Here is a 114837-nt window from a genome sequence, read left to right as displayed (position 1 = left end):
TGGTGGAAATTATGAATTTTTTTTTATTTATGCTTATCAGTAGCCTCATAAAATCATGTTCATATTGCTGTTCACTTAACGGGTTTAAATGAAGCACAGCCACCGCATGTAGCTAACTTTTAACAAGATCAGGGCTCCAGACTCGCATTTGAGAGAGGTGGCACGTGAACACACGGTGTACAGCGCTATCTTTAGGCTTTTATTGATAAAACTAAAGCGGCTGATCTCCGCGTCTTTAATTTGTTTCATTTTGCGAGCTATCACATATACATGTACAAAACACTGTGCAGCACACGCAGCAGACTCTGACATAATATTAGTTTGCGGCAATTTAACCCCGTCATTACTCCCACTGGTGTTTAAACGAAAGCAGAGGGACTCGCCCACAGTCTTCACAGACCACCCCTCAAAATAATCAAGACAGAAGCGGTCAAAAGTGGACAAAAGAGACGGATTTAGAGAAGTGATATGCACCTGAGATATGATAAAGGCGAGGGAGGGGCAGCAACAGGAAAAGTGACGCCTGCGCATTATATTAATATAATTGTATTTAAAATTTCGCAGTCCTGCCAGTGTGACCTTTAATAAAAATTTAAATGCGACTATTTACTCGCAGTATGGAGCCCTGAAGATTTACACTAAGTTATATTAACATTTACTAGTTAAACATTATTTTACTAAAAACATCTACATAAATGTCTGTGGATATTAATTCATCATTTATTATTACCAGTTTGATAAAGTTATGCGCAAGTAAAAGCATAGTTAAAGCATGTTTGTTACTTTCCTGACAGTGTATTATTCCAGTGATATTATTCATTAAATTGATATTATCCAGCAATTCATTCTTTTTCATTCTTTTAGAACCCTCAGTTTATTAGAGGGCAAAACCTTTTAGGATATAAAAGCAGGTGTTTAAATAAAAGGCAAAAAAATGGCATCTACTCCAGTAATTGGTTTGGACCTACAGACGTTTCTGAAGTCCATGTCTAGTCCCAAACAAGTTAACTGACAGAGGTGACATGAAATGAAGTGTGAAAATCCCAGCTGCACATATCATCTGTTTCGCAGGCACCCGTGTATGTGTGATGCACAGACTCTTAATAATAAGACTAAGTTCAGAGAATGATGATGCTCACACCTTAATTTCTTTCTTACTTTATGCTCGTATGAATTAAAATCAGTGATGCTTTTTGTGTATTTTCCTCCATGAAAGTACATTTATTTCAAAAGACTTGGTTCCTTTTATATCCCATAGTGAAAAACCATCAAATGTTTCATTTTTGCAAGTTTTGTTTTGGGAGAGTGGTAGAAATACAGCTTTATGAACTGAAGGATCCTGTATTAAAGGCTTTTTTATTGCTGCCTTTTCCTAATATTTTCCTAAAAAAAATATTTTAAAAGCCTTCATAGTCAAATCTTTCTGTAATGTGAATCACTCATGAATCTTGTAATAGTTCAATGATTTCTCTTTAGGTCCTCCAAATATAAATTGTTATAGAAAATGAGCTTTTTTGAGATAACGCACACTTTTTTGTCTTTAGAAAGATCATTTTTCATACCCATATTGTCATGACGCGGGAGTGGAGTGAGGACGCAAATGCAGAGTTCAGAAAATAAATGACACTTAATGATAAAACTGGAAATCAAAATACGAGGAGTAACAGGTAAGCAAACACAGGAACATCCAATATGTGACACAGAGAACAGACATGGTTGTAAAGACAATCTTCCGGCGACAAGTGTGACACAGACAGCAGTATAAATACACAAAGACTAAACAAGGAACAGGCAACAAGACATTCTTCTTTAACAAAGCATTCACATAAAATGTCCAGTAAATGTACTTTTCCGCAGTAGTTATTTTGTCTAGAACAAAGCACTCACATACCTCATATGGGTAATACACTATTGCCGCAATAGTTAGCCTGTCTGGGACCGAGCTGACTTAAACCACTATAATGTATGACACTTGCATTACATGCGAATGGCCCCTACGCTAATAGAACTCTGTTTCTGTCTCCCTGTCTCGTCCTCGACCCCCGAGGACAATGACACTAACAGACCCAGTTCCTGTTACTGTGAAGGTCATCGCACCACTGATCTACTGGCTGTCCTTCAACGTACGTGATGCCCAGCCGATGAGTGACCAACGACCACCGGCTGAACCAGTTTAATCCGCTTACCCGCTTCCTATCCCTACCGTATCTATATATATATAAAAATATATATTAATTTCTCCCAAGGGTTTTTGTCCTTCTAGGAGTTTTTCCCATTGGGTTTTTTCCTAGGGGGTTTTTTCGTCCCAGGGAGAGTCAGCCAACTTTGGCTTAACTTAGCACTTTACTGTATACGTTACATTATTAATACGCTATCTACATCTTCTCATGTAAAGCTGCTTTGCAACAATTAACAATTGTGAAAAGCGCTATATAAATAAAATTGAATTGAATAGAACCGGTCCTGGTTTTATGAATCTGAATATTCTCATATCGGTCTGTGATGAGTTTACAGTGAACTTTTTAAAAGATAAAATGAAAGAGGATCAGATGTGATAGGAACCAATTTAACAATTCTTGATGAGGTTTATTCTTATCAAAGGAAACCTAACCTGTTAACAATCGTAAGAACAAACGTAATGAAATGCTAAAAAAACGAAGAAAAAAAATCAGTCATGATGAAAATTCTTCCGTCTCTATGTTTATAACACACATGTAAGAATATTTCTGTCTGAAACCCAAGCTGATCTCATCCACTTCCAAGGCCGTAGCCAGGATTTTTCAAATACCGAGGACATTTTTTTTATTATTTACATTTTTTCCATATTACAGAATAATAATAAACATGTCCAAACTACGACATAGCACAAATGTAACTGTGTCTGTGAGAATTTTGTTGGTGACTAAAAGCATCCAAAATAAATCAATGGTTACATTTCATCATTTGAAGTGCAAGTCACCCTTTGCCTAGAAACTGCAAAACTGTGTCATTTTTTCAAGAAGCTTCTTAAATTTTCAATTTAGGATGAATTTTTAAGAGTATAAAAGGAGTTTATATATAATAAGGGCTCTTAGTGGCTGCTTTTTCTTCAATATTCAGTGTAAGTCATCTATTTCAAAAAATATATTTTTTGGTTTCTAATAACAAAAATGAATCTGTTTAGCACAGCTATATTTTGTCTACAAAAGTAATTTCAAGCATTTAACCATAAGCCTTCAGATTTAATGATTTTAAGACCATAGTTAACATTTTAGTTAAGTGACCTTAAACTTTTGAGCAGTAGTGTAGGTTTTAATCTCATCGGTAGCCGTATTGCATCCCATATTGTAGGCTATTTGCTGCATAACCTTTAACTTTCTCATCTTCCCTTCTTCTCTGCTCATCTTTTGCTGGCTTTCAAAATGATAGTTAAGTTTGTTACAGCCTTTTCATTTTCATTTGCTTTATTAGATTAGAATTACAGACGTGGAGAGACTCTTTTTTACGTTGCATGTTACACAAACATTCTTGCCTTTCTTGCATACTATTCTTGTATAGAAGCAGTGCTTATTATTTGTGTTTGCGACCGCTACCTTTGAGCTTGTTGTACTTCCATCGCTGTGTCGTTGCGGGTGTGTGGGACTCGGGCGGACTGCACGTGAGGACCGGGCTGCTTGTGATTGTCTAGCAGCACCTGCTGCTCGTTGAGTGTAGAGAATGATACATGCTCTCGCGTCAGTCTCCAACCACGACAGAAAAGATCGCTAGATTTGTCCTTTTTCGCTTTTTTTAAGTTGCTAAATCTAGCGACAAAGTCATCAACAAGTTGGCAACACGACACTGCTCGGACTGTGCATGTATATAGTGTATGAGCTAATCCTGCTTCTGGTTGGCTAACGATGGAAATTCAGCCAATCATCATTGATTATGTGGTTGTCCCACCCCCTCTAACATACACAGGCCAATCAGTTATGTGTTTTACACCCCTCAACACACGCAAGAGAAAAACATTGCCTGTCTAACGATGAGAGTTTACTCGCTTCAGTGAGATTAATTATACTAAATGCGCAGCATTTTAATGTCAGTAACGCTGTAAGGAAACGACGTTTATATATAACGCCGTTATTTCCATCACTGCACGTGATGATCCGTAGATGCAAGGATTGTCTCGTCGGCTATTTTCACATCAAAATGAAACGAAACTTCAAAAAAAACTACCGAGGACATGACCTCGGTGTCCTCAATGGTAGCTACGGCCATGTCCACTTCACTACTGGATGTTAATGCTCTTCTGCGACAGTCAATATCACGTTTATAATCGTGAACTAATTGCCTCCGATAATGAACGCAATACGGACCAGCTTGTCATTGAACTATACGGCTCTGTGTAGTAAAGGCTGCTCCTAAAGGTAGGTGAAATCCACAGAACCGGATTTACTGACGAGATGCGCGTGATATTGCATGTGAATAATCGTGCAGCCCTACCCATACGAACGCTCCATCTGCTCTTAATGTTTCCCAATTCTTTTCCATATTTCAGAGATTTTTTTCTCATTATATCCCACACACTTGGAGGCACGTTATCAGAGGTGTCCTATTTTTATATTCACATGCTTGGCCTGATTATACATCTCTGATGTTTTCAGCATTAAAGCCTAGAGAGCGACTGTGTAATCTGGTTCAGGATCAAAGCAATGGTCGATTTTATATATATATATATATATATATATATATATATATATATATATATATATATATATATATATATATATAAAGGCTGAAATGTGCCGGAGGAGGGGCTTGACACAAAATAACAACATAAGCTGTAAGCTGTTAAACAAATCAGCTGTTTGTGACATGTGAATAATCTGTATGTGTGCTAATTTTACACGTAAGACTTTAACCGATCAGACTCCCGAGTATAGGACATAATAGTTCCCAATAAAGATGATCTTGGTACAAAAATTATCTCCAGCTCCTGTGGTGCAAACAAAGCAAAATGCAGGGAGTCCCACAAATATTTCAGGTTCTATGATAAAAAGGTTCCCGGAGAGTGAATTGGGAAAATAGTGTGCTGTAAGAGCTTTTGTCAAAAATTAGGTCCTCAAAATTTAAAGCCAGACACTTTCTACACACACACAATTTAATACACACATGTTTGTGTGTGTGTGTGTTTGTGTAGTATGTGTGCGCACGCATGTAATAAATATCTCCACAATCAGCCGGATATTCATGATAAACAACAAAGTTTCAAGGTTCATTCCACAGACTGTAAATTCAGCTCAATATCAAATAAAAACTTTGTGTGACACATGGTGAAAGTTCTTAAAATGAAGAAAGTTTACAGGATGAACCGCGCTTCACTTTCTTTATAATCTATTTTGCAAACAATGGGACAAATAAATAAAGGTCTGATTTCAGCAAATTATTATGCAATAACTCAATTTGACTCTGAGGTCACAGAAAGCCAGATGCTCATGAATAAACAAAGAACTAAAGATGCATGAACTTATTAATTACAAGTTTAAAATCCTTTTCTGCTTTACAAGGTTAGGGTTTGTTTGTGTTTTCCACTCGGACAGAGCTGTCATCACTGAGATGTGTTTGCCCTCCAGGTGCTTAAAGAGCACAACACACAAACACACACAGACACACACAGACACACCTGTTTCCTCTGGATCTGATGTGTAACTTGGGCAATTGCATCTGAAAATGTTAAAGTTTCATCAGCTCTCTGACTCGCAGCCCCACAAACTCAAAGAAACACAAATCCAGCAGCTGACACAAGACAACATCACTGTACAAACCTAATACTTCATTAACAAATGTTGCTTTGAAAGTTTCCTACACGCAGTTTAAAAAAGATACAAAATGATATGTAGGGACTGGGGTGCTGTTAACTGGTTGCTAAGGATGTCAGAACGGTTGTTAGGGGGGTGTTAAGCAGTTAGATTTAGTAGATAGACAGAAAAGTTGAAAGGATTTTGTGTGTTTACATTTGAAATGATTGAAGGATTTTTATTCACAGATTAAATATGTCAAGACTTTAAATCGTGAGCTTTTATAACTCATAATACAGATACAGTATATACTGACATGAACATGTGCCGTATGTATAATAAAGAAATTATGCAGTTTTATCAGAGGAATATAAGCTGATGTCGTCGTTCACAATTTATGTCTGCATATCAAAAACACAGAAGAGTTTAGGACTCAACCTCACCTTATGAAGAAAGAGTTTCTTTAGTCTTCCTCTTTTGTCTTTTATTTATAACATGTTCAACTGGGAAAAGTTTGAATCAGTCATCAGTTTTTCTGCATCACATCACATCATTCTTTAGCCGGATGTAACATAACTTGAATGAATGCACACCTGTACTGTATACGACTCAAACCTTCACAAAATAAGCTTACAAGAATCTTCTTAACATATAGACTCAGAGACCACATGACATCCTCTCCTAAAAAGTGACATAATTGTTAAAGAAAGTGGGGCAATGATGTTCACTTTAAAACATTCATTTAAAAAACATCATTTAAAAGACTTTGCATGAGTGCCACCCTGTGACAGATCTGAGAACAGCAGAAACTAAGCTAAACAGCGTGATATCCTTTTGAGTGTAAAATACGAAAATGTTCAAAATCAGGTTTTGTAAAAAAAACTCTTTGTATAAAACACTTGACACAGATACCGTACATTGACCCTTATGGGACAGATATGGCAAAGGTTACGGTCACTTTTATGACACAATGGATAAATGTAATGGCATTACATTGCTAGACTTTCATTAGGTGATATTCAACAGATGACCAGACCTTGATCAGAAGTCAGCACAAAGATCAGGGACTCGACAGTCTCAATCGCAAAATCCTTAACTACGATTTAAAAATCTGATTAGACAAATTGGGAAATGTAATTTCCAGATGCGACCAGCAGGCGGCCAGTGCTCATTAACCCCGCGCAGCACAGCCTCGTGTGTCTGATGGTCAAAGATGAAATTTTCTCTCATATTTTTTGTCTCATTAATCTATTATTTGTTTCTTTTATTTATATGAAGTCTCTTTTTTGTTGTTATTATTATTATTATCATTATTGTTTTGGCGAAAGTAAAATTAAAATTCCATAATGTATATATAGTTGTACAACAGCATTGTCTTTTTACTCTACTTGTCTGTACTACATGAAGCAGACTCATTAAAGGTCTGGTTTCACAGACAAGGCTTAGCTAAAGCCAGGACTAGGCCTTAGTTAAATTAATTTAATAAAGTTTAATGAACATGCCTTTAAAAGACATTATTGGTGTGTATTCTGAGAGAAATCAATGTATATTTTAAGATCCGTCAGTGAAAGTTATTTTCAGTTGAGTCAGCTTAAACATGTGTTTTAGTTCAGGACTAACCTTAAGCCTTGTCTGTGAAACCGTTTAAGTGTACTTTAACCAGTTTCTTTTTTATTTAAGTCAGAGAGATGTCGTTTCTGCATGTTTGTAGTATTGAGATTGGAGCGAATCATTTCATCTGTGTAATCTCACAATGCTTACTGGGGTTTACAGTTTAAGATTCTTCAGGATTCAATTTAGAGAATCACATTCAGATTCAAACACATTTTGTAGCAACAACCCATACAGGTGCAAATCTTTGGCACTTTAAACCGGTCTGTTTCTGTTTAGTTGGCACGTTCAAATCCACCTGTTCTCACCAGAATGCCTAAAGTTCTTCACGAAACAATCTGCGTCATAATGAATGAACGTGACGGTTTCCTTTAAAACAAAGGTCAAGACAAAGAATGCTGGCTGTTTTCTTTAAAATGATATAAATGAATATAAATCCTATTTAGTCATTTTGTTACTGACTGATCTGAAAGCTGTGGTGTGCGTTTCTGTGCACTGCATACCTACAATCTAAACAAATGATTCTGGGTTTTTGTGAATCAATCCAGCAGGAATTTCAGTACAATAGATTTTGTCATACCCTCATGATGGATGAGAAACGTCTTGACAGGGTGGGTCTAATCAGTTCCTCTGGGTTTATTTGGGTTTTTGACAGCGATATTCTCGCACAATCATCTCCAGCTCACCTAAAGATGGACGGGCCACTCGCATGCAAACGGGATCCGCTTTAAACCTACGAAAAGGAGCAATAACTGAAATGAGTGAATGCTCATGTTTAGCTGTAGGAACGTCTGATCTCAGATCAGCGGAGAGTGCATCCCTTCACCTGTGCAGGAGCTGTCGGGCTCTGCGAGGCGCGGGTGGATGTTCCTGCAGCGCGGTCGCACAGAAGTCTGCTAGCTTGTGATAGCACTGCTCTCGAATCGCGTTGTGACCGCTCGTCTCCCACTGCGGGAGGTCGTCGACGTAACTGCACGCCACCAGAACAAACTCAAGAACCTTCTCCCACTCCGCCTTCAGCAGGAGCGATCGGCCTCCTTCCTGACAGGAGCGCTGAACAAAGACAAGACGTCGGCCATCAGAACTTCTGAACGGATCATCAGAAGTGTTCATTTATGACAGTTGTGTCAGTATTGTAGCGGGGCAGTATTACAGAAACTGTATTTTATCATCCATAGACATTTAAAGAGCATGTGGCATTATCTATTCTAAAATAATCCCATAAATGCGTTGTTATTCATTTCTTACATGCCAACGTAGGACTATTCAAACAAATAATAGATCTGGAGAAACATCTTCTGTAACACTATATATAGAGATGTTTATTGATACGATACAGTATATAGACGTAAGAGATGGGATATATGACAGCATAAATTACATTACCAACAGCCAGTCTGCTTTCTAAATATTTAAATCAGCCACTAACAAACCCTGTCAGAGCTGTAGTTTATAGTCGAGTCTGATCTCACTGGTAAACAAACAGATGATGATGAAACACAACTAATGACAAACTCAATCATACACACCAAGGTTATAATCGTTAACGAAAACTAACGAAAAAACGAAAACTAGATGGGAAAAAACATTGTCGTTAACTGAAATAAAAATAAAAACGAGTCATCACAAAAAAACGATAACTAACTAAAACTGTAATGTGTGTCTGGCAAAACTAACTAAAATAAAATAAAAATATAGATTAAATGTCCTTAGTTTTCGTCTTTGTCTTTTATAGAGCAAATAACGCTTCAAATTCCTTTCCATGCGTCTCTCATTCACGCAGTGTCACATACACACATTCGCGAATTAATGACTCGTTTAAGTTGATTCCTTACAAGGTGTTGCAAATAAATGAGTCTTTTGAGTCGATTCTTTACAAAGCAAACGGGCCAAACGTTTTGAATTGGTTCGCGAATCAGTTTAAATGAATTGTTTAGATCGCTGCAACAACTGAATCGTTTGATGCGATTTTGCTTGTGTCTAGAAACACGCAGAACATAAAGAGTGTTGTATTATGTGAATATGAATTTACTAATCTTTTAACTAAAAGCTAAACTTCACACGTGTACCCGCCATTATATACGCGCGACCTGTTCGTCGTCAGAAACAGTAGGGACTTTAAGCAACAGCCTCTGGTGGAACGGCAACGGCATTCTGGCGTTGTATTGCGCATGCGCGAATTTAACTGCTATTTTGCGACGTTCTACTGTTACGGTCTACTACGGAAGAACAGCTGATTTGCCGTAGTCGCTACAACGTGAGAGATTGTGTAAATAAATGTTATGTTTAATGGCATATGACATTGTAATTGCATCAGTTTATGATTGTACCACAAGTCTTTTAAATAATATATGTTAATATGTTTTAAATTTAAGCTAATTTTAAAGATTTTTAAGTATTCAATGTTTTCAAGTATTGCTTAAATCTAGGTTTTTAGACTTATTTACATCATACAATAGTAAAAACTTCTCTTCTGACAAAAGATTGTCATTTAATGCCAAAACCAACCCTTCTCTTGCTTTTTTAAATGACATTTTTTTTGTTTCTCATTAAATGAATTAATACCGCGTTGCGCGGTCCTGTTTACGGTTGCTTAGTGATTTTAACGTTCTTGGCTACGGCGGTGTGACAGCATACTTCCGGTCGCCGTAGCCGTTCCATTCCCAGCTGTTGCTTAAAGTCCCTATTTAAACGCGCACCACCTCCAGAAGCACTGTGTACACGTCCATCGATGATTGACGTCTGATTCTGTCTACTGTACTGTAAGTGCTTCTCACAACACACACACGTGACATGAGATTCACAACATAAGAAAACATGAGTTATTTTCTAAAATCAGTTTGTATTTCATGTAAGTGTAAACTGTCGATGACCATCTTAGGATATTCTCTGAGTGAACTTTAATATGCATAACTGAATGCAAAACACTGTCGGTTTACTTGTCTGATATTTTAGCTATAAGCTGTATACATCAACATTAAGTTTTCAGACAAACAGGCAAAAATCCTCAGTTTGCTGTGGAGTCAAGAAGTGTCTAAACATTAAAAGATAAACAGACAAAAGTACAGAAATGTCACCTGTTTTAACATGCACACTATTCCAACTCAATAACACAACACGTTTGTATTTTAATACTATCTAATGTGGCCACGTTGAGACCATTAGAAGTGTTCAAGTGAACTGTGTCCTAATGCATTAATTGTTCACACGTGTAGTATCAGTTTGATCCATTTCATTTGAGTTTTGCGTTTGGGTACAACATACAAGTCAGCATTAAAGGCTGTTTTTCTTTGTTGTTAAAGCATGTATGTGTTGAAACATAATCAAAGGTTGATCAAATGTGACTTCTGTACTTCTGACACACTGATATTCATCTTACCAATTTCTGGTCTCCACAGCAAACTTTTGTCTTTACTGTCCTGATACTAATGGTGTGCATTGTATACTGTGTGTGCATGTATGTGTGTATTTTTTTTCTCAAGAGTAACTACTAACTCTCTACTTGAGTATTTATTTCTTTAGATTACTTCTTTTCACCTCTGGTTATTTGTCATGGTCTGGTCTCAGACTGCGCTCTCTGACAATCTGACAGAAATGTCTTGTTGTGGCTCAAAATCGGGTTGAATACATGCGGTTCATGTATGTCTTCTTTAGTCTGTTGGCTCTTTAACTTTTTTACTGGCACACATCACATTTTGCACTTACTGTGGAGTGTTGAACTTGAGACTGTTTACATATTTGTGCCCATATGTACATTTTATGTACTGGTTTTATTTTTGAATTAATATTTTCTAAAAATGTATGATGTTTTTGTTGAGTTAATATTACACAATTCTTTTTCTGACCTTTTTGAATCTTGCCCCTGACAAATAACCCAAATTATGAAAAAGACTAAAACTAACACTAAAACTAATAAAAACTAAACTAAAACTAAGCATTTTCAAAAAATAAAAACTAAACTAAACTAGCAAACCCACTTCAAAAACGAATTAAAACTAAACTGAATTTGAAAACAAAAAGTCAAAACGAAATAAAAATAAAAACTAATGAAAAATGCAAAACTATAATAACCTTGATACACACTCACTGTCTCTTACCTTAAAAGACATTAAGTGAGGACGAGCTTTCCGGTAACAGTGAGCATCGCGGTTGGAAGCGAGGCGCGAATAGGGAATGGATCTGTACACGCTGGTCTTCCTCTGGTGGAGATCTTCCAGTAAGATCTTGAGGTCAGGCACAGAGGAGCTGGACGCCGTCCGAACAGACTGACGTGGCCAAGTAACGTTTTAATAACGTCAGAGCAGAAGCGTGACACATGTTACTGTTGTTCAGTACGCAGTATACAGTGTGTAGTATGGATTTGAAGCACATGACAGGCATCTCACCTGTTCAGCATGCATCAGACTGTGAAGCAGCTCATTGGAGGCTGACGTCTGACACTCGAGAAAATCGTGTCTCCTGCGGCTCCTGAGTTTCCGAGAACATCCGTCCACTTGACAAAAACACAAGACAGAGCATCAGCGCTGATGTCACGAGATGAACAGAGACAAAAGAACAGCGATCAGAACTCACACGCTCGTCTAGGAACAGCAACAGACTCGAGGTTCCTGCTTCTCACACCAGCAACCAAACGAGAACCCAAAATATCCATGTAGGATCTTCTTAGACGTCCTGGAGACAGAAATATCACAGGTTAAGAGTTTTGGTCTGGATGGGATTTTACATTAAACATCTTTTAAACATCATCATCACACGTGTTGGTGATCCAGTCCACTATGTCAATCACATCTGGTTATGTAATAACTAGAGTCTTGTTTCTTGTTAATGTTAGTTTGTGTCAAGTAAATATAAGATCAAATATCATTAAACATGTAAACCACTGAGAGATCATACAGTAGACACGGGGCTTTTTACTGACTTTTGTTTTTATGTATTCTGATCATGCACATTAGACAAGATTAAAACATGATTAATGATGATGATGATATTTTGTTGTCATTTTGTGTGCATGTGATTTTCATGCATGATCTCAATGATATGTGATCGACATCATCTATAAATGTAAGTTATTCTCACCTGTGATTTTGGCCTGTGGTTCTGGGATCTCCACCAATACTGATCTGTGATCAGCCACACTTGCCATTTTAAAAACACACTCTTCTCCTTAGGTAAACGCCAACTTTTTAAAGTTAAGCTAAAATAAACCTCGGTACTGCGTCATAAGCTACTCGAAAACCCATAAAAATAACAAACAAACACTACAGAAAATCTGTAAACGTCACTGAAAGAGAGAAAGAAGTTTCCTCACAGACAGAAAGAGAGCGCGCGCTCTCGGCGTCATTCATTCATCTTAAGCTCGCCCACAACACTTGACGCGCAGGCGGAGCTTCAGTTTACTTCCCTTTGATTGGTGCACAACAGTGAGGAGGCTGTCTTTTGATTGGCTCACCGCACGCAGTACTGCGTTATAAACGGTAAGGATCGACTCTGTGAGGGTTGCAGATTATTTACTAGTGTATAGGGAAGTTTTTATGTGAGAGACCAGAAGTAGAGGATTTCTTTTTTTAGACCATTCTACATGTTTCTATCAAAAAGTAAAAAGTGTTTAAGCAATGAAATGTTTTTATGTGGGTTTTTTTTTGAGAGGGATGAATAAGGTTACCTGGACAGCTGAACGGTGATTTTAACGGTACTGTTTAGTGAAAAAATCACAATACTGTATGTCGTTTATTCACTCACCGCAAGGTTCTTCTGGATGAGGTTGGATGTTAAAAGAGAGAGAGAGAGAGAGAGAGGCTGATTTGAATATCTGTCCTCTGCTGTCTCGTTCCACAGTAAGATTGAGTTAAAGGAAAACACCACCGTTATTCAACATTTGACTATGTTCTTACCTTAACTTAGATTAATTAATACATATTTATCTTTTTCAATACGTGCACTTAATTTTTGTACAGCACATCGTGAATGTGTTAGCATTTAGCCTAGCCCCATTCATTCGTTAGGATCCAAACAGGGAAGAATTTAGAAGCCACCAAACACTTCCATGTTTTCTCTATTTAAAGACATGAGTAGTTACACGAGTGAGTATGGTAGCCAGGGCTTGACATTAACACCTGCCAAATGCGGGTAGATTTCGGCTGTGGCGGGTAAGACAGCCAATCCCACTAGCCACTTTGGCAGGTTGAATTAAATTTTTCAATTGTAGTTTTCTTAAAAGTTATGCAAAATGATGAACAATGCGCAATGCGACACTGGGAAACTACAACTCCCATGAGCACTCTGCACCCAGCGCAACGCACAGAGACCGTTTGTTGAGACGCGGGCGCGATCAGCGGAGCGTTGCGGACCAAACGCCACCTTCCAGAGAGTGCGCGAGAGCTGATGGATTTGCGAATATACAAGAGGACGCAGTCTGAGCGCATACACACTTCGGGAAAGATAAAACAATTGCATGGAAGTGATTGATTAGATATAAATTGCGTTGCAAACTCTCAGGGCAAGAGCGGAGAGAAATTCAGCCCATACCTGAATGCACACGAAATCAAAGGAAACTCGCCAGCTGAGAGGTTCGCGCATCATTTTAATGTAACAATAATGCCCTCTCAACATTTGTCATTAAAAGTCTTAAATCACTTTTAACAGAAACCATGATCAAGCTTATAAAATAAAATCTGCATGTGTAACGGGTCAAAGAATTACATATTTTTGCAACTTTTCATTTTCTATTTGTTTGTGTAAGTTTATTTCACCAAAATAATGTATTGTTCAGGTGTTTCATGGTAGTTCATAGATATTGGGAGAGTTAGTTGTGTGAGTGCGCCCCCTAGAGTGTTGGTTATATATGGAATTTTCACGTTCTTTTCTCAGTCTGCATTCTACTCGACTGAGAGAGGTATGTGTTCATATCAGCACTATGTAAACTTGAAAATATACCTGTTAAAACTTTAGTTTCAGTGCACATGGTAACTCATAAGTGTATTTTATGATGAATGCACATACATTTATTCAAGATGTGTCTGAAACTTTGTTGTTTTTGAGAGTTTGAGAAATTGCTAACTTAGCTAGCCTCCTGGTTTGCCTAGCTGTATGTTAGTGATCATCATTTTATCCTCTTGTGGTGCAGCCCTCATGTTTAAGTTGTCTTTTTTTATGTTAGGCTGATTCTAATCGAGGGTAGAATTTTGAACATTTGCTCTCTTTGAATTTGAACAGGTATGTACTCCCAATATCAATGTTAAAAAAATATATGATGTGTTAAAAATATAATGTGTTCATTTTCATGTATTGATTAATGTTTAATGGCACTTAAGAGCACAAACATAGAATGTGTACATGTTGCTTTATGCATAAATTTGGATACTAACTACTGAAAAGATTTTATTTCATGTTGCATAATGTTAATGTAAAAGATAAAAACCCAGAATATAACAGGAATAACATGCAATATGACACATACATATACACCAACTGATGTAATGTTTATTTTCTATAATTCTTTTATATTTTATTTCTTTGATTTTTGAATGTGATTAAATTCAGTCTGCATTCTACTCGACTGAGAGAGGCTGATTCTAATCGAGGGTAGAATTTTGAACATTTGCTCTCTTTGAATTTGAACAGTGAGCCTTCTACTTGACTGAGAGAGTTTGTACATAATAAAGTGCCTTGAGGAACGTCAGTGTCCTGTCTTGAGTGCACCAGAACACAACGCAGTAGTTGGCAACGTGCAGACGAAGCCGGCTACACATATTCAAGTTGACAGTAAAATTCATTTACATTTCTTGACAGCATTTACTGCTGTTGTTAATAAATATTCTACACCCCTGCTCCACTTTTAATATATTCATTCAGTGCACATATTGAAAAAAAGATGCGTTATTAAGTTGAGATAAGAACATAGTCAAATTTTGATAAACGGTGGTGTTTTCCTTTAATATTCAGACTTTAAATGAAACCTCAGGTTAATGGGTTTCTTGTTTTAATGGAGTCACTCTTTCTGTTTCATTTTAGTGACAGACAGAAATGACAAAGAAAGAGAGTGCATGTATGTAGTATTTATTATCATTAGTCAGTAATGATTTGATTTTTCTCAGTAAATAAAAAAATACATTTACAAATCTACATTAATTTATGATTAAATTACTCAAGTGATTGTCTCTAACCCGCACAAACAAACAAAGCACAAATAAATAAATGATAAATGCATTCATTATTCCTCTCATACACGTCATCATCATGTTTTATCTCTCTGTATTTAATGTTTTTAATATTTAAGCAGGCTGCGTGTTATACTTGATTTACTACATTACAACTAATCATTTTTAACTGATGCTCCTTAATAATCCATAATAATAATAATATTATTAATAATGGAAATACAATCAGAACTGTGAATGGGTTTTTTTCTTACCCTTGACAGAAGAGTTTTAACTTTGTTAACTTCTGCGATTCAGACTAAAACCTCTCCTAACTTAATACATTACAGTAAGAACACTAAAGCTAATAATCATAAATGAAATGTTTTACTCTGATGTGCAGATGTAACAACAGTCCTGTTTGATAACAGTAAGTAAATATTTACTTTAAACCCTTCATCAGTGCATCATTACTGTGTGTATAACTAATAAACATGTTGATAATAATAAAGTTTGAAACAAATACATGAGGGAAAGAAAGCTAGATTCAGCACCGTAAAGATAATGGTCAGGATTTATAAAGTTTTCACAATAAAATAAAGTCTCATTACAGCACCAAAAAAATAAAATCAGGACAATAAGTCTTTTCCCTCCCTGTTAAACTGATTTGGTGATCACGAGTTGGTGGCTTGGTTCACATGGTTGGGGTTGTTGGACACATTTCCCATGAGTCAGTGCACTTTGCGCCGAGCTGTTTGAGCTCTTTGCTGCACCCTTGGGTTTGGGAATTCTGGTCGGTCCAGGACGTCGGAATGATTCCAGAGGAACCTGTCAGGGAGAAATGGAGAAAATCAATGCTGTCTTTCTTCAAAATCCTCATACTGTTGACATGTCTTTGGTTTACACACATTTACATGAATGCAGCTTTTGAGAGAGCAGCTCCGTGAGCACACGATGGCGCTGTTACTTTCATTTAAAGTTCAGACACAATTCATTTCTGTTATACAACCAGCGATCAATGTGTAGTGTAAGTGTTTTTCTAATCTGTAGATGAAAACCTAATGCTTTTCATGCAGTTCTTTCATATATGCTTTGTTTTATCTCTGCTTTATATTGTCGGTGAAGGTTTACTGCATTAACAGAAACCAGACGTTGTAAAGAAAATAACTCAAAATATGTGAAGAAATGAAATTTTTACATTTACACATGCATGTGTGGTCCTGATATACTGTAGATTTGATGTCTGTTATTTAATGAATTGATTTTTTTGGCCCTTGAACTGGAGGAAGCCAAAGAAAAAAAGGGCTGTTTCTGTAGTCATCCTGAGTCTGTGTGTATTACTGACATCAGGCTGTGATGTCAACTCATCATAAAAAACACTCGGGCCTGGTTTAACACACAAGGCTTAGCTAAAGCCTAAAGACTAGGCCTTAGTTAAACGGATAGTTCACCCAAAAATGAAAATTCTGTCACCATTTACTAGTTTCATGTTGTTACAAACCCAAATAAATGTCTTTGTTCGTCAGAAGTTATTTTCAATTGAGACAGCTCAAACATTTTTAGTCACGGACTATCTTGGTTACAATTTACATTATAAAACATTGTGTTTAATTGAACAAAGTACAATTAGTACACAAATTTAAATCTGGTTGAAAAACTAAAACTAAAATGTTTGTTTCTCAAGTATTTGCTCTAAAGGATGTTGATAATAAAAAAACAAGACAAATATTTACTAAGAGAATATGATTTTGCATTGCTGCATGTTTTATTAACTTTAGTATCCCGGAGAACCGGAGCTTTCTGATTAAAACCAGACGTGAAAAACATTCAAATCTGGGTCATAGCTACAGAACTGCTGGCACAGAACATGGATCAGGAGTCAGAAAGGCACATGCATGAACAATGACCATGAATTAAAAAAGTCCAAACGCTTCCTGTGCCAGAGACAAACCATCGCCTCTACGGCAGCAATGAAACTCCTGTTACCATAGAAACAAAACAAGAGTTCTGTTTGGAGGCCTCAGAGAGAGAGAAAGAGAGAGAGAGAGAGAGAGAGAGAGAGAGAGAGAGAGAGAGAGAGAGAAAGAGAGAGTTCTAGTGTTTAACTGTATATTAACTGTGGATGTTTACTGAATTCACTGCTGCTTTCAGACAGCTCAGATTTGATGTATTTTTTATTTCTATGCATTTCATAATGTGTAATTATTATAGAATACTGCTCAACCCAAAGGATGAACAAGAAGTGTGTGTGTGTGTGTGTGTGTGTGTGTGTGTGTGTGTGTGTACCTGGTAATTATCACGTTGTGGGGACCAATTGTCCCCACAAAGATAGGAATACCAGTGTTTTTGTGACCTTGTGGGGACATTTTGATGTTTTTTCATGCTTATAAATCAAACAGAATGATGTTTATTGAGAATGTGAAGTATCAGAAAGTTTTGTGTGATGGTTGGGGTTAGGGATTGGGGTAGGTAAGGGGAATAGGATATACAGTTTGTATGGTATAAAATGCATTACGCCTATGGAATGTCCCCACAAAACATGGAAACCAGAATGTGTGTGTGTGTGTGTGTGTGTGTGTGTGTGTGTGTGTGTGTGTGTGTGTGTGTGTGTGTGTGTGTGTGTGTGTGTGTGTGTGTGATCATCTCAGGTTCAGAATCACAGCTGTTCTCTGGTCCTCAATGAACAGCAGTGTGTTGAATCAGACAACCAGACGACACAAATTCTTGCATTAATCAATTTATCGCTGGATCACGTTCATAAAAATTTGTGTGCGAGCTTCCTTATTAAAAACTACATTTTCTATACCATGCTGTGTGTGCAGGCATAGATTTAGTTGTTAAGATCATGACTGTCCCAAAGAACTTCAAACTTTTGAAAAAATACATGCAAACTCAAGTAACCTTCAAAACTTTGCAAACTTATGTTGTGGGGCTTTTTGTTTTTTGAAGGGAAATCTCAGGCAGTAAAGAGAATGAGCGTGCAGACGGTGTGAGCCACAGGGCTTGTTTTCCATTATATCACTACAGAAGACTTTCACAGGGTGAGCAAAACCTAAAGACATCATTCAATGAATTTAACTTGTGCATGCAGAGATGTTTTAGCCTGATCAACTCACAGAAACGAGAGGTAAATATTGGTTATTGGGGGGTTCCTCTGTTTTATCGGTGGTTAAAGGTTTTCAGTTAAACAAATGAAGTCATCTCAACTAAAATGTTAACATTTTAAAAACCTCCTGAATATTAAAAACTGAAACCCAAAATGTAAGTCGTATGGAAAATGAAATATCAACCAAAAAATGAAAGTGTACATCAGTTGGTGAATTTTAATAAAACATAATTATTTGCTATTAGCAAACACAGTAAGTGCACTTGGCCTTAGAGCCTCATTCTGTCTTTTCTTATCATGCACATAAACATTGCATTATTACGCAAACAGTAACCAACAAAACAAAACCACTACATTTGCTTGGGTTAGCTACTAGTGCACGACGGATCTGGAGAATCAGTAGATCACGGTGCCAAAGGGTCGACATCTGATGGGATCACAGGAGCAAAGGACAAATGATTTTACAGTCTGTCAGTCACAGATGTTACTTACTGTAATCTGTGAAGGCCGTGATATCGGACTGGATGTGGGTTTTATTACGATGCTGCTCGTAATTTTGTTGTTGCCTTTGGCTGCAGAGCCATTGGTTAATACTGGAATCCTCTGCTCTGGGCCGAGCGAGAAATAGGGGCTGACGGTTTTGGCCGCGGTGTTCACGGTTTGAACGTAGGGGCTTCCTAAGTGAATGTGGATTTTGTTATCGTCAGTGGTAATAACATTTGGACCTGAGCTGTTGGACCTCTGCAGCTGCCAGCTCTTCTGCCTCTCCGGGCTAACACGAAACACGGTATGACCTCCCACCAGCTCCAGCGACTCTACGGACTGCGATCCGTCGGGGGCCCCGGTAGTAACGGACACTATCTGAACGGGCGACACGGCTCTGTCCGGGCTAACTGACCCGCGGGAGCCGGCGGTCAACGTTCGGGAATAGGCGGCCATGGTGAGCGGTGACATAGAGCGATCGAGTGCGACGGGGCTACAGGGACTCTCGGGTGGAGGTGAACCTTTGGACTTGTTCGAAGGTGAGCTGGATGAATTCTGTACGATGGTGATTCTCTGTTTAGGAGTGCCGCTGCTCGTGGGGATGACCGCAGTGCTGGTGAAGGACTGACCGTTCTCCGCGGTGGGACTGGTTATCTCGAGAGTGGCCGTGTTGTGCCCAAGGTCAGGGGTCACTTTGATGTGCAGAGGTTGACCTGGAGTGTGCGTAAGGACCACGTCACCTTGCTGCTGAACGTGATTACCGTTCTGTCTCGGCTGCACCTTGCCTTTCACTGTATAATTTTCTTTAGCTTTTAGAAAAGGTCCTCTAACTCTTCTCATATTGTTGTTGAGATTGTTGACATTGTTGATGAGTGACGGTGTGCAGTTTGTCAGGTTTATCTCATTGTAATTGGCTTCATCATCTGGATCACTCTCTACATACATCTTGCCATTGACCAGAGCGCAGTCCAGCTGTGCGAGGTTTTTGTTTGGGGAAAGATCGTCTGTTGGGTCGGTCTGCACCTCCTTTGAGGACAACTGGAGATCCGAGAAACGTCTTCCAGTCATGCCTGGCCGTAGGCTTTTACTGAAACGCCTGTATCTCTCGAGCTCTCGTGTAAGTGACTCTAGCTCTCTGGCCAGCTCTCTATTTCTGACCTCTTGCTGGTTGAGTTTTCTCTGTAGCACAGCGTGGTCGGTTTTCAAGCGGCAGATGGATTCTTCTGTGCCCATGTAGTCATGGATCTTCTCTTTCAATGCTTCTACCTCTCGAGTCAGATGACTAGATTTGGCCTCTTCCTCTTTCAGACGCTTATACAGGACGTGTTCTTGATTGGATTCTTCTTTCTCAGCCAACTGGTATTTGGAAAGTTCCTTCCTAGACATCTCTAGTTCATCCATTAGAGCTTTGGCTCGCTCCTGTTCATTGGAATATCTCTTTTCCAGTGATTCATACTCGTCCTCTGTCTTCAGAAGATCACCTTCCACCGACTTCATGTCCTTTAGCTTCCTGCGGAGGCGTTCTACTTCCTGGGTCAAATCTTTCACTTTGTTGTCTTCTTGTTGGTAGCGGTAAGGAACTGGAGGTTTTGTGTTTTCCTCCTTGGATTTGTTTCTCAAGAACTCCCTCTCCACAGCCTCGAGTGACTGAAGCCTCTTCTTCATCAAGCTAACTTTGGACTGAAGATCACAGTTTTTCTCCTCCTCAGCTTTGAGCTCAGCTTTTAGCCCATCCCTCTCCCTAGTGGCGGCACACATTTTCTCCTCCAGTTCAGCCTTTGACCTCAAAGCCTTCTTACTCTCTTCAATCAACTTTTCAGTGACGACGTTCACCTTGTCTTGTTCTGCCTGCAGTTTTCCGGTGCTGTTTTGTACTTTATCCTCCATCAGCTTAAGTTTTTCTGACATTGCTTTCCTCTCATCCACCAGCATGACTGTCAGCGTTTTGAGTTTCGTCAGATCCTCTTTCAGCGTCAGTTCAGTCTTCCCCAAATGGACCTCGGCTGCCTCAAGCTCTTTGATTCGGACTCTTAACACATCTAGTTCGTTGGACATGTGTTTCGTTGTAGTGCGCTCTTTCTCCAGGTTGCTTTTCAATGAATGGCACTCCTGCTTACTCTTGCCAAAAGCATCCTCTAACTTCTCCAGCTCCATGATCCTGTGATTCAGCTTGTCCACCTCTGCTTTTAAGCTCCGGCTTTGGTCGGACTCTTTCTCTAGCTTCCTGTTCAGGTCCCTGCAGGTGTCCTCCATCTTGATCAGCTCCTCATCTTTCCCCTCCATTTCCAGCACTCGTTTCCTCAACTCTTCCACTTCCGACACCAGGCTGGAGTTGCCACACTCACCACGGCTCATTTTGTCCCTCAGCTCTTGAAGTTCCTCCTCCGCCCTGCGCAAGGTCTTGTTGGTTTCTTCCAGATCGTCTAACTGCCGACTCAGCGAGGAGAGCTTCTGCCGCAGCTGTCTGTTTTGGGCATCTTCATTGTTCAGTTTGGCCGTCATGGCTTCTTGCTCCTGGTGGAAACGACAGGCCTGGTTGCGTGACTCCTCCTCCAATCGGAGGACTTTGCTCTCCTCTTCCTGTAGACGAGTCAGGGCCGAGCTCAGCTCCTCTTGGGCCTGAGCCGTAGCGTTCTGGAGTTCCTGGACCTTTGTTGTCTGCTGGGTCAGCTGCTCTGTTACACGATGCTGTTCGTCAACAACCAACAGGGCAAAAGACTTCAGCTTGGTCAGCTCGTCCTTCAGATTTGTGACTTTTCTGCTGCTCTCCTCTTCCTTTTTCTCCTGGTGAGCTTTTTCTTGATCGATGAGCAGCTTCAATCTGAAAAAAAAAACAGAGAGAAAAAGAGTCAAAGACAAAAAAGATGACATTATAAAGTTGACTGTAAAGTACAGTCAGTCTAAACTTTCTAGTGAGTTCTTGGCTAGTCATTTGTTTTACTTGTAATGTGCAATGCGACACAAAGATGATATTATAGCAAGAATGACATCTGACCAGCCTGCAGGAAGATATATTCAGCTAGAACTCTAATCAAACATCACAGAGTAAAAGTAGGCCAGTGTGTGTTCCAGAAGTGAGGGAAAGTGGGATCGAGGTGCCGCCGGCACAAGTTTCTCCATGACCCAAGTATACCCAAGATGCAGTATGCAGCTGCCAACCTGCACTACAGACTGGAAGTGGAAAAAGTTAAACTCTTAATAAGGGGGTTCCTCTCCCCCACCCAGTGAACACCACCATCATCCTTCTGTGGTATATATTTCAAGGAATTCCCCATCCTCCAAAGGTCATTACCGCCTACATAAACAAAACCTATTGAGAGGCTGTGTTGAACAAGGATGATGTCAGTATGCTTGCATGCTTCCATGCGTGTCACTCATATGTGGCTGTGCCCATTTAAAGCTAATGGAAAAGCAGTTTTTGGTCAAAAACATAAAAAAATGCCTAACAATGTTTTTACAATGTTTACTATGGATATGAGAAAACAACTTTCATAGTGAAAAAAGTGTTACATTCTAGTGAACATGATTAAAATGACCGTATATCATCTGTGTATGAGATGAGAATGAAACTGTGGTTTCTGCTATAGATGCTGAAGTTCCTCTGACAGTGAACATATTTCACTACAACAGACTCCGGATTACACAGACACATACTTTATATCAGATGGTGTAATATCACAACACCACATATAAACCTTTGACAAGTACTATGCAAGTTAAAAACACGTACCTACATACGACATTCTACCTTTCTTAATACAAGAAAATGTGGAGACTCCAGAGAATTTCATGGATTTGTCACAATGTCCTGAGACAGATTCATCCAGGCCTAAAGTCATCAATGCAGCAAACATCAGGCCTTAGAGCAGCTCAGGAAGTCAAACGCGTGCCTTAAAAGATAAAGATCCTTAACTTCTAATAACAAGATACTCCACATGCCTTTGTTTTAACCTTGGAGCGCCTGATTGACTTGGATTTGTTCCCAAGAGCCCAGATTTTCACTGGTGAAAAGGAAAAATCTATGCTATGGAAAGAAGACTAATACGAACTTGGAAAAGACTGTGAGAAAGTTTAACGTTTGTCATGAATACGAGTTTGTAACATCTGACCAAACCTGCGTTTCCTTTTAAAATGTGCTTGGCTTCGACTTAACTAAAACATTGAACGCAATGTCACACGCATGTCTGCTTTCAACCGTCTTATAATGCTCATTATTTAGGGCTATATACTTTTTGAAGAATATTTTGAACTACAGTATTATTAGATATAAAACGCAGCTCTTCCTATCAAAGTGAAATGTTTGACATTTATTCTTTAACGTTTTGAATGTTTGGGTTATGTGCAGATGACAGAATACGGTGAAAGAGACGGATCAGATCCTACAGACATTATTAAAGCCCATACCGTTTAAAATGGCTTCAGTGAACATCTATTAAAATGACTCAATGTTAAACCTTTACAACAACAAAAATGTCCAAGACCACGTCATTGACACAAGAAGATAACTAAGAGTAACAGTGTGTTAATGACAGTATGTGACACTACTACAGTTCAGGGGTCTGGGGTTTTAAGAAAAAAGACAAAAGCTAAAACCGTACCAAACATTAGAAGTGTTCATATTTCACAAGTGATTTTCTACATATAGTACATATGAGGAGCTAAACAACACCTCCGTCAATGATACCTGATTGCTCTTGGCAAAATCAAATATTTTCGCTTCAATTCTGCTCAATTTAAGGATTGTTTATATTTGTTTTGTATTTTCTCTCACTACAGTCGCCTTTATTTCACTTGATGGGTTTTTCTTTGTAAAATTGACTTATTGTGAAAGTACAAATACATTTACATTAAAGATATTTCTCTTCAGGTTTATTTATTCAATATTATGTGTGTGTGTGTGTGTGTGTGTGTGTGTGTGTGTGTGTGTGTGTGTGTGTGTGTGTGTGTGTGTGTGTGTGTGTGTGTGTGTGTGTGTGTGTGTGTGTGTGTGTGTGTGTGTGTGTGTGTGTGTGTGTGTGTGTGTGTGTGTGTGTGTGTGTGTGTGCGTGCGTGCATGTGTAACAGAATAAAACATGTTTAATAGATTCAGAACTTAACTAAAAATTAACCAGCAGATAAAACAAACATTACCACCATACCATTATCCTCATCATCATCATAACCACCCTCTCAACAGGAAACAAGCGCTCATGTTGCAGTATTTTAACTCTTACAGCAGCTTGATTTATGAACCAACATTTTTAAATAATCGTTTTAAAGAACATCCGTTTAAAGAACGTCAGATTTCCTCTTACAGTAAATGTTTTTCAACTTCAAGACTCTCAAGCATCTCACCCACATCAGCATTGAGAAATGAAACTCAAGCAAGCACAAAAGTCAAACATCTAAAATAAAGAGTTTAATTAAACAACAACTCAAAATAATCGTGTGTGTCTGTGTGTGTTTGTGTGTGTCATACCTGATATGTGGTGTTAGTCGATGTCGAGTGTGCGTCCACGTTCAGCAGCTCTGATCTGAACATTCCAGCACTGAAACTCAACAATGAGACGCTCTGAAGAGTATGACATCATCAACACACCCTTATATGGAGCCTCTCACTGCCATGAGCTCATGTGTGTGTGTGTGTGTGTGTGTGTGTGTGTGTGTGTGTGTGTGTGTGTGTGTGTGTGTGTGTGTGTGTGTGTGTGTGTGTGTGTGTGTGTGTGTGTGTGTGTGTGTGTGTGTGTGTGTGTGTGTGTGTGTGTGTGTGTTTGGATTACAACATTTTCTTCTGGCTTTTCTCACTTGAAACCATTAATTTAGTCAAAGGGAGACAAATGTACTAAATGTTTATAAAACACAGACGAAATGCATTTACATGTGCAGGAGACACAGACAAAGTTTGTTGAGTGAGAAACAGAGCAAAGTTTGCATCAACCATCAATTATGAATCTTTGCCTGTAAGGAATCAAAAACTATGACAGAATCTGGAGTCAGTCTGAATCTCACTAAAACACATTCAGCTCACGTTTCAATGAAGTGACAACAACGTTTCAATGTGCTTCACTGTTTCTCAATGTGTGTTTTTGTAATTCACTTATCAAATGGATTAAAAATCACCTAAATGTAGCACAGTACCTTTCCAGTAAAATCATGTTTTCCCTTACAAATAACCCTTCTGCACACACACACACGCGCACACACTAGCGAGCGAGTTTTGCTTGAGGACACGACTGCAGTCAATTCTCTAAACTACTGTGTACACATTTCCAGTAATGACTAAACAACAACCGTTCAAACACGCTGATTAAACTCTTCATCATTATTCAGCTATGAGAGAAACAAACTACAGAATGAATCATTTGTTCAGTCTACAGCACTACGAGTTCACATTGTTTCAAAAATACCACAATCAAAAAAAATGTTGGCTTATTTTCAACTGAACATTAGGTCAAAATAAGCAATGAACCCCACCCTGTTGGGTTGAATTTTAACCTGTGCTGGGTTGGTTTAACCCATTGTTGGGTCAGATATAAACAATTCCTGGGTTCATTTAACCCAACAGCTGGCTTTGTTCCTTTTTGACACAACGCCGAGTTAAAAATAACACAACATTTAACGTGCAATAACTGTAAAGGATCATTACAATAATCTCTCATTTCACCTCTTCTGAAGCTGTACGAAAGTGATGAACAGATTCACTCTTTGACTTTTGGAGTTTTGATGTTTTTTTGCATGTGTGCGTGTGCAAGTGGACACATTTGGAAGTCATTTGTTTGGAAAAGATTAAGAGACACAAACACACGGTCCAATCTGAACAATATTCTTGTGCAACATGTGAACACCTCACAAACAAAACCCATTCCTTAATATAAAAGCTGAAATAATGTTAGTGTGTCCCAGCGACTCTGTACGACATCCCATAATAATCACATCTGCTATCACAAAACACAGAAAATAACAAGCAATTTCTGCAACATCTTCAGATACAGAGAGTTTAGAGTCACACTGATAATCCCATATGAACAGTTGCACGTCTGAATGCTTAGAAAATGCTTATTGTGTGTCTCTGTATTACTGTGTGTATTACTGTGCGTGTGTGTGTGTGTGTGTTTCAAGAAACAGCCAGATGTTTATGTGATTCGCTTTGCCTGTGGCTGATTATCTGACAAGAATGACATCATAACCAAACCCATATGAACACATGATCTCACCGTTCAGGAGTGTGTGTGTGTGCGTGTGTGTGTGTGTGCGTGCGTGTGTGTGTGTGTGTGAGCGTGTGTGTGTGTGTGTGTGTGTGTGTGTGTGTGTGTGTGTGTGTGTGCGCGTGTGTGTGTGTGTGAGTGTGTGTGTGTGTGTAATAACTCTGATAGTTGTTGTGAGTGTATGTCTAATAAAGACTTTCAAGTCTTAATAAAAATAATGTTTTACTCAAACTAGGTAAGTTTAACTACTTATTTTACCTGCATGGTTAACATATATCTCTTTTCACACTACGGCTTCAGTTTTGTCCTCAACCCGTAACTGAGCAGACAGACATTGCTGCACTTCTGACACATTTGGCAGATGCTCTTCAAGCTCCAAAGTTCATAATGTTTGTTTTCTGGAATTGAACCCATAACCTTTTGTGCTACAAATGCAATGATGTACCTGTCTGTCTGTCTGTCTGTCCGTCTGTCTGTCTGTCTGTCTGTCTGTCTGTCTGTCTGTCCGTCCGTCTGTCTGTCTGTCTGTCTGTCGGTCTGTCTGTCGGTCGGTCGGTCGGTCTGTCTGTCTGTCGTTCTGTCTGTCGGTCTGTCCAGCACCATCTAAGATTTCATATTGACCTGAGAGAGACAGAGAAAAAGATGTACGCACATGCATGCACACGCACACATAAACGCGCGCGCGCACACACACACACACACACACACACACACAAACACACACACACACACACACACACACACACACACAAACTCTGTGTGTGATCCAGACCAGCTGTCAGGTAAGCATTTTCATCTTTTCATTTCCGTCTTAACATCTTATCTTGGATAAAGACCCAGACAAAGACGCAAGAGATGGTCTGTAAGCAGTAATTGTTCAGTTAGGTTAATAACCAGTGCCACAATGTATTCGTAACAAACATCTTTGGGTTCATGTACACTACACCAAGTATTTCCTTATGGCTCCCTAACAATTTCTTTGTGTTGGGAATGTTTTTGGAAAGCACAAAAGACAACTGTTAAAACAACGGTGATGTGGTCACTCATATCAGACACACAATAACTAGTCATATTTTATAAACATAACCACAAGACCCTCACCCAGCAAGTAAGCTAGACACGAGGGTCTATGAAACTACCTCCAAACTTCTATTAACCCCCACATGCAGAACCTGGTGATCATGTCAACCCTTAAAGATTAGAGGTTTACAACTTTACAAGAATGTGGGAAGATTCACTCGATCTTCTTCTACTTCTGGACAGACAAAGCAATGTTTATTTAGTCATGCACTTATAAATGTATAATGGAAATGTCTTAATCACATATTTCTAATCTTCTAATGTATTATGTTCTTGGTATTTATGTTATATTAGTATATTTACTTAAACTTGTTCAAATGAATGTTTTAAGATCATATGTAGACATGTTTGGTATCTTTGAGTGGCATTTTTGATTTCCTGAATGATAATATGCATTATATTTTGGTAACTCTGAAGTTTATCTTAACATCCAATTAAATTCCACATGCAAAACAGCATGTTAGAAGACAAAGAGAGTTAACTTTGCCTCAGAAACAATGACCTCTGATAGGGTCAAACAGGTCTTTAGGATGTGGGATCCTCACAAATTAAAGACCACTGCCTAAGAGCAAACACTACATTAGGAGTTTTCTCTGTCATCTCAGTCTTTACATTTCGGTCTTTCTGGATATTTTCAAGTCCTTTGGGGATAAGGATGCTAAATTAGAAGTTTTGCGACTGACCTTATTACATATGCATTTCTAGGAGTTTTCCATTCAGACGCAAAATTTTTGGGAGGAGATTATTTAAATGTTTCACGCAACACATTTACTAATGTTTGCGCGTGTGTTATGACTGGTATTGGCACGATTATTGAACGGCAAAAAAAGCATGTCTTAAATGACTTTGCGCTTGAAATGGCTGAAATTATTGCAAGAAAAAGAGGCATCGCAGAGAACGCGTGATACAATGCAGAGGATTCTTTTAACATTTAACCATTTATTTGGAACGCCGGAGGAAAATATTATTCAAAAATATTGTTTGCCAAGCCATGTTATTTATACCTGAAGTGCATCAGGTGTTAGTAGATCACCTGCACCTCATCAGCTCTGCTTGTACAGCACAACTCGCTCACATTCACAAACTCTTTCATCTATTTATTTAGCAGACACTTTATAAATGAGGCAACATTTTTGTCAAAAGATTTTGACATTTAAAAGCACAAATATCACATCTACTGTCAGCTCAGAAACACTCCAATCAAATATTCATAACATCAATGAGGTCCTCCGCAGTTTCTCATACTCATACAGCATTACAAATCTGACAAGTGCTTCTATTGAATTACTCAAACTGACAAAAAAACTTCGTAACTTTTGTCCTTTGTGAAAATGTTTTTTTACCCCGGGGAGGTAGCCTGCTTGGGCTTAAAGGGATACTTCACCGATTTAGCATTCAGCTTTGTATCTGTAGAAACCCGGCAGTATTACTGAATGACCATGTTTCCCTCCATCATTTCCCCCTGAGAGGAGAGATATCTGCATTTTGGTTCTGCAAAAAAGTCCTCCGATGATGCAAAAATCGTCATATTACATCATCGGAGGACTTTTTTGCAGAACCAAAATGCAGATATCTCTCCTCTCAGGGGGAAATGAGGGAGGGAAACATGGTCATTCAGTAATACTGCCGGGTTTCTACAGATACAAAGCTGAATGCTAAATCGGTGAAGTATCCCTTTAACTTAGCTTCTTCTTCTAGACGTTACATTAGTAATACGCTCGCTCATAATGTCGAGTCATAGCCGCAGCAAATTTGACTGCTTATGCTATTGTGTATTATGTTGTGCTTTCTGTCGTTTTTCAGTGCTTTTCCTTTATCTATTAATGTAAAGCTGCTTTGAAACAATTAAGTATTGTGAAAAGCGCTATATAAATAAAATTGAATTGAATTGAATTGAAAATGAGCTTTCTCCTGGACAGATAACAGTTAATGTCAGCGGTCCGTTTAGTGTATGGCCTTTATACAAGTGCCAAATAATAAACTAACTATTAAATCTGTGTGGTGCTAAAACATGTTCATTCGATTTTGAGTCTGATTGTGAAACATATGGTCATCGTGTTGAGGGTCAATGTGTGCTGGCTCATGACCACTACTGTTATTATCAGATGGGTTCCTTCAACTGCCTGCTGTTTATATCCAGACCACATACAGAATATACACTTATATAGACCACATCATCAGTCTCGCTATTCTGTTTCAAATCATCACCATCTCTAAACTGATCCCAGAACAGTACAGTACATACTGCTGTGTGTTTGCTCTCATTACTGTGAAGCTCCTCCATCTGTACTCTCAATGAACCAAATGAGTCTCAAACACATCCATCAATGATAACTGCTATCAGAAATATTTTCACCCCTTCAATTTTATTTTATGATTATTATCTAAAATCTATGACACTTTTTGTCTTCTCGCTACATCTAAAACAGTTCCCACAGAGAAGGGTTTAATCATTCATGTGCAATAAAATTAATCATATTTTAATGATGAAAACAGCTTCTTTTATCAAAAGCAACACTTCACAATATCTCAAATCAAAGCAAGGTTATTTATCAATCACACATGCGTGTCAACCCCATCAGAACGCACATATCTCAGCAAATAGAGTTTAATTTACCAGAGATCAACACATTTCGACTGTGTCTGTTCCTCGAACAAAGAAATACAGAGCACCGTTTACTTCGCGTACAAATCTTGTTAATATAAAAATAGGAAACAATACATCAGCAGATGAAACTCGAATGTTAAAATTCAGCCTTCTTAACATTAGATCGCTTACCAATAAAGAACCGATTATCAATGAAATCATTACAGACCAAAACAAAGGTTTATGGTTTAGATCGTATCAAACCCAACTGCTATCACTTTGTTTATGTAAATGAGGTCATATCACTCCCGAGTTTAATACGGCATACCGCAGGGATCAGTTCTAGGTCCTATCATGTTGTAACTCTAGGAGACATTATTAGAAAACATAATTCATCCCTCATACTAATTGGCTATATCACTCTGTCTCCTCTCCACTATAAGCTGGTGTGTGGTGGGCGTTCTGGCGCAATATGGCTGCTGTCGCATCATCCAGGTGGATTCTGCACATTGGTGGTGGTTGAGGAGAATCCCCCTTTCATATGTAAAGCACTTTGATTGCTGCAGAAAAGCGTGTATATCCATGTATATATATATATATATATATAAATAATTTTTAATGTTTTATTTCCCATAAAATTTTATAAAATAGTATCTAATATATGGTATATCCTCTATAGAATGAACTGTGTCTGGCTTTCTCTCAAGGTTTTTTCCCCTCCTAGGATTTTTTCCCTCCTGACTAATAAAAGGCAGAAGGGTTTTTCTCCTAGAAGGTTTTTTCAACCCCTGGTGGGGTCAGCTGACATTGGCTTAACTAAGCACCCTCTTCTATATGTTAAATTTTTACTATGCTTGCTCATACATTTGGATCTTTGCCGCTGTATTGTGCTGCTTATGTTGTCCATCAATTTTTCTGTGGTTTCTCCTGCATCTATTAATGTAAAGCTGCTTTGAAACAATTAACAAATAAAATTGAATTGAATTGAATTTAATTAATGCAAATGTTCACCCTCACATCTGAATGGCTGTAAGAAACTCGCGGCAGGCGTTTCTTAAAAAACAAGAAGAGAGAGCAGAAATGATGAATGCCAATAGACAGGAATCAGGATTTGATGAACTGTCCTTAAAGCTCTTGAAATCACAAGTACAAGAAAACCTCAGATTCTTTCATCTGAATGACTCAACGAATGCATTGCAACACCCGTGACACTAACTGGAGTAGGTGACGTTGAACTTTGTCTTCTGACACACCATCTGCAGAACGTCTGTCCGAGCTGGCGGAGAACTAAAAGGGCAGATTCCTCTTTAATCCTTGGCTATTCCTTACAAGGCAATCGCATCTTTCCATAGAGAAGAAAACGAGTTTGCGAGGGGGAGGAGAAAAGCACTTCCCAGACAGCTCGTGTATACGTATGTGCGCTGTGGTTTAGGACGTTCGTTCTATCGCACGTATGTAATCGCATTACCACATGCAGCGAAAGGACCCGGGGCCAGATGACCTCACAGTCACAGAACGACTGGAACCGTGTTCATACTGTTTAATTTGGCGTTGATCTACGCTCGTGATAAAGGCTTTGGTTTATTTAAATCTCCGCTGCTTGACCAAAGACCAGCAGCTGCATGAACTCAACAGCTTCGGTATGAAGAATCTGGAGTTTATCCGAGCAGCTAACTCGCTGGTGACTAACTTCACCAGTCACACAACCTTCCGGATGGCCGACCAACCGGCATGACCGACAAAACTTGGCGCCCAGCAGATAGATTTTGAGAGCACAGTGATCTACAGTACAATGACCTAGAAATGAAGATCAATCAAATATATCACCCGTGCATAAGAAGAGAAGAAGAACCAAGGGATTGACTATAAGAGGTCTGCATTCATGGGTTCATTGTGATTGAGAAACTTAAGTTGTCCTTGACTGAAGAGATGAACTCACGTGAACTTTCATCTAAAGTAAAACCAAAACGAACGGACACACGAAGAAAAACACAGTAAGCATCGGCTCGTCTCGCTTTATTTAACTCGGTCACTTTAGAAAGAGCTGCGAACCCTTCTGGATATTTTTACACAAACCCCGTCATGGCAACATCCATTAGATACCGGCTCTATTTTTGTTCAGGTATACATTATCAGGCCCAGCATATTTATAATCCTCAAGACTTATTTTTAAGAGCCTTGTAAGGCAATGAAAGTGGAAAGATTATTAACAGAAGACTTCTTTTGGCACACATCTAAACATTTCTTTTTCTCAACCAATTTTTGCCAAATTAAGAAGGGTCAGTTTTCCTGGTTCAAAGCCGTAACACAATGTAATACAGACATTCCAGCTTTTATCATTCCGGTTCCTAGAGAAGCAAAGCGATTATTAAAAACACACACAGTGATTTAACTCTGGCCACAGTATTTGTTTTATAGTTTTAATATTTAGCCACATAAATGCTGTTCACAACCCATGTTGAGAGAGAGACAGAAGGATAGACAGAGAGATAGACAGAGAGACAGACAGAGAGGTGGACTTGTTGTGTACTGATGATAGCTTCAGCTTCACATATTCCTCTGTGTGTATGTAATCTATTCTAGGAGACAGGAAATGATGTCATTTTGCAACAATGTATTAACAAGCATGAAAATCTGCTGCACTTCAAACGATGACATGACCTCATGCTGTGATAACACAAGCGCTCTCTCGTCCAAACCTTCATGGGCTTAAAATGATACGTACAGAGGACAGTGTTGTATGTTTAAGAAGGCAGAAGAGAAGAAAAACAGCATTTAATGACTGAAGTATTAAAGTGTCATTTCCATCTTCTGTATCATCTGTCAAACACCAAAGCTCCTCCTCAGAATAACACTATTGGTCAAGTCATTGTTACAATGTTGAGCTGGTCAAAATGTCTTAAATTTTTTTTTGACTGTTCTTTACAAGATTTACATTTGTTAGAGATAAAGTTAATTCAATAGAGCTTTGCATCACTTTCATGATGTGTTATGATTATCACAATAAATATCTGCCAATTTTCTCCTAACTAGTCGCAATTAATCTAAAGATTCAGACAGTAAACAATAACTTCCAGAACGACTCTCATACAGATATAAAGACACAGTGGACAGAGAGATTCTTTACATCGGGGTCCCCAGAAAAGTTTAATGGCAAAATAAAAATAGTAAAGATTTACTGTGTAGCCACTTATTTATGTTTGGAAGCAATATACTGTTTTATTATATCACCCTTACTATTTATCTAACAACGCTTAAATGTTTCTTCATTCAGATATAAACTGTATATCCATATTTATATTTATTTAACAAGGGTGTCTGTCACAAAAGATTCATCACATTTAGTACATGCTTTAGTACATTAACAATACAACGCAAATCCAACGCATCAGTTCATAAGATAGAGATGTTTTCACACACACACTGACCTCTCTCTCTCCTGCTCCAACAGACTGGTGAATTCATCGCTCTTTTTCATGAAGTCGTTATGGTTCCTCTTCTCGTTCTCCAGTCTGTGGAGCGTCTGTCTGTGAGATTGTTCCACCATCAGGAGCTGTTCCAGCATCCGCCTGTACGTTTCGCGCTGCTTCTCCACCAGCCTGTCCAGCTGTCACAGAGGAACACGTTCAGAACACGCAGCACGTCGTCAGACCGTAAGGATGTTCTGCGCTCAAGTTAAACCCGTGATACCTCTGTAATGGGTTTCTCGTAGATGTCCTCCTGCCAGCCGGCGCTTTTGCCCTGGATGGAGTCTCTCTGCAGTGCTTTCAGCACCTTCGGAGGAGTTACAAAGCCATACGTGGCCTCCAGTAGAGCCAGATCGATTTTATCGGCTCTCAGAACATTGATCACTTCATCTCGAGCCTGTGGGTAATGTCAGACGTGTGTCATGGAAGAAACGTGTTCAACTCTTTCCACAACATTTGTGACAAAAGGACAGTTTCTGCACAAAATTATTTCACGCCATGTTTACAGTAACTGAACTACAGTTGCGGTCTATGAGCTCAGAGGTTTGCTTTAAAAGCAGAAATCTGTGTTGTCATTAGAGATTGCAAACTTGTATAAATGTGTGTTATGTCTATTTGACTTCTGGTTTTACTTCTGGTTGAATGTTACTGGTGTAGTGGAAGGTAAAAGACATGGCAGCTTGAGTTAAGGTGTTGCACATGTGAAGCACACGAGCAGCATGCTGACTAATTGATGCACACTTAACATTAATATGACAAAACGGGTATGAGCTGCTTAAGTGACCTGTAGTTCTCCTTCCAGCATGCTGAGGAGGAAGAGGAGGTCATCTCGTGACAGATCTCTGCTCTTTCGTGTCGACGACGCTCCCGCGGTTCTCTCTCTCTGCGGTCTGTGTCGGCCATCCGCGTGGTTCCTCTGACCGGTGCCCGTTTCGTCTGGAGTGCGTCTCGTCCCGTGACACGCCTCCTCGTGCTCTGATGTTTGCAGTCGCGATCTTCCTCTCGAAGGAGACGGCTTCGTCTTTGCCGTATCCTCCAGACTGTTGCTACGGGAACGCATGATCCTTTACCCGTGTGTGAAAAACAGAGAGGATTGTGGGTGTGGAACTGTTTCAAAGCATGTTTTAAACTAACTTAAATAATGTGTGTGTCTGTCTGTGTGTGTGTGTGTGTGTGTGTGTGTGTGTGTGTGTGTGTGTGTGTGTGTGTGTGTGTGTGTGTGTGTGTGTGTGTGTGTGTGTGTGTGTGTGTGTGTGTTTCTCAAGTGAGAGATATTTTCTTCAAGAACATTTGAATATATCCAATCCAACAAAAGTTTACTATACGGTGACCATTAGATTTCAGAATGTGACAAACAAAAGCTTTTAGACAAGAGAAATCGTTTATAGGACTGAACTCAGAACTGTTTAACCGAAGGCTCTGATCTATCAGAAATATCTTCAGTCCTCCTTCCTGAACTCACAAACATGACAAATGATGAAGGATTTATTCAACATGAGCTGAATTTCTTTCTTCTCTTACAGGACTCAAGAGCACACAATGAACCCTAATGAGTGACTGAGCGGGCGTCCATCATCTCTCATATTACAAAACTTCACATGCAAAATCTTCATTTGAATACAAACATAACTTTATCATGAGTTCTGTGATTGCTATAAGCAGCTGGAAGTCATTCACACAACACAACATTCATTCAAACTACATTTAAATTCTGTTTGGGTTTAATGAATCCATCAACATCATTACTCATCATGTGCACACAAAAATCACTTGTGGATCATTTCAAAATTACTGATTCTGAATAAAAGATTCATTTCCTTCAACATCATAACGGGCAAAAACCTTTACCAGAACATGTTTAAAAACACACACAAACACGCACACACACACACACACATAATTTATGTCTCTCTGCCAGTGAATGAGCTCATGAGAAAGAAAGAGTTCAGTTTGTTTGTAAAGATCTTTTGTAATATGCACGCACATGCCTGAGCAAACATACACACACATAACTGCATGCATGAAGGCACAAATTCTCAACACATTTACACACCTCACAACCTAACAGTTTAAATCTGTGACATCTACAGTAAGAGAAGAGAAAAATCAGAGTCCTGTATGTTTGATTTTTACAGACACACAAATCCATCACTGAACAAACAAAAACCTCTTATTACTCAACCAGTGACGTTATCACTTTACAACAGGGCAGAGGCTTTTAACTGGAGAACACAGGTGCGACTCTACATCACACCACCTCGTCCTCTATATTTTACTTTCATTGAGGGGACATTTGGGAATCTGTGCACACACATCTGAAGGCGTGTAACAGTAAAACTACACATTCCAACAGCAAACGTCCACAACATTACAAGCTTTGTTACAAAATGTACACTAAGTTGCCATTCTACACAGTACACAAGGCTATGTGGTGGATTGGAAAATTAAACTGACTTAAGAATTGTTGGATAGGTACACTTTACACACCTGATGGACCAGAGTCCAAGAGTCAAGCACCGTTCTGAATTTGATGAAACTTTTAAAGTTGAAGAAGGGGTATGTGTGGTTTTATACATTTACATGTATACATTTAGCTGACGCTTTTATCCAAAGCGACTTACAATTGCTATATATGTCAGAGGTCGCCCACCTCTGGAGCAACTAGGGGTTAAGTGTCTTGCTCAGGGACACAATGGTGTGTCACAGTGGATTCGAACCCGGGTCTCTCACACCAAAGGCATGTCTCTTATCCACTGCGCCATTAAGAGCTTAATGCTATCCCCCGCCCCTCTCTGTGATGCACGTTGCACGCAGCACCCAGACCAGACTTTCTTTACGGTAGTAAAGCAGTGATGATTAATAATTTTTTTCAAGGAGCCTGAAAGATTATTGCTTATATTTTTGACCCGAACCTGGCCCGAATCCGCGTGTCCCGTCGGGTTTGTTGGGCCGGCCCGACCCTTTGAGAACTCTAAATTATAGTGCACTCTGTTGGGTTTGATGGCCAGTTCTCTGATGGATGGAGCAAAAACAAAGGCCTCCTCTTTTGATGGCAGGCTCTGTAAGCAGTTGTCAACGTAAAAACATTGTTCTACTGAAAAACTAACATCTTCGTCTTCTTTCACATGCCACTGTGAGGCAAAAATAGCACAGCAGAAGCTACACATCCTCCTGTTCACGCTCCTACCCTCAGGACGGAGGTACAGGAGTGTAAACTGTAGGACAACCAGACTGAAGAACTCTTTTTTCCCCATAGCTATCAGACTCTTAAACAGCCACCCATTTTAGTGGACAGTCAGTCCTACTGTCCACATCATCTGAACACTGTAACTGTGTTGCTGCTAATACCCCCACCATTATATACTGCCAGTGTTACTCATGTAGCCCCCCCCCCCCCCCATCTAAATTTTGCTCATAAGTTAATATTATTGCTGCATTGTTACAGTAATTTGCACTACCATTAGAATCACATTATATTGCACTCCATGTCAGTCTTTGCACATCTATTAATGTTATTGCTGCTATAAATACCTAGGTTACTGTTGTATTGTTGTCATTGGCATATTATATTTGCACATATTAGATCCTACTCCATACTTGTTACTGCACTTTTTTTTCCCCTTCCTTCTCCTATATGTTTATACATTGTATATGTGTATGTATCCGTGTAAATTTGTGTATGTATGTATAGTCCTGGCATTCTCTGTGGACGGCAAAGTAAGAATTTCATTGCTCAGGGAAACCTGTTTCCTTACTGAGTACATGACAATAAAACGCTTTGAACTTTGAACTTGAAAGGGAGAACTTGCCACTCAATTACAGAAGGGGCACCACATTCCTTCGAATCACGCCAAATAAACCAAAGAAAATGTCTATTTTCTGGAAGAAGGTGGACCTGATGAAACATGACCTTGATGTCAGCTCTGATGTCCACTGCATGTTCATGGAACCTGAGTAAGACCCCAAGGAGTGATGAACCCAAAGTGGGACCAGCAAAAAGTGACTCATTTTGACTGAGATCATTAAACTGAAAGGAGCAGTCAAATTCCACATGGTTCTTTCCATTTTGATTCACCATGTGGTGGGGATAAACCAGGTTTCACCGTCTTTGTCCCTCTATTCTGTCTTTAATGGCTCCTGACCGTACCAGCTTCTGAATTTCTGCTGAATAAGCTTCAGCTTGTTGAGAGTCTCTTGCTAATTTCCTTTCAGTACTTTATAAGCGTGGCATGACTGCTTACATCGTGGCTTGGAGATGGTCACCCTTACGCAGCAAAGGTGTTGCATACCACTTTGTTCCCTCCACCTCTAAGCGAACCATCTCAGTGCTTAGATCTTGTGCACTCTTTTACATTATGAAATGATGGAACATCCATGGCAGTACATCAGCAGTACAGGGTGAAGTGCAAATTTGTAAGCATTGGTTTTGCTTGATTTTGTGTTCCAGTAAGCTGGTAGGTTTTTATAGCAGATGGACCCCCCTACAGTACCAAGTCTCACTGGTTCAATTGGCAAGATAATGTGGGTTTGATCTGCACCAACAAGGATGAGAGACTTCACTCTTTTAAAGCACGGCAGTGGTAATCCAACCAGATGTTTGTATTGCTTCTGCAGCTTATGAATTGGGTAAGAGTCATCACTGAGATCAAGCTGAGGTGCAGTGAAATCTCCAGATTTAACATAACATTTACTTGGTTGGGAGTATGGAGAAATGTAGAATGAAACTGCAGCACCATTGAGAGTATGCACATCATGTCGGATAGTTCTCAGAGCTAAATTTTCTCTTGTCCCTTGTAGACCAAGCTTCTGTGCTGTCTCTGTTAGTAGCATAGTATGCTCTGAGCCATCATTGAGGATTGCAAACGTGTCTAGTGTGCAATCTCCATGATGCAGCAGCACTCTGACAACTTTGAGTAAGACTTTCCTACTGCAGATTGGTTTGTTCAGATACAATATCTGCGTTGCTGAACTAACTAGGCATGCCTCTCCTTCCTGATGGTTTGATCATTATAACTCTGACACCAGGATTCATATTTAAATCAGTCTGCCAGCCAGGTGTAACATGTGGTGACAGAAAATTGCCATTCTTTTCAGGTGGCAGTTTACTGAGAAGACGTGCAACATGCGACCTACACTGCAACTCAATGTTACCTTCTTTGCATAATGTCTTAAGCAGACCAACTTAAGACTGCACTTGAAGGGAAAACTTCTCAAAGACTGATGGATCATTGCGGCTAGTATCCGGGGAATCGAGAATAATGGCAATTCTCTTCAATGCTACCTGTTGGGGCTGACCGAACTGCTCATTGAGTGCCATCATGGTGTCTCTGTATGGTGTTGGAGAGTGCAGGTAGGAGTCAGCTATTAAACAAGCATCCTCTAGCTTTAGATGGTCAATTAGGACCTGATATTTAAACATTTCTGTACTGTCAGGTGGCAAGAGGTTATCCAAGGCCACCTTAAGACAAGCAAACTCACCCTGATTTTTTTCCAGAAGTAAGGAATAGTGGGGCATGGTCCTTTGTAATACTTCTTCGCTGTATTCACAGATGCCATATCGGGTAATATGCTAAGGGATGCCATTCTGGGATGCCCAGGATAAGGATGTTTGTGTGTATCCCATGCTTGGTTATGAGCATAGTGGAAACTTATCTGTGGGGCAGGGTACTGGCCATACCTCAGCCACTTTTCATGTGGACTTGGATGCTTAAAGTCCATAGACCCATCTGCAGAGGTGAGTTTGGAGGTAAGTGTAGGTGGGACTCTGGTGCCACTGATACTCTTGTACTTGTCATTACACTGATCTGTGATTTCTTCCATTTTCACGAATCTCAGCTCCTCACAGGCAACAGATGGAGGAGGCTCTGGCCAGTCGTCATCACCTGCCTGTACCCCATGCATAATGGGAAATGTAACAGATGGATGGACTAAGGTTCTGGAGTAGCAGAAGGCCTTTGGAGATTACATGCTCTCTCTAAGAGCTGAACCAGTTCATCTTTGGCTGTCTCAATCTGTTTTAGGTAACATTGAATGGCCTGCTGTGTTTAACTGAGATAAGAATTGTCCTCTAAGATCCTTTGCAACTTTACAGAGCAAGCATCAGATCTATCGATCTGGTACCCATCACTCTCACCAAAGGTAAGGAACTCTGCATGAGCCTGATATTGTGGTTACTGAGGATTGTGGGGGGAGTCAAAACACTCATCTCTGGCAGCCAGGCTAAGGGGTGGAAAAAGAACATGAGTTCATCTGAACCTCTGCTCTTTTAGGTTTTGTGGCTGATGCTATGACATGTGATGAAGAGTTATCATCATCAAGTGACTCCGCTGCTTGCTCTCTCTGACTAACTGATGGCACTGATTTACAAGGACTCTGAAAATCTACCTCATAATCTTTTCAATCATTCCGCAAAGAGACTTTGATTACTCTGCTGATTTTGGACAAACAGATATGATTTATACATTTTTAAAACATTAAAGTGTCTATTTTTTCTGTCCACTCCCAATAATGCTTGTCATACAAACAAAAGATTAATGTCTACATAATGTTTAGAATGTCTACTTTTAAGTGACGTAAGTGAAATTGAAAGCAAATATTCTCATTCGACTTTAACTGTATGAGAAGGAGGAGAGGTACCGTCTTTCACCTGTTAGCTCATTGTCTGAAATGAGATGAGATCACCGCGTCCCGCTCCATTGAAGTGAACGAGCAGAGACATAAATATGCATAGCTTTCGCCTCTGTAGTCAATGAACAAACCTGTTCCAGTTTCTCTATTCCTTGATATGCTGAGTTGTTTCATCCGAGTGCACCAAACATGACATCTAAATGCTTATTCACTTGCATATGTGTGTCACTAAAAGTTCTCCAGACGCAGTGTTTTCTTTGTGCTTCCGTCAAACAGTACACACGAGGGGAAACAAACATACACAAACACAAGAGTCAGGAAATTTGACGCGTTTTTTAGTCATCTTATAAAAGACGCGATTGCAACCAGCACATCTTAATCCTTTTTTACTTGCGTCTATGCATATATCTCTGCACAGCAAGTTTATTAAACACAGAATCACACGCATGTTCACACATTCCTTTGTGCTGCTTTCACTATCAACACGTGACGCCGCAATGGCGGCTGTGTTAACAAACATTGATAAGTTGACCACGCTCACTCTTCCCTTGTTGTGTTTCTACAATAATGATAAAAAACACAAATAAGAGTCCAGACAACAACAATCAGTTCATCTTTTGTGCTTTTTACTGCGCAAAAGTAAAACTCTTGAAGGCCAACCAAACACTAACTCTGGGTTCATTTTTATGTTGACCAAACAGTACCTTTACCAGAGTGCAATGTAACAACTGAGCCAGATCAGACACGCAATAACTTATTGTATTTCATAAATATAACTGCAGACCGTCACCCAACAAGCAGGTCCGTAAAACTACCCCCAAAACTGCTTTTAACACTTCAAAGCAGAATTTATCTCTCGGGGTGGGCGTTATCTCGATATTCAAACTATATCGATATTTTTTTTACACGAAATGGATTTTGACATATCGTATATATCTATATAGTGTTTATATTAAATTCTGATTTCGCCACTTTGCTTCTTTGCCTTCTCTGTGTGCTGTGCTCGCCCCCCCCTCCTTGCTTTCGTTCCCCCTCCATTCGCGTGTTGTCTCATTTAACATGGCGGAGCCCGTCGCGGAATCAACACTGGCCACCACGAAAAGATCTTCCATGATTCCCATTTACATGTATATTTTACTGTTTAAAACGGCTTAAATTCATTGTTGCGAGCGCACAGCGCGCCCCTCTGTCCCTCTCTCTCTCTCTCTCTCTCTCTCTCTCGTTGCATGAAGTGCTTCGACAGCGTGCGTCTCTCTCTCGTGACAGTGAAAAGGTGGCAGTGCTTTAATGTCCGTTTCTCCGTATACTTTCTTTTTCGCGTAAATGTCATCAGTAACATCCGTTGCACATTGGTGGTGGTTGAGGAGATTCCCCCGTTCATATGTAAAGTGCTTTGAGTACTGAGAAAAGCGCTATATAAATGTAAGGAATTAATAAGGAATTATTAATTATCATAAGCCCCTCCTTTAAAATCGCTACAGCAATAACAACTCTACATACACTACATCCCTTACTAAATTTAGCATGCCTCTTCGCATACAGCCTTTCCCAGTCAAAAGTGTGTCAGAAATTGTAAATCAATATATTGTTTTATGTGAATGAGTAGGCAGAAGAAAAAAACTCTAGACTATAAGATCCTGTTTTGAAAAGTCTTGTGAAAACATGTTTAGAATGAGTTTTGTGGACATGTATCAGTGACTTAAAAGTTTTGCTTTTTCAAAAAACACGCATAAACATTTTTCTCTTTTTAAAAATACAAACATGTACATACATGTTGCTCATATAATATTGTAGGCCAGTTTGTGCTGAACGCAGTGTTATGAGACACTTGCCATTATTGTTTTTAAGCAACTGAAAAAAGCACAAATGTCAGTGCAGGTCAAGACTTCTCCAGGGCCCTAAAAACCCCTTAGACCCCAGAGGGTTAAACATTACTGAAGTAGTAAGAGCGGTATGTGTGGTTTTCTTTTATGTTTGCACACATTTGAATTTGAAACGTAGCACTTCCTCACAGCTCCCCTCACATTTCACTTGTGTTTCTTCATATTAATAATATTAATAATGCCTAGTCCTATAGTAGAGTTCTAACGTCAATGAAGAAAACCACTGACCTGATAATGATAAACGACAATTATATTTATGAGAAACTATAAACAGGGAGAAGTCGTCAAAATTCTGCTAACATTTACCCATCATATCGTGATTTTATAAAAGTTATAGATTCATTTGTTTGTGAAACAGAAATAAATGTAAATGTTATGTTTGCAGTGAGACGGTTTCATTCTTTAACAGACACGCGACCAAACAAAAACCCTGTTCGTCACAAACAACCGTCCAGCGCTGAGAAAACTAACAGTGATCACGTCACAGACCATGTTTTATTTACCTAACAGATGTAGATTAGACCATCTGGTCTTATGTCACTGATCAGCTTTAGTAGACATTCATTTCAAAATACACTATGAAGAGTTAAAGTATGAAAATGTTGTAGATGAATCATACTGGATTGTTTCTACCTGCTTGATACGATCACATGAGGACCAATAAGAAGCTCCTCCGCATGCAGGCCTTTTATAATGCGCTTTTGATGATCACTAGTGTAAGATAGTGATGAGGACGAGACCGCCTATGACAAGTCAAGACCAAGTCTTTGAAGGGTCGAGACCGAGTCTGTTGGTTTTCAAATAGAGTCGAGTATGAGTCAAGACCGAATCTTTGAGGAAGCAAGTCTGAGTCGAGACCAAGACCATAAAAACATGTCAGGTTTCATATTCATGATTTAATATCACCCCAGTTAATTATCAACAGTTAGACCTACAGACTAAGCTAGATTGGGAATTGTTTAGAGGAGCAGTCTTAACGTCTTAATATGGACTTAGCTTTTACTAAATCTCTATCACATGCATCATCTTCTGCCTATTTTTCTAGAGATAAATAAATGGTTCTGATGGCAGGATCTTTGCATTGCACCATGGGATGTCATTTTCAAATAATACCAGTCAACATTGCATTATGTGTGTGTGTGTGTGTGTGTGTTGTAACTGTTAAGTGTTGTTTTGGGATAAGAGGGTTATGACTGTTATCACTTCATTCATAATTCATAACTCTCTCTCTCTCTCTCTCTCTCTCTCTCTCTCTCTCTCTCTCTCTCTGATGGTTACACACTTGCAGATGTATTGGTTTAGTTCTATGTATCTGTTCAATAACACGCCCAAAATCATGTCCACACAAACACATACACACAGCAGCACACTCCCTCTAAACAAACACACTCTTAAGCAAATACACAGATTCAGACAAAACACCTTTAAAGAAGCACAAGATCACGCTAACCCCCCACCCCTGCCTCCTTCACTATATTTAACACTGCTGTATTTACTCTAGTCTGTCAACTGATTGTACATGAAGTTTATTTTTATTCATTTGTTTTTTTGAATAGGGACAGATACAAAAAACACAGATTATTACATGAAGAACAATCCGATGCCTGTATTGCAGTGTTTATAGCCTTGGCTAACTCGCAACACAAAGTGTGTATTTGTGTTCTATACGTAGTGTTATTGTACATCCTGCGTAACAAATCATGGCAATACAACTTTAACTTTGGCCATATAACAAAAGCAGCTTATGGTCTCTGTGTGATGGTGTGCAAAGCTTTGGTTTTGAGTTTGGGTATCAGACTGTATTCTGCTCATCTTTATCATGTCACTGAGAAATGATGCACACCATAACTTGAACATAGAAATCTTACTCAAAACATCAGCAAGAGTTTCTTAAACATCACCAAAGCAAGTTACAACATGATCTCAGCAAATCCACTCATAATGTGAGAAACCTTTGACTGATCACAAACACACACACACACACACACAGTGAACTGTTTGACAAACAGTGATGAAATCACCATAGAAACCGCAAGCTCGACCCAGCAGAGGTCACACAACCATCTGATGCATCCTGTGCTGTGGACCGGAGAGCAGACTGACCTACAGTACACAACACAACACAACACAACATGATCCACACCTGTCTGTCTACAGGAACAGAACTGAAAACGTCAAACATCCTGCACTGCACAGCTTATCATTGAGAGATTTATGAGTGATGCATGTGCATGTGCATGTGCGTGTATGTGTGTGTCTGTGTGTGTGTGTGTGTGTGTGTGTGTGTGTGTGTGTGTGTGTGTGTGTGTGTGTGTGTGTGTGTGTGTGTGTGACTGTGTGTGTGTCTGTGTCTGTGTGTGTGTCTGTGTGTGTGTGTGTGTGTGTGTGTCTGTGTGTGTGTGTGTGTGTGCGCGCGCGCGTGCGTGCGTGCGTGTGTATAAAACACCCTTAACAATAAAGAAGATAGCAGCACACAACACTGTGATCACACAACCGTGAGTGAGCTCTGGTTCAGTCTCAGATAACTGTCATGACATCAGTGTGGATGTGTTCTTGTGTTGCCATTAGAAACTACATCCACACACAAGATGAAATTATATGTGTGATGTTTTGTGTTTGTTCTAAAGTGAGCAACTTTAACACACAAGTATAAAGTTTCATGTGTTGATATGAGCAGACGAGTACTGTAGTAACTGAAGAACCACACAGGTAAAGACATCAGCTTATATGGATATGTGATTTAATGAATGAATCTGGATGAAGAGACAGGAATTTATTAAGCAATAGTTATAATAATACCGTCAGCAGAATCAACAGCGCCTCTCTGTGGCTCTTCTCAATAACACACTCATGTTGTAATTTTAGTTTTGCGCATGCCCAGATAACCTAGATAAGCAACTACATCTGACAAATGAAGCAACAAACATACACTATTAATTACCGTACATGAGCTGTAATAATTAATGCATGTAATAATTACATTAATTATATTAAATAATGCATGTAATTATTGCATGAGCAGTATTAATTAATGCATGCCTGAATGAAATCTAATGAGCAGAGAGCACATCTGAAGGGACAGAGACACTAGTGTGATGAGTTTTTAGTTTCCATGAGTAAGACTTTCAGAGTATGTACAGTACTGTATGTGGTGATGTAAGTGTGTTTATAAGTTTAATATAAATGTTTTGAGTGGTTGGTAGATATGATCTATGGTCAGTACTCGTCATTAATCTCATTTATTAAAGAACTTTAAAGGACTTCAATACAGATTAAAGCTTTGGATTAAGATGTTCCTGTATGTAAATCTATCAGCCATGTCGTTATCATACAATTTATAATCCAGTATATACAGTTTATCACTGTTGAAATCATTGTAGAGGCATGATTGTGCATTGCATTGCATGTAATATAACTAGACAAACTAAATGAAACAGATTATACACAGCTATATGTGTACAGCTATACACAACTTCACATGTGATGTAACATTTTGTAACATAAGTACTTATACAGAATTTCATTTACACATAACCTTAAAACTTTCATGGTTGGTTTCCTGCCGTTACCTTAATCATCTTGTATTATTCTGATCTAAAGTCAGTGTGTGATGTGGTTTTGCTATAAAACTGTCTGAGGGAAGGTGCATCAGAAGGTGCAGTAGTTCGACATATTCATTTACATGTACATGTTTGTCTAAATGTGTGTGAGTGTATTTGTGTCTGCTTTGATTCTGTACAATCACCCTGCAGCCCCACACCTAAATTTAGGGTCACTTGATACCCGAACACTGAGCAAAGAGTGAATAGCAGACATACAGAATATCAGATACTGTACACGCCTGTATTAATGCAACATCAAGCATATATATGTAAAAAGATCGACGTGTTTACATCTATGTATTATGTGTGCTAAAATATGAAATTGATATTCACTTTCACTGTGGTTCATTTTGGATTATTTTATGTCAACTACACGCACCTCTGAAAGGTTACTATGAGAATCTGTCTAGGATTTGTTCTACATAGAGATTTTAGAGGCAGGCACCTTCACCAAATTTCGTGCCACCTCTGGCTCTTGACAAATATGAGTCTTCACAAAAAACATGAATAATCTTTGCACTCAGTGGATTATCATTTAAAAGTGCAGTTGCAGCCTTGCATCTAAGTGCGGCGCTGTTTCATTGTCAGCACAGTGAGGTGTGGACTACAAGAAGAACTGGAATTTAGAGAGTTTCCTCCCGTGCTTTATCTGGTGCTTTATTAGATATTATTTTGTGCATGATGTGCAGGTGAATCACTACAGTCAGTCATGTTTCCTACATAAAAATGTTCGGTGGTAACTTCAACATCGCAATGACGATTGTGGTTTAACACAACAGGCTTGTTCGACTTCATGCGGCGCCACAAGAACCGTTTTAAAATTTAGGGGTGAGCTGTTGGTTGCAATTTGCAATTTCACCACTAGATGCTGCTAAAACATTTACACACACCACCTTTAATGAACGGTAATTCACAATCGGAGCTCAGTGAATCAATCGGAGCTCAGTGAATCAATCGGAGCTCAATAAGTCAATTAGAGCTCAGTGAGTTAATTGGAGCTTAGTATATCAATTGGAGCCTAGTGAGTCAATTGGAGCTCAGTGAATCAATTGGAGCTCAGTGAATCAATTGGAGCTCAGTGAATCAATTGGAGCTCAGTGAATCACTTGGAGCTGAGTGAATCAATCGGAGCTCAGTGAGTCAATCGGAGCTTAGTATATCAATTGGAGCCTAGTGTGTCAATTGGACCTCAGTGAATCAATTGGAGCTCAGTGAATCAATCGGAGCTCAGTGAATCAATCGGAGCTCAGTGAGTCAATCGGAGCTCAGTGAGTCAATCGGAGCTGAGTGAATCAATCGGAGCACAGTGAATCAATCGGAGCTCAGTGAATCAATTGGAGCTCAGTGAGTCAATTGGAGCTAAGTGAGTCAATTGGAGCTCAGTGAGTCAATTGGAGCTTAGTATATCAATTGGAGCTCAGTGAATCAATCGGAGCTCAGTGAATCAATCGGAGCTCAGTGAGTCAATTGCAGCTTAGTATATCAATTGGAGCTCAGTGAATCAATTGGAGCTCAGTGAATCAATTGGAGCTCAGTGAGTGAACCGCATAACGGAGGATGTAAAAGATCTTTTGTTTGCATATATTATTACTTAATAGTAAGACTCAGCACAAATAATGGGCATTTTTGACAAATTTTTTACAAGTTGGTTAATTATCTACAAAATCATTTGTTTTGTCTGGCATGAGGTGATGCATTGATATAAAGCAATGATAGAAGCCAGAGCTGCTAACTTAACCTAATTCAGCAATACTAGACTAAAAAATAGTGGTGTTGTTATGTAATAAAAGTTTTATAAATAAAAAAGTTAGTATGTGTCATTTTCTTTAATTATTTAACAGTAAGAATATGTCACGTGTAAAATGTGTGGTTGAGGTGCGGTACACATGTACAGTAAGTGTGCATACATTTCATTTTGAATGATTCTGCTCTGTAGACTTGAGATGAACTGTGATGTTTTAACATAAATGACATCTAAACAAGATTTCTACATTACAGAAGACAATGTTAACTAGTGTTTCCCGCTGTAGAAGTTGGTAGCTGTTTGTTTATGGGTAACACTAATAAACTAAACTCACTCGTAACAGCTTACATTTGGTAATGCTTTAGATATCTTGGTTTGATTTTGACTCTGTCTAAACTAAAAGCTGAGACTGAAACTCTGTCTATCTGATCAATAGATCAATAAAGGCGTCTGAGCAGCCAGATGTTAAGATATCGAAGGTCGATTGAGTTTTACTCAAGAAAGACCTCAACCTCTTAAATGCCAATGCAACCTTGAACTCACTAAACTGACCTCAGATCAGAAAACAGGAGCTCTGATGGTGTCTCATTATGACACTCAGTGAACTCTTTCTCTATTGATCGCAAACCCCTCTGTGGAAAAGACAGACGTGTAATGAAATCTATCTGAAACGTCTCATCAAGCGAATGCATGAAAGATTCACACTGTAAAGAATGTACTGGATATTATACAGCTTAAAAGATCATCGTCCTAATACAATATTCGGTCAAACATTTGGCAGTCTGATCAAACATTACACACAACATGAAAATAAACACACACACACAGACTAAAAACTCACCCGTGTGTATCGGGTCGGATCACGCCGGGCGTCTGTCCCACCTGCTCCTCTCTTACTGACCGTCCCTGCAGGTCAAAGAGTGAAAATAGTCTGATAATTACTGCTGTCATTTGTCAAACACTCGAGGGGGGGGGGGGGGTGAACAAGGCCACGCAGACACACTGAACCTCACTGAAGACTGATAATCCCTAAAGACCGGACAGAAACCAGAGCAGGACATGATTGATTATATTCTTCATATTGAAAGATGTGTAGATGTGACCGCTCTTCCCCTTAAATATTATGAGGAAAATCTGATACATCATGCAAAAATAAATAAATTCATTTCAATCAAATCTCTAACCATAACCCTTCTTTACAATTAAGATCAGAAAATGGGCAATTACATGCAAATGTCCACCTTATCATGAAAAATAAAGTTTTTACCCAGCGTTTTTAACCACAGTGATGTCAATATTTAGTGGTTTAAATACCCATGCAAAGTCTTTTGTTAAAGTTTTTGAAGCAGTTTTTATTATACTCTATAGTTAAAGTTTCAGTATTGTTGCATCCATAACGTTGTTGTTTCTTCCTCATCCACATGCGTCCCTTCTCCATTTGTTGAGTATTATTGCTTTTGGTTTGTGCAGTTGAATTCACAGAATTTCTATAAAACATTTTGTCTCCCACATCCATAATGCATTCATGTTTCTCTCATCTAAAACAGAAATATCATAAATGGTGTGAGATTTTTCTGATGTCTGAACTCTATTATCAGGGGTTTATTAAAAGATAAACAGATTTGTTTAAAAATATTGGTAATAAATGCATTTATATAGTTTTAACTGCAAATGTCACATCCATAACGCTGGAATTGCCCAAATGAATATTTGAGATGTGTGAGAAGCATCAGGTCCTCAGGTCTGTATAAATAGATTGGTTTTCCCAGAGAGCTCTTCAGTGGCATTCACACATGAAACTGGATCTCTGATCTAAAACAGACCATCAGTGACCCCATCTGCTGCCACTGAAACACACACACACACACACACACACACACACACACGCACACAGACACACACACACACACACTCAGAGACGATAATGTCTGATTCTCTATGAAACCTCAGATTTGAGAAACATCACCATGACGTGTTTTAATCCAGCAGTCATCATCATCATCATCATCATCATCATCATCATCATCATCATCATCATCATCATCATCATCATCATCATCATCATCATCCTCATCAATAGATTGATTTAAAGCTTCAGCTCCTAACCACAGTAAGAGTTTGATCGACTTTCCTCTCATATGTGTTGTTGATGTTTACAGGTGTGATGAAGATAATCTGAAACAGGTTTCATAAACCTCTCAGACGGGTTAACCCTTCAGATGTTTATGGGATTAAGTACTTAGATGTCCATTCCTAAAGCAAACGAAGGTTATATGTGTGAGGACGTGAAGTCAGTGGATACCCACAGAAGAATGAAGATGATTTATAAAAGCATTAACATGAAGGAATGATGTTGATCTGATGATGTTGTGACTTTAAAAGCACTGCTGCAAGAGGTTGTGTTGTGTGATTGTGTAGTTCATCACTGCAGGAACTCAAAGTGATTCAATGTGTTGTGTTTCATCATTATCTCCTTTAACATTCAAGAGTTAACAGACACTGAAGTACTGCAGCCACAGAGCTGCGTTTGTAATGTACGATCCTGATTCTGATATCGCGTTACTGAAATCACATAAAATAATGTTAATCCACTTCACATCTCAGATCTTCACAACAGCAGGTCTGATGATCACTAACAGATTGTGTGTCTGGATTTCACTAGATTATATTAATCTGTCTGCGGATTAACTGGTAGCACTCCTTCAGGCTTCTTATAACAACTTCCAGAAGAGACTGAAGTGCTTCCGAGTGTTTTATGGAATGAGAAACTAAATAGGAAATGAATAACGTTGAATCCAAATAATGACAACATCTATAATGTGATTGACACAGCTCAACTAGAGTAGGGGAGACCGGGGTTGGTTGTCACAATTTTTACTCATGCAGGAATTGCTCATCTTCAAAAAAATCTTTAATTCCTACATGTAATAAAAACTTGGGGTCTTTGCTTTAAATGTGTATACTTTTTACTTTAAGAATGTATTGTAACAGGAAGTAATTACCCTTCAAAGACACTCTGACACAATGTGACATCACAGGGTATGGGGTTGGTTGTCCCTATAGTGATTTAATAGGATTTCGGTGATAAATTGGGATTTGAAAAGATAATGTGTAACTTTTTCGTTTTTTAAGCTAGAAACTGCAATTAAGTTTTAATATGAATACCACCCCTATGATAGTTGTTATTATTGCCCCTTATGTTTAAACAATGGGATTAAAGTGGGTGATCAGTTACTTGAATTGTCTACTGTGTTGAGAAATATAATGAAATAATTTTTAGTGTTAAAACCTCTTTATTTAATGCTTTTTTTTATTTTAACAGCAAACAAAAACAAACAAACAGACCAACAGTCTTAAAAGGTCTATATGTACAATACTCACATGTGACAACCAACCCCGCAAGCTATGAGACAACCATCCCCAACCGACTTCTTGACAAACATGATAAGCTAGCTGCCACATGGCTTTAACTTGATAGCTAAAAGATGACTCAAAATAAAGCTACTACTTTTAGCTTTTTAATGAGTGTTTTGTTTTTGAATGACTAACATCCTACAAGATCTCAACACAAAAACAACACCAACATAAAAATGTACTCTGACCCATAAAAATAAAAAAAAATGTCTCCTAACCTCAATGTTTTGTGTCTGCTCAGCAAAATTTCAAGTGCAAATGAGTAAGCTATTAAAGGCTAACAAATTGATATCAAACTTGTACCACAGCACCATGTAGTATGTCTGAAATAAGCAGTGTGACAACCAACCCGTGAGACAACCAGCCCCGGTCTACCCTATTAACTTCAGTTTAGAGTAGAGTTTGTCAAGTTGTGATTATATTCACTAGATCCAGATTCTGTTGTTATTCCTTTCTGTGTCCTGCAGTGAAATGATTCAGATTCAGTGTAATGTTGAGTTTCAGGAGGTTCAGTGTCCACATGGCAGAAATAACTGAATCTGTGTCAGTCAGACATCACACTTCATCTCTCTTACACCTGAGCTCTCTCTACTTCAGCTGCGTAGACATCCAGCAAGAGCCGCAATTCTCCGCATTACAGCTCAACGTCACAGTCAAATTCATCACTTTAACTCTTAGGTTTAATCCAAAAATATTCCTAACATTACTTTAATCAATAGAGATATTGCAAACTCCTTCAATGCAGCACAGCCCACAATTCTTCTGTGATATGAGTCTCAAAGCAAATATATTAACAATAATACAATTATACATAATAATAGAAACTAAAACAAGACTAACAAGACCACATCACATGATAAAACACACATCACTTCATGTCTGAAAGCTCACTGTCCTCAGATTAGTGTCTCTCTCTCTCTCTCTCTCACCTTAAAAATACAAGAAATGCTGTCTCATTCCTCATAGTCTCGAGCACACACAAAGAAAGAAAGAAAGAAAGAGAGAGTTACTGTAAATCATCAATCTGCTCACCTCTATGTTTGTTGTTCTGTTTGGTTTTTCTCTTGTCCGTCTGTTTGCTGCTGTGTCAGTCCACATACAGGCCGTTGTGAATGACAGAGAGAGAGGGGGGGGGGAGAGAGGAAGAGAGAGAGAGGCGGGGGATGCAGCAGGAGGAAAGACAGAATGGAGGACGAGAAGTAAAGGGGGCAGAAGAGGATCCGGCATTTAGTTATCAGAGCTACTGCTAAATATAACAGACACACACGCACACACACACACACGCACACACACACGCGCACACACACACACACACACACACGCGCACACACACACACGCACACACACACACGCACACACACACACACGCACACATGCACACACACATGCATGCAAACACGCAGACAAAACATTGATCACACACAAGTGTTATTATTGTATCTTTATGTAAATTAATTTGAAAGTCTCAGAGATGTAAGAAATAATTGATGACGGGCCATTGAATTATAAGAAAATAATGCACACCAAGGTGGTAATGCGGCACGACACGAAGCGGAGTGCCGTAACACCGCAGGTGTGCATTATTTTCAAATAATTCAAAGGACCGGAGTCAATTATTCCGCTTATACCACGGTTACCACAAACATTGCTCTGGTGCCTACTTTTAAGACATTTGACAAGTTAGGTGTGCGGTTTACAGAAAAATAATCAACACCCATAGAACATTTCTCAGCCAATCAGAATGCAGCATTCAACAGACCCGTGGTATAAAAGAAAATAATGCACACTCAAGGTGATAATGTGCGGAGTGACGTTACAGTGCAGGTGTGCATTATTTCAAATGATTCAAAAGGATCGGAGTCCATTATTCCTCTTATACCACACTGTAAAAAAATTTACAAGTCATCTTAACTATTATTTATCTTGACTAGAGATGAGTTGCTACAAAAGTTGTTTCAACAAAAAAATTAGGGCTGCAAAAATTTTTTTTACAGTGTACGGTTAAAGGTAGGGTAACACATTTTGAAAAATGCTAACGGTAGCCGCCTAGCAATGAAATCCCGATCCCACCCTCAAGTCAAATCGCCATCCAAAGTCACGGCTCTTTCAAAACACATGAACACGCACAAATCAGACGGTCACATCTCATGTCTCATTCAGCAGTGAGAAAACTTTGCAGTACAAAGTCGAATAACACTTCCAAAATAACCAAACAACTGGTTTACATCTGAATTAGTTTAAGCACACGTTCGGTTGTGTAGACGTAGTAACTATATCGTTACGCTAATCCGTAAACGAACTCAAATTTCATAAGCAACACAATGTTTCATCAAAGTAGAATATCTGAATCCATCTCAATACAAACATATCGTGTACCTACCTTACCAAAATAAACAGTGCAACGACTCTTTCAGACCCTTTGCAGCTCCTGCAGCTGTTTCATCTCGTGGTAAAGCAGTAAAGTTACCGATGTTCATTTTGGTTTTTGCTCTTTGCTGATCCAGGCAGTTTTTGCTGTTGTTGTTATAAAAGATGTCTTTTGTTGTGTGCCTCCTGTGTAGGTTGTCAATTTAGCAGAAAAGTTTGCTGTTCTCACTGTTTACAGGCAGGAGGTGAGCGCACGTGAACGCGCCGATGACGTATGGTGTCTGCGTGGACTCGCTGCGCGTTGGGCATTCAAATTATGCTTACGTATGAGGGACAAAAATGGAAACGTCCGTTCGGACTGAAATCTATGATTTGTTGAACATTTTTTGGTCCTACGCCTTTCACAGATGACATAAATTTCTACAAATACATTTAAACAACTTAACACAGTAATTGCTATCAGGATGTAAGGAGACTTTTAACCAGCATAACAAAAAATGTTTCAGGATCAAATCTGTTACCCTACCTTTAACACAAACTTTGCTCTGATGCCTATTTTTAAGACATTTGACAGGTCAGGTGTGTGGTTTACAGAAAAACAATCAACATCTCTGGAAGATTTCTCAGCCAATTAGAATAAAGCATTCAACAGACTAGTGGTATAATTAGTAATATTCAACAGCTCCTACAGTGAATATAACACAACTGTTTGCTAAGTTTTATTTTTCATGATTCCTATCATCATGGTTTTATTAGACATTGGACAGTCATTATTATCTTCATATGTTTACATGCAGCTCAGTGCTGAAGAATTGTGCTGTAACTATAGAGACGCTGTCAATCACACCTGTCACTCTTCTCTATCAGTACTAAAGCATGAGATATGATGATACCAGCATACATGATTCAATGATGTCATTACACATCAATAAACAACAGAAAATATTTGGACTCATTGGTCCAAGAAAAGATGAGAAACATCAGATGAGGATCTTTATTTCTGAGATCTGCTGGATCATTCTTGGCATAACTCCACACTGACCTGAGGACAGGGCTAACTAAAGATAACCGGCTGAAATACATTCTTTACATTACTGAAAGAGACCACGTCACACTCGACGATGAAAACATTCAGACTTTCATTACATTTGCATTCATTCGATTAATAGAAACTTTGATCCAAAGCCAACATTTTCTCAAAGGTAGGGCTGCACGATTACAGGAAAAATGATGATCATGATTGTTTTGCTCAAACTTTTGATCACGATTAAAAATACGATCATTCTTTTAGTGAAAAACTTTTATTTACTTCAGTATTTTTATTACACTTTTCAGCCATGTATAAAATATTATATACATTTTTAGGCCTATATTATAAAATATTTTATTGTTTTGTAATATCCATAGCTCCCATTCTCTTAGATCTTTTTAAAACATTTAAAATAATTCCGCAAAATTCCGCATAGATTTTGCAAAAGAAATCCGCAAAAAATAACTCCTTACACAGATTCCTTACAGCTGTACTGCAGCAATTAAAGCAGTTCAGTTATAACTGTCAAAATTATAAAATCTTATATTATATATTATCTTTTATTTATTTTAGAGCCTTTTTTGTTTGTTAAATTAAGGTTTTTGATAATGACCAAGCGGTGTCCGACAGCTAACGTCATTTTGACGACTTGTTTGATCAAATGAGCCTCTGAAATCAACGCTTCACTTGCCTACAATAACATCTATATAAAATATATATTTTCAGCAGATTACAATGTTAGTTTAAATGTTTATTGTCAACACACTATTTTAAAAAAAGCGGAGGGGAGGCTGCTCTGTTGCTCGCAGTCGCAACGAGGTGCAGAAAAATTATGAAAAATAATGAATCAAAACGATATTAACATGAAACGAAATAAACATGCAGGTTGCCTTACCTTACACATTCGCTATGCATCAGTCTTTTATATGGATTATGCGCAGTATTTAAGGTTTTAATTCAGTTCTCCATATTCCCCGAAGCGCTGAATGTCCTGCTGCTGGCGGAGACGCTAAACACTGTTGCAACAGGTGCATTGTGAATGTGCGTAGTGGACTCGTGCGATAGGTTAAATGTCTTTCTTTTACAATTTATCCATGTCTTAACGTTTCTTTTAATTAAATTAAAATATAAAAAGGTGAAGAAGCCTAAAAAAATCCAGAGGCCTGTGATGTTAAAATTTGTCCGAAACCCGACCCGAGGGGCGTAAAAAGCCTGAAATGCAGGGCTCTAAAATATATTTATATCAAATTAGAATTAAACAGAAATAAAAACAAAACATTTTTGAATAATAAATGCCTATGATATGCCTTTTATGTGGCAATAATTTTTTTAAACCCCTTGCTGCTCACTGCTTATTGGAAACATGGCTAACTTACATAATACGCGATCCGTTATTGTTGTTTGTGTCGTGGATGTCGGGGATTTTTTTTTATGGTTGCGGCTTGTGTCTTCAGCTTTTGAAACTCTTGATATTTCACGTTTGAACGGAACAGGAGCACAGTTTGCACAAGACTCGTAACTTACCTGATCAACATCACTTTCCTCAAATCCGAAATATCCAAACCCTTTTTGGGAATTAAACATACATATTTCTGCACTTTCTTTTTGTTGCTCTGCCAATGTGTTTGTTCAAAAATGACTGTAAATCTTGTGATGCTAACGTATTTCTACCATAACACAGACTGCGCTTGCAAAGAAACACTCCGTTTACTCTGACTCTGCCCATAACAAACACATTGCTTGATTCTAGACCGTCTGCTTTGTGCTTGGTCTTTGCACATTAATCGCGACGATTGTCATTAATTAATCGTGGGGCACGCATATCGTTATCATGATCAAAATACGATTAATCGTGCAGCCCTACTCAAAGGTGTCGATTTGTGTATTCAGTGATTTCTTGAAGGTTATGGATGGACTCGGGTAGAAGCTTCAGAAAGAAACTAAATGAGTGAATGTTTCTATGAAAGATCAGGTGTCAGTCATTTACCAAATGTAAATGGTGAGATGGTTAACAAACACGTGTATATATGAGTGAATTCAGCTGAGAGTCAAGTGTCCAGACGACTCAAGATTCAGTGAAAAGAGGCCCAGAAGTTTCCACCTCTGGTTGTGCGTCATTTCTAAGAGGAACTTTTCTATTTGTGTCTCTCATTCAGGATCTCCCTCCATCTGAGAAGACCAAAGTGTCCAACTAAAATAAGCCGCTCTGTGTCTTCACACTGCACATTTAATCTCTCATACGACCAGAAATGTTTCAGAGTTTAATGAATATTCACACATGCAAATTAAACACTACATGTCTCCATATATGAATATCAGCTGCAATAAAGCAGCCCCAGTCATCAGAAGTCAAACTATAGTAGTCTAAAAATGATAATGAAGTGTAATATACAAAGGAAAATTCCTGTTTAAGATTGTCTGTCAACACAATGAAGTGATCTTCTCAATCATATTCCTGCTGTTGAACATTGAGGTCAGAGAGCGTTGAGTTCAGTGTATTTTCTCCATTAGATCTAATTTAGTCCACGGCGCTCTGTAAACCCCCTGTGTCGTTCACGTTGAGTCGTCTTACACCAAACCTAAACCTATTTCATCTCACAACTCTCTGGAGAATCTCACACTTCACAAGAGCTGTAGATAGATGTGGATCTCATACATTCATCAAATCATTCATTTTGTGATACTCGCAAAAATCTTCTGCAGAAACTAGTGTTTGATATTTATTTGCTTTCTTTTTACAGCAGCTGGTTCTCTTGTGCTGCATTTACAAACCTTCAGAAGTATAAATATATATACTGTATACAGTATATATGTATGTATTTGACATATTTCACATAGTCGATCCTGACCTCAAGATGGCAGTAGAAACTTCAATTTTGCAGCAAAGTATTTTTTACAGTGTAGAAAATTTATCCCAGCATCTTCTTTTAAATGGATGATGCAATATATGATGTTAATTATAAGGTGGTTTTATCACTTCCACACAATATCACAAAAGATACGAGAAGACACATTTAAAATATTACAATACATATATGCTACCCTTGTAATAGTGCTCTCAGTAAGTATATTCCAAGTAGATACATTAAATATTTTAAATAAAAATATTTGGTCACTGATGAAACAAAGATAAAGCATTAAAACACGTATAGTCGGGTTGCGATCTTGGCGCTTTCGTGTATCTTGTATCAAACGGGTCGACAGGTTTCATTTTCCCTTAAAGATCGGAAGGTGACCCTTAGTTAGCATATATACCTTCGCATTGGGCCCCCAATTTGCTAAATCCTCAACTGTTAATATAATTCTGGAACTAAGCTGATTTAAACCACATTACTGTGTGACACTTGCATTACATGTGAACGGCCCCATACGCTAATATGATTTTGTTTTTCTCTCCCTGTCTGGTCCTCGACCCCGAGGACAATGAGACAAACAGACCCAGTTCCGGTAGATGTGAAAGTCGGCACACCTCTGATCTACTGGCCGTCCTTCAACGTGATGCCCAGCTGATGCGTGACCAACGATCACCGGCAGAACCCGCTTAATCTCCTTATCCGTTTATATGTGTGTATATACATATATATCTCCCAAGGGTTTTTTCCTCCTAGGACTTTTTTTATTTCCCCGGCTAAAAAGCCCAGGGTTTTTTTTTTCTCCTAGGGGTTTTTTTAACCCGGGAAGGCAGCCTTCTTGGGCTTAACTTAGCTTCCTCTTCTAGACGTTACATTAGTAATACGCTCGCTTATAATGTTGAGTCATAGCAGCAGCAAATTTAACTGCTTTTGCTATCGTGTATTATGTTTTGCTATCTGTCTTTTTTATGTGCTTTTCACTGCTTCTATTAATGTAAAGCTGCTTTGAAACAATTAACTATTGTGAAAAGCGCTATATGAATAAAATTGAATTGAAAACAGTTTCTGAAATCTAAAATGGAATATGAAAAGCAAAAGTTGTAAAAAATTAAGAAATCGAGTAATTAATCAGATTAGAAAAGCAAAAGCATATTTTTATATTTCTTTAACAGAGCAGGGAGAGGGAAATACTAAACTGACTGATATGGGAAAATCTAAGAAATTTAACAGGAAAACACATAAAATCTGTAAGAAATAGGAGGAGTTCGAATCTGGAGAATAATTATTTTGTAGATGTAATAAGTGTTCGTACTAAGTCTATTTGTCCAGATACCCCATGTATTGTATTGATGGATAGTGCCTTGCCGAAGTTTTAAACTGGTGTCAAATAAAGAAGTTGATAAAATAATTGGTTCTCTTAAAAATTCAACAACTAAATATAAATTATGAATATGGAGCAAACTGTTTCATGTTGGAAAATAGCAAATCCTTAATGGATAAAGGAGTTATAGTTGGTGCTGGATTTTTGGATTTTAAGAAAGCTTTTGAAACTGTGAATCATGAGAATTTACTTTCTCGATTACACAATTATAATTTTTCAACTGAGACCATTTTGTGATTTAAATCCTATTTAGAAAATAGAAAACAATGTGTATGGGTAATACATGCAACATCAAATTACTTGGATTATAGTGTTGGAGTTCCACAAAGTTCTATTTTAGGTCCATAATTTTTTTGTATTTATGTAAATGATTTTTCAATGCATGTCCTCCCTATTTGTCCAGGAACAAAAACTTGAGATGAATTAAAATATTTTGGATTATTAGTTTGTTTGTGTTCATGAATGTCCAGCAGAGGACAGTAGTTGATCTACTGTGAAAGTTCTCACTCACCGACTCTAAATCTCTTCTAATAAATCTCCTCTTGGCTGACTCTGAACACTGAGAAACACAACAAAGATCTGAGGATGACGACGTGATGAAACAAGGGCAAAAGTTGTTGCCTGGGTGTGTCATTGTCTCTTTGTCATATTAAACACATTAATGCTGTGCATTACTTTATAAAATGTTTTTCTTGACTTCATTCCCTGATTCTCATATATTGTATTTCTATTCGTTTAAAGGTCTCATCAGCAGGTTTAAATAGTGGCTTGGCTTGGTGGTGTAGCTTCCCAAGTCACAACTTCTTGAACTTTGAATCTTTAGGGAGAAGGGGGTTTAAATCCCACTTGACACGTGCCCAGGCCGTCTGAGATGCTGTGGCTGTAGACGGGGCAGATATTGCTCGTGTTCAAGATGTTGTTTTTCTGTAAATTTTCTCTTATATGAAAATGTATATTTATAATAAAACATTTACATATAGAATATATTTCATATAGGGGAGAACGGGTATGGTTGTTACCACTGATCTATATAAATGACTGGACTGCGCATAGAACGCTTAACGTATCAGCTAGAAGTGAAGACATCGCAAAGTTCGAGCGGCCATCTTGGTATTCCCAACCAGCAGAGGACGTCATTGACTTACACTCAAAATCATGATCTAAATTCACCTGGTTTAAAGCGTATCAGTCACACAAGAGTAATTTTTAGGATATGTGTATGTAAATACACGTGCGGTTTCAGATCCACAGTACAAATGTCTTTCCAAGTACTTATAAAAGGGTATTCATATTTAATGTTTATTTAGTTTTACCAATTTTCTTTTTGACTCTTGTTTACTGTAATTACATCTGTGTAATATCAGCCTCATTGCTTTCACATAGACATATAAAACACCGCTCAGATATGCTATTGTGTACATAAATGCCACGTTAGTATAACAAAGAAAATAGAAACCCTTACTTTAGTTAGAGGTCCGTTTATCCCTGCATCCTCCACACAAACGCGTCCCCTGCATAATATCTCCACAGACGCGCTGCCTCAGCTCTGTGCTCGTAAGCCGAAACACGTCTTTGAAATAAGCACGCGCAAAGTGCCCCGAAACAGTCACAAAACAAACGTTTATATCCTTATCTGATGGAGAAATGTTAAACCGAAAGCACACAGCGCGAGTCCGTCCAAGCTCATATACTCCGCAGCGCGTCTGCTCGTAAGCCGAAACACGTCTGTAAAATAAACATGTCCAAACGCACGCAATGTTGCTCTCTTGCCTGGAAACCTTCACCCAAACAAACGTTCATATCCTTATCTGATGCAGAAATGTTATAAAGCAAGCACACAGCCAGAGTACAGGCAGTAGTCTGTCCAAGCCTCTCTACGCAGCAGAGGCCGATGGTTGCTGCTTCTTCCCCGGGCTCCTCTACCCAGCCGACGCCCAGGCTCCGGGCTACTCCTCGGGCTTCTGTTCCTCCATCTGCCTCAGCTCTTTGCTGTATTGTGGCTCATAAAGGTGCAATGAACAGCAGATTAGAGCATCACGCTTGCAAAATCACCCTCTTCCATATAATATTGATTAACTTCCGCTCTTATTGTAACACGAAGTCCGCTCCACAACTTCTGTTTAGCTTAGCTTAGCATAAAGATGGCAGCTGATTGTTTTTTGTCTGTGTTCGTATATTTTCCTAAGTCCCACCCACTGATCTGTAATAGGTCTTTAGCGTGAGTGGGTCCCACCCATAGCCCCCACCTTGGAAAAATGAGGAATGAGTGTCTATAGTCTTTCACCCTCAACAAAGATAGAGGACTTCCTTCTTTTAATGACGCAAAATGACGATTTTTACATCGTTGAAAGAAGGAAGTGCCTCACTGAAATCAGTATTTCTCCCCTCTCAGGAGAAACAGAGAATGATGCACGACCATTTAAAAACATGACTGCAGTTTGCTTAATGCAAATGCGTGAAGTTTTCCTTTAAACACTCTCTGTCTTTCTTATCCACTGCCAAAGGGAATGCATTACAACCCACCCAACATCTATCAGCTGTCCTTTAGCGTTGCTGTATTCGCAGAATGGTTTGAAATTTGCAGGCAAAAAAATCTATCACATTTTGCCTGAGAAACTACAATTTAGTCTATTATTTAATCAGCAATAGTTTAAGTACAACACAAAATAAAGTTTGAGTAAAAAGTATTATATTCTTTTTTTTTTTTTTGTATTACATTCTTACCTCAAAATCAGTTTTTTGTCTATAAAATTGGCATAAAACTATTTCCAACCTTGATAACTATGTTCATATGACTCCTATCTTATTTCTGTAAAACTGGTAATGTTACAAACATACCTATATATTATGTACATGTTTCTACAGTTTTTCTCTTGCATTACTGCGTGCAGTTTATTTTTCAGTTTTTTTATGGGTTTTGTTTTTATTTTGTTTACATTCTGTAGGAGGGGCTTAGTAAATGTTTGAATGTCATAGTAACAGCTGTCTGCAGACATTTTCATGTGTTCACATCATCTGATTGTAAATCTCTATGGGTGGGCTGTTAAAACACTAAAATCTTCTTATATTGTGGTTAAGTATCAGTGTTACTGTAAATGACTGCAGCAGTAGCGACTGACAACTAAACTCCATGACAGATAGCAATGGTCAGAAATGAAATGGAGATATTATTCCTGAATAAAACTTTAATGTCATTCATTAAATGATGAAGTGATTGAAGTGGTTCTTTCTGGTTACTCCAGCTGCTTTATAAATAGATGGGTTGGTTTATTTATACACAATTACTGGGTCTGTCTGTGGCTTCATTAATAAACTACAAGAGTTTTCATCTTTGCTTTCATGGCCCATATAAATGAGTGACTCAGCTGAATGTGTTCATATCTGTGAAGAGTCTCAGAGGTTGTGTGTGGTTTGTGTTTATTTCTCTCTATTTTCTGGGTGTGGGATCACTCCTGAGCTTCAGCTCTACAATTACAGAAGAAACACATAAAGCCCTCGGGTAACTCACGTCACGTGTCAGAGAGCTCAGGACTTTCATATTAAACGGAGAAAGTGACTGTAAATAGATTAAATGTGAATCATAGCTGTAAAATCAATGTGTGGATGATTTGTGCTTTGTGTGGTTGTTTAATAAGTTTATCTTTTATCCTCTGTATTTAATATTGTTTGAGAGCTGAAATTACAATCATCACTTACAGAGTTCACTTTTTTACAGAGACCTTAAAGTTACATAAAACCAAAAAAGTGGGTGGACTCTCTCTCCCTCTCTCGCTCTCTCTCTCTCTCTCTCTCTCTCTCTCTCTCTCTCTCTCTCTCTCTCTCTCTCTCTTGAGTCTCTCTCTCTCTCGCTCTCTCTCTCTCTCTCTCTCTCTCTCCCTCTCTCTCTCTCGCTCTCTCTCTCTCCCTGTGAGTCTCTCTCTCTCTCTCTCTCTCTCTCTCTCTCTCTCTCTCTCTCTCTCTCTCTCTCTCTCTCTCTCTCTCTCTCTCTCTGTGTCTCACTGTCTCTCTGGCTCTGGTCTGCACACATACAAGTCTGTTCTTAAGGTGAGTTTAAAATTTCTCTTTATTAATCAGACTGATTTGATGTATTTGTTATATTGACAGACATTTATATGAATCATTTTTCTTTCTTTTGCTTCAATTGATATATTATTAGGTTGTAATATCAGTTGTTAGTTTTTTTTTAAGAGAATGTGTTAATATAGTATTGTCTTTTATTCTGTGGGTTAGGGTCAGAGAAACCTCTCTCTCTCTCTTTCTCAGTTTTAATGTGTTAAATCAGCATGACAAATAATTACTGTACTGTCACAGCACATCTCTGTCTGTGTATTGTCATCTCTTTATAAAGTTCTCATAGGATTTTGTGTGTTGCAATCACTGGATGTGTGTGTGTGTGTGTGTTGTGTGTGTGTGTGTGTGTGTGTGTGTGTGTGTGTGTGTGTGTGTGTGTGTGTGTGTGTGTGTGTGTGTGTGTATTTATTTTTTTGCTGGTGATTTGAGGTTCAGTTCAGGTCATCAGACTTAAATCTCTTAATATGTTTAGACAGAGATGATGCTCCAGCTGATTGTCCTCAGTGTCCTCGTGTCTCCGCTCGTTCACGGGCTCCCGGGCTTCCAGGTGCGTCTGGTCGGTGGAAGAAACGATCTGGAGGGTCGCGTTGAGGTCTTTCATGATGGCACGTGGGGCACTGTGTGTGATGATGAAGTGAACATTAACTTGCCCAACGTCGTGTGTCGTGAACTGGGTTTCTCCCGCGGTCTCACGTGGGCACACAGCGCCAGGTTTGGTCAGGGTCAGGGTAAGAGCTTTTAAATATAGTGTTTGTCCTTCTCTTTTTATGTTACATTGCAGGCTGTATTGTGCCAAATTTGAATCATTTCTATGCCAGCCGTGCCATTGTGCAGCTATAAGGCAGTATTTTACTCATATACGCTCTTAGTTGCTGTGTTTTCCTGTAGGTCCAATCTGGCTGGATAACGTCTTATGCTCAGGCACTGAGGACTCTTTATCAGACTGTCGATCTAATGGTTGGGGTGTGAGCGATTGTACTCACGCTGAAGATCTCGGTGTCATTTGCAGTCCGGAGAGACCCCAGCAGGGTCACACGCCGCGGTACAACAATTCAACACGACATCAGACCTCAAATATTCCCTCAAATTCTGCCCCGATCGCACAGCCGACCGCTGGCTCCCCCCGCACGCGGGGGCATGAAATAGCCCTCCGGCGCAGCAGCCTAAGCCCGTCTTCTCCCCATCTACATGGACATCGCATCCAGCTGCGCAGGAACGGGTACGAATACGATGGCGTGACGCGCGGACATGAAAACTCTCTGCCGAGAGGACATCAGCTGCCCAATTATATGCGCAACAGGGCCACATATAGACGGTCACAGGAAGTCCCCAACCCGCCGGCCAGTCAGAGCGTTCAACGCCATCACCGAACTGAACCGGAGACAGTGGAGCCCATTGAGCTGGACAATAACAGGATGGATCTGGACTTCAATGACATCGATGAGCAGGTTGGACACGGGTTGGGTTAGGCCTAATAAAATATCTAACCTGGTTACACAGTCAGCAGATGTAAAATAAAGCTGAATTACAGGACCTTTGCAGCTGAACCTGGCGCTAACAGGTTCAGTGTTCTTGTTTGATTTTGTACCTACACGCACCTTTGAAGGATTGTTAGTTTAAGTTTTCTTTTGCAGTCTGCCGGAGGGGTGCGAGTGGAAGAAGCGCGTCTACGACCCGTTCTGTCAAGCACCCGAGACTCAGCCATGGTAACTGAAGGTGTGTTGGAGGTGAAGCATGCTGGGAAATGGAGACAGGTGTGTAATTTGGGCTGGGACCACAGCAGCAGTGGAGTCGTGTGTGGAATGCTGGGATTTCCTGCAGCAGAACAGTTTGACACGCGTGTGTATCGGTGAGTCCTGTATGACCCACAATATCACAATTGTGTTTGTTTTCATGGCATTTAAAGGTGGATGTATGAGAACAAAGATTATAGAATTGCACTCTTCCATTTTCATTCATACATTAAAGTTGCAATGAAGCTGTCAATTATTGTTTTAAACTGTTGTCGGAGGTCTACTTATGATGTAATAAGTATTAAGCCAATTTTAACATGGTTCTGATGCTGTCTGTAGAAATAGTTCATTTGAAGGTGGGGTCCGCATTGAAGACATGGATGTAAATGCCCACTGCTATGATTGGACAGCTTCATTCCCCGTCATTACATCTGGGGAAAAGTTTTAAAAACATTAATGTGTAAAAATAGCAGCCAAACACAAATATGTTTGAGCCACAAAAGATTGTGGGTGCTAAAAATGATACACATAAATGACAATATGTATGGTAAAGTAGAAACAAAACTTTAAACGCAACGTGACTAAATTACCATATACAACACAGTAAGCACGCATCAGAATCTAACTGATAAGTTACAAGAATTTTGTATATTTATTGTGCTTGTGAGGTTGCTCTTACATACACATAATGTTACATACCACAGTTATATGATAAAAAAAGCTTTGTTGAGTGTTGGACCTTTCAAAGGCAACTTGCCTAAATTACTGTATACAACATAGTAAGCACGCATCAGAATCTAAATCGCGGCTGGCAAGTCCTTCCTTATTACTTACTGTATATTTCTATCGTAATATTACAGTTGTGCTGTTAAGTGTTGCACCTTTATTAATCGTTTAATGTTTTTAAAACAATGTAAATTAAAACAGTCAAACATACACGTTAAGACATGGATGTTACAATCAGGAAATATCAAGCGATCTCTAACAAAGCAATAGTGAAACGTAGTAACTTACTAAAATGTTTTACTCAATGTGTATACTGTTGTGCCATTCCTGTCAGATCCAATATTAGTGGTGCTTTTAATCACAGTCTCTCCAGCATCGACTTGTGGCTTCTTTACAAATGAATCCGCACAAAGTAAACAAACACTCCCCACGCGAGCCGGAACGTCTTTAAAAACAAACTTAAACCATGCATTCCTAATGTTAAGGTCCAAGGTAAAGTTATACAGCAACTGTGTTCTTCCACAACCGAACACTCAGTTTTCATGGTTACTCATAACCAGTGCTTTAAGTGGCCCAAAACAAGTGCCGGTACTCTATTTTTTTTATTTTATTTTTTGCTGACTGGACTTCTATATTGAAGGGGTTTTATATTCAGCAGTCAACAGATGACCTTGTAATAAATAATAAATCCTTATATAAGTTTGTGGATTTGCTTGAGCTAGAAATAGCTGTTGAACATACATAAAATGTGCCAAAGGTAGATATGCAAGTAAAATTTTCAGCATGGTCAAATGCTAAAACTAGTTGTTCAGATAGAAAGAGCTTAAAAACAAAAACTTTAAAATGACACCAAGACCATGTCTATGGGTTCAAGAATAACAAAATACTGGCCATTTGAAACTAGAAAGTCATCACTTTATTTTTTCCAATTGTTTTTCATTTTGCGGGTGGTAAAACTACTGTGCGCGTCGTTCAAATTCATTGAAATTTCGTTCACTTGTAGTTAACTCTTTCACCGCCAGCATTTTTTTAAAAAGTTGCCAGCCAGCGCCAGCGTTTTTCATGATTTTTACCAAAGTTTAATGCCTTCCAGAAAATGTTCTTCTTCAGATATATAAACATACAATACACCAAATGAAAGAACAGACCCTCTGCTTTCAAACAAAAAAAACCGTTTCATCCTACCTTGAGTAGTTCTTTTGTAATCAGCTTTTGAATATGGGTAGGTTTCTGAAAAAACACCACATTTTGAGCAAAAAGCTGAGATAATTCCATGTTTGTGACGGACTTTTCATAGAGATCCCATTCAGAGCGATCTTTAAAACAGACACGGACATGCAGCAGCTTGTCATAGGGCAATACTTCCGGGTTTAAAAAGTTGCCGAGATATCTCGTCAATGGCGGGGAAAGAGTTAAGCAATTAAACTAAATGTCTATTACAATTTCAATAATGTATTTACTCTGCACATCGTCATGAGGGAATCCGAAGTTGCGTCGAGGTGAACCAAACTGACAGCCGCGACAGCGGAGATTATCACATAACTTTCTCAGGAAAAATTAATTGAATCTACTGATTGTTGAGACACTGACTGCATACGTTTGCTTTGCCCATGGCCCACACATGTGTCAGGCGAAGCATGTGGGTGGGGCTACAAAAGTGGTCGTTGCCTTTTGGGTTTGGAGAAGGTGTTTAAATTCTAATCTGACGTCACTTTTCGGCACATTCCAGAACCGAGTGTTTTCTTGGCTTGGTGCCAAAAAACTGTTATATTTCAGTAAAGAGGATGCTTTCAGTTCTGAAGCTTGCAGGATGTTCATTTAAATATGATGACCTCTTATATACCAGAATATCGAGTTAATTGATTTTTTGATGTACTGCCCTTTAAACATTATACTGAAAAGTGAAAAGCTTGTCAAGTTTGCAACACATTCTCAAAATGTGACCTCTCATTTAAGTGTTTTAGTGAACACACAAACAAACACCCGGAGCAGTGGGCAGCTATCCCAGCGCCTTGCTCAAGGGCACCACAGTCACAACCCATCAGCCGCCGAACCGGCAACTCTCGGTTTACAAGCACGACTCTCTAACCACTAGGCTACAACTGCCCCATAACTATTAAGATAACTCAGGGTTAAGTTCAGCTCTGTCGAAGCATTAAGGTCATACTCTATGTGTACTGTACTGATCAGAGTACATTTGACACCCAACCTAGGACCTAGGACTGGTATGCTTAACCATACCCCAAACTGATCTCTGGTATGTTTTAGGTTGGTTTGGGAGTGGAACACAATAGCGTGAACCCTAACCAGAGCATGAATCTGAAAGCTTGATGTCAATCATGCGACTGTTTATGTCCTCCCTCAAATTTAGCTGCCACTGTAAAAACTCTTCTGATACTGTACATACAGCGTGATTACATGTAACTTAGTTAAATATATCGGTTCTATTATTATTATTATATTTATTATATTAAATAACCGTAAGAGAGATATTGAGTCATATTACAGAGCAGTCTGCTATCAAATGGCTCTCGTGTTAATGACGTCGGCAATCACAGCACCACATGAAGTCAAACGCATCTAATTAACCACAAACTTATAATTCACGTGAACTCCATTGTGCTGACTCAGAGAGAAAGAGTGTCTCTCTCTTTCTCATCTCTCTCTCTCTCTCTCTCTCTCTCTCTCTCTCTCTCTCTCTCTCTCTCTCTCTCTCTCTCTCTCTCTCTCTCTCTCTCTCTCTCTCTCTCAGCATTGCTCATTTGCCCCTTTTGAAACCCACAGAGACTGGCTAAGCCCAGATGTGTCTCACCCCTTGCCATAAATATCCAGTGCTACCACAGGGATTCAGACTCACTCTGTCTTTAGTCAACCTCAGTGTCTTTTTTAGGATGGAGTCGGTGTGCGCTCGTGCCAATGAATGTGCTGCTGTTCATGCAGGGCGTTTAGTGTTTTCACTTTTTTCATCTCATCAGCTTTCTCTTCCTGTCCTCTCCCGTCTTCACAGTGTGTTTTCATCTACATTTCCCCTTGAAATCATTGTTGTCCACTTCAGTAACAGCAGATGCTGTGGATAATCGTGACTGTGTGAGTTCTGCCCACTTAATATGAACCGAAGACGTCATCATTACATTCAGCAGACGCTTTTATCCAAAGCAAAAGGAAACAATAACAATTATTACAATCATATGGAGGCAATAATACAAAAAGTGCTTAAACCAAATTAGAGCGAGTGAAAGAGGATCATTGGTATTCTTCTCTGTAAATGTTTTCTTTCTTTGTTTTAGTTTGTGTTTTATTCATCAGTTGTGTCTCTGAGCTGTTGGTGTTTGTTATTGTGTGTGATGTTATTTAGCAGTAATACTATTTTGAAAGTTATTTGGCAGTGGTAATATTAATAAGATTTAAATTTTTTGGTGATTTTGGTAAAAAAATCATAACTAAAGCGTATCAATCATTACACTGCTAAATCCACACAGTATAGTGATCCATGCTCCCAGTCTCCCCTTGTCTTTAGGAAACACAAACATTTTTCCACAAGGTGTTTGTACCAGACATCAGTTTAGCCACTAACCAGACCCATAAACATACAGACTTGAAGTTAACTTTGGGCCGACGCTTAACCCTGGCAATGTACAATGAAACGGTCTTTACCCACACAACCCGTCCAAAACGACCTTTTCTCTGTGTGTTCACTTTAGACTAAATCATTTTTGCTGATGGACATTTTGACATTATTGTGTGTGTGTGACCGTTCAAGTGCAACGCCTGAATAGAAGAAGGAGTTTGCCCTTAAATGCTGACAGGGGGCATGTGCACATTTGCTAACGCTGAAATGAGATGACAGTGGACAAATTACTTTCTTTTCTGTCCCAACAACTAATTATTAAGGACTACTAGGGATGCACCGACAGGATTTTTTGGGCCGATGCCGATTTTAACAGACAACTTCTGGCCGATACCCATGCCGATACCGATATTAAACACTTGTATACAATACTATACAGTTGGTCTATTAGCTAGTTTATTTCTGCATCAAATTATTTTTACTGAACATGGATTGGATCTAATTAACATTCAAGTGACCAACATACTAAGAGACGCACAAATTAAGCTAAAACAAATATAAGACGACAACATGACAACCTTCAAAGGTGGTTTTTGCCTTTAAGCATTTCTTTTATTAACAACATTAACTCATTTTTTTACATATAGTGGATTTCTTTAATAAACATAAATAATGCCGGTGCTATTGCAACTTCAAAAAAAGTTGGACTTCTTTTCCCCCACTAAAGTGCAGTCTGTTTCTTTTATTGTCCAAGACATTTGAGCCAGCTCAACAAAGGTTTTTTGTCGGTGCTTAAGTATAGTGCAAACCAGAACATTAAATCATTTTAATTGAACAACAGACATGCAACTCATTGCCTTTATGTGGTTAATTAAAAAACAATCGTTATCAGCCTTTCTCGTGCTATTACCGATATGCCGATGGTTTCAAAATCATCAAATATCGGCCGATAAATATCGGCGGCCGATACATCGGTGCATCACTAAGGACTACAAAACAATAAATAGTAATGCATTATGATATTGCTTCAGCGGTCCATGGCATTTATTTGATTTGCACTTTGATCTGCAATCACAAAAAACTGAAGGATTAATTGATGTTGTTTTATTTTATTTTGCAAACTTTTTAATAACTATATTTTGCGATGACATTGATGTGGTGTTATTTTGCAGCGTTATTTTGTGGGTCTTTTCTGGTTAGTTTTGGATTTAATCCATGTACCTCTACACACTAACGTTACAAATGTAGTTAACCTGTAGGTTAATCCACCATGTTTGTTCTCCCAATAATAAATCATGGGGAATCTTGTAGGATCACCTAAATCCAAATTGTATTGTTTTACAGACTTTTGGTTAAAGTTCAAAGAGATTTTCTTTGTACATCATCATGCCCACAACATCTGTGACTATAGGCACTGAACACATGATCTGATCTATTATATGTCAACATTATCTAGGCCTGTATTGCTTTGATATCAATTTTGTAATAAAGAGATCAAATATAGCTATAGAATGTATTTGATCTAAATTGTAAAAAAAGTTATTTGGATGGATGATACATTTAATTTTAAATTGAAATGAATTTTGGTTTGTTTTGAGAAGAACAGTCTGCTGAAGCTACGGAGTAAGACTTTAACTCTGTGTGACTTTGATTTATGGGATTTTCAGACAGATGTTTAAAGTCAAGTGTGTGATTTTCACATCATGAGAAATTACACAGGGTCCTTACAGATGGATTGTGGGACGGGACTTGTTTATATTCTTTACAGTAAATGTCTAACGTAACGTGTATTTATGTGTCTAGTTGTTGAAGCTCAGAGTTGAGCAAACACATACGTGTCAGTCATTTGAGTTCATAAGCAGATAGTCAGTGAATTAGATATGAATCTTGATCTGTATTTGATTATTTCTTCTGTGTTAAATCTGGCTGCGTCCGAAAACTTAGGCAGCTGACTTGTTGCCTCGCTGCCTCATGAGGAAATGACTTCGGAGGCATGAAGGCATCACAGAGAAAGGCTTTCGGACACACTTCAAAGGCAGCTTGTTTGAAATATAAACAGAGAGCGCCTTTGTTATAACTAATCACATATTTGAAAACTACAATGCTAATGTCTTGCTAGAAATGCAATAAAAAGGGGTAAAAAGTGCTTTCTTGGCCGCCATTTTATTTTTCAAACTCGACCAGGCTCGACCAATCACATTCCCCATGCACGCACACGCATAGAATTGTGGGACAAGATCTCAGGAGTTAAAATGTAAACCTAACATTGGATTTGGACATGCCTTGATGCCTTCCTGTCTTGGAAAGCTGCTGGAGAAGGCAGCAATTTAGAGTTTTCAGATGCAGCCTCTGTCTTTGGTCTTATTGTTGTGGTGTCAGATGGTAATGTCATTATGGTACTTTAATATACAGTATACATGGTACTGAATGATTGTCATATATGATATTATATTTACGTATCATGGCAGCCAAGCCGATCTAAACACACAAGAGAGTTTTCCTGCTGGTTTTACACCCAATCCAGACCAAACTACGCCCAATATCACTACCTTTCCATGCGTGTCCTCCACATGCAGCTTTGCTTTACTGAAGCCTGACATATATATGTAGAAAAATAAATGACCAGATGAAGAAAGAGAGAAATGAGTGTTGGACTGAAGAACATTGAGATATCTGTATGTTTATCTGATGACCACAAAACCAAGAGAAGGTCTTCAGTGTGATTTCTGTATACGGTGTTTATTTACAATGAATCCTACGCTGCAGACAGACCATATATACAGTTCAGTATGAGACTAAGAGAGGTCTGTAATATAACGGAAAGCAATAGATATAGAGGGATTTAATGGAGGGAAACACACATTTATTTAGTTTGAAATGCTTCTGTTGTTTCATGGTTTGTGTCGTTTCCTCCTGCACAGGAAACTCTGGGAATCCAAGATGGAGGACACAGCCACAAGGTACAGATTTATTTGCTGTTTATTTTAACTGGGTGAGCGGTGCAGTTTGAGATCTGTCTTTCTGTCTGTCTGTCTGCAGGGCTGCGGTCAGTAAGAAGAGTTTCTGGGTGGAGAGAGTTCAGTGTTCAGGGACGGAGATTTCATTGGCACAGTGCCGTGTGCGGCTTTCCATTTCACGAAATAACGTGCCCTGCAGCGGTGGCATGCATGCAGTGGTGCGCTGCGTACCTGGACCTCAGTTCTCCAGAATCTCCACAACTGGACAGCCACAGGCCCCACCCCCTCTGAATGTAAGCACAATTAAAAAAATGGGTTTTCATTTATTATTTAGCATTTAACATCCATATGACATCAATGTAACACACATGATCGGTGTGTGTACCACCTGTTCAGGCCGCGGTGCGATTGAAAGCGGGTCCACGTCTGGGTGAGGGCCGAGTCGAGGTGCTCAGAGAGGGTAAATGGGGAACCGTCTGCGATCATCTGTGGGATCTGCGTGCAGCCACTGTCGTGTGCAGAGAACTGGGCTTTGGGTCGGCCAAAGAAGCCCTCAGAGGAGCATACATGGGCCAAGGTAACACACACGGCAGAAGTTACTGTCGCTCAGACTTCATATCATTGATCTCAGTGAGGAGAGACAAACGTTTACCTTTGTATGCAGTGGAAAATATCGGTGGCCTGCTGGTTAATAAAATAGAATAAAAGCCTATAGACATTGAAGAAAGGACCTGATAATATAGAATCTTAAATACCACCTGCAAAACTCCTGAAACCACAAAGTAACAATCAACAGAGAAACGCAGCAATGCCTTGGCAACCTCACACAAAACTCCCTAGCAACCACCAAAATACCCTGGCAACCACCTACAACATCCAAGCAACCACATAGCAACAGCCTTAATAAAAACACACAGCAAAGCCATGGTACAAAAATCCCCTAGCAACTACCCACAAAACCCTAACGTCACATAGCAACAGCCTATAGAGGAACAGCAATGCCTTAGCAACCACACAAAATAATTCATGAGGATACATATGTGAAAGGTCTGTGGGGCGCACCTGCTGTCTCACATAAATGACAAAAACATTTTTACTTAGAAATGCAAACAAAATATATAACATGAACGTTCATACCATTTAGGCTTTCTAGTTTAATCTAACAGGGCTGAAAAATGATGACTTAAGCCGAAAGTATACTAGGGACGTCCGCGTATGCGCGCCGTCCGCATGACGTCATTTTCGTCATCAAGAGGGTCCGCGGCCGGCCGCGCGGACCGTCCGCGTGCAGCCCAAAATTTGAGACCGCGCGGACAGTGCGCGTACAGTCCGCGTACAACAGCGCATGCGCGTGAACATATTTAGACAGGGCACTCCACTATAAACAATTATACAAAGGAAATAGACAGCATTTGCACACACACTATCGTTTTTCTTCTTTAACTTTTACTTCTTCCAAGAACAGAAAGCTGTGGAGCATGTTTGTTTGATTCCTGTTCTTTGTTGTCTTGTTGTTTGTTCTAAACTGTGTTTGCAATTGTGGATCAGTTACTTTTCTTCACCTATCCTAATGTTTTAATGTACTGTAAATGTCGCCAAATCAGTGCTGCCCTGACAGCCTGTTAGACTAATAATTTGAATAAGAAATCGTTTGAATTGCGTATAGTGTCGAACGCGGCCATCCGCTTGTAGCCGCGGGGACTATACTCGGAAAGCTGCGCGGACGCGGAAAAAAAGTATACCCGGGCCTTTACCTGAAATGAAGTGAGCGCTACAAGCCTCTTTGATCTTTGTATTGTCTCAGTCAGCACGTTTAATTGCTTGCAGCCACAGATGTTGTATTTTTTTGTTTTTTGAGATTCTGTAGGAATCACGAAAAACTTAACGGCAGACCGGGTGCGATTTTCACAGCCCAAGACGCAAGTAGGCATTTTTGACGATAACGAATAATATGCAAAACCTGCTGTAATGACTTTTCTGACCACGACATGCGCAGTGGGAACCACCTGTGACGTGAACCTTGAAGGGGTCCATAGAAACATTTACAACAACAAATAAAGCTGTTAAACTTAAGCATTTGATCTGTCACACAACATCAGATCTAACAGTCAAACAAGTGGTCTCTTTTGAGAGATTTTTCCTCAAAAAAATCAACGGATCAACATGTTCAGAAGAGAGAACCACGCATTTTGCATGGAGAATATCACCTGCAGTGCTAAACACACGCTTGTCATCTGTCTCTTTTGCTGTGTTTTTTCTGCTACAACCGCATTTGTTGCTACATCGCATTCGCATTCACTTGCGGATGCTAGTAGATGAAAATAAACAAAAATGCTACATCAAGGAGGACGTGGAGAGTGTCAAAATAAAGGTACCTCAAATCGTTTTTGTGTGCCATTGATGCATTGGATCGTTAGAAATAAAATCGAAGTATTGATCCATATCCATGTATTGTTACACCCCTATTAACTTTATACTTAATCCATCTTCTGCACAGTGCAACTGTCAGCAGGTGCATATCAGAACATGCGGTCTACGCTGTCTTTGCAAAATACGAAGTACAACATCATTTAGATGACATTGTATCATGTGGTCCTCTAAGGTGTCTGCGTTTTGCATTACATTTAGGCATTTAGCAGACACTTTTCTCCAAAGGGACTTATGAAGATAAGGAAACAATCAAGCCATTTGTTATAGAGAGGCAATAATACAAGCTTATACCAAGTTACAAGTTTTCACGATTCCGAAACAATACCCGAGAAAGGGAGTTAGTTCAATTATTATTATTATTTATTCATTTAGATAGAGGATTTATCTACAATCAGTATCAATTTGTCAAGTATATTTGGAAAAGATGAGTTTTAGCTGTTTGAATGTAACAAGAGATGTGGCTGATCGGCTCTCCTATAGTAAGATCATTCCACCAGCAGGGAAAAGTGAAGGAAAATGAGCAGGAACAGACTTATACCCAACACGCACTTCAATCAGTAGCCAGTGGAGAGAGATGAAGAGCGGCGTTACATGAGGAAGATGATTCAGGCTGCAGCGTTCTGATGCTATGTGTAGGTAGGCCAGCAAGAAGAGCATTGCAGTAGTTCAACCTAAAGATTATCAGCGCCTGGATCAAGAATTGACATGATCGCACTGTCTTTGCAATGTATTCAATGAAGGACAGGTTGTTGTCTAAGATTACGCCAAGGTTTCTGGCACTTTGGGAAGGAGTAATGGTTGTGTTGTCCAGTTGAATGGATAGGGCATGCTTTATCTTGGGTTGTGCCGTGTGTTATATAATTTATGATAAATTGACAATGAGCATGTGATGCTCTGTTCTGTCATGCTGGTGAAAGAAATCTGCTACAGTCCAGTTTGCAGATATTTCTTGTCATGAATGTTGATCTGTGTTTAAATCCCTGTCAAAGGATGAACCATAACTTTATTGCTGTGATGATACGCGTATCCTCACTATGGCACACCACTTACAGCATAAATTCTGCCTCTTGTTCACACAGAATGCTTTCTATGAATGTTACTAGATCCTCTTTACAGGAGCGATCCCAGAACATTTATGGGATGTGTCTGTGTTCACACATAAGACTCTCTGATAATTTTATGGAAATTTTCTGTGACCAAAGTGCTGTTAGATTGAGGTTATTGACTTCTAGATGTAATTGTATACAGTCATGCAAATGCATGTGGAATGGTCTTGATTTCACAAAGGCAAGGCAAGGCAAGTGTGCAGTCAAAACGGATATTTTACAGTATGAATCTCTCTCATGCAATTGATTCACATACTTACGTGTGTGTTTTGGCTGAGTTCAGCTGGTTTCTCCTGAAAGTGTGCGAGAGACGTTAATGGGTGATTTTCTCTGCGGCGGATGGAAATGTTTGGATTTTCTAGAAAATGACAAAGCAAACTTCTTAGGGTTTAATATTGAGTTTGTAAGCCAGTCTAAACAGAAAACATCACTCGCTCAGATGGACAGATTAGGCCCTGTGTGAAGTTGAAAGACTGTAATGAGTTTGTAAACCCGTGACTTGTGTACATTATGTTTAAATGCGGTGGTGTTATCTGAGGTCAACTCAAGTTGCTTTCTCTAATATTCAAACCTTCAGTAAAGTAGATGATGATGATGATATATTTGCTCACAGGTTTTAGAAGCAGCAGTATCATCAGTACAGATGCTTGACTGATGATGTCAGGCTGCGTGCGTCTGTCTGATCCGATGTTTCCTCATCTCTCCACACTCCTCTGGAAGCTCATTTAGGATCAAAGCAGAACAAATTCTTGCAAACTTCGCCATCAGTCTTGCCTTTTTCCTTGTGTTTTTGTTTGAAGTGAGTTTTCTGTCACTCCCATTTCTTCAAGCGAAGAGTCCATCAGAGCTGTACACTCATCATAACATTTATAAGTAATGTGTGAGAGACAATCTGAATGGTAAATGGTAAATGGACTGCATTTATATAGCGCTTTTTAACAGACCTATGGCCATCCAAAGCGCTTTACAATTTGCCTCACATTCACCTATTCACTCCCACATTCATACACCGACGGAGGTGTCAGCCATGCAAGGCGCCAGCCAGCTCGTCGGGAGCAGCTGGGGTTAGGTGTCTTGCTCAAGGACACCTCGACACTTGGTCCGGTGGAGCCGGGGATTGAACCACCAACCTTCCGGTTTGTAGACAACCTACATGAACCACTGAGCCACTGCCGCCCTCTGAAGAGTTTCATTGGTTAACGACTGACTGTCAGGTGGATCACAGCATTGGGTGATGGGTAGCGAGAGACACGTCTGTCATGATGACATCATAACCCTAACTGCACAAATTACAGGGAGATGTGTTCAAACACACACTATTTCCAGCCCGTCTGGCCTGCCGCTGACATTTTTAGCTATTAATTCTCCTTTTTGGTGCGCGTGTGTAATTTGATGAAGGCAGATGCACAGACTGTCCACATCATATGCATGTCTGCACCGCATGCGTCTGCGCGGGTTTGTTTTGTGATCTGGCCAGATGCTGCTTTTCAGCCAAACACAACTGCATTAATAACTTTATTTCTAGCTTTGGTGTCATCTCTGAACTGCACATGTGGAACAAAAAACACCAAACACAAATACACAACTGAGTATGAAAGCCTCTATTCAATGTCTTCGTGTGCGTGTGTGTGTCTTATGTTTACAGGTACTGGACCAATCCACATGAACTCTGTTGAGTGTTCAGGGAGAGAGAGATCCATCACACAGTGTCGCTTCCAGGACGTCCCACTGTACTCCTGCAAACACAATCAGGACGCATCGGTGCGATGCAATGTCCCCAATACAGGACTCTACTCCACTGTAAGACACACAGATACATGCACACACGTGTTCTAAATATAAGGTGTGTATATAAAGATTGTTGTGTATGTGTTTATGTCAGGTGCGTTTGTCTGGGGGTCGGGAGGCAGCGGAGGGTCGGGTGGAGGTGCTGATGGAGGTGAACGGTCAGCGGCGCTGGGGTTCTGTATGCAGTGAGAATTGGGGCATTAATGAAGCCATGGTTGTGTGCAGACAGCTCGGCTTTGGCTTTGCTTCTACAGCTCATCAGGTACAAACACAAGGAATGTTTCAGTGAATGTCACAGCACTGATTCTCTCACGCTTAGCCCTTCATATTTTGTTTTCCTGGTGGTTGTTTCTCTTGCTGAGAGTAATTACAGACTTCTGAAGGTTCAGGGAAAGAAAACGAGAGAACGCAGGAAACTCCGACAGAGAAAACAAACTCAAAATAGTCACGCACTGGATGTGGATCACATTTGTGTTCTCATAAAAGTGTGTTTAAATGCAGCACTTGGTGGAAAATATTTGATAATGTCCATGAATTAGCCGTAATAGTGGGCCGCTATTAGAGTCGGTGTAAAAGCCAGCGTTTGGCCCGAGACCCTCGGGAGTCCTGCGGTCTGAGGTTTGTGTTTTTTTTTTACAGGAGACATGGTTCTGGTCGGGGAACTCTGGATCTGAGGATGTTATTCTGAGCGGGACTCACTGTGTCGGGACAGAGATGTCCATCCAGCAGTGCCGTCGAAACGGTCAGGTGTACTGCCCGCGAGGAGGCGGAGCCAAAGCGGCGGGGGTCACCTGTACAGATGGTAAGAGTTTGGTCCAAAAGAATTCACTTGAAGCTTTACTAATTATTTTGAAATGTGCAAATACAGAGCTTGTTAAAGGGACACTTGCGATGCATTATGGGATTGTTTTCTGCATGGGAGTTGCATGTGATGTTTATCTATGTTTTTAGAAGAGAAGTGTGACTGAGGTTTATTTCTCAGTTCTTTTAACATCTGTAACGTTTGCTCTCAGCCGCTCCTGATCTGGTGGTGGATGCTCAGTTGGTGCAGGAGAGCGCGTATCTGGAGGACCGTCCGCTGCACCTGCTCACCTGCGCACATGAGGAGAACTGCCTGTCATCTTCTGCAGCTCGTATGCACTGGCCGTACGGTCACCGGCGTCTGCTGCGATTCTCCTCACGCATTATGAACCTGGGACGAGCCGACTTCAGACCACGAGCCTCCAGAGAGTCCTGGACCTGGCACCAATGCCACAGGTGTGTGTGTTTAATATCTCTTCAATCTCTACAATTTCTTTACAGTTGTTCATGAAATGGCTTTATAAAGGTCATGCATCAGAGATTCCTACAGCTCTGAGATTTTCCACAGCAGAAATCTAACAGTTAGATCATAAATATAATAAAAGACTGGGCACAGGACTACTGCTCTCTCTCTCTCTCTCTCTCTCTCAGTGTGTATAGTGAGCTGATTGGTCTAGCAGATGTTTTTAAAGCTGTGGTCAGGATTCTTTGGTCAGCAGATGACCAGCAGCCAGAAAGACAAAGCTCCCACTCTGATATATCAAGCTTCAGATAGAAGAGAAGCAGTCATGTGATGTTTTAAGAGCCAATAAAATGCCAGGATTATGGGCGTTTCACACAGTACACAGCAGTCTAGTGTCTAGTTCATTTTCAATAGGAGATGTGTAGAAACCGGCAAAACGGGGGCGTTTACAGAGGTGGAGCGGAGTCGGTCTGCACCCTTGCTCATGAACCCAAAATCCTGCCCCTTCCACGGACACGGCTCTTCTTGACAGGTGCCGTTAAAGATAAACGTATTTGCACTAAATGCTTCCACTACACGAGAAAAGCTGTACACACGTGGCGACTCTGCCGCGTACCGTGTGAAACGCCCATTTCACATGCTATTAGATGCAAAGTGTCTGTAATTCAGCAAAAGTCTGTGAAGTTTTAGACAGTTTCTCTTTGTTATGATTTATCTGATCTAATTCATCTGTGGCGTCTCATCTGTTTCTCTGAGAGACACCAGAGACGTTTTACTGATGGAACAGAAATAAACAGAAATCTCTCATTTGTCAAGTCAATAAGGCATAAATGAGCAAAAATGAGCCTTGGTTTGTGCTCTCTGGAAGAGAAAAGCCCACTTGCATATCGTTGTTCACTCTTCTTTTTTGGTCTCTATGACAACTTTCGGCGGGGGCAAAAGATTACATTGCTGTGCACGAAACAGCATCTTGAATGCACACCAAAAGTTACCAGTGCTTTTGTAAGTGACGACAACGATGTGTAAACGATTGTGTTAACGACCGTAAAGCTGCCTTGTTTGATAGCATCGCTGGAGGATGTTGCATCGCGTGCTTTACAAAAACGGTGCTGTACTAAAAGGTAAATTATAGTTTGCCTCAACGTTTTTTTATTTGTGTATTTATTTAATGTGTATTATTTCTTCTCCAAGCTCATAAAATAAATTTGGGTCGCACATAAATTGTCAGGGTCGGTCGGAAACCGGAACCAAACAAATTTTTTTTATGCCCAATGATGAACGTAACAGCACACTGTGATTCAGCATTATGTATCATAAACACATTGATTTCTATTATTTAATCCTCTTGTACAGACATTACCACAGTATTGATGTCTTTACACATTATGATCTCTTGACCCTGAATGGCACAAAGGTCGCTGAAGGACACAAAGCCAGTTTCTGTCTGGAGGACACCTACTGTCCTGAGGGTAAATCTACACTTTATCATTTATAGCTTTATTCAAAACATTGAAGTCTTACTGGGATTTCACCACAGTTAAAGGTGCTTGGTGCTATGACACAAAGCCTAAACCCACTGTGGTAAACTGTAATTATATTTACACAGTAAAAGTCCCAGTGAGAGAAACATAAATCATTTCTGCAGTCACAACATCAAATGTAAAAAAAACTTGAGGTTGTTTCATAACTTTATGATGTGCTGGTAAAAAAAACAGAAACAACGCACAATTAAAAGTGTTTTATTCATCTCTCTGACAACAGGTCTGTCGAAACGTTACGCTTGTTATAACATGGGCGATCAGGGCATTTCTGTGGGCTGCTGGGACACGTACCGCCACGACATCGACTGTCAGTGGGTCGACATCACCGATATCCGTCCAGGTGATTATGTCTTCCAGGTAAGACACACACCAGATTCAATGTGATAAATCATATTCAAAGTCTTGATGTTTAAATCTCTCACAGCTCTGTGTGATATAAACTCTGGGTGTATGCGTGTGCGTCATATCATTCCTTTCAATTATTTTCCTTGTGTGAAAAAGCTCTCCCAGCAAACACAGACTTTTGACAAAATGGCCTTCATTAGCAGAGAAACAAAATAAGCAGGAGAAATTTCACATCAGTTTATTATTACACCAGCATTTGGGAATTCTTTGCTTTATTTGAAAGCGCTTTATGTTTAGTGGGAAACACGTCTGATGGAGAGAGTTTAAAGATTTAGAAGTGAGATATGAACTGAGTCTGAATGATTCTTTCATTCGAATATGACTCAATGGAGAAATGATTCAGTGAACCGTTGAACGATCACACCGGCGGCATTACTGAGAGATTTCAACTCTCCGACCCTTAAAGACTTCCACCTTATTGTATAAAGAGCTTAAACGTGTGCGTTTTTCCCAATTACAGACTGTTTCCTCTGAAAAGTAGCCAAGACGGTGGCCACTATGTTTAAGGACGATAGGTTTAAACACATTACAGCGGTCTATGATAGCACAGTCATTTAAGAATCAACTTTCCATCCCACCAAAGATTTAAATAGACTTAATCCAAAACAAATGACATCTTAGAGGTGGAAGAAATTAGGCAGAAAACAAAGTGAAATTTACCCTTTCTTTCATAAACTCGTAGCCATTCTAATTGAGAAAAGAGTTTTTATGTGTACTTTAGCAGATGGAGAAGTTATTATAAAGATTTGTTGTCTTGCTCAAGACTGAAGTCTTTTATTCTGTGTGGAACAGAACAGACAGAAGAAATAACAGAGCTGACCACTCGACTGCCTCCTAATGACAGACTCTCTGTTTCCTGTGGACAACTCGTGCTAAATCTAGTTGATAATTACTTCTTTCCAACAACCATGAGCCCAAAGTGTGCTGGTGTTTTTTGCCCTTTAGGTGGAGGTTAACCCCTCGCTGGACATGGCCGAATCAGACTTCCAGAATAATGTGATGCGCTGTCGCTGCAAGTACGACGGAGCTCGCGTGTTTCTCTACGGCTGTCACACAGGTGAGATTCAAATAAAGGACTTTCATAAAGAAACCATTATCTTCAGTTCACACTGCCGCTACAACTGGAAAAATAAGTTACACAGAAAATATCTAGAATAAAAATGGTAAAAAATGCCTGATCACTGTTGCTTGAGGTTTGGTCTGAATCAGAGGCTCTCAAAGTGAAGTCTGGGGACCCCTGGTGGTCTGCAATCCATCGCCATGGGGTCCAGGAAAAATTATTTCTCTTCAATGTTAAAGGTTTTTTATGGAACCATGAAGCTAAAAAAGGTGAATCTATGGCATTGTGAAGCATCTTTATTTTTAAGAGTGTAAAAATAGTTTAATAAATGATGAAAAGTGTATGCTTAATAACTGTTATATAATTATAAGAAACTACTTGGAAATCCTCCAGCAACACTAACTTACCTAAACTTAACCTAACGCATGTGGAGCTAAACACATCCTGTTAAAGAATCCAACTTAAAGGGCCATTTCACCGATAGGAACATTAATCTTTATGGAAAGTGAGTCATATTTGTAGTCAAAATGTAACATAAATGTAGAATTTTGTGCATATTTGACAGAGAAAAGACAAAATGTGACTTTAGAGCACATTTGTATGAAAAACTACAACTCCCACTATGCACCACAATGCACAGCTCTGCAAGCCACTCCCATTACTCGGAACACGGCTCAGACATGCTATTATGTACATAAATGCCACGTTAGTAAAACAAAGAAAATAGCCACCACCACTGTGTCTGACTGACACCAATCATGATTTACTTTTAAACGTGATGTTACATAGTGGTACACACAATAACACTCTGGCCTGGTGTGTAGCAAAGTCTTATTCAAACAGTAACGTGCGGTTTCAGATCCGCAGTACAAATGTCTTTCCAAGTACTTAAAAAAAGTGTATGCATTTTAAATGTTTATTTAGTTTTACCAATTTTCTTTTTGTCTCTTGTTTACTGTAATTACATTTGTGTTATTATTGGCCTCACTGCTCTCACAATATAGACATATAAAACACCGCTCAGATATGCTATTGTGTACATAAATGCCACGTTAGTATAACAAAGAAAATATAAACACTCACTTTAGTCAGACGTCCGTTTATCCCTGCATCCTCCACACAAACGCGTCCCCTGCATAATATCTCCACAGACGCGCTGCCTCAGCTCTTGGAGCTTGTGCCCGTAAACCGAAACACGTCTTTGAAATAAGCACGCGACCAGAAATATTCACAAAACAAACGTCCATATCCTTATCTGATCCAGAAATGTTAAACCGAAAGCAAACGGCGCGAGTCCGTCCAAGCTTATATACTCCGCAGCGCGTCTGCTCGTAAACCGAAACATGTCCGTGAAATAAACGTTCCAAACGCGCGCAAAGTTCCTCTCTTGCATAGAAACCTTCACCAAACAAACGTCCATATCCTTATCTGATGCAGAAATGTTATAAAGAAGCCACACAGCGAGAGAACAGGCAAGCTTCTCTACGCAGCAGAGGCCGATGGTTGCTGCTTCTTCACCGGGCTCCTCTACCCAGCCGACACCCAGGCTCCGGCCTACTCCTCGGGCTTCTGTTCCTACATCTGCCTCAGCTCTTTGCAGTATTGTGGCTCATAAAGGTGCAATGAACAGCGGATTAGAGCATCACGCTTGTAAAATCACCCTCTTCCATGTAATATTGATTAACTTCCACTGTTATTGTAACATGAATTCTGGCTCGCTCCACAACTTCTGTTTAGCTTAGCTTAGCATAAAGATGGCGGCTGGTCGTTTTTTTTCGGTCTGTGTTCATATATTTTCGTAAGTCCCACCCACTTATCTGTAATTGGTCTGAAGCGTGAGTGGGTCCCACCCATAGCCCCCACCTTGGAAAAATGAGGAATGAGTGTCTGTAGTCTTTCACACTCAATAGAGATACAGGATTTCCTTCTTTCAATGACGCAAAATGACGATTTTTACATCATTGAAAGAAGGAAGTGCCTCACTGAAATCAGTATTTCTCCCCTCTCAGGGGAAACTGAGGGAATGGTGCACGACCATTCAAAAACGCTGGTTACGAATGTAACCGTGGTTCTATGAATAGTGGAAGACCGCCAGAGGCATAAACAGAGTGGAAATATCATGCGCTCGCGCATTGGTTACGAGAACTTATTGATTGGTTGTCATCCTATGACCTCATGACCCATATAAAAACCTATCACAACGTCATGAACTTTCTCAATGGTCATTCTCGCTAGACCGAGTGACCAAAGACTCTGGCGGTCTTCCACTATTCATAGAACCACGGTTACATTCGTAACCAGCGTTCTATTTCATAGCTCCAGACCGCCAGAGGCATAAACAGAGTGGAAGACTGATACCACCAAGTCACGAGGAATGTAATAAAGACATTAGACAGAATAAACTCAACATCTTTATTAACAAATATACAAACAAAAATCACATCACACTGAACCAGGCAGTATGGCAGAAGAGACAGGCGGTAGTGAAACCACATTTAGTCTGTAAAACCTTGAAAAAGTGCACGGCGACGACCAAGTTGCCGCGGAACAAATGTCAGCAATAGAGATCCCCTTCAACGCAGCCCAAGAAGTTGCAACACCGCGCGTCGAATGACATCTCACAGAATTTGGAGCAGACCTGCCCATCGCACTGTAAGCGCCACTAATGGCCTCTGTGACCCAGTGTGCCAATCTTTGTCTCGACAGGGCCGCCCCCTTCCGACACGCACCAAAACGAACAAACAACTGATCCGTTGTGCGCCACGGAGCGGTCACTTCAACATAGCGCCGCAAAGAACGTACCGGGCATAGCATCCGTCGAGAAGCGTCCGTAGGTTGAAACGCTGATAGAGACAATGGTTGGTTGATGAACTGAGGAGTCAACACTTTAGGCAGGAAGACAGGATTAGGCCAAAGTGTGACTAGGTTAAAGTCAGGGCCCCATCTCAAACAATGAGCACTCACAGAAAGGGCATGTAGTTCACTGACCCTTTTTGCAGAAGTTATGGCCAACAAGAAAGCGGTCTTAACCGAAAGCCACTTAAGCTCGGCATGCTCCAAAGGTTCAAACGGCGGTAAGCATAGGCCATCTAAAACGATATTTAAATCCCAAGGGGCAAAGTCTAGCCGCGCACGGGGATGTAGACGCCGTGCGCCTTTGAGAAAAGCCACCACTAAAGCGTGCGCGCCCAAGGAAACACCATCCACTGGAGTCCGATAAGCTGAAAGTGCAGCAACATAAACTCTCAGCGTAGCTGGGGAACGCCCATCGTCTAAGAGCGTTTGTAGGAACTCAAGAATGGCAGAGATAGAACAGCCATAGGGGTCCAGCTCTCTTTCTGTACACCAAGTGACAAACAGCTTCCATCTGTTGTCGTACATCGTCCTAGTGGATAACGCACGAGCATTCAGGACAGTGTGTTTGACCCTGTCTGAACAGGCCAAGACTTCCCGACTCCTCCCAGCGGCCAAACCCAGAGTTTCAGCCTCTCCGGGCAGGGGTGCCACAAGGAGCCCTCCATCTGGGACAGCAAGTCCCTCCTCAGGGGCAGCGGTCTGGTCGGTCCCGTCGTGAGAGCCAGAAGCAGGTGAAACCATGGCATGCTCGGCCATTTGGGAGCAATCAGAAGTACCTTGTGTCTTTTTTTCCCGGACCCGGCTGAGTACCGCCCAGATCAAAGCTGTCGGCGGAAAAGCATACAGTACTGAGTCCGGCCATTCGTGAGCCAGGGCATCTCTGCCCAGCGATCCGTGCTCCGTCCATTCCGAGAACCACAGAGGGCAGTGAGTCGTGTCTCTGGAGGCGAACAGATCCACTGTCGCCTTGCCGTATGTATTCCAAATCCTTTGCACAACCTCTTTGTGCAGTTGCCAGTCCGTCGGCCTCGGTCCCCCCCGAGACAGCGAATCTGCTGCAATGTTGAGGCGGCCGGGGACGTGCGTCGCCCGCAGGGAAAGAAGACGCGGCTCCGCCCAAGTCAGGAGTTTCTGTGTCAGGTGCAGAGAAGGCAGTGATCTCGTGCCGCCCTGGTGATTTATATGGAACACTACCGACGTGTTGTCCGTCCTGACCAGAACATGCTTTCCCATCAGAACAGTTTCGAAGTGCTTGAGTGTCAGGAGAACCGCCTGTAGCTCTAGAACATTGATGTGACACCTCAGTAGATGCGGCTCCCACAGGCCGTTCACACCTTGATGTTGCCACACGCCGCCCCAGCCTGAAAGGGAGGCGTCCGTCGTGACCACCTCTCTGCGTGACGGGGGTGGACCCATCCGGACACCCGACCGTAGAAAATCGTCCTGCCGCAACCGGGCAAGGGAAAGATGACCGGACCCCGAGATTCGTACAAGGGTTCGACGGTTGCGGACTGCTGATAGGCGGAGAGCGATCAGCCATCGCTGAAAAGGGCGTAGGTGAAGCAGACCCAAGCGGATCACTGTGGATGCTGCCGTGAGCAGACCCGCCAGTCTCAGCAGACGAATGTAAGGTATCCGGTGTCCCAAGCGGACACCCTGTAAGGTGTGGTGTATCACCGACCTCCTGGCATCGGTAAGAGAGGCTCGCATCGTCCGTGAGTCCAGATGCATGCCTAAGAAGTGTACTGACTGTGTAGGAGTGAGGTGGCATTTCTCCCAGTTGACACTGAAGCCCAGTGCTTCGATGTGTCTCAGCAGGCGGTCGGTGTCGGCCACAGCCTGCTCCGGTGTGGCTGCACACAATAGCCAGTCGTCCAAATAGGGAAGTACAAACACACCGTCCTGTTGCAGGGGCTCTAAGGCAATCTGCACACATTTTGTGAAAACTCGGGGGGCCAGAGAGAGCCCGAATGGAAGGACCTTGAACTGGTAGGTCTTGTGTAGAAAGCTGAACCTTAGGAACTGTCTGTGCTCCACTGCAATGGGCACATGAAAATAGGCATCTTTCAGGTCCACGGTAACGAACCACACACCTGGAACAACGGCTCGAATTACATCGGCCGTGCGCAACATGCGGAACGGTAGGCGTTTTAAAAACCTGTTTAGGCGCCTTAAATCCAGGATGGGTCTGAACCCTCCATCCTTTTTGGGAACTAGAAAGTAGCGGGAATAGAAACCTCCCGGACACAGCAGAGGGTTTACCTCCTCTATGGCATTCCTCTGCATTAAACTTTGAACCTCCGCGATAAGGGTGAGGCGTTGTCGTTCGTCTGAAACCGACGTGTGACAAACTCGGGTGTAAGAGGGAGGCCGACGGCGAAACTGTAGTCTGTAACCCTTCTCGAGAGTCTCGAGAAGCCAGGCGTTGGATGTTATGTCTCTCCAGCACTGCATTTGAGATGCGGAAAAACCTGTCGCCGTCGACCCGAGTCCGTCAGCGGCGCCTAGCCGGAAATTCTGAAGGCTTGGGGGGGCGCTGATATGGTGGTTGCCTCATCGGCATAGGGTTTGAGCGTGCCCCCGCAGCGCTACGGTGTAGTGGAGGGGCAGGGCGATTGTGTCGACCACGGGAGAAGCGGTTGGAAGACCCAACAGGTCCACGTTGCGAAGTGGGGGCCAGACGAGGCGGACGTATGGCCGGTTGCGGATCCTTAAATTGTGTGCGTCGTTCCACATGATGCGAACGGGACTCCGACACACGCACCCGTCTTTCTAGAGCTTCCTGAGCAGCCGGTCCGAATAAATGACCCGGTGTCAAGGGTAGCTGCCGTAGATTATTACGACAGACCTCTGGTAAGGGAGATTGGGCTAACCAAACTTGGCGTCGCGCGTATGCAAGGAGGCCCAGGGCTCTCCCGCAGTCACCGGCTATAGCGCCAAGAGCCTGGAGAGAGGCGTCCATTAAGCTAGCCACTGTGTCATCATGGTTAGCGAAATCCAGGGACGAGTGTAACGCCAAAAGCAAATGCCCCATTGAGTTGCCAATACGCCCCAGTCTGGCCACTGTGTTATACGTCTTGACCAGTACGTCGTCCGTATGTCTGCACTCTTTGTTAGGACAGCGTACATCCTGTCGCAGGGCTTCGTCTGGCGAGACGATGAGAGAAGCCACACAGGGCTCCAAAGACGGCATCGAACCGAGGCCTACTGTGTCAGGTGCGGACATGTCTGCCAGCATGCGGGTAACACGGTCAGGCCGAAACGACAACGCTGATTGAAAAGCAGCTGATACTACCTCCGTAAAATCTTTGCAGTGTGGCAGACGTGCATCCTTTACCCCAGGCACCGAGCGGCACAACATGTTGGTTGGACCTGCAGACGCCGCTGGGACATCCAGCTCCAGTTTCGCCAACGCACTCTTTAAGGTGTCACGTAAAGAGAGTGCTGCGGAGGACGCCTCACTTCGCGTCCCCGGTTCGCTGCCACTGGCCGAGGGGAGCGGAGAAGACTGGGCAGGTGGCAACATAGCGTCGGACATAGGCTGACTAAAAGACTCACTGAAGAGCGAATTCGTTGCTGCCACAGATACGGCGTCGCACCCATCAACATCCGTTGACAGAAAATGTGAGCGATCAGTAGCGTCGGCTTGAGCGGTACATTCCCTCACCTCCGTGTGGCATTCGTTAACCGCTGAAGCAGCTGATCCGGCCAACAATGATTGTATCTGTTGCACCGTAGCAGTCAGCTCGTCCATGCGTTTCGCCAGCGTAGATGACGACTTTTTTTTAGTTTCGGTTGTCCGCCGCCGTCATCGTGGTGCTTGCGTTTACGTTTACTTTCGCCCGTCAGAGCACACGTGACTCGATTTCCCGATGCAGGGCGAACAAACGTTGAACAGACGTTGTTGGCGCAGCTCGACAGGCATAATACTGCATTCCGGGCAGGGGTTAGACAACGCGTCCTGCAGATGTTCTTTACCCAGGCACGACGGGCAGCGGTCATGTCCGTCCAGCATGTCCATCGCGGTGAGGCACTGCGAGCAAGACGCATGCTCCATGGTAACCGTTCCACGAGCGATCCGCCGACCGCGTGATACAGGCGTCGAGCAAAGCTATCAAGCGGGCGTAGTAACGTCGCACGAGGGAACCCGGGGAAACCGCAGGTACTCGATGCGAGAGGTTAAAATGTTAGGCGAGGGAACCCTGGTAAACCACTAGGTACTCGCCGTCAATGCAGCCGCAAGAAGATCAACACGGTTTACCTGTGCGGTGTCAAATATCCTGTCATGTAATCCGCGCGAGAGAACCTTGTAAAACCAAGAGGTACTCGCTGGAAGACGCGACTCCGTTAGCGATCCAATAGTAGAGTAATGCAATAATCCAAATCCAATCCAAACCAATCCAGTTGCTAACAGCTAAGTGGGGAGCGAATCGCCAGCCCAAATAAGCTGCACACAGAACGAAGTTCTCACCAAGCGAGAATGACAAAGAGGAAGTTCATGACGTTGTGATAGGTTTTTATATGGGTCATGAGGTCATAGGATGACAACCAATCAATAAGTTCTCGTAACCAATGCGCGAGCGCATGATATTTCCACTCTGTTTATGCCTCTGGCGGTCTGGAGCTATGAAATAGAACATGACTGGGGTTCTAACGGTACAAAGCTTAATGCAAATGGGTGAAGTTTCCCTTTAAAAGCACTCAAAACCCCTCTAAAACCAACTGACCAACTTAGACTGGTTTTAGTTAGCTCTGGAGGTTTTCAGCAGGGTTTAATTGAAGCAAGAAATGAACAACACACATATATTGGCATAGGTCATGTGACGTCACGTTACAGTTTCATAAAACAATGATGTCTGTTGTTGTAGATTTACAATACTAAAACTAAAGCAAAGTTAGGGTGAAAATCTCAAAATCAAGGCTCAAATATTACCAAACACCAAAAACAACAGCACAACTTCTCACAGAAGAGAGATTTGATGGAAGTTACCACGGCGGGCGTAACAAAAAAACCCCGCTCTTACCTGAGGAGGACTCATGATGACAGAAGACTTTTCTTCCTGGTGGTCACTGAGGGCTTTTTAAAGTAATGTTTCACAGAATTTTCGTTAAACATCGCTCCTGACCAGACCAGATGATTTTCTGACACGAAACAAGAAAGTTCGACTGTCACTCACTCACTGGATCGCTTCGTAATTGCCTTACACAGATGTCAATCAAACATTATCCAAAAACACATTTGATTTATTCTCGGATTTTATATATATTGGATCGTGCTTGTAATTAGACCAAAATCAATGAAACAATCAAACTTATATTTACTACTTACTATTAAATGAAATTAACTCGATAGGCCATCGTAGTGGGCGGGGTTATGCTTGCCAAGCCCGTCCATTGGCTACGATGCTGTGACATAAGCAATGACTTCACTTTAGGGGGTGGGGTTTTGCCTCACTGATTTCTGTGCAGTCCTGTCCGATGATTGTCATAAAGGTACCGCGACAGCTGTCTGTCTGGGTTAGAATCGGTCTCCGGGAACATACCCGAACTCACTGTAATCACACCAATGTATCTTGTATATTTCGGTGGTCTAGAAAAATGTTTTATACTCAGAATAGGTCTGTAAATGTGTTGATATGACATTAGAATGAATAAGCTGATGAGTCTCGCTCGTGCTGATGATGGGCTGTCTCTCTCTCCCTCTCTCGTTGTCTAGGTGACGCGTACAGTGCAGATGTAGAGGACCTGTTTGAGCACCAGCGTCAAATCTCAAACAACTTTCTGTGATGGAGAGAGTGAAACTCGAAGCGCATCACATACTTGAAATCGTCTCCCTCGCGTGTGTGATGTCATCTCTCTGGAGGCGGGGCTTATGATGGAGGGTTTTAAGTGTGGTGATGTTCGCTCGGACGAGGGATGGGTAAGGGGTGGGGTTGGTGTGATGATTGATGGGTAGGAGTGGGGTTTTATGCCTCATTTAAATAATTTGGGCCAGTATTTGTGGAGAGGACACAGTTTCCAACCTCAGTCACATCTCATCAGGTGTTTTTAGTCTGTGAGCTGCATGTCATATTATGAGAGTTTAAAGCAGCTGATCTTAGTTTCAGTTATTTCTGTGAATTACCTGTTTAAGATTCAGACAACAAAACAGCACACATGTAAAGGATGCTCGGTAAGTTTATTTTAAAGAGTTTATTTAATTTAGAAATATAAAATCTCACTTTCCTTGTGCTTATATCAGATTATCATCCAGAATGATTTCATTTAAAACATTGATTTAATCTCTTATCTTTTATGTTTGTTTGTGTATATGATCATTTTCACCAGTCAAGTTTCTGGTATTCATATATGACACTGGTGTGAAGCAGGTTGATGAAATCTGTTTCTGGAAACAGTTCCTTGAATCAGAATGAGATATTCAGCCATCATTTCCAGCAGATGTTTTTCTCTCTTCACTGATGTTGATTTACTGCCTTCTATATTATTGAGATATTCATGTTTTATCCCATGCATCAGATTATACAGATGAAATCTGGTTTGTCTGTAACGTGTAACATTAAACCTAACCTCAGTTTCTTGAAAAAAATTCAATGAAAAATGTTTTACAGATGGTGCTTCAATACTTGAAAGCGTTTTCATGCAGGGAAAAATAAACGATGACACAAATACTTCACAGTAATACTTGTTAAAGAATTGAATAAATGTCCATCATGGAGTCTGTTTAAGTAGCTCTCTCTCACTTTCTCAAAGGGTTTTTGTATAATGAGCCAACAGTGCCTCAGAACCAAACTGGAAATCACTGATGAGATGTGTTTATCTGATGTGACTTACAAAAATAAGTAGAAAGCCACGATGAACTGATCAGACAGAACGATTCATTGTGCACAATACCCAAATTTTAAGCCCCGCATTTCAATCATTTCTTTCTTTCAATGGGAAATTATCATGACTGTCAATCACTGTTAAATATGCCAACTGAATCACTTCCTGGTATAGGTCTGCAGATATGTCAACGTTTCACATATATTATTATATCAAACCAACGATTGAATACAAATCATAACAAAAGGTTGATATGGTTTCATTTCTATATGTAACAGAAGCTCATAGCGGGCCTGCCATCACTGTGTGCAGACTAAACTCCAAAAACAAGAAGATTCCTAAATGTTAAAATGCATGAGGATGAAAAACCCCTTCATTACATAACAAACTACATTCATGGTGACAATGCTCCTAAAACAGACGTTAAGGTAAAACACGAGCTTCTGTCTTTAACTCATTAATGCTCCCGTGATCATCAACACTGCTGTGAATCCAGTATAACAAAAACCCCAGACACACCGTTCATATACAGCAATTCATTTTAATCAATTTGAAAAATAAATTAAAGAAATAACTTTAAATGAAACATAACAAAACGACATTATAAACATCCTGATGCCCGTCAGCAAAGTTGGAATGTTCAAATGATAAATGATATGAACATAAATGTGTGCGTGTGTCCATCTGCAGCCTACATGAAACGATTGTTCTTCCTGCTACAAAAAGGATAGAAAATGTTTCATAATACGCTTAAATCTTATACACATGCCCTATCTGTGAGGAGTTTAAAAATCCAGACTGTACAGGATAGCATACGGTATATCATCTGTGGTGTTTGGAGGAAGGGAACGATGAAAGAAATGGAAGTCTGTCCGTACAGCACAGAGATGACAGATGCAGAAGATCACTCGTAAAGATCATGGTCTGATCTAGAGCTGTAATACTGTCAAATATATCTACAGTCATGTACAAGAATGAAGGTGATGATGAAGTCTAAGACGTCAGTGTAAACCGTGTGTGTGTGTATGTGTGTGTGTTCACCGACACACACTTTAATGAAATCCAGAATGTTTATCACCTCATGAGCTCAGCTGCTGAAGACAGAGACAGATGAGATGAAGGGTCAGGAGCGTCATTCACAGCAGCACTACAGGCTGTCTTCATTTACAAACACGCTCGCGCACGCCAGCTCAGAGGTGACAGTGATAAAAGTGAGAGAGTATGATGGGCTAGTTTCTCTTCTTGAGGTTGTTGTTTGATGAAAGTCTCTGTCGCTGGGAGGGCATCAGGGCACCCAGTGTCATTTTACTCCTGGCAACTTCAAAAAGTTTGGAAAAGATCTGAAAGGAGGGACAGGCGTTAGTATTCACACACTCACAAGTTAATGAAATAAACCGTTGAGAAATGTGAAGAAAGAGAGAAAGCCACTAGAGGGCAGAGTAGACATCTCACCTTCTTGGGCGTCCTCTGTTTGAGCATAAAGTGAGAAGAGATTGAGACATTAAAGAGAGACAGAAAACACTCACTGATAGATTCAGATTTAATTACTAAAGAAATAAAGTTGATGCCATTACACCTTCAATTAACAGTTTGTATTAATGCCACAGTGCACAACTTCATCATGTGCAATCCTCACACACTACTCTATTTGCATCTGTGGATTTACACCAGGTCAGATCACATGCTTCTAGAGACATCAGGCATTGAAATGCACTCAAGACAAGCTTTCATATTATATAGGGCTTATTCGATCTACGTCATCAATGTTCGCTGCGGCCATATTGTTGACATAAAACTGTCAGTCTGTCAATTGACAAGCGAGGCAGCGTGGGTATTATGCATGGTATTATCGGTGTAATTTTTTTTTTAACCGCGCGATGGTGTGTGGTGTAATACACGGATGTTCTAACAACAGCAAAAAGACCCCGGAATTACTTTTTATGCGATACCGACTGTCAGAAAACATGAAAGGAGAGGAGTTGAACCAGCGCAGGAGAGACTCCCAACAGCAAAGTCTGTCCCCATCATTTTACCCCAAGTAAAGTTAGGGATATATGCCTCACAGCAAAGTCTGTCCCCATAATTTGATCACATATGGTTAGCTGTAAGCAGTGGCTGAAACTGCTCTTTCAAATAAGCTGCCATAAATTGAGAGTTATTAAATTAGTATGAATAACTATATGAACATAATAATAGGTCTGGCATTGATACTAGGTAGGGAATTAAGGGTCGTTCACATAGTTTTGAAAATCATTTTATATTAAACAGAATAGCGGAGCTCACACCAAAACTATAACGATACAGATACAATGAACGACATCATTGGGATCACTTTCTGAGCGATTTTTCCCACCTGATGAAGGATATACCATTGATAGCATTAAAATCTATTTGAACTTCAAGTACACGAGCACTTAAAATGACAGTGAAACTTATTGCTGAGCTCTATAACATTAGATTACCTCCAGTTGCTGTGAAAATTGACTAGGTAATGCTTTTTAATCTATTACATTAACTAACTGTTATGCCAAAAGGTAAGAGATTACACAAACTATTAGATTCACTGTTTAGAGTTACGCGAAACGCAGCGTGTTGAGGACATCTGCAAAAGTTTTTATTACAAGCAATATTAAAGGCAAGTGATTTGCGCGAGTGCTGTGAGCGAATTAGCATAAACGTATTGTTTGGTGATGTGGACGATGATATAGTTATCGTTATAATGTGAACGGCCCTTCAGTGCTTGTATGATGAATGCAGATACTGTATGAACGATATAGTTATAAATATCCGGATAAGTTACGGCTGGCAATAAGGACGGATCTTTACTTAAGGCTTTTGGGTCTATTTGATATTGTTCCACAATAATGAAGCTCATCTTCTCTTAATACAGACGAGATTGAGCCATTAGACTACTGCTCCCCTCGACTCAAATCTATGTGCGGCTAGGGGCAAGACAGATGTCATGTCAACAAGATGGCCGCGGCTAGCGACTTCCGGTGTTTGCGAATAAGCCCTATACAACACGAGCACTTTTAGTGATTTTATTAGTAATAATAACAGTAACATTTTATGCTTCTGAAACCTGGTGTTGAAACGGTTCACTATGAGATCAAATCTGACACGAAGGTCCGTACAGTTGAGCTCACCAATATATCGTTCATCCTAGAAAAATGACTGACAGAAAAAAAACTGAAGGATCCTGGACAGCAGGATGAAACCGAACAGAAGATGAGAAATAAATGATATGAGAGAGCAGATGAAAGATGAAGAAGTAAAGGAGACAGAGCTGAGATACACACCTGCTCCCAAAGAGTTTCTGCCACCCGATCGATGAAGCTGCCCACCTCTCTGAACTCCCCCGAGTATTTGACGTAGGCCCAGGTGCACAGCGACGCCAGCGCCACACCCATGATCAGATTACACACCATCGCCACAGAGTTTATGCCCACAAAGCCCGTCACCAGAGAGATGACGTACATGGCAAACATCAGGGCGAAGAGCGTGGCGGGTGTGCGTGCGGCGAAGAAAATGTTCTTTCCGTCGTTGTGTTTGACAAAGCTGGCGTAAACCTCGTCGATCTCCTGCTCCAGCTGCTCCTGATAGCGGCGGCAGAACTCTTCTCCACCCATCTTCTTCACCGCGCGGAACTGACGGACGCTGCTTTGCTTCAGTTCGCCGTGATTGCGCTCCAGGTCGGCAGGGGCGATGTAGGGCTTGTCTCCTCCGCACACCTGCACACAGGAAATAAACACACCGTCACGGGATTTCAAGATTTCAGGCTGTGGTGCGTGAAGGTGTGATCTGATTCACCTGCTCCATGCTTTTGCTGTAAGAGTCTTTAGCTCCTGCTACAGCTGCCAGGTTATTGGCTTCAGCCGTCGCCTGAAAAACAAAGACAAACATCTTGACGCTAAACTTGCTTTACAAGACCAACAACTGACATCTTTACATGAGGACATACAGCCTGAACCCGAGCGAGTTCTTCTGAGTAGATCTGGGGTTTAAGACACCGGCGATAACTCTGAGGGGCTCTCCTGTGCGATGTGGTTGATGTCCTCAGGGCAACATTATGTTGACCCTGAGACAACATTTCAATCAACCAATCAGATTTCAGAAATAAGTTTACAGTTTGTTTTAAGTGTAAGCTTACAATCAGGATTAGCTGTTTCTAGACCATTGTTTTCTGCAGTTATCATGTCCCTCTGATTTTAGGGTTTGGTTAGGGTTGGGGTGGGTTTAGGTTTTATTTAGAAAAATGTTGTCCTTGGGTCAACACAATATGTCTGAGGTCATCATAAAAGGCTCAACTTGTACTCACGGTTCATCTTGCATGTTCTCATTAGACACAATTTCATCAGATGGAAGTATACTTCTTAATATTGAATAAATCTGCATCATACTGTGGTCTGGTCATGTGATTATATCAACATATGTAAGTTTATGTTCAGTGTCAACAGATTCATACCTGCAGCATTGATTTGGGATGTGGCAGCTCTTCTCCCTGATAGATCTTCATATAGGCCTGACACAGAGAAACACACGTCTGATAATCTGAGTCAGGTGTGAATGATAAAAACACAAGATGATTCGCTGTGTATCATGAACAGTATGGGGGGGGACAATAAACATAATATTTCCCCAGAGAACAGAAATAATACAGCTACAGTTGTACTTGTAAGGATGTACACAGAGAAATATTCTTCATCGCATTTATTTAGTTGTTTACAATCAAGCCTCCAATGATATTTAAACTTTATTTTAAATCTAAATAACTGTTAGATAGGTAACATTATAATTGCAAACATAGTTGATTCATTAAATATCATCTGTGTTAAAAAAAAGAATCACTTCATCTGATGTTTAAAGTCAATGAAATAGCTTTGACAGCCAACTTACTGGAGTTTCACAACTACTAAACAACTTTGGTTTTTTCTCACTGGACTTGGGCTGCATCGGGGAAGTAGTTTCTCTGAATTCATACTATTTGAAAACAGTAGGCGAAAAGTACTAATTCCAGCAAGCTCCTGAAATGTTCATTCAATGGACCCTTTATTATCCTGCGAGTTTATTATCAAAAAAAAGGAGATGCTTTGTTTTATTCATCAAGTTGTTTTAATAATTTCCAGAAGCAGTAACGCGGCTCTATTCAAATGCAAATACATTAAACAGCTGTCCCTTGTGGTTAAATTGCACGTTAACATTCCGGTTAACGACTAACTTGTTGTTATGATGATGTGTGTCACGTGATGTATCAACATGGCAGATGTAGTACGTCCAAATTCATTCATACCATCCATATTTATATATTTAGTCATTTAGCAGACGCTTTTGTCCAATTATACTATATAGTACCTACTGTTTAAACGGTCGATGAGTAGATACTTAATCTAATTCAGTACCTACTGTCACAGTTTGAGATTTTGGACGCAGCCCTTGTGTGTCTGTGTGTGAGGTAAAGGGAGAAAGCAGGCAGTGGACCAAACCACTGTGAGGCAAAACATGTTTTTCTGCCCAGTTTGCATTTGTATCGTTTTACTACTAAAACAATTATTTTAAGCATATAAACAGTATATATGTTTATAAAACAGACTGTATTTTCACCCATGCATGAAGGTGCATCTTACTTTAAAATACTGAAGAAGATCTCGACACGTGACTTTAGAACCTCCGATCTCTTTCTCTACCAGATTCTCTGGAGACAACAGCAGCGGGACCAGATTTACCAGCTCCCTCTTAAACTCATCATCGATATCTAAACAAGAGAAATCTGATGGTTTAAATGGGATAAAACACAACACAGTCTTCTCTATGGCGTTTCGAGAGCTTCCTCCAGAAGAACAGAGACTTTCATCATTGATTTTCAATATCAATGAACAGAAATATACAACACCTCAAATATTTGTTTATTGAATATTTCAGTCATTGGTCCTTTTGAAAAGCAGAAATGGCAGAACACGTCTTACCTCGTAACCTGCCATCAAAGTGTGGATTGGTGGCCACCTTGAGGCCGGGGTGCGGCAGCAGGAAACAGCTGATGTTGGAGAAACAGGAATGAATGTGTTTCCTGACGTTCTGCAGCTCCTCGTGTTGATTGGGTTTCACCTGAGATTGATTCACGATTCAAAACATCAGCATACGTGACCGAGCGAGACTCATGACCAGAGGCTTACGCGTCACATGACCCACCTGCAGTCTCTTCTCCAGGAACTGGTTTCCTCCGTTCAAACCGTAAGGATGTTCGTACGGGTAACTCCAGTCTCGTATGAGAAACATCAGCGACTGCACAAACACACACATATATCACATGATTGAGTACCACACAGCAGACACATTATACACACACACGCGCATGTTAAACACACAATACCTGGAATGGTTTCAGGTAGATCTCCTCCATAGCAAGCCTGCCGTACTCTGTGAACAGCTTTAAAGATCACAACAAGTGTCAACTCCAGCATAACAAGCAATAGATCATAATGTTTTTTTTAGGGCCGGGACTTTAACCCTAACCCTAACCCTAATTAAGATTAATTAATTACACAAAAAATAACGCGTTAAACATTTTAACGCATTTTAATCGCACTTATTAATAGAGTCATTCGTAAATGCTGCAGACCCTGTTTTAGTTCGAGAACTCCGGGGTTGTGATGCAGTGTAAATAAAAGTAGACGGAACCTAAACGAACAGCTGATTTTAACGTGACAACGCATCAATTTCAAAGTAAAAATGATTTATTCTGGTAAATGGACGTTTGCAACGGAGGTTTTGCCCAATAAACATCTACCAACAAACTACAGACTATTTTAACATGTATCCTAATGTCTGTTATATGCTAATGTTTGAGTATTGTTGGGTTTAAATATTGTTGTAATGTTGTTTTGTTTCAATTTAATTAGTTTATTACGAGTTTAATTTAAGTTTTGTTTGCTACTTTAAAACGAATTTCGTTTCAAATAATTTGTCTCGTAATTATAAACAATGTTTTGTTGTTAGGTTTTGTGAATATAAATTAAAAAGAACATTAAAAGCAACACCGTGCATCTCATTGATGCATATGCTACCGAATGCCAAAACATGCAGTGAGTAGCCTATATCACTTACTTTTCAAAAAATCAGCCTGGCAGTGCCCAGAAGTTAAATTTACACGCGCATTTAGAGCATACTGTAGCAGCACGTTTGATCTGCGGTGTGCTTAAGACTTTTAAAAATCCACTTCATATTAATTTTAATAGGCTACTTTGACGGAGGACACGCACAGAGAACAGTGACGGCAGGTAAAGGAAAAAAGTTAAACGAATAGAGTCAGTTTGTAAGAACATTTTTAAATTGATCAGAGTTCATATTGATGATCTTATAGTCAATGAACTATTATAAACATAACAGCAAGAAAAGCTGAAGAGGAACTCGCAACATTAAAGCAATAAGCATTTATGTAGGCTAAAGCTATATATCACCTCTTATTTTTTTTAAATTTAGTTAAGTTTCAATGGTAACACTAAAGGCGCGTACATTATGCAGCGCTTTTCACATCCAAATCCCACTTAAGAAACCTATAAACGATGTGCAACTTAAAAAATATATTATGCACATTTTTATATATTTTAATTTTAATATAGGCTATATAGTATATTATGTTTTGTTGTTTTTATACGCGAGGTGGGGCATCCGCGCACATACTGTAGGTACCGGAACGCAGACAGTCAAAACATGAGAAGTCCCGAACCCTGCAATATTAAACAAACTACTTTAAGAAATGCGGGCCAGGAAGCGGGTCGGGTATAATATATATATTTTTTTCTTTGCGGTCCGAGTTGCGGGCGGGTTGTTTATACATTGACCCGCGAATCACTGGTAAGCGTCGATAAGAGCATGGTTGTGTGTAAGATATGCAACAAGGAATTCACATATCACCGCAGCACATCGAGCCTCAAGTATAATCTCAATGCAAAACATACAGCAGCTAGCGTGGACATTAGCCTCCATTAGACTCCGGGTACAACGACGTGGTTGAACAAAAATAAACAATATTTTGTTAAGCATATGTATTCAGTCATTATTCATAAAAATCCATGTAAAAATACTTCTTAATGTTCTCAGGTCAAATATTTATATGAGATTAAAATGCGATTAATTTAGATTAATTAATTACAAAGCCTCTAATTAATTAGATAAATTTTTTTAATCGAGTCCCGGCCCTAGTTTTTTTAAATTATAGTATTACAAATAGAAATAAAACATATAGGAACACTTTGTCATGTGATGAACAACACATGTGTGAATTTGACCAACTGAACGGACTTTACACAATGTTTAAAGAGAGATATATTTGTGTGACTTTTAGGTCCCTACATGTTGTTTATGAATCTGCGTCTCACCTGAAGATGCTGCAGATCGTCTTCTTGAATGTTCTGAGACAAATTATAAACCTGTGAATAAAAACACACAGAAGGTTCGGCAGAAGTCCCTGATGATGGGCATGACGTCATGTGATGTGACATGATGTATGTGTGTTGTACCTGTAGAGAGCTGGTCATGGTGCTGAGAGCAAACAGTGTGGCGCAGTCTTTAATGGTGGACTGACTGTCAAACGCTCCCTGTGTGTCCAGCAGCAGTACAGCCACCTGACAAACAAACACAAACGCTCAGATCTCACACAACAACAACGAGGACCATTTACACCATCAACAAAGATTTCAGTCGGAGCCGACGGTGTAGTGGGCAGCGCTCCGACATATGGTGCAAATGCATTTCCGAGTTCGAATCCCGGCTCGAGGTCCTTTGCCGATCCCATACCCCTCTCTCCACCCTCTACTTTCCTGTCGTCTCTTAAAAACTACTGTCTGTCAATAAAGGCAAAAATGGCCCAAAAAAATTATAATTAAAAAAAAAGATTTCTATAAACATTCACAAGACTACAACAGAGTGGTTAGCAAGGAATAATTGACAATGACCGTTGAATTATTGGACAATAACGCACACCCAAGGTAGTAATGCAGTACAATATAAAGTGGAGTTACACCACAGGTGTGCATTATTTTGAAATACTGCAAAGTATTATTTTATAGTTACCACAGACATTGATCTGGTGATTATTTTAAGACATTTGACAGATTTCTCAACCAATCAAAATAAGCAGACCCGTGGTATAAACAATAATAATCTACTGTGTCAATAAATATGCTCCTACAGGATTATGTAATATTACAAGCAAGAGTCTCAGTGATCAGTTTTATAGAGATCTGCAGGAATTAATAAATACCATCACAATGTTACAAAACAGCAGATTTAACAACAACAACACAATAAACACAGAACAAGAGTATCTTTATTCAAATACATCAATACACAATAATATCTGGATCATAAGACACGCCGTCACACATGTTCAGTGATGATGGTTGGGTTCATTCTTACCTTGCTGCCATCAGGTTTCTCCACTACAAACACTTTATTCCAGGCCTGAATCCCTGTGGTCTCGCGCTCACAACCGCCTCGCCATGTAAAGCCGGTCAGGGGTTCGTCGCTCCCACCAAGCCACAAATCTGAGCTCTGCTGAGACCAAACAAACAAACAAACAAACAAACTGTAAGACATCACATATACTGTACTGACACCACATAGCCATTGAAGTGAAAAATCACTGCAGTTCAGTTCAGTTCAGTTCAGTTCAGTGAGACATCCACAACAAACTCTCAAGAACAAAACATTTTTGTCCAACACAAAACAACAGTTTCAGCAAAAATCACAAAGACCAAAGCTGCTTAAACATAATCCAAAAACTCCACACAGCCATAAACCCCCTAAAGTCTACATGTTTATTACCCATATATAATAAACATTTAACAAATATACAGACCATTGTTGTCTGCCCAAAACCAAACAAGCTCAGAGACACTGACTCTCAAACCCCGAGTCTCAGTTTAAAGAGATTCAACCTCACATTGTTATCATCACACAGAGGAAAAACACTTTACTGTGAACCTGAGGAAGATAACATAAATCAGCCTCCTAATAACTTCAGTGTGTATCTTATACCACACACTGTACTGTACTGTAGTGTAGTGTCCTGTAGTGTCCTGTAGTAGTGTAGTGTAGTGTAGTGTAGTGTAGTGTAGTGTAGTGTCCTGTAGTGTAGTGTAGTGTACTGTACTGTAGCGTAGTGTCCTGCAGTGTCCTGTAGTAGTGTAGTGTAGTGTAGTGTAGTGTAGTGTAGTGTCCTGTAGTAGTGTAGTGTAGTGTAGTGTAGTGTCCTGTAGTAGTGTAGTGTAGTGTAGTGTAGTGTACTGTAGTGTAGTGTCCTGTAGTGTACTGTAGTGTACTGTACTGTAGCGTAGTGTCCTGCAGTGTCCTGTAGTAGTGTAGTGTAGTGTACTGTAGTGTAGTGTCCTGTAGTGTACTGTAGTGTACTGTACTGTAGCGTAGTGTCCTGCAGTGTCCTGTAGTACTGTAGTGTAGTGTAGTGTAGTGTAGTGTAGTGTAGTGTCCTGTAGTGTACTGTAGTGTACTGTACTGTAGCGTAGTGTCCTGCAGTGTCCTGTAGTAGTGTACTGTAGTGTACTGTACTGTAGCGTAGTGTCCTGCAGTGTCCTGTAGTAGTGTAGTGTAGTGTAGTGTAGTGTAGTGTAGTGTCCTGTAGTAGTGTAGTGTAGTGTAGTGTAGTGTCCTGTAGTAGTGTAGTGTAGTGTAGTGTAGTGTAGTGTAGTGTCCTGTAGTGTACTGTAGTGTACTGTAGTGTACTGTAGCGTAGTGTCCTGCAGTGTCCTGTAGTAGTGTAGTGTAGTGTAGTGTAGTGTAGTGTAGTGTCCTGTAGTGTAGTGTAGTGTACTGTACTGTAGCGTAGTGTCCTGCAGTGTCCTGTAGTAGTGTAGTGTAGTGTAGTGTAGTGTAGTGTAGTGTCCTGTAGTAGTGTAGTGTAGTGTAGTGTAGTGTCCTGTAGTAGTGTAGTGTAGTGTAGTGTAGTGTAGTGTAGTGTCCTGTAGTGTACTGTAGTGTACTGTAGTGTACTGTAGTGTACTGTAGCGTAGTGTCCTGCAGTGTCCTGTAGTAGTGTAGTGTAGTGTACTGTAGTGTAGTGTCCTGTAGTGTCCTGTAGTGTAGTGTACTGTAGTGTACTGTACTGTAGCGTAGTGTCCTGCAGTGTCCTGTAGTAGTGTAGTGTAGTGTAGTGTAGTGTAGTGTCCTGTAGTGTACTGTAGTGTACTGTACTGTAGCGTAGTGTCCTGCAGTGTCCTGTAGTAGTGTAGTGTAGTGTACTGTAGTGTAGTGTCCTGTAGTGTACTGTAGTGTACTGTACTGTAGCGTAGTGTCCTGTAGTAGTGTAGTGTAGTGTACTGTAGTGTAGTGTCCTGTAGTGTACTGTAGTGTACTGTACTGTAGCGTAGTGTCCTGCAGTGTCCTGTAGTACTGTAGTGTAGTGTAGTGTAGTGTCCTGTAGTGTACTGTAGTGTACTGTACTGTAGCGTAGTGTCCTGCAGTGTCCTGTAGTAGTGTAGTGTAGTGTAGTGTAGTGTAGTGTCCTGTAGTGTACTGTAGTGTACTGTACTGTAGCGTAGTGTCCTGCAGTGTCCTGTAGTAGTGTAGTGTAGTGTACTGTAGTGTAGTGTCCTGTAGTGTCCTGTAGTGTAGTGTAGTGTAGTGTCCTGTAGTAGTGTAGTGTAGTGTAGTGTAGTGTAGTGTAGTGTAGTGTAGTGTCCTGTAGTAGTGTAGTGTAGTGTAGTGTAGTGTCCTGTAGTAGTGTAGTGTAGTGTAGTGTAGTGTAGTGTCCTGTAGTGTACTGTAGTGTACTGTAGCGTAGTGTCCTGCAGTGTCCTGTAGTAGTGTAGTGTAGTGTACTGTAGTGTAGTGTCCTGTAGTGTCCTGTAGTGTAGTGTACTGTAGTGTACTGTACTGTAGCGTAGTGTCCTGCAGTGTCCTGTAGTAGTGTAGTGTAGTGTAGTGTAGTGTAGTGTAGTGTAGTGTAGTGTAGTGTAGTGTAGTGTAGTGTAGCGTAGTGTCCTGCAGTGTCCTGTAGTAGTGTAGTGTAGTGTAGTGTAGTGTAGTGTCCTGTAGTGTACTGTAGTGTACTGTACTGTAGCGTAGTGTCCTGCAGTGTCCTGTAGTAGTGTAGTGTAGTGTACTGTAGTGTAGTGTCCTGTAGTGTACTGTAGTGTACTGTACTGTAGCGTAGTGTCCTGCAGTGTCCTGTAGTAGTGTAGTGTAGTGTACTGTAGTGTAGTGTCCTGTAGTGTACTGTAGTGTACTGTACTGTAGCGTAGTGTCCTGCAGTGTCCTGTAGTACTGTAGTGTAGTGTAGTGTAGTGTAGTGTAGTGTCCTGTAGTGTACTGTACTGTAGCGTAGTGTCCTGCAGTGTCCTGTAGTAGTGTAGTGTAGTGTAGTGTCCTGTAGTGTACTGTAGTGTACTGTACTGTAGCGTAGTGTCCTGCAGTGTCCTGTAGTAGTGTAGTGTAGTGTAGTGTAGTGTAGTGTAGTGTAGTGTCCTGTAGTAGTGTAGTGTAGTGTAGTGTAGTGTCCTGTAGTAGTGTAGTGTAGTGTAGTGTAGTGTAGTGTAGTGTCCTGTAGTGTACTGTAGTGTACTGTAGTGTACTGTAGTGTACTGTAGCGTAGTGTCCTGCAGTGTCCTGTAGTAGTGTAGTGTAGTGTACTGTAGTGTAGTGTCCTGTAGTGTCCTGTAGTGTAGTGTACTGTAGTGTACTGTACTGTAGCGTAGTGTCCTGCAGTGTCCTGTAGAGTAGTGTAGTGTAGTGTAGTGTAGTGTAGTGTAGTGTAGTGTAGTGTAGTGTACTGTAGTGTACTGTACTGTAGCGTAGTGTCCTGCAGTGTCCTGTAGTAGTGTAGTGTAGTGTAGTGTAGTGTAGTGTAGTGTAGTGTCCTGTAGTGTACTGTACTGTAGCGTAGTGTCCTGCAGTGTCCTGTAGTAGTGTAGTGTAGTGTACTGTAGTGTAGTGTCCTGTAGTGTACTGTAGTGTACTGTACTGTAGCGTAGTGTCCTGCAGTGTCCTGTAGTAGTGTAGTGTAGTGTAGTGTAGTGTAGTGTCCTGTAGTGTACTGTAGTGTACTGTACTGTAGCGTAGTGTCCTGCAGTGTCCTGTAGTAGTGTAGTGTAGTGTAGTGTAGTGTCCTGTAGTGTACTGTAGTGTACTGTACTGTAGCGTAGTGTCCTGCAGTGTCCTGTAGTAGTGTAGTGTAGTGTACTGTAGTGTAGTGTCCTGTAGTGTACTGTAGTGTACTGTACTGTAGCGTAGTGTCCTGCAGTGTCCTGTAGTAGTGTAGTGTAGTGTACTGTAGTGTAGTGTCCTGTAGTGTACTGTAGTGTACTGTACTGTAGCGTAGTGTCCTGCAGTGTCCTGTAGTAGTGTAGTGTAGTGTAGTGTAGTGTAGTGTAGTGTAGTGTAGTGTAGTGTAGTGTCCTGTAGTGTAGTGTCCTGTAGTGTAGTGTAGTGTAGTGTAGTGTACTGTACTGTAGCGTAGTGTCCTGCAGTGTAGTGTCCTGTAGTGTAGTGTAGTGTAGTGTAGTGTAGTGTAGTGCACTGCAGTGCAGTGTAGTGTAGTGTAGTGTAGTGTAGTGTAGTGTAGTTTAGTGTAGTGTCCTGTAGTGTAGTGTAGTGTAGTGTAGTGTAGTGTACTGTACTGTAGCGTAGTGTCCTGCAGTGTAGTGTCCTGTAGTGTAGTGTAGTGTAGTGTAGTGTAGTGTAGTGTAGTGTAGTGCACTGCAGTGCAGTGTAGTGTAGTGTAGTGTAGTGTAGTTTAGTGTAGTGTCCTGTAGTGTAGTGTAGTGTCCTGTAGTGTAGTGTAGTGTAGTGTAGTGTAGTGTAGTGTACTGTACTGTAGCGTAGTGTCCTGCAGTGTCCTGTAGTGTAGTGTCCTGTAGTGTAGTGTCCTGTAGTGTAGTGTCCTGTAGTGTAGTGTCCTGTAGTGTAGTGTCCTGTAGTGTAGTGTCCTGTAGTGTAGTGTCCTGTAGTGTAGTGTCCTGTAGTGTAGTGTCCTGTAGTGTAGTGTCCTGTAGTGTAGTGTCCTGTAGTGTAGTGTCGTAGTGTAGTGTCCTGTAGTGTAGTGTCCTGTAGTGTAGTGTCCTGTAGTGTAGTGTCCTGTAGTGTAGTGTCCTGTAGTGTAGTGTCCTGTAGTGTAGTGTCCTGTAGTGTAGTGTAGTGTAGTGCAGTGTAGTGTAGTGCACTGTAGTGTAGTGCACTGTAGTGTCCTGTAGTGTAGTGTCCTGTAGTGTAGTGTCCTGTAGTGTAGTGTCCTGTAGTGTAGTGTAGTGTAGTGTAGTGTAGTGTAGTGTAGTGTAGTGTAGTGTAGTGTAGTGTAGTGTAGTGTAGTGTAGTGCACTGCAGTGCAGTGCAGTGTAGTGTAGTGTAGTGTAGTTTAGTGTAGTGTCCTGTAGTGTAGTGTAGTGTCCTGTAGTGTAGTGTAGTGTAGTGTAGTGTAGTGTAGTGTACTGTACTGTAGCGTAGTGTCCTGCAGTGTCCTGTAGTGTAGTGTCCTGTAGTGTAGTGTCCTGTAGTGTAGTGTCCTGTAGTGTAGTGTCCTGTAGTGTAGTGTCCTGTAGTGTAGTGTCCTGTAGTGTAGTGTCCTGTAGTGTAGTGTCCTGTAGTGTAGTGTCCTGTAGTGTAGTGTCCTGTAGTGTAGTGTCCTGTAGTGTAGTGTCGTGTAGTGTAGTGTCGTGTAGTGTAGTGTCGTGTAGTGTAGTGTCGTGTAGTGTAGTGTCGTGTAGTGTAGTGTCCTGTAGCGTAGTGTCCTGCAGTGTCCTGTAGTGTAGTGTCCTGTAGTGTAGTGTCCTGTAGTGTAGTGTCCTGTAGTGTAGTGTCCTGTAGTGTAGTGTCCTGTAGTGTAGTGTCCTGTAGTGTAGTGTCCTGTAGTGTAGTGTCCTGTAGTGTAGTGTAGTGTAGTGCAGTGTAGTGTAGTGCACTGTAGTGTAGTGCACTGTAGTGTCCTGTAGTGTAGTGTCCTGTAGTGTAGTGTCCTGTAGTGTAGTGTCCTGTAGTGTAGTGTCCTGTAGTGTAGTGTAGTGTAGTGTAGTGTAGTGTAGTGTAGTGTAGTGTAGTGTAGTGTAGTGTAGTGTAGTGCACTGCAGTGCAGTGCAGTGTAGTGTAGTGTAGTGTAGTTTAGTGTAGTGTCCTGTAGTGTAGTGTAGTGTCCTGTAGTGTAGTGTAGTGTAGTGTAGTGTAGTGTAGTGTACTGTACTGTAGCGTAGTGTCCTGCAGTGTCCTGTAGTGTAGTGTCCTGTAGTGTAGTGTCCTGTAGTGTAGTGTCCTGTAGTGTAGTGTCCTGTAGTGTAGTGTCCTGTAGTGTAGTGTCCTGTAGTGTAGTGTCCTGTAGTGTAGTGTCCTGTAGTGTAGTGTCCTGTAGTGTAGTGTCCTGTAGTGTAGTGTCCTGTAGTGTAGTGTCCTGTAGTGTAGTGTCGTGTAGTGTAGTGTCGTGTAGTGTAGTGTCGTGTAGTGTAGTGTCGTGTAGTGTAGTGTCGTGTAGTGTAGTGTCCTGTAGCGTAGTGTCCTGCAGTGTCCTGTAGTGTAGTGTCCTGTAGTGTAGTGTCCTGTAGTGTAGTGTCCTGTAGTGTAGTGTCCTGTAGTGTAGTGTCCTGTAGTGTAGTGTCCTGTAGTGTAGTGTAGTGTAGTGTAGTGTAGTGTAGTGCACTGTAGTGTAGTGCACTGTAGTGTCCTGTAGTGTAGTGTCCTGTAGTGTAGTGTAGTGTAGTGTAGTGTAGTGTAGTGTAGTGTAGTGTAGTGTAGTGTAGTGTAGTGTAGTGTCCTGTAGTGTAGTGTAGTGTCCTGTAGTGTAGTGTAGTGTAGTGTAGTGTAGTGTACTGTAGTGTACTGTACTGTAGCGTAGTGTCCTGCAGTGTCCTGTAGTAGTGTAGTGTAGTGTAGTGTAGTGTAGTGTAGTGTAGTGTAGTGTAGTGTAGTGCACTGTAGTGTAGTGTAGTGCACTGTAGTGTAGTGTACTGTAGTGTACTGTACTGTAGCGTAGTGTCCTGCAGTGTCCTGTAGTAGTGTAGTGTAGTGTAGCGTAGCGTAGCATAGCGTAGTGTAGTGTCGTGTAGTGTAGCGTAGTGTACTATAGCGTAGTGTAGCATAGCGTAGTGTAGCGTAGTGTAGTGTAGCGTAGCGTAGTGTAGTGTAGTTTAAAAAAAAGTATGCAGTGTGCAGTCTTATTATTAACATGTAAGGCCTTGTCCACATGTATACAGGTATTTTCAAAACTGTACCATTTTCTATGCGGTTTGGCCGATCGTCCACATGCAAAACACAGTATCGGGTGACTGAAACCGAACTTTTATAAAAAGCTTTGCTGTGTAGGCGGTGAAAACAGAGTTTTTGGCATGTGATGTGCTCCTGATTGGCCAACATGACTTTACATTAAGGGATATATCGACATCTGTTGATAGCTCTTCATATCGTGTTTTTGTGTGTTCATGAACGTGGAGAAGGAGGGAATAAAATACCTGTGTACATGTGGACTAGGCCTCAGAAAATGAAGAATAGTTGATCCGAGAGGATTGTATGTTTTGTTCTGTTCTGACCTGGTTGTACATGAATCTGAGCATAAAGTCCAGCAGGAAAGATTTTCCCTTGCGGAAGGCGCCGGCCACAGACACCACCACCACATTGAGATCTCGCACGTGCTCCTGCAAGAGAATCCGCTCCAGAAGGTCTTCATCCAAAGAAAACTCATGATTGTCCTCATCCGCGATGACGATCTGGACCGGCCCGACCTCCTCCAGCAGAGGTTTATCATCCGGCTCATCAGGAATCATCTCATGCTGGACATCCTCCACTCCAGAGACGCCTGCTGACACACGCAAACACGTCTCTGAAATCACAACAACCACGTGACTTTTATCATCATCAAACTACAGATCAAAGTGGAGAATAGTTCATCGTCAGTCAAAACACACGGAGGTTCAGGAACAACCACACAGATGGGTCAAAACACAGCCTGGTTTTTCATTTTAAAGTGATTCAGAATGTTTTTCAGATACATGCACACACATGACTGCATTATAAATCAGTTCAAACAAGTACAACCGAATAAAGCACAACTTTGGTCATCACAGATGGACATTTAACTGTGAAATGTGTGAAGTTTAGAGGGGACATATCACATCAGTCGATCATCATCATATTTTAGACTCGTGTCGTGTAAAACATCTAGATTTACAATCAGCACAGGAAACACAGACTGAAAAATACTCATGAACCATTCATAAAATCAAACACGAGCAGGAAACACTTGAGACACCATCAAGGGTTAAAATATCTCAAAGACGTTGTGTCAGAAGATCAGCCAATGAATGTTGTTAAAACTGTGACCCACATCAACCCATCTCCTGTTACCCACAAACAACAAACAAACCCCTGAAGAGGCTTTAAGTTGAGTAACATTACACCTATACACAAATGATTCGGGGGGAGGGGGGGTTGTGTTGTAATACATAATGAAAAAAACAACCTGATGTTATGAACAACCGAACCTGAGTGACAGCAACCATTAATACACTGTCAATAAAGTTTGATCTCATAAAATTAAGCAGTGGAACAACAACACGACAACATCAGTGATACACACACAGACACACACACACACGCACACACACATCATCCAGATCTTTTATCACAATGAGAAGAGCAAAACATGAAAGCATCCTGAGGTATAAATGTCACGAGAAACAACAGTGACCTTCAGAATAAACCCAGCTTATAGTTTCTGTTTCAGGTTAATGAACTGTTTCTAATGTAAGTCAAACTCAAACATGCGAGACGCTGGAAACAACAAAGAGATTTTCCACAAATAAACATCAGAGCAGCTTTACAGAAAAACATTTCACTATTTGATGTTTATCATTTCATGTGTTATTATTAGGAAGCAAACTCAAACTTGTAATAAAGTATAATTATCTGTAAAGAAAAGACATATTTCATATATAAACTATGCTGACAGTAAAAATGAAAGTAAATAAGCAACATGAGGTTCTCAATGGCATCTTTAATCCAAAGCATTGTGTTGAAAAACACCACAATCAACACCACCATCACAGCACAAAAAACATCACAACACAACCGCTATCACAACACCGCCGTCATCACCATCACAACATCTTCATCACCATCATTACCATCACAACACAACCACCACCATCACAACACAACCACCACCATCACAACACAACCACCACCATCACAACACAACCACCACCATCACAACACAACCACCACCATCACAACACAACCACCACCATCACAACACAACCACCACCATCACAACACAACCACCACCATCATAACACAACCACCATCATCTCCATCACAACACAACCACCATCATCATCTCCATCACAACACAACCACCATCATCATCTCCATCACAACACAACACAACCACCATCATCATCTCCATCACAACACCAACACCATCATCATCTCCATCACAACACAACACAACCACCATCATCATCTCCATCACAACACCATCATCATCATCATCATCATCACAACACCATCATCACCAAACACCACCAATCTCTGTGATAAATAAATCAACTCCGTTTTAGTTATATTTTCTCACTACATTTTCTATATGTCACTCTTCTCAAAGGTCACATACAAATAAACGAATAAAATACACAATGAAGAATAAACACATAAATAAATAAGCAACATTTCATTGTAATGATTAGCTGACAGGATTGTGTTAGCCTCATTTCATTAACACATCACAGAGATTTACTGAAGCACATGATTTGATTTCTCAGCATATCGCGTGAACTCTTTAATTTAATTTAATGCTATCTGTTTATATTTTCATAATATTATTATTATTATTCATTTTACCGCAGCACAAGCGCTGGCCTGCACGCGCATCCCGCCAAACTGTTATCACGCGCCGCTGCCGTTAAACACACACGCGCGCAATCACGGCTTGACACAACTCGTTTATCCCGGCCGATGTATAATTTACCTTCCGTGTATTTGCTCCCGGTGCAGTTCTGTCCCGTGTGGTTTCGGTGTTTTAACCTGCTCTTCTCCGCCATCTTGACCCCCGTTCAAAATAATCGCACGCGCGTGACGTCACGAGCGCCGCTACATTCGTTCGCTCGCTCGCTCCTTTATCACGAACGCGCGCAGTGCACTTCCCTCAATAATGCGCGTTCTTGTGTTTGACACAACATCAACAGTCTTTGAATAAAAAACAGTCTTTGAATCCTGGTAAACGCAGACAGACGTGAACGTGATTGAGTCATTCTATGAAACGGGTGCCATTTGGGTCCGCAACATTTGATGAGATGCATAAGGCACAAAAATGTCCTAAAATGTTCTAACAAAGCTTAAAGTTATTCATTCAAGGGTTCTTGTTAACATGATATATGATAAAAACACTATTCTTAAAGAATAACATACTATTTTTAATAATTTTGCATTAGTACATAGCCATTTTCACATGTCCGTGTTGACCAACATGACATTTGCATCCAAAATATCACCAAATAAGTTATGTATTTTTTAAAAAAATATATTGTTTTCATGATTATATTTGTGTCCCTTTTCACATAAGATACATTTTATTCAAAATAAACCTTATTTTTTTGTAAATATTTGATGATTTGTGTGCGTCCCTCAATTTGACTTACCACCCCGTCACACTAACTTGTTTTATCTATAAATAATGTACTGTTGCTTTAAATGACATCACAAAGCACAAGTGACATCATTGGAGCCTTGTTGCCACCAAGAACAAAAACAGGCAAATACTGACATTCCTCTACATTCTTTATTTGTTGATTTTTTTGTGTTAGACAGGCACCGTCAAGCTCAAAGCAACCACCCCGTCACGCAATATAGAGAGGGAAAACTAATTTCGATATATTTTTTTACATTATTAATGCAAATTAAATTATATTTCAGATAGAATGCATGTATGCTAGGTGAGGAACTTGACCACATGGGAGATCTGCGGCCATTTTGGGATGATATTTACCATCCCGTCACATACCACCCCGTCACAAGTTTTATTGTGACGTGGTGGTAAGGGATGTGACGGGGTGGTTCTGATATAGACTAATAAATTGTTTCTGTTAACTTAACATGGTTTGTTTATTCATTCATTCACTCACTATGTCACTCAATCACTCTGTCACTCACTCACTATGTCACTCACTCACTCTGTCACTCACTCACTCACTGTGCCACTCACTCACTCACTCACTCACTGTGTCACTCACTCACTCACTCACTGTGTCACTCACTCACTGTGTCACTCACTCAATCACTCACTCACTCTGTCACTCACTCACTGTGTCACTCACTCACTATGTCACTCACTCACTGTGTCACTCACTGTGTCACTCCCTCATTCACTCACTGTGTCACTCACTCACTCACTCACTGTGTCACTCACTCACTGTGTCACTCACTCAATCACTCACTCACTCTGTCACTCACTCACTGTGTCACTCACTCACTCACTCACTCACTCACTCACTGTGTCACTCACTCACTGTGTCACTCACTCACTCACCCACTCAGTCACTCACTCACTGTGCCACTCACTCACTCACTCACTGTGCCACTCACTCACTCACTCACTCACTGTGCCACTCACTCACTCTGTCACTCACTCACTAACTCAGTCACTGTGTCACTCACTCACTGTGTCACTCGCTCACTCACTCACTCACTCACTCACCCACTCACTGTAATGATGCTCTTATTTTAGTTTTTCACAGCATGACCAAAGTTTCCAATGTTAATGTTTCCCCTCCCCCAGTTTTATAAAGATTAAAACAAGCATACCATATATAGATACACACTTTGTCCATACCACCTTGTCACGGTGAACCTATCTGTGACATCAGTTACCACCCCGTCACGGGGTCATTTTGTTAAAAACTTATGTAATAGAAAATACATTTTAAATAAATTAATGTTGAATAATGTTCTTGTTGTGTGGACTAATCAAATAAATGTAAGTTTATTTGTATTTTTTAAGTGTATTCGTATGTTTTTGTACAAACAATGAGGCCATTGAAATGTCGAATTCATATTTCAAGATTAAAAAACGAATAATAATTATTTAAATTAAATTATAGACTTTCTATTGATGGTTTCCAAGAAAGGGACATTTTACTATTAGGAAAACATTAGATTTTATAAATATATTTCTTGTTTTACTACACAGATGGCAAACATATTGTCCGTGACGGGGTGGTAAAAGAAAGACTTCTGTGCCAGAATAAAACTGATAATATTATTAACAATTTTGTACCTGAGCTGGTAAAATATGTTTTTTGGTAGGATTAACAATATATTTAAAGTTGTAAGTAAAAAAAATAAAGTTTGTTCTTAATGAAAATTTTGACAATTGCAAAGTGGAAATGGCACCCGTTTCGTAGAATGACTCGATTATGAAACATCAAGAGCAGTTTATTATTATTATTAAATATCATACAAACTGTAATTGTGTGTGCGCGTGCGGTAACTAACTATAGTGCATGGATGGAGACTCAAATATGTTCAGTATGAGGAAACATCACCAGCTGATGCTCTGATAAAAATCATTATTGACACCGTGAGGATGTAGTTTCAATCTGTGTGATGCGTTTACACTAAGGTGACCAGATTTTTAAAATGAAAACCGGGGACATTTCCTAGTTAAATGGTCAAAATATCATTAAAATCTCATTTGTTGTTATCTATGAATTACAAAATGGGGACAAAATGTTTTTTGAAAGTTTTCTTCTTTTTATTGTTGTGGGTTCACTGCAAAAAATGACTTACTTCTTACTTAATAGTATTTTTGTCATATTTTCAGCTCAAATATCTCAGAAATCTTAAATCATGATGCAATTTCTTGATAAGCAAAATCCCCTATGAAAAATCTAGCTTTAAGAAAAAAATTAAGTGAATTTGTGCTTAAAACATGCAAAAAAAGTTGTGGCAGATTTTTTTTAAGCACAAATTTGATATTTTGGTCTAAAAATTAGACTTATATTCTTAGGTCATTTTGCCCATCAAGATTTTATTTATATTTGTACTGAAAACAAGAGAAAAATACTAATAAGAAAGTAATTTTGCAGTGTTTCTAATTGAATAATTTCTGTATCCTAAAAATCTATTTTGCCCGTTTTTTACAAGAGACATACCCCATCATCAAAAATGACTTAAGGTACTACTTCAGCTGATTTCATTACATTGTAAACGTGAAGAACAGAAGGAATCATGCAAAATGTAAACATATAGACATACCCCATCATTAAAAATGACTTCTAAGGTACTACTTCAGGTGATTTCATTACATTGTAAACGTGAAGAACAGAAGGAATAATGCAAAATGTAAACATATTTAGCCTACACAAAACAAATGCTCCGTAACATACTGTGATCAGTTCACTTCATTGGTTTATTATTTTATTTTAACATGAGTAGTTCGTACCTTAAGCCCCCATAATTTAACTGTTTTCATATCTTATGATAACTTGATTGATGATAATGACGCTCTCTCATATGTCTCGTAGTAAATTCTTCATCGCAAAATCAGTGGCGTGCGCAACTAAGTAGCTCGCGGGCGCGGCCCCCTCTACTGGTGAAAATAATCATTACATGATTGCTTCGCTCTGGTACTACATGTTGATCGGGTTTTTCAGTGTATTTGCTGGTTGTTTTGGACATGCTGTAAAACGGGGACATTTCCGGGGACAGCTTCAGTCGGGGACAGAACACCAAAAAACGGGACTGTCCCCGGAAAACGGGGACGTCTGGTCACCTTAGTTTACACACACACACGCACGCACGCACGCACGCACGCACGCACGCACGCACACACACACACACACACACACACACACACACACACACACACACACACACGGATGTTCGGCTTGATTACACAAAGACTGCAGAAGCAGAACATATGACTGAACATTAGCACAGTGAATAAAGTAGAGCAGGTCAGTGAGGAGGAGTGTGATGATGATGATGATGAAGGGCTGAACCAATCAGGTCAACGGTGACAGGTCTCATCTGTTTGAGATCTCTTCAGCTGGTGCAATTAAAGGCTTACCAATCAGTACACCACTATGATGTTTTGTGATATCTCAACAGTCACATGATGTAATCCACCTGACCTCAGTCTTGTGTTTGGGGAACAGAGACAATAAAATAAACATTCATGAAATATTCTGAGGTTTATATGTTTAGTGCTGAGGGAGCTCAACCAGGACACTGCAGTGACAAACTAAAGTATAGACATGAAAATACATCAGGGCTCCACACATGTGAACCGACAGCAGACCCAGCAAACAATGACCTGGCGGTCCGCCGGCGGTTTTTGGGCGGCACGAAGTCAGCGGCTTCACGCGGTCGGACCACCGTCGGAGCACCTTCGGCAAACCGACCAACGTAAAAAAGTTGTCGGTCTGCCGGCGTTTCTTGGGTGGCAAGCCACCAGCGGCTTGCCCCTGCTGGACCACCGTTGGTACACCAGTGGCAAACCGCCCCAGCAAATAATGACCTGGCGGTCCGCCGGCGGTTTTTGGGTGGCACGAAGTCAGCGGCTTGACGCGGTCGGACCACCGTCGGGGCACCTTCGGCAAACCGACCAACGTAAAAAAGCTGTCGGTCTGCCGGCGTTTCTTGGGTGGCAAGCCACCAGCGGCTTGCCCCTGCTGAACCACCGTTGGTACACCAGTGGCAAACCGCCCCAGCAAACAATGACCTGGCGGTTTGCCGGCGGTTTTTGGGTGGCACAAAGTCAGCAGCTTGACGCGGTCGGCCCACCGTCGGGGCACCTTCGGCAAACCGACCAACGTAAAAAAGCTGTCTGTCTCCCGGCGTTTCAGGGGTGGCGAGCCACCAGGGGCGTGCCCCTGCTGGACCACCGTTGGTACACCAGTGGCAAACTGCTAGTTTTCTACTGAAACTAAGAATTATAAAAATCTTAAGAAAATACATGAAAAGCAATATGAGACTGCATATAGGGCTTATTTAACGAAATGCATACATATTTTTTAATATTTCAGTTTAAAAGAATTTTAAGGATAGAATAAAAAATGAGAGATAGTGTTTAATACAATATAGTCCACGTGCAGCCGTGGTAATTTGGACATTTATAGACAACAAAACGAGTTTGTGATTTCATAATCATTTTAGGAGATTTTAAATTGTTTTAGTGATTATGTCAATGTGTGAATTTGCCATGATGCGTGTGCT

At 40.4% G+C, this 114837-nt stretch overlaps 4 protein-coding genes across 14 annotated transcripts in view; 1 reads left to right on the top strand and 3 right to left on the bottom strand.

Annotated features, from left to right (window-relative positions):
* The window catches only part of LOC129427860 (uncharacterized), a 13969-nt gene extending 1053 nt beyond the window's left edge, over positions 1 to 12916 (bottom strand). Inside the window, exons 1-6 of one of the 3 annotated variants that reach the window (XR_012373323.1) lie at positions 12447 to 12907; positions 11943 to 12041; positions 11756 to 11862; positions 11468 to 11635; positions 8197 to 8423; positions 7951 to 8103 (exon numbers count right to left, since the gene is read on the bottom strand). Coding sequence is in view for 1 of the 3 variants with exons in the window: in XM_073876427.1 (XP_073732528.1) it covers positions 8007 to 8103; positions 8197 to 8423; positions 11468 to 11635; positions 11756 to 11862; positions 11943 to 12041; positions 12447 to 12513 (765 nt within the window). In the remaining 2 variants the exon portion in view is untranslated. Of the gene's footprint in view, positions 1 to 7949; positions 8104 to 8196; positions 8424 to 11467; positions 11636 to 11755; positions 11863 to 11942; positions 12042 to 12446 lie in introns of those variants that run through there. The other 2 variants (XM_073876427.1, XR_012373324.1) reach the window with 2 other exon arrangements.
* A 2488-nt stretch (positions 12917 to 15404) lies between these two features.
* On the bottom strand, positions 15405 to 88904 carry filip1l (filamin A interacting protein 1-like). 3 transcript variants are annotated; one of them, XM_073876425.1, is made up of 8 exons: positions 88842 to 88858; positions 51715 to 51761; positions 48118 to 48174; positions 34197 to 34490; positions 33636 to 33809; positions 33374 to 33552; positions 19104 to 21915; positions 15405 to 16333 (listed from the first exon to the last, which is right to left on the bottom strand). In XM_073876425.1, exons 4-8 carry the CDS (start codon positions 34470 to 34472, stop codon positions 16163 to 16165), a joined length of 3612 nt encoding a protein of 1203 aa, XP_073732526.1. In that variant the 5' UTR covers positions 34473 to 34490; positions 48118 to 48174; positions 51715 to 51761; positions 88842 to 88858; the 3' UTR covers positions 15405 to 16162. The 3 variants fall into 3 exon arrangements, with proteins under 3 accessions (XP_073732526.1, XP_073732527.1, XP_073732525.1); XM_073876426.1 differs by lacking the exon at positions 51715 to 51761 and having other exon boundaries at positions 88842 to 88904; XM_073876424.1 differs by lacking the exon at positions 88842 to 88858 and having other exon boundaries at positions 51715 to 51834.
* Positions 62282 to 90529, top strand: LOC129427784 (lysyl oxidase homolog 4). Its single transcript, XM_055184529.2, has 15 exons — positions 62282 to 62356; positions 62856 to 63111; positions 63272 to 63831; positions 64018 to 64232; positions 71332 to 71370; positions 71450 to 71660; positions 71764 to 71944; positions 76549 to 76703; positions 76786 to 76953; positions 77331 to 77493; positions 77705 to 77948; positions 79309 to 79424; positions 79717 to 79853; positions 80847 to 80958; positions 89534 to 90529. The coding sequence occupies exons 2-15, from the start codon at positions 62862 to 62864 to the stop codon at positions 89602 to 89604; spliced, it is 2622 nt and encodes an 873-aa protein (XP_055040504.1). The 5' UTR covers positions 62282 to 62356; positions 62856 to 62861; the 3' UTR covers positions 89605 to 90529.
* A 631-nt stretch (positions 90530 to 91160) lies between these two features.
* On the bottom strand, positions 91161 to 109797 carry LOC129427785 (atlastin-2). Of its 7 annotated transcripts, none has more exons than XM_055184535.2 (14): positions 109592 to 109797; positions 107157 to 107425; positions 100054 to 100191; positions 99156 to 99260; positions 99015 to 99065; positions 97007 to 97063; positions 96826 to 96918; positions 96603 to 96741; positions 96264 to 96391; positions 95105 to 95161; positions 94450 to 94521; positions 93939 to 94370; positions 92092 to 92106; positions 91161 to 91979 (listed from the first exon to the last, which is right to left on the bottom strand). In XM_055184535.2, the coding sequence occupies exons 1-14, from the start codon at positions 109662 to 109664 to the stop codon at positions 91869 to 91871; spliced, it is 1740 nt and encodes a 579-aa protein (XP_055040510.2). In that variant the 5' UTR covers positions 109665 to 109797; the 3' UTR covers positions 91161 to 91868. The 7 variants fall into 7 exon arrangements, with proteins under 7 accessions (XP_055040510.2, XP_055040506.2, XP_055040512.2 ...); XM_055184531.2 differs by having other exon boundaries at positions 107157 to 107446; positions 109592 to 109796; XM_055184537.2 differs by having other exon boundaries at positions 107157 to 107422; positions 109592 to 109792.
* Between the last annotated feature and the right edge of the window lie 5040 nt (positions 109798 to 114837).

The sequence above is a fragment of the Misgurnus anguillicaudatus genome, chromosome 14 (genome assembly GCF_027580225.2).
Source record: "Misgurnus anguillicaudatus chromosome 14, ASM2758022v2, whole genome shotgun sequence".
Classification (NCBI taxonomy): domain Eukaryota; kingdom Metazoa; phylum Chordata; class Actinopteri; order Cypriniformes; family Cobitidae; genus Misgurnus; species Misgurnus anguillicaudatus.
The sequence above is the reverse complement of the archived record's forward strand: the minus strand, read 5'-3'. Positions and strand labels throughout refer to the sequence as shown.

What these genes read in the sequence shown, in the direction of transcription:
- filip1l (XM_073876426.1), bottom strand. Translation starts at nt 34,472, where the DNA reads ATGCGTTCCCGTAGCAACAGTCTGGAGGATACGGCAAAGACGAAGCCG. An exon ending in TGCTGGAAGGAGAACTACAG is followed by an intron (nt 33,810 to 34,196) that starts GTCACTTAAGCA and finishes CATTACCCACAG; the next exon opens with GCTCGAGATGAAGTGATCAA. An exon ending in TTGGAGCAGGAGAGAGAGAG is followed by an intron (nt 21,916 to 33,373) that starts GTCAGTGTGTGT and finishes TTTTTTTTTCAG; the next exon opens with ATTGAAGCTGCTCATCGATC.
- LOC129427784 (XM_055184529.2), top strand. Translation starts at nt 62,862, where the DNA reads ATGATGCTCCAGCTGATTGTCCTCAGTGTCCTCGTGTCTCCGCTCGTT. An exon ending in AGGAGCATACATGGGCCAAG is followed by an intron (nt 71,945 to 76,548) that starts GTAACACACACG and finishes TTATGTTTACAG; the next exon opens with GTACTGGACCAATCCACATG. An exon ending in GGGGGTCACCTGTACAGATG is followed by an intron (nt 77,494 to 77,704) that starts GTAAGAGTTTGG and finishes GTTTGCTCTCAG; the next exon opens with CCGCTCCTGATCTGGTGGTG.
- LOC129427785 (XM_055184531.2), bottom strand. Translation starts at nt 109,664, where the DNA reads ATGGCGGAGAAGAGCAGGTTAAAACACCGAAACCACACGGGACAGAAC. An exon ending in ACGATCTGCAGCATCTTCAG is followed by an intron (nt 97,064 to 99,014) that starts GTGAGACGCAGA and finishes TGATCTTTAAAG; the next exon opens with CTGTTCACAGAGTACGGCAG. An exon ending in CTTTGATGGCAGGTTACGAG is followed by an intron (nt 96,392 to 96,602) that starts GTAAGACGTGTT and finishes TCTCTTGTTTAG; the next exon opens with ATATCGATGATGAGTTTAAG.